Source organism: Leucoraja erinacea, chromosome 30, assembly GCF_028641065.1.
Source record: "Leucoraja erinacea ecotype New England chromosome 30, Leri_hhj_1, whole genome shotgun sequence".
Classification (NCBI taxonomy): Eukaryota; Metazoa; Chordata; class Chondrichthyes; order Rajiformes; family Rajidae; genus Leucoraja; species Leucoraja erinaceus.
In genome coordinates, this window is record NC_073406.1 from 2,561,540 (window position 1) to 2,700,021 (window position 138,482).

The 138,482-nt window shown below is 42.0% G+C and overlaps 2 protein-coding genes across 9 annotated transcripts; one reads left to right on the forward strand and one right to left on the reverse strand.

Annotated features, from left to right (window-relative positions):
* The first annotated feature begins 12,301 nt into the window (after positions 1 to 12,301).
* On the forward strand, positions 12,302 to 27,589 carry LOC129711469 (EF-hand domain-containing protein D2-like). The gene is given in 5 exon segments (XM_055659089.1): positions 12,302 to 12,664; positions 21,105 to 21,114; positions 21,116 to 21,253; positions 22,599 to 22,733; positions 24,111 to 27,589. Coding segments are annotated over 5 exon segments (711 nt in total). The 5' UTR covers positions 12,302 to 12,368; the 3' UTR covers positions 24,243 to 27,589.
* Positions 27,590 to 36,437: 8,848 nt separating this feature from the next.
* On the reverse strand, positions 36,438 to 115,871 carry foxj3 (forkhead box J3). Of its 8 annotated transcripts, none has more exons than XM_055659096.1 (12): positions 115,703 to 115,870; positions 86,005 to 86,463; positions 74,618 to 74,692; positions 70,859 to 70,942; positions 70,046 to 70,147; positions 64,093 to 64,221; positions 62,966 to 63,206; positions 61,550 to 61,852; positions 59,565 to 59,666; positions 58,406 to 58,597; positions 55,229 to 55,333; positions 36,438 to 44,487 (listed from the first exon to the last, which is right to left on the reverse strand). In XM_055659096.1, the coding sequence occupies exons 2-12, from the start codon at positions 86,320 to 86,322 to the stop codon at positions 44,357 to 44,359; spliced, it is 1,782 nt and encodes a 593-aa protein (XP_055515071.1). In that variant the 5' UTR covers positions 86,323 to 86,463; positions 115,703 to 115,870; the 3' UTR covers positions 36,438 to 44,356. The 8 variants fall into 8 exon arrangements, with proteins under 8 accessions (XP_055515071.1, XP_055515070.1, XP_055515075.1 ...); XM_055659095.1 differs by having other exon boundaries at positions 36,438 to 44,490; XM_055659100.1 differs by lacking the exon at positions 58,406 to 58,597 and having other exon boundaries at positions 36,438 to 44,490; positions 115,703 to 115,871.
* Positions 115,872 to 138,482: the final 22,611 nt, after the last annotated feature.

Genomic DNA, 138,482 nt, shown 5'->3' on the forward strand with positions numbered 1-138,482 from the left:
ATCGACCAGCGATCCCCGCACACTAACACTATCCTACTCACAACTAGGGACAATTTATACTTATACCCAGCCAATTAACCTACAAACCTGCACGTCTTTGGAGTGTGGGAGGAAACCGAAGATCTCGGAGAAAACCCACGCAGGTCACGGGGAGAGCATGCAAACTCCGTACAGACAGCACCCTTAGTCGGGATCGAACCCTGGTCTTCGGCGCTGTGAGGCAGCAACTCTAACCACTGCGCCACCGTGATTGAGAAAAGACACAAAGTGCTGGAGTAACTCAGCGGTTCAGGCAGCATCTCTGGAGAACATGGATAGATGACATTTCGGGTCAGACTGATCAGTTCCCATCAGTCTAAAGAAGGGCCTCGACCCGAAACATTGCCTATTCATTTGCTCCAGAGAAGCTGCCTGAACTACTGAGTTACTCCAGCACTTTGTGTCTTTATTTTTGTAAACCAGCACCTGCGGTACCTGGTTACAAAGATTTCATTGGCTAGGAGTGTTGTCTTTTGGAACAGGAAAAACAGGAAAGATTTAATGAATGCAGAATAAAATGTTGAGGATTGCAGATAGACTTGGATGCCAGAATGTTTATGCAGAGTGTCTGTTTATACTGAGATGTTGTTGATGTCAACTGTTTTACTCAGAGATTTGTAATTAGACAAAACTGTCATTTGTAGTCTGTAGCTGTTGTGTTCTATGTGTTAAAGATTCTCACATTTAGGCAGCAGAAACACAACTAAACAGTCCAGGTAGACACAGAATGCCGGAGTAACTCAGCGGGACAGGCAGCATCTCTGGAGCGAAGGAATGGGTGACGTTTCGGGTCGAGACCCTTCTTCAGACTGATGTCAGGGTAGTGGGCGGGACAGAGATAGAATTAATGCGGAGACGGTAAGGCTAGTGGGAGAACTGGGAAGGGTAGGGGATGGAGAGAGAGGGAAAGCAAGGGTTATCTGTAGTTAGAGAAGTCAATGTTCATACCACTGGGGTGTTAACTACCCAAGCGAAATATGAGGTGCTGCTCTTCCAATTTGCGCTGGGCCTCACGCTGACAATGGAGGAGGCCCAGGACAGAAAGGTCAGATTGGGAATGGAAGGGGGTTGAAGTGTTGAGCAACCGGGAGCTCAGTCCAGGTGTCTGATGTAAACTTCATTCAAATAATGCACGATAAAGCTCTCTCTTCACTGCCTCTGTGACCAAAATATAGTTACATCCAAGATCTGGTATATTGTCCGAGTCATAGAGTGATACAGCGTGGAAACTTGCCCAACTTGCCCAACATGCCCCATCTACACTAGTCCCACCTGCCTGCACTTAGCCCATATCCCTCTCGTCCTGTCCTATCCATGTACCTGCCAAACTGTTTCTTAAACTTTGGGATAGTCCCTGCCTTAACTACCTCCTATGGCAACCTGTTCCATACACCCACCACCCTTTGTGTGAAAAGGTACCCGTCAGATTCCTATTAAATCTTTTCCCCTTCACCTTAAACGTATGTCCTCTGGTCCTCGATTCACCAATTACACTGGCCAAGAGACTAAATAAACTGGTAAGCAGATCTCTTGACAAAGCAATTCTCTGACACACCCTTATGTTTTATTTTAGATTAGTTAATGTTATTGTCGCGTATACCGAGGTACAGTGAACTTTGGCGGTGGAGTTGGGTTCGATCCCGACCACGGGCGCTGCCTGTACGGAGTTTGTACGTTCTCCCCGTGACCTGCGTGGGTTTTCTCCGGGTGCTCTGGTTTCCTCCCACACGTACAGGTTTGTGGGTTAATTGGCTTGGTGTATGTGTAAATTGTCCCTAGTGGGTGTAGGATAGTGTTAGTGTGTGGGGGTCGCTGCTGGCCCAGACACGGTGGGCCGAAGGGCCTGTTTTCTAAACTAAAATTCAATATGATGCCATTTTGCAATTAATTTTAACGGGTGTATCAATCTCAACTGCCCTGTGGTTTAATGCTTTGTCAGCACAAGTTCCTGGAATTTACATTGAACGCAGCGGTTTTCAGGAAGTTACACATTTTTCACGACATATTTTTTTAAAGATATGATATCTCAAGAATCTGGAGTAAGCTCTCTCTCGATCGGCCTTATATGGGCAATGAACTGGCTGAGCAAGAATGAGGCAGGTCGAATGAGTTCTTTATCATTAGATCTGACTCATCAAGCTGTAAGGAAAAGCAGCACCAGGATACACACACAATTGCCTACAGCACCAGGAAATTGTGCAGAAAATCCTCACAGAAGGTGCTTTCCAGCGAGCCTAGGTAGAGCTCTTAGGAATAGTGGAGTTAAGGGATATGGGGTGAAGGCAGGAACAGGGTACTAATTGTGGATGATCAGCCATGATCACATTGAATGGCGGTGCTGGCTCGAAGGGCCGAATGGCCTACTCCTGCACCTATTGTCTATTGAGCCTGCTTGATCACTGTTCACCCCTCAAATTCAACACACAAGAGGTGAGTAAAGGAACTGCAGATGCTGGTTTACAAAAGAAGACACAAAGTGCTGGAGTAACTCAGCTGCTCAGACAGCATCTCTGGAGAACATGGATAGGTGATGTCTCCGGTCAGGTCTGGAAGGAGGTTCTCAACCTGAAACGTCGCCAATCCAGTTCTCCACAGATGCTGCCTGACCCGCTGAGTTACTCCAGCACTCTGAAACGTCACCTATCCATGTTCTCCACAGATGCTGCCTGACCCGCTGAGTTATGGTGCAGCAGCATCTATGGAGCTAAGGAAATAGGCAACGTTTCAGGCCGAAATCCTTCTGGAAATAGGCAACGTTTCGGGCCGAAACCCTTACGGGTTTCGGCCCAAAACGTTGCCTATTTCCTTAGCTCCACAGATGCTGCCTGACCCACTGAGTTACTCCAGCACTCTGTGAAACATCACCTATCCATGTTCTCCACAGATGCTGCCTGACCCGCTGAGTTACTCCAGCACTCTGTAAAACGTCACCTATCCATGTTCTCCACACAGATGCTGCCTGACCCGCTAAGTTACTCCAGCACTCTGTGAAACGTTATCCATGCTCTCCACAGATGCTGCCTGACCCGCTGAGTTACTCCAGCACTCTGTGAAACGTCACCTATCCATGTTCTCCACAGATGCTGCCTGACCCACTGAGTTACTCCAGCACTGTGTTTTGCTAAAGATACACATAGAAAATCATGAGAGGAATAGATCGGGTGGACACACGGAGTCTCTTGCGCAGAGAATGAGGGGGGTGGGGAGTCAGTCTACCCCACGACAGAAGGGGGAGGGGGGGTTGTACACTTTGATAGCCACAGGGAAGAAGGATCTCCTGCGGCGTTCTGTGCTGCATCTTGGAGGAACCAGTCTGTTGCTGAAGGTCCTCCTCAGGTTGACCAGTGTGTCACTGAGGAGGTGAGGAGCTGTATTGTCCACAGTTTGAGGAGCATCCTCCTCTCCAATTGAGAACCAGAGGACATATATTTAAGGTGACGGGAGAAAGATTTAATAGGAACCTGAGGGGTAATTTTTTTCTCGCAAAGATGTTAGGTTTGTGGAACGATTTGCTGGAGGAGGTAGTTGAGGCGGGGACCATTGCGATGTTTATGAAATATTTAGACAGGTACATGGATAGGACAGGTTTAGAGGGATATGGGCCAAATGCAGGCAGGTGGGACTGGTGTAGATGGGACATGTTGGCCAGTATGGGCAAGTTGGGCCGAAGGGCCCCATTATTCCATACTGTAACACTATGATTCTATGTACTTCTCAGCAACGAGGAACTGGCCTTTCTTGACGGTCTTCTCCCTGCCTTCCATACATTTTTAGGGAATAATTTAAAGAGCAGAACTCCCTTGTAACCAAGTAAAGCAAGTGTTAACTTCATTATTTAGCAAATTGCAGGACAAATGATTCACTGGCCTGTGGTTAAGAAGATTTGCAGAGCAGTTTATTTTTATCACAAAAACTGCGACTCAGACGGAAAACGCAATTGCACACAGGTCTGGTGTTTGTCAATGTGCAGCGATATAGAGGTGCCGGAAGCCAAACTCCAGCATCTCAAGGAGGCAAATGCAATTAGAATAAGTTTTCTAATTCAGGAGGCATGAAAGAGCTTCCTGTTGGGCAGTGGGTAGAGTCATAGTGTGATACAGTGCAGAAACAGGCCCTTCGGCCCAACTTGCTCATACCGGCCAACAATGTCCATCAGCACACGATTCTCTAAGACAACTGAATCATCCTACCTCAGCCAGAGAGAAGACGAGGAGACACTTTTTCTCACCGAGAGCGGTGAGTCTGTGGAATTCTCTGCCTCAGAGGGCGGTGGAGGCAGGTTCTCTGGATGCTGTCAAGAGAGAGCTAGATAGGACTCTTAAAAATATCGGAGTCAGGGGATATGGGGGGAAGGCAGGAACAGGGTACTGATTGGGAATGATCAGCCATGATCACATTGAATGGCGGTGCTGGCTCAAAGGGCACCTGCACCTATTGTCTATTGTCTATTGAGAGCGGTCCTGAGCTACTATCTACCTCATTGGAGACCCTTGGACTATCCTTGATCACTTTACCTTGCACTAAACGTTTGTTCTCTCATCATGTATCTATACACTGTAAATGGCTCGAATGTAATCACCAGTTTCAGTTTAGTTTATTGTCACGTGTATTGAGGTACAGTGAAAAGCTGTTGTTGCATCAGCGGATAGACAACACATGATTACAATCGATCAATCTACAGTGTACAGATACATGATAAGGGAATAACGTTTAGTGTAAGGTAGTGCAAAGTAATCGTGCATTGCTGTGTACAGTCTTTCCGCTGACTGGTTAGCGCGCAACAAAAGCTTTTCACTGTACACTCGTGACAATAAACTAAACTGACTCAGGTATAAACTACAGAAGCAGGGCCAGGACACTTGGCCTTCAAGCCTGCATTATCCAGTGGCTGAGGAGTGGGGGCAGGGGGCAGGGATTCAAGTCATTGGATCATTGGATTTCTTCTGTGGCAGACGTGATCTTTCGACGTTAGAGATACAGCGCGGTAACAAGCCCTTCCACCCACCGCGCCCGCACCAGCCAGCGATCACCCCGTACACTAGCACATCCCAACACATTTGGGACAATTTACAGAAGCCAATTAAACCTACAAACCCGCACGTCTTTGGAGTGTGGGAGGAAACCGGAGCGCCCGGAGAAAACCCACGCAGGTCACGGGGAGAACGCGCAAACTCCGTACAGACAGCGCCCGTAGTCGGGATTGAACCCGGGTCTCCGGCGCTGTGAGGCAGCAACTCTACTGCAGTTATTGCCTCACAGTGCCGCTCTGATCTGCACAAGAGGAAGTGGTCACGCCTTAGCTAGAGGGAGACCAAGACCAATATTCTGGCAAGGAGATTTGCTCCAGCAGGGTTTAAACTGATCTGTAAATCCATCTGTCTCTCATGTTTCGCTTTAATTTCTGGCATTTGTTTCAACCATCTGCCTGTCAAGGAAGTAGCTATTCCTGAACCTGGTCGTTGCAGTCTTCAGGCTCCTGTACCTTCTACCTGAAGGTAGCGGGGAGATGAGTGTGTGGTCCTTGATGATACTGCCGGCCTTTTTGAGGCAGCGACTGCGATAGATCCCCTCGATGGAAGGGAGGTCAGAGCCGATGATGGACTGGGCAGCGTTTGCTACTTTTTGTCGTCTTTTCCGCCCCAGGGCGTTCAAGTAGCCGAGCTACTACTTGTGGAAAAAAGAACAATAGGGCTGTAACTTACAAAATTCTTAAGGGGTTGGACAGGCTAGATGCAGGAAGATTGCTCCCGATGTTAGGGAAGTCCAGGACAAGGGGTCACAGCTTAAGGATAAGGGGGAAGTCCTTTAAAACCGAGATGAGAAGAACTTTTTTCACACAGAGAGTGGTGAATCTCTGGAACTCTCTGCCACAGAGGGCAGTCGAGGCCACAGTTCATTGGCTATATTTAAGAGGGAGTTAGATGTGGCCCTTGTGGCTAAGGGGATCAGGGGGTATGGAGAGAAGGCAGGTACGGGATACTGAGTTGTATGATCAGCCATGATCATATTGAATGGCGGTGCAGGCTCGAAGGGCTGAATGGCCTCTACTCCTGCACCTAATTTCTATGTTTCTATGTAACAGGGAGGGGAGTTCCAAAGATTGAGTGGGACTGTCACGGTGCTAAGGGCCTGGTTGGGGTGGACTTTGTTGCGTCTGTTCAGGAAAAGATTCACATTCAACGTCTAGATGGATTTGCTGGATGTGTATGTGACAAATAAACTTGACTTGACTTGACTTGACTTGACTTGGAGAAGGGGGGATGGGGGGGGGGGGGGGGGGGGGGAAACAGCGATGAGCTCTTTGGAAAATGAGGCAGGTCACATTATGAAATATTATTGGGGAGTAGTTTGAAGCCAGTGACTAGAATTCTGATACTTTTAACATAATAATGGATAAGGAAAGGACTGGGCCAAAGGTTGAAGTGCTAATTTGGAACGGGGCCAATTCCATGGTAGAGGGCAGGAATTGTTAAAAAGTTGAATGGAGGAGAGTTGTTTGCAGATAAAGCGATATGAGGGGTGTTTGAGAAAGAACTGCAGATGCTGGAAAAATCGAAGGTAGACAAAAAATGTTGGAGAAACTCAGCGGGCGAGGCAGCATCTATGGAGTGAAGGAATAGGTGACGTTTCGGGGCGAGACCCTTCGGGTCTCGCCCCGAAACGTCACCTATTCCTTCGAAGAAGGGTCTCGACCCGAAACGTCACCTATTCCTTCGCTCCATAGATGCTGCTTCCATATAACCATATAACAATTACAGCACAGAAACAGGCCATCTCGACCCTTCTAGTCCGTGCCGAACACATAATCTCCCCTAGTCCCATATACCTGCGCTCAGACCATAACCCTCCATTCCCTTCCCATCCATATAACTATCCAATTTATTTTTAATACATTATTTTTAATACTTCACCCGCTGAGTTTCTCCAACATTTTTTGACTACCTTCTGGTACGAGGGGGGCTTTCAAAAGAGAGACAGTGGGAGTTCAGGAACAGCGTGGAAGAAGGGCAAAGCTTGCAGGAAGAGGGACCCCTGGAATAAGAGATATTGAGGCTCTGGTCAAGAAAAAGGAGGCATGTGTATGGTGTGGGCAGCTAGGATGAAGTGAGTCTCTTGACCAGTACAGAAGGGTTGGAGGACTGTCCTCCTGATTAAATTTTACTGACTGTATGCCTCGTTGTCACCTTCCCCTCAACTAACAATGAACCAATCTTAACCGAAGATCCTACAGCGGAGCAAGATAGATCACTCGACGAAAAAGACCCAGTACGGTCGTGGGCAGATTCGTGGGTCATTTTCGGCCCCATTTCCGTCTCCGCACCAAAGATCCCGTAGCGGAGCAAAGATACTAGTGCGGAGACGGAAGCCGGTTACGGAAACATCCTCGTACAAATAAAAGTTATTTGGGAAAAATCTTCTCCTCATTTTCAGAATTATAATTTATTAACACAAACTGTTCCCCCGCAACGTTGATTCCACTGCGAGTCGGGTCGGGTCCGGTTACGGAAATGGATGAAAAAAAGGCCCACGTTCCGCTCCGTTGCGTACTACACATCAGCCCGTTGCATTTAGCTGGAGTGGTCTATCTTGCTCCGCTATAGAATCTTTTATCTGAACTACTATCTGCCACATTGGTGACCTTGGACTATCTTTGATCAGATTTTACTGGCTTTGCCTGGCACTGAACATTATTCCCTAATCCTGCGTTCAGCTTGATCGTTACCATGTGTTGTCGTTCCACCGACTTATTCGCACGCAGCAAAAAGCTTTTCACTGTACCTCGCTCGGTACACCTGACATTAAACTGAACTGAGCTGAACCTGAAAGTTATCTAAACGAGGTTTTTTTTTAAAGTTATTTTTTACATTGTTAATATTATCAATTGTAGATTGGTTCTGCTTCTAGTATTTTTTTAAAGGTAGGAAGTAAGAGAGAAAGAGGAAAAAACCCCCACAAATGTCAAGATTTAAAAAAAAGAATGGTGGTTTACTAATAATACATCTTTGGAGATAGGTTTGTGGATAATAAGGTATAACTTTTCATCTAATCCTGAGTTCAAGCTTTGGTTAGGTTCCCGCGCTGGACTGATCTACCCCTTCAAATAGTCAATGAATGGAGACCATATTCTAACAAAAAGTTCTTGTTTGCCCATTAAGACAAATCTGATTCTTTCCAGGTGTAGGGTCCCCGACATTTCCATAACCCACATTTTAATTGTGGGGGTTATAGGGCCTTTTTCAAACTTTTAGTATTCATTTATTTTAATTAATTAAATGATGTTAAGAAGGTAGACAAACGAGGTTAACATCACTGCGGGTACCCTGTCTGCAAACCTTTAAGCCAAAGCACATCTCGTCCCAGTTCTTGGAAGAGGCACACTGTGATTGATTCAATGCCCAAAGCACTGAAATGATGCCGTTTCTCCGGTGTTACACAGAGGATCAGCTTGCAGCAAGACTGTGCCTGCAGCCCCGATGTGGAATATAGGCCGTGTCGCCAAACAGCAGGTGGGTATAACTGTTCTAATCCTGTCAACGTCTCTGCACATTATTTTTACAGGGCAATTCATTTTGCAAATCTGAACATAACCAAAAATGTTCACACTTTTTTCACAATTGCAGGTTGGTCGCGAATATTTAATTGGGATATTTTTTAAATTCTGTTTTAGCACAGATTTAGTTTTCAGCTTTAAAGAGTGGGAGTCATCAGGGAATATTTTTTGTTAATATTGAAATAGGAGACCATTCAGTCCTATGAGTCAATGCCAGCTCTCCGAGTAGTTCCATAAATCACATTCCCTCGTCAATTTCAACAACCAGAGGACATAAGACACTACTTAAAGTTATCTCGGTTTTCACTCATGTGCTCTCTCTTATCACAGAAATTTGCAACACAAACAGGCTCCCATTTTCCAGTATCCGGTCCATTTCCTGACAGGTTAAGTCTATTCAAGAGCTCATTAGGGAACTATTTAGTTTGGTTTAGTTTTTGAGATACAGTGCGGAAACAGGCCCTTCAGCCCACCGAGTGGACTTTGCACGTTCTCCCTGTGACCGCGTGGGTTTTCTCCGGGTGCTCCGGTTTCTTCCCACATCCCAAAGATGGTACAGATTGGTAGGTTAATTGGCTTCTGTAAATTGTCCCTAATGTGTGGAGGATAGAACTAGTGTACAGGTGATTGTGTTCAGTGTGGGCTTGGTGGGCTGAAGGGCCTATTTCCACGCTTTGGAACTAAACATAGAAACATAGAAAATAGGTGCAGGAGTAGGCCATTCGGCCCTTCGAGCCTGCACCGCCATTCAATATGATCATGGCTGATCATCCAACTCAGTATCCTGTACCTGCCTTCTCTCCATACCCCCTGATCCCTTTAGCCACAAGGGCCACATCTAACTCCCTCTTAAGTATAGCCAATGAACTGTGGCCTCAAATACCTTCTGAGGCAGAGAATTCCAGAGATTCACCACTCTAAACTATAAACTAAACTTAAAACTATCCCGAATGTACTGAACTCTCTGCTAATGCTCTTTCTGTTTGCCCTGATGACAGAATCCATAATTTTTACCCATATTCTTCATAACCAACTTATCTAACCTCACGACATTCAGCAATCAGGCATTATGCACTGCTAGATGTTCTATATTTCTCAGTATCCTGCCATTGATCATGTATAACCCCGTCTCTTATTTGCCCTCCTTCGTTCCACGTCTGTCTCTGAATAACATTTAATTTACCAGCTACAAGTTTACATAACAACACGGTGGCGCAGCGGTAGAGTTGCTGCCTCACAGCGCCAGGGACCCAGGTTCAATCCTGACTATGGGTGCCGTCTGTAAGGAGTTTGCACGTTCTCCCTGTGACGGCGTGGGTTTCTCCGAGTGCTCTGGTTTCCTTCCAGACTACAAAGACGTGCTGGTTTGCAGGCTAAATGGCTTCTGTAAATTTGTCCCGATGTGTGTTGAATAGAACTAGTGCACAGATCATTCCTGGTTGGCACAGACTTGATGGGCCGAAGGGCCTGTTTCCACGCTGAATCACTAAACTTAAATAACACAGTCTGAAGAAGGGTTTCGGCCCAAAACGTTGTCCATTTCCTTCGCTCCATAGATGCTGCCACACCCGCTTAGTTTCTCCAGCATTTTTGTCAACCTTAAATTACAGGTCCATTGGCACTCTTTTCCTCAAACCTCAACCAGAATGCCAATTTTGAAATCCTCTGCTAATTTCTTAGTCAGGGAGTATCGAATCATAGACCTGTACAGCATGGAAACAGGCCTTTGGGCCAACTTGCCCATGCTGACTAAGTTGCCGAACTTTTAGTCCCGCTTATCTGCCTCTGCCGATATACTTTCAAACATTTCTTATTTTCAGAACTGTCTAAGTCCCTTTTAAATGTTGTCATTGTACTCACCTCTATCACTTCCCTTAGACTTCAGTGATAGCATGGACACGGGCCCATCGGCCCGCCAAGTGCATGCTGACCAGCAAACCCCATAAACTAGTTCTATCCTACACACTAGGGACAATTTACAATTTTACAGAAGCCAATTAACCTACAAACCTGCACGTCCTTGGGATGTGGGAGGAAGACTGAGCACCCAGAGAAATCCCACGAGGTCACGGGGAAAATGTCCGTGCGGACAGCACTCGTAGTCAGGATTGAACCCTGGTCTCTGGCACTCTAAGGCAGCAACTCTACCGCTGCAGATTATCCACATATGCACCTTCCTCTCACTGAAATAGTTCCCACTTAGGTCTATTTTAAATGTTACATCTATGCCCTCTAGTTTTATGTAGGGGGGGGGGGAACTGGTTTAAACCAAAGATAGACACAAAAAGCTGGAGTGACTCAGCGGGACAGGCAGCATCTCTGGAGAGAAGGAATGGGTCGAGACCTTTCTTCAGACTGCACCCATTCCTTCTGTCCGGAGATGCTACCTGTCCCGCTGAGTTACTCCAGTTTTTTTTGTCTAAAAGACTGTTCATTTTATCTAAAATATAGAAGTAGAGGTACACATGATCTTATATACATCGACAGTATAAGATCACTACTCAGCCTTCGATGCTCTGGGGCGAAATCACTGATCTATCCAATATCTCATTATATAGAAACATAGAAACATAGAAATTAGGTGCAGGAGTAGGCCATTCGGCCCTTCGAGCCTGCACCGCCATTCAATATGATCATGGCTGATCATCCAACTCAGTATCCTGTACCTGCCTTCTCTCCATACCCCCTGATCCCCTTAGCCACAAGGGCCACATCTAACTCCCTCTTAAATATAGCCAATGAACTGGCCTCAACTACCCTCTGTGGCAGAGAGTTCCAGAGATTAACGGGTTCCAGAGATATGCCAAACCCTTGTAATGCTTGTAATTCATTTTTACACTTTTTTCATTTTTATGGCATCCTTCCTTGTAGCAAGGCGAGCAGAACATTGTGCAATATGCCTAACCTGTGCATTAATGCCTAACCTGTGCAATATGCCTAACCTATGCATTAATGCCTAACCTGCACCTGCAGCCCAATATGTTAAAGGCTCAGCCATGTATCCTGTGGTTCAACTCAGCAGGCAATACTCATGCTGATTGGCGGAGCGCGAGGTCGCTGCCGATTGGCGAGGGCGTGGAGGGGGGCGGGGCACTGTGTGGAAGAGTGGGAGCTGATTGGCGGGGGCGGGGGTTCGCTGCTGATTGGGTGGAGGGCGCGGTGAGAGACGGCGCTGATTGGTGGAGCGCGGGGCTGCCGCTGATTGGTGGAGGGCGCGGTGTTGCTACTGATTGGTGGAGCGTGGGGTCGCTACTGATTGGTGGGCCGCGGTGTTGCTACTGATTGGCGGGCCGCGGTGTTGCTACTGATTGGGTGGAGGGCGCGGCGAGAGACGGTGCTGATTGGTGGAGCGCGGGGCTGCCGCTGATTGGTGGAGGGCGCGGTGAGAGACGGTGCTGATTGGTGGGGCGCGGGGCTGCCGCTGATTGGTGGAGGGCGCGGTGGGAGACGGTGCTGATTGGTGAAGCGTGGGGTCGCTCCTGATTGGGTGAAGGGCGCGGTGAGAGGCGGTGCCGATTGGTGGGGCGCTGGGCTGCCGCTGATTGGTGGAGGGCGCGGTGAGAGACGGCGCTGATTGGTGGAGCGCGGGGTCGCTACTGATTGGGTGGAGGGCGCGGTGAGAGACGGTGCTGATTGGTGGGGCGCGGGGCTACCGCTGATTGGTGAAGCCCCGGGCCGCTGCTGATTGGGTGGGGGCGGGCGGGCGGGAGCGGCTGCAGTCCGGCGCGGGCGAGCGAGGCGCGCGGTCGGACCGAGAGGGAGCGGAGCCGCCGTCAACATGGCCACCGACGAACTGGCTTCCAAGCTGCAGCGGCGCCTGGACATCGGCGACGGGCCGGCCGGGCACGAAGACGGCGAGGATGAGGCGGGGTCGGCGCCGGAGCCCGAACTGGAGGAGAAGCCCCCCACTGCCGCCGCGGGCACGGAGCTGTCGGCCAAGCTGGCCCGGCGCGGGGAGCTGAACGACGGCTCGGCCGAACCGCAGCAGCGCAGCCTCCGCGTCTTCAACCCCAACACCGAGTTCAAGGAGTTCTCCCGCAAACAGATCCGAGACATGGAGACCATGTTCAAGCGGTGAGTGAGTGAGAGAGTGTGCGGGCGGGCGGGCGGGGGTCTTCCTCATCTTCCCCTCACTCATCCTTCCCCCCACCCCCCACTCTATCCCCCTCACTCTCTTCCCACTCTCCTCCCCCCCCCCACCCTCACTTTCTTACCACCCCCCCCCCCCCACTCTATCCCCACCCCCTACTCTATCCCCCCCCCACCCAACCCCCACTCTCTCTATCCCCCACTCTCTCCCCACCCTCACTCTCTCCCCCTCTCTCTCTCACTCCCTCTCTCTCACTCCCCTTCAATCCCCATCTCTTTCTCCCCGCCTCCCTCCCCCCTCCTCTCCCCCCCCCCCCCACCATCTCCCCCCCTCTTCTTCTCCCCCCCACACCCCCCCCCCCCCTCTCCCCCTCCCTCTCTCCCCCCCCCCCCCCCCCCCCCCCACCACACTCTCTATCCCCCCCCCCCCCCCTCACTCTATCCCCCCCCCCCCCTCACTCTCTCCCCCCCACCCCCCTCACTCTCTCCCCCCCCACCCCTCACTCTCTCCCCCCCCCACCCCTCACTCTATCCCCCCCCCCCCCCCCCCCACTCTATCCCCCCCCCCCACTCTCCCCCCCCCCCCACTCTATCCCTATCCCCCCCCCCCTCTACTCTCTCCCCCCCCCACCCCCACCCCTTTCTCCGCCCCACCCCTACTATCCCCCCCCCCCACCCCCATTCTCCCACCCCCCACTCTCTTCACCCCCCTCCCCTTTCCCACACCCCACTCTCTTCACCCCCCCCCCCCTCCTGGCGCCTCCTCAACCCTCACCCCCCACTCTCCCCCCTCGGTCCGAGTGCCCCTGGATGCCGGCTGACTGGAGCTCCGTGTGTTCGTTCACCTGTCAGCGCCGGGTAACGTTGGCGTTCTGCTGGGGCCGGTACTCTGCAGGATCGCTGAATCTCACCACATGCATTCCTGCCATAAACTACGTTAGGACTGAAAGTCTATTCGAGTTCCACCGCGCGTTAGTAAATTACATTAAGTACCCAAAATCTCCAGATCAGTTCAATGAGTCGATCCATCAGGTTTTGGGATCGTGTGCGATAACAAGCTGCCGTTATTTCGGGTGATTTAGCCGGGATCTGCTACTCAACAGGTCCTCATAGTTTAATTATTTCAAAGAACAATTTTGACAGATGCCTTGTGCTAGAGAAAATACCTCGTGTGTAATAGTTCGGCTCTTTCCTACTGTGGATTTTGACAGTTCTGTTCGTAATAAAATGTAAATAATAGTTGGATATTTAAAAGTAATTTCCAGCCCTGGAAAATAGGAGCATGGTCCCAAAACTATGGACCAGAATTTAGCCAAATTGAAAATTATAAATTGACACAATCAGCGATTTTCTACAACACATGTCTTCACTATGTCAAAGGTAGACACAAAATGCTGGAGTAACTCAATGGGACAGGGAGCATCTCTGGAGAGAAGAAATGGGTGACGTTTCGGGTCGAGCCCTTCTTCAGACTTGAGACTGAAACGTGTTCCTTCTACACTAGACCCACCTGTCTGCATTTGGCCCATATTCCTCGAAACCTTTCCCATCTATGTATTTGTCATAAAGCTTTTGAAACATTGTGATAGTGCCTTAACTACCTGCTTAAACAGCTCATTCCATATATCCACCATCCTTTGTGGTTGCCTGAAGGGTTCCTATCAAATTTCCCCCCATCCTCGCTGTAGACCTATGCTTTAAGAATCAAGAGTGTTTTATTGTCATATGTCCCAGATAGGGCAATCAAATTCTTACTTGCTGCAACACAGCAGAATATGTAAACATAGTACATAAATGCATTGATGAGGGTGTGAATGACCTGATGTCTCTGGATTTAATGTACACAGAAGGATTGTCGGGGCACAGTTCATGGCTTACAATTAAACTCAGAAAGAATCTGCCTTTCAACTGTGGAAAATTATTTGAATTTGATTGTGATGTGTAAATAGTTCTGTGGCTTAGAAGCTCCAAGCTAGCCTGTGGTTGTAAAAAACTAATTATTAAACAGCGTGAGTGAAAGCAATCGTTAGTGTACATGTTGGTGTACATGTGGCAGCCTGCTCACCAACAGCTTATCTGATGAAGCTTCAAATGCTTGCAAAAGACTATATTATATTTGTTATTTATTGAACATTTTCTTTTTTTTCCTGTTATATATAATGTTTACATATTCACATATTCTGTTGTGCTCTAGCAAGTAAGAATTTCATTGTCCCGTCTGTATGACAATAAAACACTCTTGACTCCAAGAAAGACTGGGCAGGTCAGACAGTGTCGGTAGGGAGAGAGATTGTGACTGTCTCAGGTTGATGCCCTCCCAGTAATTGTAAAAATTTGACTATCTCTGAATCATGCAGTGCAGAAACAGGCCTTTCGGCCCAGTCTGAGTGCAGACCATCATGTACAATCTATTGTCAGTGATCTGTGCCTTGGTCTTCAAGTGGCCGTCTGGATACAACCTCCATGTTGTGAGAGGCAGGGCATTACAAACTGCAACCACCCAGGTGAAAATATTGTTCCTTGTGTTCCCTCTAAACCTCTTGTTCCTTTAAGGGAATATATGCTTCCTAGTTATAGATACCTCTGCCATGGAAAAAAGTTTACTGCTGTCTGTGCCCCTCATAATTGTGTACGTGTCCATTGGGTCTTCACTCTGTCTTCTCTGCTACAAGGAAAACAAACCAACCCAACTCGGCTCATCTCAACTGAGGTTCCATTCCCAGCCACACCTCGGTGAACCTCATCAGCAATCTCTCCAAACCATCGTATCCTTGCTACTCGGTGACGTCCAAAACCACGCACAGAATTTTGATGTGACCTCATCAGTTTAAGTCTTGCAGTTACATCCTTCCGCGGTAAACTTCTCTACATGTTTTTCCGTTAGCCCTTGGTTAAGGAGGAGCACCATCACTTTGGATCAGTTTACCTCAGTGGGATTCTGCACAGTCAGAAGTATTTGAATTCCCTAATTCAGTTCTCTAAATAGAGATTTACATCTTAACACCCCGACCATTGGCTCAGTGAATGTGTGCCTCTCTTTAGCTCCACATATGCCACTCTCATCTCGTTCTCTTGGTCTCCTTCCGTTTGATTCTCTCTCGTATTTATTAACTCTACTAATCGTGAGTTCCACATTCTGCAAACACTCATTGCTGAAGTTCCTCCTGAACTTCCTGTTGAAGTTTTTGGTGACCGTTCCTTGTTCTGACCACACCCGTGATTGAAGTCACGTCCACATTCACTCTCACAGACTGGTTCATGGTTCTAAATATCTCTATTTGATCACCTCTGAATCTTCTGTTTTCTACAGTGAATATTATTTTAGGAGAGTTCCACTCACCAAGCACCTAACAATTTCAAAGACCGGGAAAACCTGACAGAGTGAGCAGACTTCTCTTTAAGACTTTATTTTGGAGATACAGCATGGAAATTGTCCATTCAGCCCACCAATTTCCGCCAACCAGTGATAACCCTGTACGGTAGCACTATCCTACACACTAGGGGGAATGTACAATTTTACCAAAGCCAATTAACATACAAACCTGTACATCTTTGGAGCGTAGGAGGAGACCAGAGCTACCGGAGAAACTCGCACAAACGTACAAACTCCGTACAGGCGGCTCCCTGTAGTCAGGATCGAACCAGAGGCTCTGGCACTGTGAGGCAGCAACTCTACTGCTGTGCTGCCGGCTCTCGACCATCCAAGGCTCGGGATAAGACATTACCTGAACCAGAGTTGTTCTGAGCAGCTCAACGTTTGTGCCTGAAGACTGGCACGATTGGGAATGTTTAACATCTCTATCTTAGCTCCTACACGAACACAGTGATTGCCTTCATCTGCACGGTGATTTGCAGCTACTGCAAACAGAACCCCCTCTGCAACATGTGTAATATCACTGCAACAGCAAAACTTTAGACAATTTTAATCTGCCACTGGTTGCTTTTGGCCAAGGTGACTTTGGACTAGGATTGGGCAACACACGCGTGATGCAGAATCTGGAGCCTGGTACTGCGTGTCTCATTAGTGACTGTTCTGTGCAGACTTCAAGCTCAAATCGCTTGTAATTTGTCTATTATTAAGGGTTTGCAGGGAATCAACTTTCCACGGACAGTGCACTGCTTTAAATTCTTGTTGTGTGCCAGTTTCTTTGACAGCAGGGTGTTGCTGTGTCCCCTGGTGATTCTGCAGTTCCCCACTCTCTAACACCATAGAATGAAATATTCTACTGCAGAAGATATCGCACCTTCAGTATACACTGTGCAGCACTGGGTGGAGTATTAATACTGCCCCTCCCCACATCATAAGAGAGGGTTCAAGTTAAGATGCATTCTCGCAAATCATGTTCTTTAGTAGAGAACAGCAAACAGATATTTTAAAAATATCCGTGAATGTTTGATTGAATGATGTTGATGTATCTCGGAGAGATAAAGAACCGCAGATGATGGAATCTCAAGTAAAATACAAAGTGCTGGAGGAACGCAACAGGATGGGCAGCATCCACAGAGGGAGTGGACAGGTGTTGTTTTGGGTCGGGACCCTTCTTTAGACCCTGAAAATGGATCCTGACTCGAAGCATCGCCTGTCCATTCCCTCCATGACTGATGCCTGTCCCGCTGAGTTTATGTGGCACTTTGTGTTGTGCGGGGCCAGTGTTGGGCGGACGGATTTTCGTGACATTTCAAGAGTTGTTTTATCATTGTTACATGAATTCAAGTATCGTTGTTAATTCTGGGCGTTTTGTGGGATTTGAACTCAATTTTACCAGTCTCTGTATCATTTATCAATTCAGTATCTATTAGACTTTAAGACTTGTTAAGAGAGATTATATAATTAGTTGTGGTTTACTGTGGACTACTGCATATGTTGTAAAGAAGATAGAGATGTACATTTGCAGACACATTACAAAAAGATGCAATCTTTTACACTTTCAGAGGGAGTCGGAAGAGCATTCAAAACCACAACTCTCTAAATGATCTCTGATTGAACAAATGAGACTTTTGACAAATGTAAGGATGGGAACAAAGGGAGGAAGTACAGAGATCCTTAGAAAAAGGGAATCTGGTCAAAGAGTAGATTGGTGATTTACATAAAAAGGAACTGAAATGCCTTTGGTAAGCACTTAAATTATACAATGAAAATTGAAGGAAGGGTGTGGGTGGTTGGGGTCCAAAAGCCAATTATCACAAGTAGACATTCGGATGAAGTGTAATAAAGAATGCAGTACAATGCACTGGTGATGAAGCATCTTTTTGAAGAGAACATCTTCTCATTATATATTTGGAAACATTTGCAACTCTTACAGGCTGATACAGTGCTGCAGCGGTAGAGGTGCTGCCTCAACACCAGTGCTCCAGGTTGGATCCTAACCTCAGGTGCTGTCTGTGTGGAGTTTGCACATTCTCCCTGTGACCGCGTAAGTTTCATTGTGCTTCGGTTTCTTCCCACATCCCAAAGATGCCAGTTTGTAGGTAAATTGGCCTCTGTAAACTGTCCCCACGGTGTAGATAGTGGACAAGTAGTGGGATAGAATGGAACTAGTGTGAATGGGTGATTGATGGGAGGGCTGAAGGGCCTGTTAACGCGCTGTAACTTTCAATCAGTCTTCAAAGTAGAAAAGTCAATGGGTCCCAATGGACCACAAGGAAGATAAGGAAATTGTAGCTGTGTTTTTCCAGTCTTCCGTTGTTAGCAGTGTGAGGCTGGGGCAGCGCACATTCAGTAGGTTGGTTTACAAGGAAGGTGTACATCTCCAGCACCACAGCCCTATCACCTGATGTTGATGCTGATGGGAAACTGGGACAACTATCCAGGGCAGGATTCATGGGAATTAGTAAAAATCTGGGTTACAGAAACTAAATCGTGTTTGACAGACTTTAAATCATTGAAATAGTAGAGATGGTGATGAGAGGTGTACAGCTCGTACTATATACTGATATAGCGGGTGAGGCAGCATCCATGGAGTGAAGGAATCTGTGACATTTTGGGTCGAGACCCATGAATGCTGCCTTACCCGCTGAGTTTCTGCAGCATTTTTGTCAACCTTCGCTTTTCCAGCATCTGCAGTTACGGTCTTAAACATGTTGAAAAGATAAATATCTGTTTTCAGATTAAATTCCTGAATGAATCAGTTAGTAACAACCTTAATACTTATTGAAGTCTTCAACACCAATGAGGTAGGAACACCGAGTCACAGATCTACTCATTCACATTTTTATTTGTGTAGATTTAAGTTTGGAAGGTTGAGAGCAAAACAAAGTGTGTAGGCTGCTTTCCTGCACCCGTTGTAACAACTTCATTACAATCAACGTCATAAACCAAACAACTTTCCCCTTTAATCAGTGAATGAGGCACCCAGTGGTGGACTTTGACCAAGCACAGTTCTCCTAAACCTGCCTCGGTAAACAAAAGGGCTGAGTTACTCCAGCTCCTTGTTTATTCGTTTGTAAACCAGCATCTGCAGTTCCTTGTTTCTCCACGTGCCTGCATTTGGCTCCTATCCCTCTAAACCCATGGCAGACAAAAGGCGCGAGCTCGGCTTCAGGCACCGAACTGAGCCCAGATTCACCAGGGCAATGAGCAGTTTTTGCTGGCAAAGTGTGGCCATCTCAAGTCTCGTCCTCTGTCGGCTAACATGGGGTGAAGGCAGGAGAATGGGGTTGCGAGAGAAAGATAGATCAATCATGCTTGAATGGTGGAGTAGACTTGATGGGTCGAATGGCCTGACTCTGCTCCTAGAACTCATGAACATTCTGTACCTTAGTGCAGATTCCTTTAAGCCCCTGCACCATGGTGTGAGATTTAGAATTTCTGGCATGTGAGAATTCTCTGCTCAATAAACCTTGGCGTGTCTAAACAGGACGTAGAAATATTTTGTCAGCCTTCAGCTAGAAGTGAATTAACAATTCCCTTCAGAATTTCTTGAAAACACTACACCACCATTCTTCGGAGTATGGTTCTCCCCTCTCCCATCAGGCAAGAGGTACAGAAGTATGAAAACGCACACCACCTCATTAAGGGACAGTTTGTTCCCAGCTGTTATCAGGTAATTGAACCATCCTATCACCAACAAGAGAGAGGTTTTTTGAAGCTTTGAGTGAACAGCTCATGGTGTGGAAGACTGATCCCTTGCCCACACAAGGTGGAGAGGGGGCAGTTGTGACCCACTCCTATTGGACCTGTGTCGGGGTTCCCAGGAATGGTAGGGCACAGGGCCCACTGGGACTGGCCTGGGAGAGGCAGGGAAGAGTTAATATTCTAGTGGAATGGAGCAACTCAGTGGGCCATGCAGGGTAATTGACAGGTGCCATTTTGGGTCAGGAACCTTCTTCAGTCTGAGTTAATTCTATTTAATTTTGATGTTGGAAAAGTTGGAGGAATTTGACACAAAAAGAAAAGGGGAACCTGGCGTAACTCACGTGTTCAACTGTTCCTCTGCCGTGCAACGTAGATCGATCTGGCAATGTCATAGTTAGTTTGTGGTGGCTGGGGGGAGACATGATGGGTGTATGTACAATTATGAGGCTTAGATAGGGTAGACTCTGACTGATCTTTTCCCCACTGAGGATGAGACGAGAGGGACCTCTTCATAGACAGAGATCCCTCTCACCCCGCCTTCCCGAGACGGGGGTCTGGGTCTTGCAGCTTCTCTTTTTGCTCCCCTGGTTTCTGTAAAATTCTAAACTGCCAGAATGTGCTCTGAATGCCTCTCCCTTTCTCTTCCTCACCAAACACCCTACCCTATGGCGGTTTGAAACACATAGCTGCCTGTTGCGAACACAGTTTGCTCAGAACTGCACCATGTACAATCACAATTCACAATCGCAACTCTTTAAGAGCTGCGTCTTGTGCAATTGTTACTTATTTGGGGAATTAGCTGTGATGTGTAGAGAGTCACGGAGGAATGTGGAATGAAGCGTGTGTCTGACGGAAGAGGTGTGGTCTGACTAGGTGGGGTGTGAGTCCCAGAGGAGCAATGGGGAAAGGTTCAACGTGCGAGAGTATGAGTGTTGCTTTGTTCTTTACACCTCCAGAAATTATTGATTACAAATCATATTGCCTGATACTATATCCAAGGGCTCGGTGTGTGTGCACATTTTTACCAGAAAATTCTCTGCAAAATGTGGTGCCAAATGTTTCAAAACAAAATTAGAGGGCTGTCGGTTTTGTGTGCTCAGGGTTTATGGAGGGAGTCTGTCTGGATTGCCTCTGGGGCTGGCAGTGTTCCATCTTCTTAATCTGTGAAATTTACTTATGCCTGCTGTTGTTGCAAGACCATTCCCACCCTCTCCTCTGTTCACCAATTCCCCCCACATGGTGCTTACTGCTCTTCGCCCTCTGGTCCCATGGCCCCACGACGCCCCTAGCCCCCTACCCTATGACGAACTGCTGACTGTGTGTGACCTGGTTTGTCTCTGACCACCACAGATACGATGCTGGGAAAGGACGGTTTCATCGACCTGATGGAGTTGAAGCTGATGATGGAGAAGCTGGAGGCTCCTCAGACCCACCTGGGGCTGAAGAACATGATCAAGGAGGTCGATGAGGACTTTGACGGGAAGCTCAGCTTCCGAGAGGTACCGTGCTCTGCTGGCTGGGGTCTGGAGGGCTGACAAAGGCAAATTACTGGGTTACACCCAGGAGACTTGTGGTATCCCACAGACTAATCGGTTCAATGGTTCTTTTATTGTCAAGCGTACCAAGGTGCAGTGAAATACAGTTTTTGCATATAGACTAGAGATTATTGCCATATTATCCCCGATTAACTCGTGGCGAACTGGCTTTATTGAACCTGTATGGGACTTGCCCCACCTGGGCTCCTAGGTGAGGTCTGTGTCTGCCGATTCCGCAGATAAGGGAAAACAAATGCACATTCCAGCCCTGTGTCTGAGGAATGAGGCAAGAAGGGGCTGAACTACTAGCACATGAACCTAATGAGGACCGGAGCATGTGGGTGGGGAAATAATGGTGGAAATAGCTTAGTGTCCCATGAAGAGTTCTAGACTGTGCTGCTATCCCCCTCTGCTGGTCGCTCTGATGCTGCATCCCAGTGATTCCAGACTTACTGAGTAATCCCATGAGTGGTTTGTTGGCATGTTTGCTCTGAAGACGTATCCCAACCCAAATCGTTGCCTATCCATGATCTCCACAGATGCTGCCTGACCTGCTGAGTTACTCCAGCACTTTGGGTCCTTTTATTCTGAAACTTAACATGGTTATCATCATTTTTTTGAAAATTGATCAATTTTGAATTAAACACAATAAAAACATAAATTAATTCATCAAGTCAAGTCACTTTTATTTCTATAGCACATTTAAAAAACAACTCTCGTTGGCCAAAGTGCTTTACATTGGTGGAGGTAACACGTTATACAACAGTGGTTCATAGGTTAAGTACATACATAAATACATACATATAGCCCTCCCTCAGAGGACATCAAGAAAGGCTTGATGAGTTTCGACTTAAAGGAGTCGATGGAGGGGGCAGTTATAATGAATTTGTATATAAATATGTATATGTATTACATACATAAAGTTATGTGATTCATGAATTTAAATACATAATGTGTGTGTGTGTGGGTATATATGTATAAATTTAATAACATTGATGTTATGTTACTTTAATATCACCTAATAAGTTTGACATTGAACCACTGAATTGAGGGCACCGACCCATCTGGTATTGGCTCAGGAGATGTTCTCATCATGGTCCTAGCTTACAGATTTTGCTAAAGGAGTGAGTGAAGCTGATAGTGTTGGCCAGTTAGCTGCTGCTTTCCCCTGTCTGCCTCTGAGATCTCCAGAAGTATATGTTAAACCATTGGCCCCTCTCTCCTGGTCTTACCACCACCTTGCTTTGTGTCCATTCCTATCGACCAGGGGACTTCTCCTTCACACCATTTCTCCTCTCTTTCCCTTCAGTTCCTGCTCATTTTCCGTAAGGCAGCCGCAGGAGAGTTGGCTGTGGACAGTGGGTTGCATGTTCTTGCCCAGTTGTCTGAAATCGATGTTTCAACGGAGGGAGTGAAAGGTGCCAAAACCTTCTTCGAAGCCAAGGTAAGTGTCACTTAAACCTTGAGTTACTGTTTTGATTATTGACTGTCATGTGTAAGTGTCGGGGCCTGTATTGAATCACACAATAACTACAGCCAGGTCATTGTTCTCACGCTGTTCTGCTGATGCTTGGCTTTTCATCCCATCAATATCCCCTTCTAATCCTTCCTGTTTCACCGACCTCTTTAAAATATCAATACTTAGTGTCTCAAAGGGTTTACATGGCAACATGTTCCACTTTTTAACCACTCTACAGTTAGCAGGCTTCTCCTGAATTCCCTATAGAGAGATACAGCGTGGAAACAGGCCCTTCGGCCCACCGAGTCCGCGCAGATCAGCGATTACCCCGTACACTAGCACTATCCAACACACAAGGGACAATTTACAATCTTTATCGAAGCCAATTAACCTACAAACCCGCACGCCTTTGGACTTGTGGCAGGAAACTAGAGCAGCAGGAGAAAACACGGCTTCTTTGTTCTGTTCTAGTCTGCATAGATCGCAGCGCCTGAAAGTCTGGAATAACGAAAGGCCATTGTGCTGATCGGATCCATTCTATCCAGGCTGTTTACATCTGTCCAGGCCTCAGTAGCACTTTTCTACCAGTCTAGTGCCTGAGTTAGCCCAGAATCTAACCTTTCTCACAGAACATGTTGCAATTTTTGTGGAGGCTGGAATAAAGAAATCTTCTTTAGATGTAAATTTGTAATCCCAGGCACTGAGGTTCATGAGGAGTTGTGTGTGAAGCAAACAGCCCGTTTCATTGCTATCTGTGTAAATTAAATTTAAGGGTAGAGCTGCTGCCTCACAGTGCCAGAGACCCGGATTTGATCCTGACCTCAGGTGCTGTCTGTTTGGAGTTTGCAAGTTCTCCCTGTCACCGTGTGGGTCTGTTTTCCCTTCTGCATCCAGGTTTGTAGATTAAATGTGTATGAAGGAACTGAGCTTTGTCCCCTTTGATCTCTAGTTTTCACACCTTACCCTCTCCCCTGACTCTCAGTTTAAAGAAGCGTCTCGACTCAAAACGTCACCCATTCCTTCAATGCCGAGATGCTGCTACCTGTCCCGCTGAGTTACTCCAATGTTTTGTGCCTGCCTTCAGGTTTGTAGATTAATTGGCACACTGTAAATTGACACTAGTGTGGTGGGAGTGGATGAGAAAGTGGGATAACATAGAACTTGTGTGAACAGGTCTTCGATGGTCGCTATGCCGAATGGCCTGTTTCCTTGCTGTATCTTTGAACATTTAAATTCTGTAAATGTGCAGTTTATTTCTCTCCAATTATTTTGAGACTTGTCCGATTGTGCAAACAGTGGTCTTTGTTCATTATGAGTTGTCGTCAGAGCTTTGAGCTCGATAACAATGTGTTACGTCTGCAGGTTCAGGCAATCAATGACTCCAACCGATTCGAGCAGGAAATCAAGGAGGAGCAGGACGAAAAGAAGAAGCAGGCGGAGGAAAAGAAACAGAAGAGAGCAGCCTTCAAGGATCTGCAGTCGGCCTTCAAGTAGAGGCAGCCTTCTCTGCCTGAGCCCCTTGCAGGGTGCAGGAGGTCTGATGATCTGGCTTCCAACCTTGGCAAAAGCCCAGGTGACAGACTGCCGTTTGTTTTCAAGAGTAGGTTGGGTAAGGGGAAGGGTGGGAGATGGGGATGGGATGTACCAGAGACACCACTGACCACAATGTCCAGTGTGGATGGACAGAGCTGCCTCTTTCACTTCCCAGCCGATCCTTAGCCTGTCATTCGACCACCAGCCACTTGTGAGGGCTTGGGGATGTGAGCATGGCTGCAATGAGAAGCAATGATCGATGTTCTTCAAGCCAAGCCTAACCAAATGCATTGTCTCCAATGTTATTATTTGCTGATCTTGACCTGTTGCTTTATTCCTGGTACGTGATTGTGAAAGTGAAGTTCTGTTCTCCGTCTAATACGGGAACTGAGGCTGCGGGTGAAGCTCCCGGGGCCTTGGTGACATTTTGAAAGGGACTTTGTCCTTAATGGACTGTGTTAATTTGCCCAACAAAGCCTCTCTTCCTTGTGACAAATCTGAACCAAGACTGGCCCCCAGAGACCACCTGAAGCTGAAGCGTTGGGGGAGGGAGGTTCCTGCTGTCTCTCTCCCTGCCTCGTCAAGGAATTACCTCAGTCTGAATTCACCTCTTCTCAGTTTCCCCCATTAACTGCTCACTGCAGTCATGGATAAGATTTTAAGGATAAGTTTGATGACACCATGTGCAAAATAAATGGGCTGGTAAAACATCAATAATTTGTGGTATCTTAAGTCAGATCAAATCGCTTTAGTGCTTTAAATTATTCATACCAAAATCTGCTTTTACCTCTGGCATCTAATCATCAAAAATCAGTAGCATATTACCTGTTAAATGATCAATGTAACACAGTGGCGTTAGTTGATATGGGATAGATTGAGCATTTCTTTCTTGGGTTCCTGGGAGCTTGTGTAATTTGTCATGATGTGGGTGCTTCATTATGAAGGTGCTAACCTGCACAAGATGCTTTCATTGCCACTTTGGATGGTCCAAGTGTACTAATCAGTATCTGCTTCCTTCATACTCCCTGCTGTGGGAGAGCAGCTACCTAGCAAACTCAGTGTCTGACTGTATTTATACCCTGCAGATACAAGTTCCTGGAGTGGGCATCAGTGAATATTAACTATGCATCTTCCACCTATAGTGTATGAATGTTCTGAGCAGCTGGGCAGGGATTACTAGCATGGACTTGGGAGGCAGTGGAAGAAGTTGCCACTCTGCTCTGTGTTATGTCTAGTGGCTCTGAGGTTTGTGTTCTAATGGGGTGTGCCATACAGAAACACCATTAATCAGCACTGTGTGTAATCTATATCAGGTCTTCCTCCAAGCTGTGGCAACAGGGACACCATCTCAGCTCTTCCAAATCCTCATCCCTGCAGCATGGGAAATAGCGACCTTTGTGGCTTCTCTTCCATCGTGACCTGCCTGTACAAAGTGTCTACCTGTTGTCTTTTGTATGCGATGCCTCTCCTGGAGTGGGAGCAGTGTTGGCTTCCCAACCCCCTTCCTTCAACCTGTGGGCAGGAGCTCTGTCACACATCGGGTGGGGCAGGTAGAACTGTTGTTTGTGGAATCAGAAAGGGACACAAGGCCTGTTGACCCCAGAACCAGTTCCTGTACAGAACAACCCAGTTAGTGTTGAGCCACCAAGGTGTTCCAATCTGTTTGTGTAAAAACCCTGCAAATGTTTTAAGAAAACCCAAGAGAAGTGCCTTTTAAGATTAAAATATATGTTTATTTTGTTGGATCAGAGGTCATGAAGAAAGTCAATTGTCTTAAAAATCAAGGCAAGAAATATTCAAATGATTGAGACTGAGGGAAAAATACTTAAATGTTCAACATCCTTGGCTACCTCCAGTGTGGAGTTTAGAAGTGGATCACTCTGTGAATGGAATATCCTTGAAACAACTCTTTGCCAACCTTGCCATAGACATGAGGAACTGTAGGCGATGGCTTACAAAATAAGACACAAAGTGCTGGAATAACTCAGCAGGTCGAGTCAGGGCCCTTCTTCAGACTGAAGAGTTATTCCAGCACCTTGTCCCTTTCTTTACACGCGTCTATTTGCTCTGGGTGTACCTTGTGCTGTAAAGGGGTAGAGAGGTGGGGTTGAGGCGTCTAGTGAACAGGTTTAGGAAGCTGTCAGACACAGCAGGGAGACAAATGGTGACGTCTTACAGATGCTGGCAAACTGATCGAAAACTTCTGGATCTCTGTAATAGATTTGAGAGCTTCTGCAATAAAGTGATTGGTAATAGCCCTTTGCCAGAACAAGGTTGCCACCAAAAACCTTTTTGAGATGAACGTGCTCCCTGGCCAACTGGTTCTACCTCTTTCTGGTCTCTGGCCAGGGAAGTCTGCTCATTCCCTGGTCCACAACTGGCTTGATGCTGTGTTGCTTACAGTACAACTGACTGAAAGCAGAATCTCAGCCCGTTCTTGCTCCTCAACAATGGTCAATAACCCTTGCTGCCCCTGTGTGAGCTTGTCATTGGTCCCTCCATATGGTGGTTGGTGTAACAACCTCTGGCTGATTAGGACTGTTGGTTCAACAGCATGAACTAATGCTTCTAACTCCCATCTCAATAGGGACTTAAACAATTAGCTTTGGTTTATTTACACCCAGTGGTCTTTTATTTCAACAGTCGACATTTCATTGCATGGGTAAATCTTGGGCTGAATGTTTCTTGTTGTCTGTCTGTTGTGTTTAAAAACTGTTGTGTCAAACACTTGTGCCAGATGTTTGTGCCAGTGATGTCTGTTCTACTTTCAAAAGCACTGAATTAGCTGTGTGATCCCTTCAGGACATTATTCTGCTTTAGTTTCAAGCTGAAGGCACAGGTGAGGGACTGTAGCTTTGCATCGAGAATATTTGTTTGGCTTTGTACAATTTGTTGCCCCTGGAACATGATGGGGAGTGGGATGTGTGTGTGTCTGTGTGTCGTGTCTGACTCTGCTGTATCTGTTCTTCAAGAATCCATAAATGTCATTGTGCCTGTGTTCTACCTTAGAACTGGTTCTCCCAGAGATAAACAGGAATTACGGCTGGAATGAGCAGCATTATACCTGTTCTATGGGAGATGGGGATGCACTTAGTAAAAGGATAGAACTTGCTCACTAAATTATTCAGGCATCAATGAATTTGCATGTTTGGTACATTATGTATAATGAAAAATTACCTATTTTCTATAACTGTAATGTTGCTGTCTAAAAATCGAGGATATAAGTTGTGTGGAAAAAATACTATTTTTGATTTTCTTACAAATGAATTTAATTATCCATATGTTCTAATAAATGCATCTTAAATTTTTATGTATTTTACCATTTTATTTGCCACTGCTTTTGAAATACAGGTTGTGAAATAACAGCAATATGGTGCCATTTATGGCAGAGGGGGGAGTGTGTTGAAAATTAGTGTACATTCACATTGATGTTAGTTATCTGTCACAACCTTCTGGAAGCTGTTCTCCAGTGAGGAGCTGAGGGGAAGGAGGTGGGAGAGAAAAGTAACACGATTGCCACTTTACCTTCCATTGTCAACTCAAGGGGAATACAGGGAGGTTGTTGGGGTAGCTGGGACAGCCTCATCCAAAATGTGCCTTACGTCAGGACCAATCTGTGTCTCCATTAAAAAAAATGTGCATATCCATGCAACTCCCTTTTAGTTCCTTGGTGGAGATGTGAGCTTATAAAAATACACACATCAAAGAAATGAAACGAGTGTACATTTACATTGACTAATTGGTGTCAAATTTGCTACTGCCTGGAGGGAGAACAGTGAGCAGATTCACACAATGCGTGCGTGCGTGCAAAATGGACAACTTTGATGTTGCTAGTTATCTATCACAGCATTCTGGTTCATAGTCAAATACGTTTCCTTAGTACCTGCCACACATGCAGGCACAACCATTAATCTTTCTAAAAGAAACTGCTGGAGTAACTCAGTGGGTACGACTCATTGAATCATCAAATACATGAATTTGTAGTCGGAAAGCTAAATGGACGCTGTTCTCCAGTGAGGACCTGGGGGGAGGAACTAATATGATTTCTACTTTACTTTCCTTTCTCAACTGAAGAGAAATATCGGGAGGTTGACAGGGTAGATGGACAGCTTCATGCAAAAGGTCACATTGCACGGTTATATGTTAGGACCAATCTTTCTCTCCACGCTCATGAATCAAAGATAGTTTTGCATATCCGTGCAACTCCCTTTGAATTCAATGGTGGAGCTGCAAACTAACAAATATTTGCCACGCCTATCCGCCTTGTAATGTTTTACTGAAGCTCAAATACACACATCAAATAAATGAAATAACAACAACTGCAAAGTCAAGGTTTCAGACAAAGTAATTTGGGGTTCAGCAGGGGTTTTAGAAACCAAAACTACCCTTGTACTTCCCACATTTCATCTTGCATCAGTGAGCAGTGATGGGAACAAGTGCATTGTAGATAAGCAGTGGTGAGGTGATCAGGGCATCTGTTTCTCATTACACGCCTTTATTTTAAAGCGAGGGACATAAATAAGGAATTAATGACTTTATATTTTTCTGTTGGATTATAAACTTGCTGATTGTCTACAGTCTCCACAAGCAATTGCATTATAACATTGCTCGATGAAAACACACTGAGCAAAATCGTTCATCTTTATCCACCTTCACCTTAGATCCTGGGACCAAAAATGGTAAATCTTAACAAGGTATTACATGAAAAGTAATTTTCCTACCCAAACTGACCAAGAGCAGATTTCTGTTCCTCTGGAGCCACAAATTAATTCAGTGCAAAAACAGTCCCTTCAGATCTGCACTATCAACAAGCACCCATTTCCATCAATCCTACTGTGATTTTATTCTGCCTTGGCTATGTTCCAAAGCATTTAATTTAAAAAATCAATTACATTGGAATAACAAGTGTATTTTTATACATGCAATACTCCACAGTTAGCAATGAGAATAAAATATGGGCGATGGATATTGACTTGAACGGCAAGACACTTCCCATAACATCTTCAAAGTGCTATGAAATATTTAGGGTCTACCATGCTGACAGAAGAACTGTTTAATATTGCATCTGAAAGATCGAACTTCTGATCAGTATTCCACTGGCATTGCCCGACAACAAGTAAACATGCCAACATCAACACTGCCTACCATTGGCCCCCAATGCACTAGATAATAGGAGCAGAAAGAATTAGGCCATTTGGCCCATCAAATCTACTCCGTCATTCAATTATGAGTAATCTATCTCTCCCTCCTAACCCCATTCTCCTGCCTTCTCCCCATAACCCCTGACACCCGCACTAATCAAGAATCTCTGCTTTAAAAATATCCATTGACTTGACCTCCATAGCCTTCTGTGGCAAATAATTCCACAGATTCGCCACCCTCGGACTAAAGAAATTCCTTATCTCCTTCCTAAAGGAACATACTTTAATTCTGAGGCTATGACCTATAGACTCTCCCACTAGTGGAAACATCCTCTTCACATCCAAGCCTTTCACTATTCGGTATGTTTCAATAAGGTCCCCCCTCATTCTTCTAAACTCTAGCGAGTACAGGCCCAGTGGCATCAAATGCACATCATACATTAACTCACTCATTCCTGACATCAACTTCCCCTGAGCCCTTCTCCAGAGCCAGCACATGGTATATCCCCAAAATTCTGGTATGTTCTCCAAATGCGGCCTGATCAGTGGCTTATAGAGTATTAGCATTACATCCCTGTTTTGTATACAACCCCTCTTGAAATAAATGCTAGCATTGAGTTTGACTTCCTTACTACCAGTTCAACTTGCAGATTAACTTCTTGGGAATCCTGCACCAGTACTCCCAAGTTTCATTCCACCTGCAATTTCTGGATTCTCTCCCCATTTAGAAAATAGTCTAAATAGTTCAGAAAATAATTTAGTATTGATGCCCCGTGCAGAAATTTGCGGGGAAAGGTCCTTTATAGAAGAAATACAAGATGATTGAATTGCGGAGTAGAATTGATGGCTGAAAGGCCTAATTCTGCTCCTATCACATGATAGAAACATAGAAATTAGGTGCAGGAATAGGCCATTCGGCCCTTCGAGCCTGCACCGCCATTCAATATGATCATGGCTGATCATCCAACTCAGTATCCCGCACCTGCCTTCTCTCCATACCCCCTGATCCCCTTAGCCACAAGGGCCACATCTAACTCCCTCTTAAATATAGCCAATGAACTGGCCTCAACTACCCTCTGTGGCAGAGAGTTCCAGAGATTCACCACTCTCTGTGTGAAAAAAGTTATTCTCATCTCGGTTTTAAAGGATTTCCCCCTTATCCTTAAGCTGTGACCCCTTGTCCTGGACTTCCCCAACATGGGGAGCAATCTTCCTGCATCTAGCCTGTCCAACCCCTTAAGAATTTTGTAAGTTTCTATAAGATCCCCTCTCAATCTCCTAAATTCTAGAGAGTACAAGCCGAGTCTATCCAGTCTTATGGGTCAATCTCCTGACTGCTGTGTTGCTTCTTCTCTTTGCCACAGTTAGTCTGCCCCCACTCTGAATACTTGTTATTTACCTTGCCCAACATTACCACCTGCTCACCTCTGTCCACAAGATACATATGCATCCTCTACATCTCTCCATGTTACCTTGTTTATCTCCCATCACGGCAGAAGATCCATAGTTTTGCATTCCCTTGTTCCCGAGTTATTTAATACAACATAACAGAGTGGAAATAATGGCCCAACTACATGGTGTGATCTGCACTGCCTACATCGAGCTGTGAAGATCGACACTCATTAGAATTACCTGCAGATGCTCATTGTAATAGTGCCAGCCCTGTTCAGATGTACGAGGGCAGGTGACCCCTTGATTGCAATATCACCTGCACCACAAGGTGGCAAAGAATAGCCACACTAAATATGAGGAACAGCATCTCATATTTCGCTTGGGGAGCAGTGGTATTATTGATTTCTCTCACTTCGGGTCCCTCTCTCTCCATCCCTCCCCCACCCAAGTTGCACCAGCTTCTCAACAAACCAACAAACAGCCTGACTCATTTATCATCGTTACTTGTTTGCATATCTTTCATTCATTGTTCTTTATCTGTCTACATCATCGTCTCTATCTCTCCTTTCCCTCATCCCTAACCAGTCTGAAGAAGGGTCTCGACCCGAAACGCCATCCATTTCTTCCCTCCAGAGACGCTGCCTGTCCCGCTGAGTTACTCCAGCATTTTGTGCCTGTCTTCAGTTTAAACCGGCATCTGCAGTTCCTTCCTACACTCGCAAAATATCTCACCGCCAAAGGCAGATCTTCATTCCGGTTTTTATCCCCGAGTTTCCACGGATTTTTTTAAAGTCAATTTGCTTGGAAAATTAGGCGTTACATTTCCATGTGAAAATAATGGGAAATGTTCGATAGAATGAAAATAAAATGAATTAGCTTTCTACAACTGCAGTTCGAAAACTGATGGGCGGTGGAGTTGCTGCCTCACAAAGTCAGAGACCCGGGTTCGATCCTGACTTACGGGCGCTGTCTGTACGGAGTTTGCAAGTTCTCCCCTTGTCCTGCGAGGAACACGAGGAACTCTTCGGATTCCTCCCTCCAAAGACGTGCAGGTTTGTATTAAAACCATTAAATTGTCCCTCGTGTGCGGGGAGCGCTGGTCGACGGAGACTAGATGGGCCGAAGGGCCTGTTTCCGCGCTGTATCTCTAAACTAAACTAAACATAAATAAAACTAAACAGAAACCGACAGTGAGCAACTTGGCAAATAATGGGGGAAAGAAAACTCCAGATACTTACGTTGCACATGGATGGAGGATATTTGAGAAGTTGGTGCGATTTCTTGAAAATCTAAACGTGAAAGTAACTGCATTTGACCAACGTCAATGCACACAAAACGGGTTTGACACCGAACAGGGAATTGTTGAGAAAGTCCTGTCTTACTTGGGGTATCCTGACTTCGAGCACAGACTGAGATGTCTGCTTGAGATCTTGTGAAGGAAGGAGGGTGATTGATGAAGCAGCTGCAGGTGGCTGGACTTGGACCGTGAAGAACTCCAGCTCTTGAATCCTGGAGCCGGCGCAATTGACCTCTGACTTTAATTTCATGTTTCATTTATTTTGCGTTTCTTTAATGACAGTTGGCAGATCAGTTACCCTCGTGGGATAAATAAAGTTCTATCGCATCGTAACTGTTTTGCTTAGCGCGAGGCATGAATCCAACTAAATGTTTTCAGTTGGAAGACCATTGACTTGATTGAGCTCATTGATGCCATGTTCAGCTGCCTTGGCTTCAAGGGCAGACACTCTCATCTTATCTCTGGAATCCAAGGCTGTGATGAGGTCTTCATAAAGTTGTGGCAGCAGAATTAGGCCATTCGGCCCATCAAGTCTACTCCACCATTCAATCATGGCTGATCTATCTCTCCCTCTCAACCCCATTCTCCTGCCTTCTCACCACAACCCTTGACACCCATACTAATCAAGAACCTGTCATTCTCCACCACAAAAATGTCCACTGACTTGGCCTCCACAGCCTTCTGTGGCAATGAAATCCACAGATTCACCGTGCTCTGAATATAGAAATTCCTCCTCATCCCCTTTCTAAAGGTATGTCCTTTACTCTGAGGCTGTGCCCTCTGGTCCTAGACTCTCACTTGGGCTCGAGTCAAATGTTCCTGGCAAAACCCACTAGTGAATGAGTTGTCGGAGCAGAACAAGACAGCCATCCATCGCTGATCGCTTTCATCACTTCACTGATAATTGAAGATATTGAGTAGTTTATTGTTGTCACTAGTATGGGGGTTTAGTGAAAAGTTATTCGTTGCGTGCTATCCAGTCAGAAGCAACTATACATGATTACATCCAAGCCGCCCAGTGTACAGATAAAGGAATAAAAACATAATTTGTCAGATTGGATTTGTCCTGCTGTTTGTGAATAGATCCAACCTGGGCAATCTCCCATAATTGCTGTGCATATGTCAGTGTTATAATGGTGCAGGAGCAGCTTGGCTCCATGCCCAGCCAGTTCTGCAGTGTGCGGTTCCCTGTTTCTACCACAATTAGAATGTTGCCTGGTACCACACCTCTTGCTTTATCCAATGTTATCATCAATTTAACCATTTGGAATGAATCAAATTGACGAGGGCAGGCTTCTGTGATGGCGGAGACCTCCATCTTCTTGCGAATGAAACATAAACCAAAGGAATAGTTAGATCTCAAGCCGGGAGTTGAGCAGCCAGGTTGTTGTCTCTGTTGGCGCCAATGTCTGCCAGGCCCTGAGCTCCATTTGGTGGGTGGTAGAGCGGACACCCAGAGATGACATGGTTGGCTGTCTGTTGTTCTGCTCCGCATTCACAGGCTGGGCTCTGGCGGAGGGAGCCCCCATCTCCACACGCTGGCATTGAAACGCCCAACTCCAGGACCAAGTCTGTTGAGCTTCACCCATGCTCCTCTGGGGAGCTCAGACCCTGGACAGCTTTTATCTGAAGAGATGTAGCTGTGTAATGGAGATGAGGTTGCCTTCCACTTGTGACCACTTGTGCTTTTGTCTCCGTTGGCTGGATGGATGCTAGGAGTTCCAGAAATGGACCAATGCTGCACTTTCAGCTGAGAATAATTGTAAATGTTTCAGCCTCATCAATCCAATACTCTTGGAGACATCTCCTCCATTAGATATTGGACTGGTCATCATTCATGGCCAGATGTGGGAGGATTGACGTGGTGCATCCTCGCATGCGTTGGTTTGCTGAGCTCGGATGTTGTTTGGCCCACACGATATAAGGAGATCGAAGTGTTAGAACAGATTGGTCAGACGCGGTCATTTTGCTCACTTCTTCAATCCATGAACACTGCGGCATTTGACTGGTACCAGTTGTCAGGTTTGGCGATCCTGACCTTTACGTACATGGAAGATAATTTAGTTAAACTAATCTCTTCTGCCTGGACATGATCATTATCCCTCTATAACCACGCGCCCATCTAAGAGCCTCAAACACTAGAAACATAGAAATTAGGTGCAGGAGGCCATTCGGCCCTTCGAGCCTGCACCGCCATTCAATATGATCATGGCTGATCATCCAACTCAGTATCCCGTACCTGCCTTCTCTCCATACCCCCTGATCCCCCTTAGCCAGAAGGGCCACATCTAACTCCCTCTTAAATATAGCCAATGAACTGGCCTCAACTACCCTCTGTGGCAGAGTTCCAGAGATTCACCGCTCTCTGTGTGAAAAACTACTTTCGTGTCCGCCTGCACCAGCCCCAGTAGAACATTCCAGTCACTCACCATTCTGTTATTTGTCCATCTGCTGTAGTTTAGTTTATTTAACAGTTTGTCCACCTGATTTTGTCACACATCCACTACCTGGCCCACAGATGTACAACTAAAGCAGATGAACAGAAATATATGTCATGTTGCACAATCCAAAATCAAATTTGCACATCTCTCAGAGATGACAAGGCTCGGAGCTGAATGGAACCGCAAACACAGGAGAGACGGTAACTTCTACACACTTCTGCAACTGACAATCAAAAATGAATTTTATTTTCCTTTCCATACACAAATGATAATATCTTACTCTGAGCTGACGTAACGTTTGGACTCAAGGGTCCAAGTTGACCCTTCCTATGAGGAAAAAAATATGCCAGAGCTATTGTGCCTATTAACCAACAACTCTGTGTGGCGAAGAACTTCTAGGAATATAGATTGGGATTTGGGTCATGCTTCCCGCAGATAATCTGTTAACATCCTCTGCAAATGTCTTATGGAAGGCTATTTGGATGAGACACTAGACAGCTGTGAAATGCAAGAGACCACAATTCCATATTGTCCCTTGGAGTTTTTCCATGTAAAATGTCCAGAAATCAGAGTAGGCACTTATTCCGATCCATATCCCCTTTTCAATCCTTGACTTTGTCTTTACGACTTCATTTTGTCCGCAGCCCGAGCTTTGATCATCCGCCACTCTGTTCAATGTAACTTCAGTCGTGAGAACCCACATGCAAATGCACATAACAGGAACATGCATTAGTGGGCTGTCTGGAGTTTGTGTGGCCAATGTGCACAAACCTTGGTGTTAGTGACTCCTGCACACATGCACACACAGCCTTTGCAGCAGTACGTCATTCATACACACACATGGCAACTTATTCTAGCTGGATAGTTATGAAGCCCTACAAACATTCATTGGGACTAGTCTATTACAGACAACACGGCACTCTGTCCCACTGAACACCATAGCAAAATGTAAGTTATATTTTCATACAAGGAATCCCTGCAGACCCCAACTTCATCCATCTCACTAATGCTTCCGGAGATAGGCACGAAATGCTGCAGTAACTCAGCAGGTCAGGCAGCATCCCTGAAGAAAAGGGGAGTTAGGAGAGAAGGAAACTAGAGTGATGAAAAGGTACATACTCACTATGGTCCGACTCACCAATGCTTCCTTTGGCTGGCTAAAGATCTTTTCTTCGATGTCATCATTGTTGTTTTTCATGTACTTTCTTATACTTGCCCTTTCTATTGGAAATCACCAGCTATGTACTCTTGTGTGTACTTTGTTCAACTTTGTCCTCTGCATTCTCCTGCCATGAATAGACCAGTGGTTCACAGCCTTGTAGCTTTCCTACCCTCTTAATAACACTTCATCCCTCTACACTTCTTCAAAACCTTCCAGAAAATATTTCCCTTGCATTAAGTTTTCTGTACAACATTGACCCTACAAGTAGGGTCCCTAGATATTCTTTTATTGTGAAAGCCACATTTAAATACAAACTAGACCCAAGGAACTGCAGATGTTGGTTTGCAAAATACACATATTGCTGGAGTTACTCAGCAGATCAGGCAGCATCTCTGGAGAAAATGGATAGGCGATGTTTTGGGCTGTACCCCTTCCTCTCACCCTCCTTCTGATGGATCCCAACCCAAAACGTCACAACCATATTCTCCAGAAATGCTGCCTGACCTGCTGAGTTATTCCCTCTAGTCATTTTCTTAACTACAAGTTGGTCTGTACAGTTGTCAATCTGGAATTCTTGTTTAAAAAAAAAAAATCAAGGCTACACACAAAGTATTAAATACACACACACACACAGTTAGCTCTGCGCACACACACACACACAGTCTCTGCTATTGCAAGTTTGATTACAACGTCTCATTAAAAGAGAAGCCCTTAACACACAACTGAAGCTACAGCATTTATTATAAGTGCCATCCATGCATATCACGACTGGCAGCAACAACTAATGACATTTGGTAGTATTTTACAGCATTAAACTGATACAAAGGATAGTTGTGCATTTTTCTTTCAGCTAGGATTAATAAAACGTGCAGTAACAAAAAATACAAACACTGAAACACTGACTGTGGAACAGCAGTACAGAGAGGAGCTAGTGCTGCACAAATTGATAGTGATGTTATCATTATATACATCATAGATATGTACACATCACCCTTGGAATGCACAATATCAAAATACTCTGTATTCCTTTCATAGAATAAAACCCTGGTCTCTATCTTGTCCCCCATCCCACCCCAAAAAAATAAAAGGACAATTTCAAAGACAAATATATTTACAATTAAGCACATCAACACCACAACACTTTTTTTTTCCATTTTGTTTTAATGTGCCACAAAAGCCAACATTGCTTTTGTTACGTTGGAGGTCGATATTCCTCCTGCTTGTATTGTAGCCATATTCCAAAACTGCCAACGTGTCCTCTTTGCTGCAAACACAGAGGGAGCTTTCGTGTAAGACAATGGCAGTGCATTCAAGGGGAGATAAGCCAACTCCAAAGAGGTTCAGACTCCTGTTCCAAGAAAACCTCATGAAGAAAATGGTTTCTGTCCAAGTCTTTAATGTGCAATTATTAGGAAATTCAAATTGTAATTGATTTTTTGGAGGGGGGGAAATCATTTGGTTACTGCAAGAAATCTGGCCATGCTGCCCGAGACAGCTACAAAGTTTAAAAATACATTTACAACAGTCAAAAATGAAAAATAAAATCCTCAGAGGGATCACAGCCCTCTGTCGTCACAACAGCAATCACTGCTGGGTTCCACACACTGTGAACAAAGTTCATTCCAAACTCTGAATGATGCGTCTCAACTGTAGAGGTGCCAGAGGACAATTTTTTTTTACCGATTTAAATATACAACAGGTCATTTAAAAAAAATGCATTCATCAGGATTTTTGGAACAGAGAAATCCAACCTTACTAACTAACACCTTCAGAACGTTTCAACTCAAGTGCAAACTAGGGGAGAAGAATAAGGTTTGCCCTATCTGAAAAGTAGGATCCCTGCTTTTATCCATAGTACTGTAAATGAATAATCTATTTTTGATTTCACACAGGAAACATTCCTTTACCAGCAGCCATCACCTTCCTTGCACAATAGTGCTCCCACCCACTTACTACACATCAAAGCTGTGCCCCTTGACTGCAGAAATCCACTAATGTAGTGATTCTGCCAGCTGTTAATGCAAACTGCAACAAACACTTTCCTTTAAAATTGACTTCATTCTTCTGTGAAAGTGAACACGTGGAGTCTCTCGCTATTCCTACTTTCAAGACTTTGCTTTTTAATGGCTTTCGTACAGATCGGCTCTCCCGAGTCACAGATCTTGAGCAACACTCAGTCTCAGAAAAGTTACTGCATTTAAGTTAATCATTTTATTATCTCCTTTTGTTTTCCCGAAGGTCCCGTTGGCCACGCCACCTGCGTCCCAACATCAAACCCAAAATGATTTACATTTTCCCCTCTCACTCCCTTCTGACCTCACTACCTGTTGCCCGAGGAATGGCTGCACTAATGCCACCACGACAAGCGAGTCTGAGCGTCAGGACCCAGAATCTTGGTTCTAGATTATCACGCCCACATTCCTGCCTTTGACACCATTGCTCTCCTCTGAACCAAAGTGGAGCATTTTCCACACATTCTTTTATTAAGGGAAGGCAATCTTTGTCGAGAGTCAATTAAACTTCTTTAAAAGGGTATAGGCTAACTTACATATTATATATTTGTTTCAATTTCAGTGATTAATGTTTTATTAAAAATAGAATGCACCTTTTAAAGGTAGTCAGTAATATTTATAATCCTACATACTGTATTACATCGCAGGCCTGTCGAATAGTGCAGCATTAATGTTTCTCTGACGAGCTGCTGCTGCCTCCTGCTACTTAGAAGATTCCGTAAATATATTTTTTGTCTGAAATTATTTGCAATTTTCTCTTTAAAAACATCAAGAATGCAACACTACATGCATGAAATAAAATTCTTAACAGTGCAGACATCAAAATAAATTGATTATTTTCCAAGGAGATCTATACTGTATGTGGAGAGGGGTTACTTAGCCCTTAACTTCGCAACTCAAGCACACTGATCGAGGGCTGATCAATTCTTTCTTGCACAGACTTTTAAACTACTAGATCTTGAATACTTCTACAACTTTCAAATGTTTTTTTTAAAAATAGTGGATGTACTAAACAATCCAGCAGTATTCAGGTTAAACTGGCATCTTTCTCATAAAAGCTAAATTTCAAAAAATATATATATATTTAAAAAAACATTCACAACATTGGTCATTTTAATGTAATTTCCTTTAAAAAAGATAAACTAACTGGGGTTTTAAAGTATGCCAACATTTGTAAACAATGGGATCCAGCCAATGATGTGACTCGTTCAGTTAGAAATCAGGCACCACCCAAGGTCTCTTGAGTATTTGCTCTTGCCTCCCGTAAATCGGGCAAAGCATATCCACTAGTGGGTTAAGGTACCCAGTGGCTTTACTCTGCTGGTCCTGAGTGAGATGTGGAGGTAAATGGAGACTGGGGAAGAACATACAAAAGCCATTGAACACATCAATTCCTCTCTGATGGGCTGTTGCAGGCTGATTCACTAATTTCATCTAAAATCCAAACAGGATTAGTTGAGATAACAACTTGCCCAGACGGCATAAAAAGGCATTTTTTTTAAAACAGTTCCATTTTGCTGAATTCAAGGAACTGAGGTGCCCGGCGTAGTTGTATATATTTTCCATGTTAAATGTGTACTTTAGTGGAGTTATGAAGTCTATATTAACTCCACTGTTCCAGGATTTTACTTAAGAGAGTTGCAATTTCTTTCATGAAAGCGACTTTTTCCAGAAACTACAAAACTGGTGAATTACTAATGGTACCAGCGGGGCAAGAGAAGAGACGAGTTGAGCAAGAGTGTAGAAGGCAGTGCAGAGATGAAGCTGCATGGTGAAATGGGAATAAGCTACATATTGTTTCAAGTCGTACACAAGAGAAGAGAACATTTTAGAGAGTTGAGATTTAAAATTTGTAAAATGCAATAACAGTAACAGTAAGGAGGAACCAATTGTTTAAAATCTGCTGGGAAATAAATCATTAATTAATTTTAGTTCCAGACACATTCCCTCAAAATAGCACAGAGACATTTTTTTTTTTAAACTCCAAATGGGCTTTAACCTGTCCTGGAAATTTCGCTGACCTTGGCTTCAGCCATGAGAGAAATAGTTGTTAAAAAGTATCTTGCACAGACATCGTAGGCTGAAGGCCTGATCCTGTGTTGTACTGTTCTGTGTTCCAACACTACCCCATCAAATATAAATCAGCAGTGTCAGCCAAGACCCGCAATCGACCTACCACAAACCAGAACCTTAATTCACACGTGCAGGCAAGATGAATGTGGACTACATTATTTTCTAAAATGCCTTCAAAAATCACAGACATAAGCATTAGCAATGTTTTTCAAAAACGATATACTCTGAATGAACAACTAACTTTAAGCACATACATTGTAAACTTGGGCCTTATTTAATGGGTTGAAATGTCTTAAAAAGCTGAACACAAAATAAAATAAGTTAAAATTCTGGCTCGTGCCTGCCACATCATGCAAACATTATCAACCAAAATCAAATGCAAAATCGTATAAAGAGTCAATTTTCTGATTTACATTACATATAAAAGTCAGATATCTTGTGTAAGGATTATGATCTGGATAATTAAAAGTGCCTCAGTTATTCAATAACATACTAACACGTCCTCTCCAAGGGCTGAGTTTGATGTCCTATTTTCCTGCAACATGGTCTGCAACGTACGTCTTGTCTCCAGGTGGTATCATTGCTTTTATCATGCATTGTATTTTGGGCTGATTGATAGCACTATTATTTTAAAAAAACGTCTTATCAAAATTTTGGCTTGTCAAACATAACAGCAATTAATAAAGTCCGGAACGTTACACAAATGCTCCAATCTGGTTTATTTACAAATCAGGACATAGCTCAGAATCTTTGGCAAAAAGATTTAGTTTGACAGCTGTTATAAAAACTCTAAGCCCTCGAAGATACGAATCAAGCTCTAGTCCCACTCAATTTATCTGTCGAAGTACACCGATAACGCTTCTGCTAAACTCTGTGCTGTAATAATATTATCTTTAAGAGAAAATTAAGAAAGTAGCTAAAACTTGACAATACAGGCACCAAAACCAAGCAGAGAAAGGGTTGGATGCAGGATTCATGTAATACATGTAATATATTTTATATCATATAAATTTAGCTTATTTAGTCGCAAAAATGGGAGATTTGTTTAATGGACCTTTGCAAAGCAAACATTCATATCAATCTTTTCCCCTCCTCCCAAAACCTTCATTAACTTTAAATATAAAAAGTGCACCAGCTGATTTCTCCACTTCAGTACATCTTGCCACATCACAGCAAGCTTTATACAATTTAGTTATCCCGACAATTTTTGTTTTAATCATTTACTGGAAACTCAGTAACTTTACCCTGAAGCTAAAGTGCTAAATGCTATCTGGGTCTGAAATACACATTTTAATGCCTATTTTGTTGCAGTTGTGCTTAATAAATTGCCAGTTTTAATACTGCATATTTCTACCACTACCATGCTTCCAAACCACGCCACCTCCAGTGTCTGTGAGGGCAGCAGTTGGGGTGGGGAGGGGAGAAAGAAGGGGGTCAGAATTGGGGGGAAAAAAGGATTTATGCTTCTGATCACTATCCTGTAGTGTATCCATTATTTGTTTAAAGTATGGTGCTTTAGGTCTAGTGTTAGCGTTGTTGAGGGACGAACTATTATTGTGCGATTATCAATATCTTGACTGCAGAGTCCAATTAGAAATGCTTAGAGTTTCTTGTGGCAGTGAAACTGTGCTTTCATAAATAACTATGAGCTGAAGTGGTCAGACACACAACACAAGAGAAACAAGCAAGCACAGTTGGTTGAGAGCTTAAGGAAATGTTCCTTATTTTCTTCACATTTTATTTCACATCTCCAGTTAATACTCAAACTGCTTGGGTTTACCTCATTAAGTACCAATTAAAAAAAAAAAAAAAAACAGAAAATGTGAAGGCCCATGTGAAACTAAAAGAGTGCTTAAGTGGGATCTGCCATTGAACAAGAAATTAGTGAGGGATGGCAAATGGAACATTAACCTACGTTTCCATTCAGAGGCTGACAGAAATGCTGCATATTTCTAGCATTTTAATTTCCCCTTTTTCTTCAGCTTATTCAGTAGTCATGTGAGAAAAGGTAAATCATTTTAGCAAAAAACAAAAACAAAAAAAACCTGCTGAATCCTGATTATATAGTACTGACACCAATCTTGACCTGACCAACCTACAAGTCTAAAACATTGTTAACCCCAACTCCTACCACTCTGTGACTGGGAGAGGATTAAAAGAGTGGAGATTAAAAATCAGCAGGCAAGCAATGGTGAAGTTGAAATTCAAGCAAGAGCCAGAAGACTTGTTAACGGAATTGTCTTGCACTACCAACAACTTTTTCATGTAAACCAATAGCAAGACAGAAAATCCAAATTATTTTAAATTAAGGATTGCAGATATTTCAACTAAGCACAAATCAGAAGTACTAACTTACTGTGGGGAAAATTCATCTTAAAAACCGGCTGTCATCAATCCCAATCTTCCATCTTACATTATGGCTGCAAAAATGTCCTCATTCAAAATTCAGAATTATTTTAAACGCAAAATGCTTTAAACCAGTTTTTTTTTGCAATATGACTTCCAAGAAATCACAACACTTCTAAAGAGGAAAAAAAAAGAATATGGAAGGTAGAATTAATGAACCAAGTTAATTCCCTGCTCTGTGGTAGACATTAAGATTCACGTTGTTCCTCATATAGTTCAATGTTCTAGTCAGTGAAGGCACCTTATAGGTATTCACAAACTATACAGTCTCCGTCTTGCATCTAATACATCCACAAAGATTTATTAAATCAAGCTTTAGCTGTAGGTAAACTTCTGCCATTAGAAAGTCATAATTTCCCAGCAGTGTCTGGTGACATGTTTGGGGCAACAGTGAGCCCTGTCTATTTTGACATTGTTTATTCCTGGATCAACAAGCTGACAAAATATAACATGATAAAAACACACTTCATCACTGTCTTAATAATGAGAACAGTATCCCTCAACTGCAAATGAGACTATGGGAAAGAAAGAGAAGCTGGAGGGCAAAAGAAAACCATGCACTAGCAAAAACAAGTGTACTTGGGAGCTCCCATTCACTAAATTACAACAAAGTTCCTACTGCCCCAATGTTGATACTCGCATGGATTTGACTTGAATCTCAATTTTAAAAGTAAACCAAGAAAGATTGTGCATCCACATATCAGTATTGCAGTCTGAACGCACTACTTGGTGTGATGATTCTTCTTTATAAAAGGGAGGTGGAAATAATCAAGTAGGCACAGTTCCAGAAAGTGCATATATAAAAAGCTCCAATTCATTGAAAACAAAGTGTAACACAAGTATTAAAAGCAGAATGGGATTCCAATATTGAAATTGTCATCTATCCACCACTAAACATGCAAAACTGACAAATGCAATATTGGTTAACATACTTCCCCTGCATCACCTCTCCAAGGGATACGGTGGGCTGTAGCCCTTTCCCCCTTGGCCAGCAGGGGAAGGAGGGAGGCAGCAACCAGTTTCGCTCCTACTGTGACCATGTAACGTTTTGGTAAAGGAAAAGGGATGGTTAGCAGTTCACAAGTTCTCGCCATGCATGCACCCTATAGTCTATGCTTCACTCTTGCACATGTTTGTATGACTGTGACTTGAAGATTACGAACTCACCGGAGGAGGCTAAACATTCATCTCAGGATACTCTGCTGGATAAAGTCACCATCAAAGAGAGAGCCATCACACTACTACATTTAATCACTGGGATACTGATTTAAACCACATCGACACTCGGTACGTGGCACCTGCAAACCCGAATTTAGTGCTACCCTTTTGAGATGTGGTGACGAGCGGCTGGGTGGGATCTGTGGGGAGAATCCCAATAGTTCAGACTTGGAAGCTGGTGTTGTGTGCACAAAAGCTGGGGACTCAAAGATAATGCATGCCAAAGCAATGCAATCTTTGAAGCGTTAGAACACTTTCCCCAGTCACCCTAGTATTGTCTTCAATACTAATCCTGGTTTACAGCAACTGGATTTTCAACAAAAATCGAGAGGTTTCTCTGCAGCACCGTATTTAGACAAAATTCTCTGAAAAGAAACTCATTTTGTAAAATATTCCCCTCCCAGCTACTGACAATAACCCTGACTTCCCCTCGAAGAGACCATCTAGAAGCCAGCTTTCTGATCCCCTATCCATGTGTGTTTCCTCCTATTGGAGTGTTTCCCCCCCCCAATAAAAACCCCACAAAGGAGAGAAACTGCACTGAATGTACCATCCTTACACAACCTTAGATCACATCCGAGCCACATCATTCAGATGAACAATGCTCAGACATTAACCTTTAACACATCCCTTTGATTTAAAAAAAAAAAAACTGTTCAGAGTTAGAAAAAGCTTCATTGCTTGATGTCGCTGCTCCACTCAGGAGGGCCAGCAGCTATCTCCACGTTTCGATAGTGACTGCAAGCAGAGGGCATGTTTCCCACCCACCCCCCACCCCCTCTCAAAAAAAAGTTCAGCTCTCTTGCAGAGTGGTGGTGGGGGCGTGTCCAGACAGCAGTCCAGCGATTGTGGCCAGCAATGGCCGACACAAATAAGCAAGAAGCTAAAAGAACATCCGAGTCACATTGACAGGCTTGTCCTTATGAAGACAAATTAGACAATGGAATCCCAGTCGAAGTCATCCTGGATATCGTCTGCAGGGTTGTGGTGTTGGGACATCGATCTGTGCATTGGAAAGCTGGAAGGCGACATCATATGTTGCTGGTTCATTGCTGGATGGTGGCCTGCTGGGCAAAAACACAGGAATGGTTGAGCTTTGTAGAAACTAGGAACTGCAGATGCTGGTTTACACAAAGGGACACACAGTGCTGGAGCAACGCAGAATGACAGGCAGTATCTCTAGAGAAGATGGATAGGTGACGATTCGGGTCAAGAATTTTAGACTTGAGTATAGTCAGGAACAGGCTCTTCGATCCACCGAGTCCGTGTACACTAGCACTTTCCTACTCACCAAGGTCAATTAACAATTTTGCTCAATCCAATTAACCTACAAACCTGTACGTCTTTGGAGAGTGGGAGGAAACCGGAGCACCAGAAGAAAACCCACACGGGTCATAGGGAAAACGTACAAACTACTTACAGAAAGCACCCATAGTCAGGATCGAACCCGGGACTCTGGCGCTGTGAGGCAGCAACTCTACTGCTGCGCCACTGTGCTGCCCCTGTTTAGTTTAGTTTATTGTATCCATAGTATTATTAGTTTACAACGAAAAGAAAGGTGAGATATCACCTATCCATGTTCTTCAGAGATGCTGCCTGACCCACTGAGTTGCTCCAGCACTGTGTGTCTGGCCAAATTTTGTGTTTGTGTAACCAAACTATTTATATTTAATTTTACTGAGGAAACAGTAAAGTTAAATTTTTTTACACAGTTGGAGCGATGACAAGCTGCAGGGTTAAGAAACGCTTCAAGCAGATTGCTCACAGCAAACACTAATTTAATCAATTAACCATCATAAGTCGTGAAGCCATTTTTCCGTGAGATATTTTACACAAACCAACTTGGATATCTAGCCAAAAATGATGAACAGCTGTTGGTATTCAGTACGTCAAGCAGCAACTATAGACACTTTAGGTGTAGACCCTGCATCTGGATCTCTTAGACCTCTTAAATTGGTTATCTCCCATCTATACTCTCAGTCCTGATGTAGGGCCTCAACCGGAAACGTCAACCATACTGTTGACTCCACGTTTGCTGCTCAACCCACCGTGCTTCTCCAGCAGTTTGCCATTTGCTCCAGATTCTCGTGTCTCTGGTTGAAAATGAATAACAAGACTCAGTTCCTGAGAATCGTGGGTATATCAGCCATGGCACCTGGCATGGCATCCAAGTCAGCTTTAACTACATTGTGTTGTATTTGACCTTGCAGCTCCAGTTTAAGGGAAGGATGTGTCAGGCAAGTTCTTACATGCTTGTTCATAGCAGACTATTATTAGCAGTTCACGGTAGTCGAGGTTGCTACACTGTGATTATACGCAGCCCATTAAAAGAAAGTCAGAGCAGGAGACTTACTCCAAGATTTGTTTCCTTTTTTATATAGAAAAACAGAATCCTTTTTCCAAATGCAAAAATTAAACAAGGCCCCCACTGAATATAAATGAAGTAGGAAAGAGTTTAAACAAGGAAGGCAGAAGGTTATAATGGGCTACAAAATGACCTTGTCGAGTAGGATTAATGAGAATCCCAAGCCACTTTACACGTACCTGCCCTCCCCAGGTAATGAGCGCCTGACGTGCACAGAATGTACAAATGAATCATTATTTGGGGGACTGGTGGGATGGATTTGCTGGCTGCTGTGGGGCTGCAAGCATCTCCTGTCGTGTGGGAACTCAGTTAGCGGCAATATTTGAATGGTTGAGTTAAACACCCTGGTGTAACGACATGTTGCCGATGGTTGTCCTATATGTTGACTCAAATACGCTGCCACAGGCTGCAATTCAGACTCGTGGACTGTTCTAGTTACAAATGTATCTCAGGGCTAGAACTCCGTTGTTATCTGGCCAAGACCTGCATGTGAGGAGCAAGAGGGCAGGCAGGAATAGGGATAGGTCCACTCAAGGGAAAAGGAGGGATTGTCTGCGTGGAGCCATGGCAGTGGGCGAGGCTCTTAATGGGTGCATCACATCAGCTTTCATAAGGATATGGATGACAAGACAAATAAAATGAGCTTAGGCATAAACGATAGAAGGTAGTAATGGAAGGGTGTTTTTTCTGGCTGGAAGTCTCTGACTAGTAGTGTTTGCAAAGATCAGAATTTGGACCTGTTGTTTATAATAAATAAGTTGGATCAAAACATAAGTATGTGTAGGAATGAACTGCAGATGCTGGTTTACTCCGAAGATAGAGACAAAATGCTGGGAGTAACTCAGTGGGACAGGCCGCATCGCTCGTGAGAGGGAATAGGTGACGTTACAGGTCAAGGAAGACCTGTCTGAAGAAGGGTCACAACCCAAAACGTCACCCATTCCTTATCTCCAGAGATGTTGCCTGTCCCGCAGTATTACTGCAGTATTTTGTGTCTATCTTCGGTCAAAACATAAGTAGTCCATTTTGTAAATTTACAGAGCACACAAAAATTGGAAGATTGGTGGATCATAGGGAAGGTTATCAAAGGATACAACAGGCCAGATAAGTTGGAAATATCGGCAGATAAATGGCAGGTGTGAGGTTATGCATTTTGGCTCAAGTCAAGAGCGTTTATTGTCATATGCATCGGCAACAGTAAAATTAAATTCTTCCTTGCTGCAGCTTTCCAGGCCCATTAATGCAAAACACACACAAATACATACAATAATCAATAATACAGTAAATTAATAATAATCAGTAATACTAGGTAATGAGCAGGTAATATAAGTGCAAAAACAGGAGTCAAATACAGGAGGAAAGTACACAGTAAATGGCAGGATCCTCTCATGCATTGATGTGGAGAGATGTTCCCGGAGAGTGGAATGCAAGTACACAGGCTGGTAAAGAAGGCATATGGCATGCTTGCCTTCATCGGACAACACATTGGGTATGAAAGGTGGCAGGCAGCTATAGAAAACGCTTGGTCGGCCACTGGGTATTTTGTGCACTTCTGCTTTTCACACTATAGGCAGGATGTGGGGTCTTTGGAAAGGGTGGAGAAGATATTCACCAAGATGTTGCCTGGATTGGAGTGTATTAGTTATATGGAGAGTTAGTACAAGCATGGAGTATTTTCTCTGAAGCGTCAGTGGCTAAGGGTTGTCAGAAGTATGTAAAATGACAGACATAGATAGGGTAGATAGTCAGAATCTTTGTCCTCAGACTGGAAATGGCAAATACTAAAGTAAATAGGTTTAAAGTGAGGGGGGAAAGTTTAAAGGAAATGTGCTAGGCAGGTCAGTGGTATGTGCCTGGAACTGCTAGTGGAGGTGGCAGACAGATACAATAGCTGTGGGTAAGAGACATTTAGATTGGCACATGAACAGGCGGGGAATTGGAGGGATACGGACCATGTGCAGATAGTTGAGATGAGTTATACTGACATCATGGTCAGTGCAGGCATGGTGGAGCAGACCTGCTCCTGTGCTGGGCTTTTCTTTGGTCTATATTCTAATTGCAGATACAGGAAGTCAGAAAAAAAACCAAAATGCTGGAAAAAAAAAATCAGCAGACCAGGTAGCATTTGTAGACGTAAAAACAGTTAATGCTTCAGGTTAATGACCTTGCATAGATCTGAAAGTTAAATTCTGTTTCACTTTCTAGAGAGGCTGTATGGCCTGCAAAGTAGTTCCAGCATTTTGTTTTTATTTCTCTCTCTTATTAATTTCTTCTCCCCCCCCCCCCCCCGAGATGCATTCTGTAAGAGAAGGCTGTCCAAATCAATGCTGACATGATCAATGTATTGACAAGCTATCTTACTACAATGACTTACTACGAGGAGATTCTAGCATCATTGCAGCAGTTGACCAAGTTGGAACAGCAGCTCTCGTTTTTTTTTAATCTTCTATGTCCAGGGTCCCATTTATCCCACCTTAGAATATTCATCTCAATTTATAGGAAGGATGCTGTCAAGTTGGAAAGGGTGCAGGGAAGATTTACAAGGATATTACCAGGACTCGAGGGTGTGAGCTCTAGGGAGAGGTTGAGCAGGCTAGGACTCTTCTTCCTTGGAGTGCAGGAGGATGAGGGGTGATCTTATACAGGTGCATACAATTATGAGAGGAATAGATCTGGTAGATGCACAAAGTCTATTGCTCAGAGTAGGGGAATCGAGATGCAGAGAATATAGATTTAAGGTGAAGGGGAAAACATTTAACAGGAACCTAAGGGGCAACTTTTTCACACAAAGGGTGGTGGGTGTATGGAACAAGCTGCCAGAGGAGGTAGTTGAAACAGGGATTATCACAATGTTTAACAAGCAGTTACACAGGTACATGGAAAAGACAGGTTTAGAGGGATTTGGACCAAAAGCAGGCCAGTGGGACTAGTGCAGATGAGACTTGTTAGTCGGTGTTGGCAAGTTGGGCCGAAGGACCCGTTTCCACACTTTATGACTCTACAGAATGGTAACTTAATATGGAATCCTTCTCCTCCAGGAATCTCGGCCTTGATCGCTATTCAGTAACTCGTGCACTGGCTTACGTTCAAACTAACTATCAAATGACACACCGGGCTCCAGCACAACTCATTGGAACTAGCAACACAGTGGGATTCTGACTTTGTATTCTAGGCCAGAAACTATATGGAAATAGTACTGCATCTGTTTTTGAGATTGCATACAGAATGACTATGCGACTTGGAAAATTCATTGTCACTGGATATGCTCTACCTGATAACCTGAGGAGCAACTGGTGTAGTGATCATAAAGTGTGATTATGGAAGTAAATTGAGGCACTGGAAAATATCATTGTACCTAAAGAATCAATTCTATTTGTCCCCTCATGTCTGCCGATCTCTTGAATTAAATGCAAATTGTCTTTTGAATCCTTTTCTTCTATCCACTGTTATATATTTCTGTAAAATGTTGTCCACAGCCACTAAAGTATGAAAATCATGCACAACTTCTCTTAATCTTAACTCAATAAAATTTAAAATGTATACCCCTTGCTCTTTCAATACTTCACCAAAGTGTATAAAGGGAAAAATTGGACAATTCTTTACTCAGAATTTTATAGTGAAGAACGTCATGTGCATGATAGCTCTGTGTTATCTGCTTTGTTCCCATGCCAAGATCTCACCCCATCACCCCCAAAATGCATCCATTTATAAAGCGACTAGATTCTGCTTTCACAATTAACTTGAGAGCTCTGGCAATCAAAGCAGCTACATTCCTAATTTTCACGCACCTTTCAAACTTCTGAAAAATACCCTGCTAAAAGCTAAAGTTTCATTACTACAGATATCTTAAATAATCACCCTGAACTTGCATGGAACGTATTCTCCACTGCAAGTCAAAGGAACATATCACATTACACAAGAGGCTCCCGTAAGGCTAGAAAGAGAAAATGTTAAAGCATGCAATGGAATTTTTTTTAAGTTTTCATCCCGCATCGCAGCTGCAAAGATCAAATCATAATAATCCTGCAGAAATCTAGGGTATTTATTGTATTTGTTCACCGAATGCGGGAATCCCTAGATACGACAGAATACTTTTTGTCCCCCAACTGTACTTGAGAAACTGGCGGTGAGTCACTCCTTTGAATTTGTAATAAATCCCCTCAGTAGTCAGGTAAGGAGGTTCAGATTTGGGCCCAGCAGCAATGTAGGAACAGCAATACATTTTAAAGTCAGGTTGGCGACGAACTTAGGAACTTTAGATGGGGGAACGGGAGCTCTTGGATTGAGTCGAGCTTTAAGTGCTGGAGCTACACATATCCAGGCAGATAGAAATGATTCCATCACATTCTTTTCTTTTGCCTTGATGAAAGATCATGAAAGGATTTGGGCAATCAAAAGAGTCAGATCATCAATTCACAATGTGACCCTTTAGTCCGTATGAGTTAGATGGAGTTACACGATTTCTTAAGTAAGCTGCCAACTGGAAGAAACATCAAACAGATGTTAAACAGTTCGAGGTAAGTATACTCCTTATTCTGCTAACTGAAAAGCACTGGCAGAAGCAGGGAAAAATAAGACCTTGATCTTAAAGTTTCACAGCGTGGGTGAGCAGAATGGCAGATTTTTTACTTCAAAGGCAACAAATTTAGAATGTCATTAAAAGTTAGTGTGGATCATTTTCATTGATGTCATATCCTGCACTGTTACCCCCTTCCAAGGTCAATGGACTCCAGATCAGCACCACAGCGGGCTTCAGGAAGCAAAGTGTTACACATATCCTGATATACTTTGGCGCTGAAGTGAAGATGGTTGAAAGCTTCAAGTTCCTAGGAGTAAATATTACCTGCAACTTGTCCCGTGGGCTAGCCATGTCAAAGCAATGGCCAAGAGAGCACACCAATGCCTCCATGTCCTTAGAAGGCATAGGAAGTCCTGTATGTCCCCAACAACTCTCACCAACATCTACAGATGCGCTGTAGAAAGTATTTTACCGTCCACTACAGCGGTGTATCGCTGGATGTACCCCAAGATCCCTCTGTACAAGCTTTCTGTAGCAGTAAGTTCTCTAAGATGGTGTCACAAACCTTCCCCTTTGTTCCTTATCCAACCCCACTACCCCAATGATCTTGTATTCCAAGGAACCTTTGATTCAGTGGTACTGGCCTTCTCCTTTACCACAAACATTTTGCTCCAGGATTCTTTAGAAACAAGTAACTAGCTTTACTCCACTTTTATTAAATCAGCCTAGCAAAATTGGCAATGCTCCAATTTAAAATCTGTGCACCTATTTTATCTTTGTCCTTTCAAATAACTATGCTAAATCAAACTGAATTATTATCAGTAACACTGAAATGCTCTCCCATCTGTCCAACCTCATTCCATACGTCTCAAAGCAGAATTTTACCACTTCATCTTCTGGGCTTTATAGATAAAGGCAAAGAAAGAATGTCTTGATTGAAATTCTTTGCCTGATGCGCTTTTTATAATTACTGTATCGTAATTACTACTTGTGCAATTAAATTCCACACCTCGCTCCTCCGTCTCAATTATTAGCATTGTATGCCCATTGCACACTTCGACACGTATGCAAAAACAGACAGAGTGCTGGGGTAACACAGCGGGTCAGGCAGCATCTCTGGAAGATGTGCACAGGTGAGATATGGGTCGGGACTCTTCTTCAGACTTTATACATTTGCCTGCAATATTGCCGACCAATTTCCCTTGATCATTTGGAGATCTAAAATACAATCCAAACAGTGCGACTGCCCATTTGCTGTTTTTTTTTAAAAATTTTGATTCATAAAGTCTCATTTGATGATCTTTCTAACATACTATCCCTTCTCTGGGCTGTGATAGTTTCTTGAACACATGTTGCCTTTCCCTTAGATAGAATGCTTTTCCCTTCCTTTGCATTTGAAAACTCCCTAACCAAAGTAGCTTGTTATTTCCACCCTTCTTTAAATCAAGTTTCCATCGCACTTGCAATGTTATATTTTCACATTTCAATCAGTGCACTCAACTATTCTGCTTGCACCAAACTCCTCACTTTTACAGATACTGCAAAGTGTAGCCAGACTCTCCCTTGTTGATTTTACATGCTTTATTTGCTCTGCCTTCCAAACTCACTCATCTAATTCCTTACTTATATTTTCAGATCCATTCTTCTACCTTCTGAACCATGTCAAATGCATAAAATCTGCCTGAACAGCACTCGCAGGACGTGTCGTGTTGAGGTGCAACCACTTTGATCTACCTGGTTTTCACATTCCCCAGAATTTGCCACAAAGTCCTAAAAAATCAAAAACCTTTCCTCTTGCTCATTCACCCTGGCCACACTGTCATCGGCACTACCCTCCACTACCCTCCAAAAGACCAAATTACAACTCTTCTTTTAGGAAAGAACTGCAGATGCTGGTTTAAATTGAAAATAGACACAAAATGCTGGAATAACTCAGCGGGACAGGCAGTATCTCTGGAGAGAAGAAATGGATGACGTCACCAATTCTTTCTCTGCAAAGATGCTGCCTGTCCCGCTGAGTTACTTCAACATTTTGTGTCTAAATTATGTGTCTAAATTACAACTCTTGTTCTGCTTCTTAATCTCTTTCCCAACTCCTTAAATTCTGCTTGCAAGATTTCATTAAATGTTTTACTTTTGGCACCGACCAAATTTCCTCTCCCAAATTTTCTGCAGTCTCTCAGTGATGTCCTTGAAACTGGCAGGGGGAAGACAATGTCTGCAACCACAAAACAATTCCAGAACCTCTAAGAACTATGCTGTCTTGAACTATCTCCTGGTGTTCGTCTGCACAACTTGTCTGCTTATAATGCCCATCTTCCAGTGATCTATTTTCCTTCAACCTGCATTCACTTGAATTGCGAGTTAATCACCCCCCGAACACACAACCCACTCCACCTGAAGAAGAGTTATGACTCGAAACGTTGCCTGTCCATTCCCTCCAGATACTGCCTGGCCTTGTGAGTTTCCTAAAAAATACTGTTCTGAAGAAACTAACCCCATGTAGTTGAAGCAGCTTGAGTTCCACGGATGGCTTTTTGATCTTGCTCATTTGATTTGCTAAGGTTTAAACCAGGAAATATAACGGGAATGCATTTATTCATAACAAAACTGATTTACACTCTTTGCTCCTGAAATATCGATCCCAGACAGGATGGTACATCCTAAGCATCGCAAACAGCAGAACTGTTGCTCTACATTTCTTCAGGCTGCAAAACATGCAAATTGCACGAGGTAAAGCATTTTACTCCAACTATCCAATCATAGAAGGAATATCTTCTTTGTTTATTAACACATTGGCAGCAAATGCATTAAGTTCTTGGATGAAAATCCACAATTAAAAAAGATTATTATGGTAAAATGGATTTGCATGTATAAAGCCAAGCGCCAAGCCGATTCTTAGTTCAGTTGAGAACGTTTTGCTCAAATGAGACAAAGGAAAGGTTGGGAAAGAAACTGGATAAATATGTAAATAAATTGATCAATTAAATCTCCAGGAAAATATTATTGTTGAGGGTGATATCAAATGTGAATTCATTTGGTGAAAAGATTAATTAAATCAATTTGAAGGGATATTTTAAAACTTCTTTTAGGAAGACACAGATTATTAAGGATAATCGGCATGAATTTGTCAAGGGACTAACCTGAACACAATTTTTTTGAGGAGGTAAAAAGGCCTATTTGATGTGATCTAGCAGGTCAAGCAGCAGCTGTGGAAAGAGAAGCAGAGTTAACATTTCAGACCGACCCTCTGAAAGGTTAACGGTGTCTCTTCCCACAGATGCTGCCTAATCTGCTGAGTGCTTCCAGCATTTTCTCTTTTTGTTCCAGATTTCCACTTGCAGTTTTTATTTTAATTTTCATTTGACATGGTCTACAATGCATTTTGCAAAGTGTGGACAAGTTCCACACAACAGGCTGGTCAGTAAAAATTTATGGAATTACTAAGAGGGTGCAAATTGGATTAAACGTTACATCAGAGGTTGAAAAGAAAGGGGTAATTAATGGTCGAGAGGTTTTGCATCCGCAGGGCTGTTTTAATCCGGGTAGTCCAGAGCTCAGTTCTGGGTCCATTATATTTATAAGTAGATATTAATGATTTGGATGTAAATGGGAGCATTGTAAAGAATTTGCAAATGATAGAAAAACAAAATCTTTTCACAAGTAGTTCACGAGAACGAGAAAGCTTTAGACTGCAGGATGATAGATGGTCTGGTCAGGAGGGATGAAAAGTGACAAAGATAATTTCTTCCAGACAATGTAAAGTACCTGTACTTAGTTTTGGACGGTTCACATGACAAGGAAACTCAAATAGATGAGAAGATATTGACAGATGTGTAGCGATGGGAGTGTATTTTATGGATCCTTAAAAAAGACTGATCGAAAGTTGTTTTAAGAACATATGGGACATTTTCCTTTCTTAGCAGATTACAGGGACAAGGAAGTTATGCTAAATTTGTTTCGTTAGGCCACAGCTCATGTAAGGTGTGCACTTCTAGTCATTCACCATTTTACAGGAAAGATGTGAGTGTGCAGAAGAGGATGTTGCCAGGACTGGAATATTTTAAATTGGAGATAAAAGATTGGATAAGTTAAAGGATGTTTTACATGGAACCGAAGAGGCTGAGGGGAGATTCTATGATTTAAATGAGATGTGTACAATAAAAGGCGCCTAGATGAAATAACACAGGGAGGACATTTCCCTTAATGAGTGATCAAAACTCAACATAATTTGTTCATGGAAACAAAAATATTTTCACCCAGCCTCAGGTTCTGAAAAGTTACAGGAGGATTCAATCCTTAATATTTAATAAGTCCTTGGATGTGCACTTGAGAACTGCAACCTGCTTGGATTACAGATCCGAAGCTGCTAAGCAGCATTAGCTTTCTTTCGACCTAAAGCAACATATCTCATCCTGCGTTGTATATTTTCTGAGATTCTATGATCCATCTGTAAACTGAGGAGATGAGAGATGTCAAAGTGGGGAAGCTTGAGATCTTTTATTAACGATTCATGTGATTTTACTGTGGAGGGGGGAAATGGTACATTTGTCTTCTAGGTGGTTCTTCATGATGGTATAGAAAACAATAAATTGGGAAGTACAGTGGGATGTGAATAACAATGTTCCATCCTTGAAGCAGAGGCTACAAAAGAGTCGCATCAACATGGCATTAACAAATTAATCAATGAGCAAAATGAACTTATATTGTCAGAAGTGCCTCCCATGTTTAAGGGTGTAAAATCAAATTGACTGCAAATCCATTCCCGTTTCTAACCATTTGTCTTCAATAGACACATGCAGGTAAAATGCACCCAGGATCCCAGACATGCATACAACATGCAGGTCAAAGGGTAAGAAGGGAGGAAAAGAATAGGGTAGGTAGTTGGCCCAGGCATAAGCGGTTAATACGGGGCAATTACCTGTCATGGCTGGTCCTGGGGTACTGAGAGGTGGGAGATGGGGGTACCCAGGGGGCCCCATCATTGAAGCAGGAAGGTTTTGTCTGGAGTCAATGTACAAGCTTCCTGTGTGAGAAAGTGGTGCAGCAGTGAGAAATCACCACTTCAGTGCAAATAAACACACCAACAGTCTGAAACAACCAGAGCCAGCATCATGGTCAGATCCAAATGAATATATACAAGACCTGATCCTTAAAAGAAGAGCAGTTTAAGGAAATAAAGAACTGAAGACTTGCGTGTTATTTCTAATCACCTATAACAATTACATTTCTTTCTGGAAGACAAGCTGGAGAGCAACTAAAGGTTTTCTTTCTGGTCGCTTTGTTTGGGAAGACTAATTAATGCGACTCTAAAATAGTAATTCATTCGTTTTTTCCGATGCAACACAAAATGTGATGATTAAAAATATTACTTTACCGTTCCGCTGACGAACCAGATTAATCCCAATACTTTTTGCTTATTTCTATCACATACGAGTTGGTTTTAAATTTGGAATAAGATTCAAACCAAAAATACACAAGAAATGTGCTGCACTTTCATCTTCGTGCCTGCGCGTCATTGCGATCTTACCAGCAGGTCAGAGTCTCCTCCGAGATTTAAGAGGTCCTTGTGAAATAAGTTTAGTCTGATTCAATTCCGCTCCAAATGTCAAAATTATACTCAAACACTTTGATGTGTGCCTCTCAAATTGCAAAGGTTACACACATGACCCGTGGGAGAATGCAACAGAGATGATGAATTCAAGCTCCTCAGGATATAGCTCTACTCTGCTCTTGGTTTGTTGGTATACCCAAGAGTAAAACCGAAACAAGACAAGCATTCCATATCCCAACACCAAACTTATTTCTCAATTTAAAGCAAATGGTTTCTTTAGAAAAGATCAAAGAAATAAATGTCCTTCAACATTTCTACTTAAACTACTGTATTTCTATATATTTAAAAAAAATACTCGAGTCACTTCCACTAGGCTCATGGCAATCTTGTTTCACGGAACCCAATGTCAACCACAGAGCGAGTGCTCTTTTGGATTCTGAAATAACGTACATGTTTTGTTTCAGGAATGTAGACAAGGGGCTGAGTGAGGGCAAGTGTGCAGTGGTGCTGCAGGTAGGTGTACCTGCTTCACAACTCCAGCAACTTGGGATCAATTCTAATCCACAGTGTCGTCAGTGCAGTTACATTTTGCTGTTCAGATTCAGATTCAGATTCAATTTTAATTGTCATTGTCAGTGTACAGTACAGAGACAACAAAATGCATTTAGCATCTCCCTTGAAGAGCGACATAGCAAACGATTTGAATAAATAATAATAAGTGTCCGGGGGGGGGGTGGTGATTGGCAGTCACCGAGGTACGTTGTTGAGTTCTCCATCACCATACGAGTTCTACCGATATCCCAATAATTTGCTGACTGTTGGGGTAACTTATAGCAACCAAATAGGCATAGCACAGAGATGGTGACAGGAGAATCTGCGGGGATGTTAATGGCCATATATGAGAGAATAGGTTGCAGGGAAGTTGTGGGACAATTACCTATAGGGAGGGATAACAATTCAGGACACAGATCCATACTCACATCTTGTGGATGACTGAATCACAAGTCAAGCCAAATATCACTTGCGTGCAGACAAAGCAATTAGCCCAATAGTAATGCACCAGCGTGCTCATTCATTGCTCATGTGTGTGAGGAGCAGTCAGCAATTCAACTGCACCACATCCACACCCAATCCCACCCTCTCTCTCTCACTCCCTACATGCTCAATAACTCAGTGATATTGTGGTCAGTAGACAAGTGGAGTTTCTTTCAGAATTCTTAAATTAATTTTATTTCTAGACCTGTAGTATATTGAAGCCAATTATAGCATTCTCTCTTCGGCTAAGACCATACAGGGAATTGAAGGGGGTGTACATGACACGGGTACTTAAATTAAAAGAATGTTGGTCAATGGAAACAGAGCAGAGAAGCTGTTAACAAGTGAGGCATCAAAATGTACCAATTTAAAATACTGAGATTTAACTCCTTTTTTTGTAGATTATCTTTTTGGCCTCTTAGTGGACAGATTATCCATGCCGTGTTGTACTACATCATTAATTTTGAAAGTTTAGAACAACATAGGAAATAATAGCCATGAAACCCGTCGGCAAATAGTTCATTGGGAAAGGAGAAAGCAGTTGCCTACAAAGCAAAGCCCATAAACGAAAGCCGTCAGAAGTAAACTGAAAGCAGAAAAGCTGTCAGAAGTAATTAGAAAGCAATGGGCAGTGGAATGAAAAAGCCACGAAACAGCTGCAAACACAAAGTGTGAGCTACTGAAGGGCAGATGAGCGGTGAAAGGAACACACAAAACGGCCAAAAATAGGAAGCAAAACTGTGGGACGTTAAGCTTGGAGGAACCTGCAAGAATTAAAAGAATGTTGGTCAATGGAAACAGAGCAGAGAAGCTGTTAACAATTAAAATAAAAGCAGTTAATTTCAAAAGCAGTTACAATCAGTAGGTGCTAAACTTGGATAGCAGAAAGCTGTAAACATAAATGGTAGGTTAGAAGTTAGAGAGTAAGGAAGAGCGTCAGCAAGTTCAGCTGAATTGCAAGCATGTTGTTAACAAGTAATGTAATGTGTGGCACTTTCCAGATTTCTATTTTGTTGCTTCACTAAAACTGTTGACCTCAAATCATTAGAAACCAGATTGAAAATCTGGTTGTGTTTTTTTTTTGCAAGTTGAGTTCATTTTCACCACACTCTCTTTTCATTCATATCGAGAACCAAACAGAAGCACCGTGTTAAAGTTAACCTAGGGCATATTGATAGTCCTGCTAACTTGGTTTCAAGGATGAAGTAAAGTTTGCATGAGTGATATTCAGAGGCTGATAAAACCAAACTCGTATCCTTTGCACAACAATGATGGCTGCTTTCCCTGTCCTTCCAAAATAATCAAAACGTATAAAAGGTGAACAGAAATTTAAAGCAAAGGTGGCCTGCTTTGCAATTTTTCTGCTGTGGGCGAACTCTGTACAACAATTTACTGAATTGCCATGGCCTAACAAACAAAAGGTTAACCATCTTTTAAAGCTTCACCGTGTGAATACCTTATCGCTAAATTAAAAAGTTGTAACTAGCTCTACTTGTTTGGAGTCTATACCTGTACTGATGTGCTGGTTTGGTTTCTGCGTATGCATTGTGTTGTGACAAACAGAGGGCTGCATGTTCCCTTGTGACTGGATCAGACCAGTTTGTGTGAAGAACTGGTTTAGGGAAGAACACAAGTCCGCAAACTGAACGGGATCGAGTGACCAGTTATTGAGGTCCGCCTGTTTCATACTCTCCATCAGACCTGCGGATAAAAGGCACGACAGAGCATTAAGGAGAAAACCAGGGAAACACGAGGCTAAAGAACCAATGGGTCCACAGCCTGAGAGGCAAAGCAGGTATCCAAAGAAAATTATAGCAACATAAACAAAAGGTTTAACAAAACAAAATTAAAATTAAAATGCTCATCCCTAATTCAGTTACACACATTGAGGAAGAAGGCTATCAGCCAAATTTGTGTGCACAGGAACAGGTTGGTTTTTGAATGTGTGGTCATTTTGACAAACAGATTAACCCAATAATTTCAGAGCCTGAGAGACCAGAACTAGTGTGTAGGAAAGAACTGCAGATGCTGGTTTAAATTGAAGGTAGACACAAAATGCTAGAGTAACTCAGCGGGGCAGGAGGCATCTCTGGAGAAGGACGTTTCGGGTTGAGACCCTTCTTCAGACTGAATTACTTACCTTGGAACTGAGGGAGAAACTGCTAGCAATACGGAAACTCTCCTTCATTGTGTCCACATTCATGCACTAATCAGAAGGAAAGGCTACAACAGTCATAAATCCATCAGACTGAAGAAAGGTCTCGACCCAAAACGTCACCCATTCCTTCTCTCCAGAGATGCTGCCTGTCCCACTGAGTTACTCCAGCATACCCCAGAGACCAGAACTAAATGTGTACTTGCAAGATTACATTCACAAGTGAGACTTTACCATAAAATATTTCTTCCCTACAACTTATTGCAATACTCAAATTGTATAACATTATAGCCAAAACAACTATGCCTTAACCACCCACAGCTAAAAGAATGTGCCCTAATGTACAATGCGCCCAACTATAACATTGTGTAGGCCTAAGGAGTTCTACAGAACCTCTGGGTTTTGTTATATTTTTTAATTGGCAGGTCTTCATTTTGAACTATCTGCTTACAGGAAGCAGCTGCACCTTGGACAGCTCCATTTGGCCCATGGTCCACATTACCAATGACTTACCTTGGAACTGGGAGAGATCCACGTCAGACCAATTGAAACTGCTAGCAATACGGAAACTCTCCTTCAGAGTATCCAGATTCATGCACCAATCAGAAGGGATGCCTACAACAGTCATAAACCCATCAGAGCATTAGAACAACAAGGGTTCAAGCTAAATATGATTAGTAACATTGCTCTGAAAAATCAAAGCCATTCTCTCTGTCAACATTTTATCAACTTAATTAGTTCACTGTTCGTGTAGATTTGAGCACAAACATAATTTGATTGTTTTACAAGGATTGTAAATGTCAGGAATTCACATCTTAGAGTGCTGTAAATATTCAACAGCTGCATTTATTCAAGGCTACAGATTTTTAACAAGGGAATCAGGAATGTGACACTTGGAATGGAAAACGATCTTAAGGCAGAGCACCAGTAATGATTTTAACGAATACAATATGTTTATTGACCTACTTCTGTTCTCATTTCAAATATTATCAAACACAATGACTTGTTTGCTTAATGCTTCCAACAAAACATCTGTACAATAGAATTTAAATCCTTGATATTTTAGGGGGGGCTTTAACCAACATCTTCAGCGTGGTGTATCTGGTTGCAGCAAGATGTAAAACAATATTCACTAAATTGTCCCCACCACTATCAGTGATTGGCAGTGAGCAGAATTAAATCAATAGGCCCAGGATCACAGAACCTGAAATTAAGTGTCTTGAAAAAAATAACTCTCTAAATTATATTATAATTTGTTTACAATTATATTACAAGTTGTTTGAACAGCCAATTTATCATCAGTTCCAGTTACAGAAGCACAACTGTTACGAATGCCAATTGTCTTCCTACTATTCACAATCCAGTCAATGGTACATCATTAAATGTAATGGTTTGATTAACAATGGGACCAAATCCCTGTTTGTGCACAAATCCAATAAAATATTGACTGACCTTGTGGTCAAAGGTGTGAGCAAGTACGATGACAAATTTTAGAAATAATCTTTCATGCCCTTTCAGGATGTCCCAAAACAGTTTACAATCAAAGTAGTAATTAGGAAGTCTCATCGCTGTTGTTGGAAACACAGCAGCTAATTAGCATGCAGAAAACTTTCTTCAACGCCAATAATCAGGTAAGCTTTATGTAAGCAACGCTGGAAAAATATTAATTAATCAGAACAACAGGGATTCTAACACAAGTTTTCATAGTGAGGCATTATAATATTTTGTTAACATCCATTTGAGGGGGCAGATAGAGCCCGAGACTAAATTTTCTGAAATATGGCATGACAAACTGTACAGAACTGGAGCACCAGCCTATTTTCCCCAAAGTCTCTAGAAAGTGGGTCTAAACAGTTTTATGACGGCAGGACAGCTGCCAAATCAGATACATTCTAGCTAGATTTTGGTTGTGGGTTGGTGGGTAAAGGAAGGGACAAAAGATTAAGGGAAAATGGAGAGGAACAACTTTACTTCGGATCTCACAGAGGTTGCATGTGATTGTTTGGCATAAGGATATTCAGGCATAATTCATTCTTCTCTAGATAGTCTTCCTGAGAAACTGCATTTTAATGCATTTTCTTCCCCCTAGGAGGAGGCAAAGGGCTGGGAAGAATCCAAATGTGGTCCCATTCTTTACTCTTCCAAAAGACAATGGTTTTGTTTAGTTTAGAGATACAGGGCGGAAACAGGCCTATAGGACCATCTTGTCTGCACCAACCAGCTATCCCTGCACACTTACACTATCCCACACACTCACACACTAGGGACAATTTACAATTATATCAAGCCAATCTACAAACCTGTATGCCTCTGGAATGTGGGAGGAAACCAGGTCACAGGGAGAACGTACAAATGCCGTACAAACACCTGTCGTCAGGTTCAAACCTGGTTCCCTTGCGCTGTTTACTAGGCAGCAAATCTACCACTGCGCCTCCGTGCTGCCATATAATTAAGATTATCCTGAAATTGCAGTGCAAAGTTAAGGAAAATGGACTCACCGATATTACAGGCCATGTGTTGTTGCTGTTGGTGGTGGTGGTGGTGCTGCTGATGGTGTTGCTGATTCGGCTGATGCTGTGGATGTTGATGGTGTTGGTGATGTGCGTGCTGCGGGTGGATCTGATGTTGCGGCAGTTGCACCTGTGGCCCTCCCCCACCGCCTCCAAGGCTACTTGCATGGCTGTTGGACAGGCTGTTCTGTCCACTGTGCGGATGGGTGCTGACAGTACTGTTGGGAGAATGCTGGTAGGAACAAGATGTGTGGGTTGGCTGTGAAGCCTCAGAAGGCAGGTTGATCATCCCTAAAAGAGGTTTGATATTATATTAGTGAAATAATAATCTTTATGTCTTAACAATAAAATAATCTTCCCTGTTTGATAATATTCATAGGCAAGAAAAATTAATCACAAATCTGAAAAATTCTACCACTGTCCATCACACATATGACATTTCAAGATGAAAAATGTTTGCTGAATTCTAGGTTTGTATTTTAAATGTGCCTCCGTCAGATGGAAGGCAATGCGTTCACAGGACTAAGGTTCTGGGAGTCAATGAGTCAGATTTGGGAAACATATACAATGATGTACGTGAAGAAAGGACAATTTGCATGAATGTGGTATTCTTGCAACCAACTGATTTCAATAGGAAAAAAACAGATAGTTGTATGATTAAGCTAAAGTGATGGTACATTTTGTTTAAAGTAAAACTTTGACCTCAAATGGAAATATAGTGTCAACGAATAGCAATGTGGCAGAATAGTAATTTACATGAAGTCCAAGCTCTTTACAGGAAACTTCATACCAGTTAGAATGAATTGTAAACAGCTGCAATTTGCCACACAACAAACTCCTGATAACAATCACATCACCATGGCTGGTTCCTCTTCCCCAGAAGGAAAAACAGTACTAAAGGACCAGTTTTCGCCTTATTCGCTGTATACTTAATTTAATAGTATCCTGTCTTGTATATGTCACATTAACAGCTGACTGTTTCTCCATGCCATTCTTCTTCTCACTTTGTGGGAGAGTAAAAGGAAGAAGTAAATCAGGTTTTCACAGCTGAAGGAAGACTCAAAAATATACACGGGTAGTTTTTCAAGATTAGGTAAAATTGAGACAAGATAAATCAGATTCCACAGATAATACTGCCCTGAAAAGAATGTGGCTCTAAACCATGATATAGATTTGAACAAACACAAAATGTGCCCTTCCAAAGCCTAACCACATTGCATATCATTCACCTCTCTTTTCCAAATAATAGCAAATGTATAACAGATAACATTTTAATACCTGTTTAAAAAGATTTTCAACTGTTAATGGTACCACAACTTAACAGACAAAACCTTCAAAGTAACAAGAATATTTTAAGGTTTAATAGAGAAGATGTGAAGCATGTGAGACAGAATCCATACTCACCCTGCTGGCTGAGAGACTGCTCAAAGACCGATTTGTAAAGGCTACGGAAGGAGGCACTCAGATCTTCAAAGTTGTATTCTGAGAAGGGTGGTTTAGAATCCCTCTCGGGCATGCTGTATTGTTGCTGCTGCTGCTGCTGCTGCTGTTGTTGCTGCTGCTGCTGCTGCTGCTGCTGTTGTTGCTGCTGCTGCTGCTGTTGTGACGTTAGATTCTGTGACACTGAATCTGCTCGATTTGTCACCTGTACAAATGCATAAAAGCAGCTTTTGAATGCCGAAACCACAAAGTAATATACCAATCAAAAACTCTCATTATGCACAACTACAAATAGGAGTGAAATGGTTGGACTATATATAAAAAAAAAGATCTTGCAATCACATGACTTTAAACAGCAGGAATACTCCAGGAGTATTTAACCATGCTGCAAATCATGTCAAATAAAACCACGCAACTGGTTATGTCAGTATTAGCGTTAGTGTTTGTGAAGCTTTTTTTTTTTAAAATGAACTTGATACGGCTCTCATCAATGATGTTAATCTATTGTTCTCATCCAGGTCAGTAGCCTGGTCTGCATTACTTCAGAATTTCTAGCATGATGAGTTCATTTACACCACATTAAAAAAAAATAAGTTTTTAAATAAACGTCTAATTTATTTAGTTCCTTTCATAAATGAAAATAGTACTTTCATTTGAAGTTGGATTTCACATTTGAAATGGAATTTCAAGGGGCTGAAAAAACTTTAAATTCTATTTGACATTTTTAGGACGAAAAAATGACATTCTGTCCAACTAACCTGTGTTGGTATTAATGTCCCATCCAATCATACCATACTTCGCCTTATTGTATCATCACACTATTTCTTTCCTTCATTTTACTGAGCCAACTTTTCCTAAAATACATCAAATCTATTTGCTTCAAGCACTGCATGTGGTAGCAAGTTTCATACATACAGTAGTGTTCGAGGTGTCAGATTGCAATTATTTATTTCATAATTGGAATAAAAAAAAGTTATATTATTCCAATTTACTTTTGACAGGTTTAGAGTACTCTAGTTCATAACTATAATGCAAAATAAATGGTAACAGGTATTTTAAACATAAGTTTATTCAAGGAAAAAAAATCTTGCCTGCGCATAATTGTGGACAGAGCCGACATTATTCAGGTTGACGGACGCTAAACTTGTGTCAGACAGGCTGTTGTTAAGGCTGCTGCGAGGGCTATCACTTCCTTCTTGATCCGTATTATATAGTGTTACCTACATAAACCAAACAGCTCATCATTTTGAGATGCCAACCAGAGCTTCTGCTGCTTTGTCAGCTGTAGCAAAATCGCACAGTTACAATTAAAACCTGCTGGCCCACCTCTACAAATCTCAAACTGCAGCAAGATTTGTTAGTTGTATTTCTGCCCTCCACTTGGAGAATAGCATGAGAAAATACAACACTAGAAAGCCGCCATAACACTCATATAATCAGCAGTTTCACATGAAAGCAGCTTTTCTTTATCCAGGGTTTTGGAAAAACTACAAAATAAATGACCACAATGCATCTTTGCAGATACTGTGCCCTCCAGAATGTTTGGGACAAAGACCCATCATTTATTTACTTGCCTCTGTATGCCACAATTTGAGATTTGTAATAGAAAAAAAATCACGTGGTTAAAGTGCACATAGTCAGATTTTAATAAAGGCCATTTTTAAACATTTTGGTTTCACCATGTAGAAATTACAGCAGTGTTTATACATAGTTCCCCCACTTCAGGACACTATATGAAAAGGACATGCAAACAGTAAATGAATAAGCATCAACTTGTATGTTCGAGCAAATTTTGAGCATCAAATTGCACAAACCAACATGTTCTGTTGGAAGTGGCTTGGAATGAAATTATGTCTCATGGGTCAAATATCTCTCCTGTAGTAGCCAATCTACAAAATTACAAACAAACAAACCTTCTCCATATCCAAGAAAATGACTAATATATGTAGCAGAAAGGTGTTGGTCCAATTTAGCTAGCAACTAATTGCAGTACAAATACAAGAGATATTTCAGTGAAGAAACGGTACAGCCATTGATGAATAAACATTTTTGAAAACTGTCAATAGACGTTTCTTCAGCAATTATACTAATACATAATTTTCTTTTTCAGATAAACAGATATAAGAGTAAACTTATTCTGTCGCTATGTCTTGGGCAGACATGTGCCCTTCTTATCTGGTGTTCCCACCCAGTTTTGTATGCATTACACTATCTTTTTATGCTAAATCATGAACCAGTTGCCAAAGCTCAAGGCCCTGCGTTAATTTTTATTGCACCCCCACCAATAAGAGGAGATCTAAAAATTCCTGTTCATGTAAATTCATAAACCATTTATCTATCCGTGCAGTTGTTCCCAATCAAACAGCCCGGGCGTCTTATTAAATGTATTTTTAAAATGGCCACATAATGCAAATTTATAGCCAGCTAAACTGAAAATGATTGGAAGTGCGGCAAGAGTCAGGAAACTAACTTTGGTGATAGTAAGTTTGACACCGTCCAGGACAATGAGATCCTCGCACTACCTTTCATTTTTTCCACAAATAGCCCAAATCCCCATTCACAATTTTTCCGTTAGCTCAAATCCCCATTCACAATTTTTCTGGAAAAATTACCCTGCTTTTATTTGTAGACAAAAATGCTGGAGAAACTCAGCGGGTGAGGCAACACCTATGGAGCGTTTCGGGTAGAGACCCTTCTTTAGAGAAGTTGCTAATTAAATAAGTGCTACCTTGCCAGATCCATAAAAGTGATTCCAGCAATTCCCCAAAAATGTTGTCAGGCCAATACATTTTTGCTTCATCGTTTCCTTTCCCTTTTCCTTCTTTAATTACAGTATTGTACATGCTCAGGCTCCAAGAGAATCTAAGGACTAATTAAAGATCTGCAGTCCCCTTAATTTCCCCAGTACTTGTAAATTCTATACTGAAGACAAAGTCTTTAGGCATGAACTCTATTACTTATCATTTCTTTTGCTTTTAATTTTACTATCTTCCCTTTTGCATCGGTGAAGCTCTTAAATTTCTCTGACATAAAAATGTGTAATTTCTCAGTATGTGACAAATAAAGTACCGTACATTTGTTTTTTTAAATGTGTTCGTTTATCAAGTTATCTTCTTGCCCATTCCTTAAACTCGTACATTCTAGATTTACTACTCATTGGCAAAACTAAGTTTCCTTGATTAACCTAAAATAACCTCTCAATTGAGATATGGTCGACAAAAATGCTGGAGAAACTCAGCGGGTGAGGCAGCATCTATGGAGTGAAGAAATAGGCGACGTTTCGGGTTGAGACCCTTCGGAAATCATCACTTTCCCCTATTAGATTTGTTTATCATTTCCCAATGGAAAGCACATTTGAGAATTATGAAACATTACTTTAAATGCGCCATTGTTTATTTAATGGGACAATTTACATTGCCAATTTACCTCAGTCAATTTGTTCACTACACTTATCTTAATGGCTATATTTTTCATGACTTATTTGTGACACAACTGCATCCTTCAGAAACTGAATATAATGTTCTACCTTAATGCAAACACTTTTCTCTACAAGATCTCCAAAGATTACTAATAAACCAAGCTTAAATATACATGGCAGGAAATAATCCAAATAATAAGAGACTCTTATGCAAATCTGGAAGTGGCGTGTTTAAACCCACAAGATTAAAAAAATATTAAGTGTCAAGATTCAAAACATAAACAGCTTTGGTGGTGTCATCAAAACAAACCACCAGTTGCTTGCTAAGAAATCTATACATGTGAATGAATATCAATAACATCTAGTTACTGCACTAGAGTAATACCCAAGAGCAAGGTCACAACATTGCACATTTCTGTCTAAGTGTTAATTCTCTTGATAAATGTGCACATCAAGAATAAACCTGTGTCTCTAATCAGCAATTGTCACCCACTCAACCTATTCAAAGTGTTCTCTCTCTCTCTTTCTGTCTCACACACACATTTATTCCAAGAGCCGAGGTGCCATTCTAGGAATATACCAGTAATCTCACGGTCTATAAATTATTTGATTGGGGGGTTTCCTAGATTAGGAATGACTTCAATTAATTGAATGCATTAGCACGTTCCCTGTGAAAGGAGTGGCAGGATTGTTTTAACAACTAAGTAGGGGTTATTCACATTCAATGTCTTTGCAATCTTCTCTCAGTCTTTCACACAATTACAAGCCTTGCGTTTGGTACTAATACTAGACAAATTCTTCTTCTTTCCAACAAGCTAATTTGCAAAAGACACAGTAGTGCCAAACCACACATTTTTAGTTAAGAAGCTGATTTTCACAGGGTTATTAACTTTGGACTCAGTTTTCCCCTACTCACTGCATAAGTAAAACCAACAAATCCACCAACTTTTTAACTCCAACTCCATACTTGTTGATACCCTTTAGACAGGTTTCCTTTCTATTTTGAAGCGGGCTGCAGAAATTCACTGCCTGAGCTCACACATTAGATTAGAATGGCGATTTGGATAAGGTACTCAAGGGTTACAATCACCAAAATTAGATTATCAATGGGCATTTTGTTTATGTTTCCTTAAATTTAAAATTACAATTTGATATGCTGAGTCACTGCGATGTAAATTTAATTGGAATTTTTGGCATCACAACATAATGTTTCGAATAGTAAGAGCAGTTTTGCCAGTCAAATTAAGTCAGAGTTAATCTGTATAACAACATAGAATGTGGTCCACAATGTGCAATTTGAGGATTCATTAATAAAGTCAGTGTGTGAATATTTTGGGACAATACTCCAGTTATGTTTGTTTTAACCTGCTCCTGAAAGTATCAATAGCTACTCGTGTACAGTTCATCCATTCAGGAAGCCAATCTCCAAACATATTTAGGTAAGATGAGTGCACACATATTAAACATTGAAATGCACCATTACCGATCCCATCTTCACATAATGCTGGAGTAACTCTGCGGGACAGGCAACATTTCTGGAGAGAAGGAATGGGCGAAGTTTCGGGTCGAGACCCTTCTTCAGACTGATGTTAGGGGAATGGGCGGGGCAGAGATAGAATGTAGTCAGAGACATTAAGACTGGTGGGAGAATTGGGAAGGGGGAGGGGATGGAGAGAGAGGGAAAGTAAAGCTATTTGAAGTTAGAGAAGTCAATGTTCATACTGCTGGGGTGTAAGCTGCCCAAGCAAAATATGAGGTCCTGTTCCTCCAATTTGCACTGAGCCCCTCTCTGACAATGGAGGAGGCCCAGGACAGAAAGGTCAGATTGGGAATGGGAGGGGGAGTTAAATTGCTGAGCAACCGGGAGATCAGGTGGGTTGAGGCGGCCTGAGAAGAGGTGTTCAGCGAAACGATCGCCGAGCCTGCGCTTGGTCTCGCCGATGTACAGAACATGACAGCTGAAACAGCGGATACAGTAGATGAGATTGGAAGAGGTGCAAGAGAACCTCTACCTCACCTTGATTATGCTAGCCCCTAGAGCTCTATCTAGCTCTCTCTTAAATCCATCCAGTGAATTGGCCTCCACTGCCCTCTGTGGCAGAGAATTCCACAAATTCACAACTCTGGGTGAAAAAGTTTTTTCTCATCGCAGTTTTAAATGGCCTCCCTTTTATTCTTAGACTGTGGCACCTGGTTCTGGACTCCCCCAAATCAGTCCACCAGATCCATACGATCATAATTGTACATACAGCCAATCAAGCTTTCCCTCAGGCTTCTAGCCTAAAGAAAGTAAAGCCAGCCAAATACTGGCCACATCTTCAAATCTTGAGGTTGCCTCTGTACCTCCACATCACTCTGTACACTCTCTTTAATTTTTCATTTTTGTACTTTATTTTCCAAATCTCAATGCTTGACACCAGTCCAGCAGCCATCTGATTTAGTTTACCTGTCATCTGCCTTCGATTACTCTGTTCCTGCCTCCTCCTTGCTTTCCATCTGGCTAAAATCCTTGTTTTATAGCCACGCTCTTGCATGCCTTTCTGCGCCTTTTGAGGGTCTGTGATTTTTATGTTGCTGTAATTTCACATTTTAACATTTGCCATGCTCAAGATAACTCTAGCATTCCAGTAAACATGTTTAAATAATCACTTCTTCAGTAGAGCAGAGAGGATGATTTCTATCCACTTAATTTCTGTGGGTTCCAAGGTAGCTAATAAGACCAATATGGGATCCAATCATTCTGCCACAAATGGGATATGTGCTTGATTTTGTGGGTGGGTATTTTGTGAGACGAGGCTCTTCACTTTCCTTGTTTTTTGTGTGCTTCTGACACACGTACTCAATAACGTCAAATTATATCCAGCTTGATTCTCCCTTTTGCATTCTAAGAACTTTTACTAACCAATCTGCTTTGCCGTTGGTCAGAAATCTCAATTTTTAAATTACTGGTTAGATCTGCCATATCATTTTACAGAAAAATGAGTATAGATAAATTAACTTTCACACAAATTTAATCAGTTTGCTACATGTGTAGCAAAGCCGGGGGCTTTGACTTTGACTCTGGCATCGGGGGGGGGGGGAGGGTGCAGTGGAGAGATAAGTTTTTTTGGCCTTCCATCACAGCGATGTGATGGATGTTTATGTAAATTATGTTGTGTCTTGGGGTCTATTTGTTTGTAATGTATGGCTGCAGAAACGTCATTTCCTTTGGACCTCAAGGGGTCCAAATGACAAATAAATTGAATTGAATTGAATTGAATGTGTGTTAAATTTGCAGTTTTTTCCCCAATTAGGATGGCAAATTAAGTAACAATATTTTGCCTAATGGATCTACATGTCATCTCCATTACAAACAGATAGGACTAGGCTATTTTGCCCTTCTGCTATGGCTGATCCTTACCACAAAAACTTTTCCTGCTCTCCGCCATACCCTTTGATAGTTTCCGGACACATAAGATATCTCCTTCCAAATATATTCAGTGACGTGGTCTCCACAATGGTTCAATGGTAAAGAGTTGCATGTTTATCACCCATTTCACAAGTTCAGTAGAAATTTCTATTGTCACTAAAATATTTAACTAAAAGCATCTAACAATAAGAAGGCAGCAAAATCAAACAAACAGTACTTTGTTAGTCACAGTGTTGATTGCCAGGGTTGGAGAGGCACTTCCAGAGATGATGCAATCCATTCCTAAAGGCTCCGAGTCCAGACTGTAGGGTGTTGATGCCTGTAATGAAGGCAGCAAAGGAATGGGTTGTAGAGGTTAGCTGGTCAGGTACACAGAATTACATTTGCCGCCCATCATGTTAAACTACAAAGATGATAGGCACAAAATGTTGCAGTCCCTCTGCAGTAACTGTGCGCCCTCAAATCCGTCGGTTGTGACCCCGAGCACAGGAGACGTGAACACGAGATCAGGCCGCCTCACTCGTAAACCTACTCGCATCCATTCCTCCGGTTCTGGGGGGGGGGGGGGGGGGGGGAGGGGGGGGGGGTCATGTGGCGCCATCTTGTGGTCAAGAAATTTGTCTCCCGAATCTTCGATGGTCGGGCTCGAACTCTCACGTTGACCGGGCTTGATCTGGCTGACCAATCACCTGGTCAAGGGGGCGGGCTGTTAGGCGGTTGAAATTGGAAGGATTGGCAGTTGCAGTTGGAGTGGAACTCGGGTGCGTTGACGAGCGATGGCACAGTAGTAGTAGCAGTAAAATATTAACTTGATGGGGCTGTATCGGTTAATTATCAAACAGAGTGTTCACACAATGCATGGACCTCTATAAGATAAATATTAATTATTACTGAATCTTTTAAAGTTTAGCTAAAATCTCTCAAATACAGTCTATTTCAGCACTTTGGAGAAGAGGGCTGAGATTAGTTAATTCTGAAGACAATATATTAAAACAGAACCTCACAAGTTAAATCTAGTATCTCGACCTACCCTTTCCCCCGATCGTGGCCTCTTCTTTGGCCGTGTAGGCAGTGTGTCCTCCTTTGGATTAGTGTCTATAGCCCAGTATGAACCCTAAAAAAGAACAAGCACAAGATCGAAATAAATTAAATTCTCATGAATACATGTCTTCTGTGCTATGCACATGCATCTTTAACCATTGGTCTAGATTCTTGCATAAAACAATGAATATTTCCAATTAACAGATCATCTTGCTTGGAAAATTAATCTCTAACTACTCTTATGCATTGAGTCCGAGCGACTATAGCCTGCTTTTGCCATAACTGGGTGAGAGGGCCTCTGGCAAACCGACAATTGCTGTCAACTATCCAGACCAATTTTCTAAATTATAGGTATGAGAGATCTCTGTCTGTTATCCAGAAAAACAAATCTCTGACTGTTATTCAAATTTAGACCTTAAATTATTTCTGTACAGAACCACTTAATGAGTCTTAATAGTTCCAAAATGCGAGTCTTATTTATCTTTCACTTGTGACTTAACTATTAGGTTACATGATGACACTTTTGTGAATAGCAAGCCAATTGAGGATACACATGTTCGACTCCACTATTTACTATCTTCAGCACGCATGGTCTATCTAAAATAACTGAATGCACCAAAGAACCAAACATGAGACAACGTGGAGGCTGTGGAGGGAATTAGCAGGTATAGATAGTTTTAGTCATGTCTCATCGAGTCAAAGTTTTGCCTTAATTTTGGAACGATAATTTCCATCGTATTTGAGTTTTATATACAACTGAACATTAAGTATTAAATCCTTTTACTAAAAAACACCACTTAATCAATGGGGACAGCAATCTCTTGGTGCTGGCACCCACGGAAATGATTAGCAGTGACAATTGGCCTCAATATCCCAACACCGAGACAGACCGATGGCTAGATGCACATTTAATTAATCTCGTCTGATTTGAGTGATTACTCAAGTTGTGAGCAAGCACATTGCCAAATGCTGCATAGAGCAGGACCCTATTCAATTACAAACCTTTCAAATAGAAGAACATTTGTTTTATGAAAAATATTTACAGCCATGAATATCTAGCCAGTAACATTTTATTTGATAATTAACCCGATTTCATCTCTGATGTAATATTGCTGCACAATGGATAGAAAAAGATTGTAAAAGCACCCGAGAGATAAATGGCATGAAAGTAAAGGTAGAAAACATTGGAAACACTCAACTGGATAGGCAACATCACTCAAGAGAAATAATTATCCTTAAACATTAACTCATTCCTCTTTCCACAGATGCGGCCTGGCCTGCTGAATGCTTCCAGCATTTTCACTTTCCACAGATGCGGCCTGTTTCCGGCTCTATGTTTATTTCACAACTATATACAACTATTAAAATGTTGAAATAAATGATCAGATTGTTTTCAGTGCTACTGGTAGAGAGATCCTATTGACTAGGGCACCAGTAAAATGTTCATACAGTTACCCGAGAATGAAAAAAAGACAAAAAGTGCTGGAATAACTCAGCAGGTCAGGCAGCATATCTGGAGAATATGCATAGATGACATTTCGGATTGGAACTCTTTTTCAGTCTATTCATTCTGAAGAAGGGTCTCGATCCGAAATGTCACCCATCCATGTTATCCACTGAGTAACTCCAGCACCCTGCTGTCCTTTTTGTAAACCAACATCTGCAGTTCTTACTTTCTCCATCTACCTGAGAATGAAGACAAGAACTCTTGGTCGAAATTCACAACCGAAAGACAGCATTCTCCAAAGTGTAGAGTTCTCTCAATACTGCACTAAAGTGTCAGCCTAAACTTTGCGAACATGAATCAAAGTTTAATCAAAGGTCTTCTGTGTTACAACTAAGTCAGACAAGAGAACTGCATATTGCCTCGTTGTTGTGAGATTCAACATGTAATAAACTAATCGTTTGCAGAGTACCTGCAGATTCCACATTATACAATCATTTTGCACTATTTCTGTTAACACAAAGCACAAAACTACTTTATTGAGTTCAACATGCTTCCAATGAACTAAATATTAGTAGCCAATTACCCCGACACCTGGATTTAAGATCAATCCAGACAATGTCAGAAGGAAAAACTGTTTCATGTGGGTATATGAGCACAGCAACAAAAGATGCTCAAAATTCAGCAACAAATAGCATTCAAATTTTATTAATGAAATCAGCAAATGAGAATGCTTGCTTAAAGTTAGGGGCTGAGTGACATATTTCGAAAGGTTACTTGTTTCCAAGAGTCTGCAGTCAAACTGTGTACTTCAAATAGAAATTCTATTTCCTGGAACTAACATCTCTTACCTTGAAGAAAACGCGACATGGGCCTGTCCCACTTAGGCAATTTTTTTAGGCGAATGCCAGTGACTAGGACAATGGAATTCACCCATGTCAGCACCAGCCACAACCTATGACAGCCCAAGTCGATAACATGTTACATTTTTCAGCTGTCCCCTGTAGTCGCCTAAAAAATCGCCCAAGTGGGACAGGCCCAAGCTCATAATTCTGGAATTTATTTGCCTACTCGTGTTCTGTTTTAGCATGAATTTGAAAATGAATACAAAATGCTATTTGGTTTATAATTCCTTTTTAAGCCAAATATGCAAAGCGGTTCACATCCAAATCTCTACCCCTCCAACATCATTGGATCCTATCACTTGATAGGAGCTGATGCAAGTTCCTCCACATCCTCTCTCACCCATTCTTTGCAATGCCCCTCCCCCTGTATCCTTTCTCTACAAGTCCCAACTGATTTAAACTTCTCAGAATTGACTCTCCATATCTGACCTGTTATCCTTCTCCAATTTCATTCAGTCCCCACATGGCAGCTGTTCTTTCATCTGCACAAACCATTAGTTTAAAATTTCATCCCAAATTCTCTGCCATCTTTCGCTTTTCCCTGAAGCTGCTATCTGATCCAAGTACCTATTCGGCAAAACCATTGCTTATTCTATCACCTTATGTATTTTTGGATACAATTTTGTTAGAAAAAGGTGCCACAAGATAGCAAGGCATGTTAAAAATTAACTAACTGCTACATGTTGTGGGGAATTTCGAGTTCACATATCTATTTCTGTGCTATTTGGGAGATGAAAACAAAAAAAAATGTAACTTGCTAATTAAGATAATTCTTAAAACAGTTTGCATAACTGCACAATGACAAAAATAAAAACATATTTTTACATACTGAGCATCTCCAAAACCACGAAGGTAGACAAAAATGCTGGAGAAACTCAGCAGGTGAGGCAGCATCTATGGAGAGAAGGAATAGGCGACGTTTCAGGTCAACCCGAACGTCTCCTATTCCTTCTCTCCATAGATGCCGCCTCACCCGCTGAGTTTCTCCAGCATTTTTGTCTACCTTCGATTTTTCCAGCATCTGCAGTTCTTTCTTAAACATCTCCAAAAACCACTGTCCTTTTTGGGACAACCTTGAATTTAACTAGAAAATAACCAAGTTATTCAATACTATCAAACCTGACGTATCTTCAGCTGAAGAAAATATGCTGATAAACGTGCTTGTTAAGGGAGTGCAAAAGAATCACAAGTATCCAGCAATCCACACACCTGATGTAGAGTCATACCACTCAAATAAGGAACATCCCAGATCTGTTCTGCTCACATTATCACAAATAACATAGTGAGGAAACCGAAAATAGTCTGAAGGAGGAATATTTGCATCACAATTTTTTTTAATTTAAAACTACTGGATTGTGAGGACAATGTCACCGGTTAGAGGAAAAAGCCACAAGCTTACCTTGCCTGGGTCATCCTTGGACCGAGGCACTTTCAGGAAACATTTATTTAGCGATAAATTGTGTCTAATGGAATTCTGCAAGAGAGTATTAAAAAAAGATTATTAAAAGGATTAAAGTCAATTGAGATCATCAAAAACACAAATAATGCAACAATACATTCAATATTTTGACCAGCAAAACACAAACGAAAGAGACAGAATTTATTGGCAGTATCATATTGATTTGCTGTCTCCCCACTCGATATATTAAAATATCTCATAATTTGCTAATCCACAGAACCACAAGACAATCATTCATATTCCATCCAACCCCAAAGGTTTGTAATAAATCTCAGTTTAACTTTTAAAACATGCACAGTGCAAGGGTGTGCCACGGGGAGAGAATGGAAGAGGAGAATGCGGATGGAAATCAGGAAAGTTAAAATAATAGGAAGTCAATAGCTCAAGGAATTGGTATTTTTACAGCCAGTCATAATTACAGAAAGTATCGATGCATTCCTCATGCAATGGACAACAGTGAACATTTAGAAGATTGGATCCATATTAGTGTCATTGACAAAGAGTGAGGCTCTCCAGGTGGGCGATGGGAAGCCAAGAAAAATAATTAATAAGCATACATCAAAGTCTTATTAATCTGCCATGTGCTACTGACTATAGAAATACAAGGACAGCAAGCCTGGAGAAAATGAGTGTGGTGATAGATTTAAATTCAGGGATGTACTCGCAGTTTAAGGTGGAGTGAGACCTGTGCACAATTTCTTTTGAATCTTTCCTAATCTTCTCCAATTTTCCCTCACCTACCCCCTTTGCAACTGCACACACGCTTTCGGATTATTTCAATTTCAAATTCAAATGTATACCATTAAGATCAGCCATGATCACAGTGAATGGCGGTGCTGGCTCGAAGGGCCGAATGGCCTGCTCCTACACTTATTACTTGTCAAATTTCTGAACTATCAATTCTGAACCTTTGTTCTCTCCACCTTCTAAAATCACTAAATTAGTCTTTCATTTCCAGCAATACTTCTGTCCCTTCTGGCTATGCTTTGCCATTATCTAAACTTTCCCCAGATGCATAGCATCTCTGGCAATAATTAAATTAGTACTGGTCTGGTTGCAGGCTAGATCAACCAAGGCAGATAACATCAAAGATATTACTGAAATAAGACATAAAAAGTGGAACATTTCTGGTCACAGGATTTTTGGCAAAGTTTGAAGGGCGGGTTAAAAAAAATGTGCCACAATATCGTTCAAATAACTGCATCCCTAAGATGGATTCTAAGCTGTGACCAGATGGGATGAATTGATCGAAAAAGGAACAATAACATCGCTAGGAGACAGAAGACCAAATACAAATGAAAACTTACAAATTGTGCAAACAGGACAGAATAGATTGTCACAAATGTACACCACAGTGAAATTCTTTTGCACAAACCAGACACCATAATTTGGCACCATTTATAAAGAAAAAGTCCAAAGTTCAGTCCACATGCTGGAAGTACTGGAGCGCCCCCCATTCCAGGTAAGACCCAGCCTACTGCTGGTCCGCGCCCCGACATCTCTCGCCTCACCCGACCGTCTCTGTGTCCCGAGTGCAACCTCCTGCAGCTGATCTTGAAGGCGCTGGAGGCATTACGCCGGTCCCTCTCTTATTGTCCCATTTAATTACCCCAGGGTATTTAAACTATCCTAACATTAATCAGAACAGATTTAGTGCAAAAGTAATATAGATAACAGAATTTTTTTTGAAATGGATTTAGTCAGAACTCTTAGTCAATAGGTTCAAAATTAATTGTGACATAGATCACAAATTCAGCTTGAGCACAGACATGGAAAAAAAAAGCTCAGTAGAAAAATGTCTTAGTTGGGCAAATAATCTTATTACTAAATTGAAGTGTGCTTTAGCAAAAATGGACTGGAAAAGAGGCACTTTAAGGCAAATTAATTTGCAGTGGAAAGCATTCATAGAAAAAAAGGAGCAAGCATGAGCAAGAGAGTCAGAGTGAGAAGCGAGCGAGAGATCAGAATAAATTCTAAATTAAGGGTCTATAGTCACTAAAGGTAACTGTGTGGAGCGTGTAGATAAATAGTGCTTAATGAATGCTTTGCATCTGTCTTCAAAGAAGAGGCCAATACAGACTTTGTAGACAGAATGAAATTTAACACGCAATAGACCTAGTTAGAGGAAATAGCATCTTTCAAAGCATCGATATAATCAGTTGCAGGTAAAACTGAAGCAGAAGGGAAAACAAAGGATGGATACAAATTCAGTATTTGAATTTAACGATTTCGGGAAACCATTTGTTTCCTCTTCACAGATATGGGTTATATTTTTCTGCATCAATCTGTTTCTCTTTGTATCTTTTATCTCTATAAGGACACAAGTGATAGGAGCAGAATTAAGGGGTTGTCACACATTGGCGACCTAATTGGCGAGTTTAGAAGAGCTTAGGAGAGTTTGAAAAAAATGTCATGTTGAAGACCTCCTTCGACTATGTTGAAGACTAGCTTCTACTAGCTACGACTAACTTCGGGAAAATTGGACACCGAATAGTGGAGAGTGAATACGACCTCCTTCGATTTCCTTCGGCCTCCCTCTGACTATGATGAAGACTATCTATGACTACCTTTGACTACCCTCGATTACCTACGACTAACATGCCGACCTACTACGACAAAACCTACGAGTAAAAAAAGTTTTGATTTTTTCCATGGCGACCTTTTTTTTACTCTGGTGCATATTTCAACATGTTGAAAAATACACCGCAACCTAGCTGAGGCCTTGAGTACACGGGGACTACTCTCGAGCATGATGGAGAGTTACAAAGACCTCCTACGAGCTCGTGCCGACCATACTGCGAGTATGAGTCGAGGGCAAACTCGCCATAGCTCGTGGATTAGGTCGCCCAAGTGGGACAGCCCCTTTAGGCTGTTCAGCCCATCAAGTCTACTCTGCCATTCAATTATAGCTGATCTATCTCTCCCTCCTAACCCCATTCTCCTACCTTCTCCCCATAGCCCCTGACACCTGTACTAATCAAGAATCTCTTTATTTCTGCCTTAAAAATATCCATTGACGGCAGCCTAGTGTGGCAAAGTATTCCACAGATCCACCACTCTCTGACTAAATAAATTCCTCCTCATCTCCTTCTAAAAGGAACAATTTAATTCTGAGGCTATGACCTCTGGTCCCAGACTCTCCCACTAGTGGAAACATCCTCCCCACATCCATTCTATCCAAGTTTTTCACTATTCAGTAAGTTTCAATGAGGCTCTCCCCCCCCATCCTTCTAAACTCCAGCGAGTACAGGCCCAATGCCGTCAAACGCTCGTCATATGTTAACCCACTCATTCCTGGGATCATTCTTGTAAACCTCCTCTAGAACCTCTCCAGAGCCAGCACACACTTCCTCAGATATGTTGCCCAAAATTGCTCACAATATTCTAAATGCGGCCTGACCAGCGCCTTAGAGCCTCATCATTACACCCCTGTTTTTATATTCTAGCCCTCTTGAAATAAATGCTAGCATTGCGTTTGCCCGGTGTAACTAATTGTTAGCTTGAAAACTGTGACATCATAGATATTGTTTTATCAACTCTCCATCATGGCAATGTAGAACCATTCCAGTTCCGATGACTGGAAACAATAACTCCGTTGCTCTTCGTACGGAATGTGTAGGAAGGAACTGCAGATGCTGGTTTAAACTGAAGATAGACACAAAATGCTGGAGTAACCCTCTCTCTCTCCATCCCTCCCCTTCCCAGTTCTTTGACCAGTAAGACTGTCTCCGACTTCATTTTATCTCTGTTTGCTTTGTTGTTTCCTTCTCCCAGCTAATAATGATCTATTCTACATTTTCCTTGATCTCCATCCCATTTATCTTGTTTTCACACCTTACATTTCCTTATCTATCTATCACCCTCTCCCCTGACATCAGTCTGAAGATGGGTCTCGACCCGCAATGTCACCCATTCTTTCTCTCCAGAGATGCTGCCTGTCCCGCTGAGTTACTCCAGCATTTTGTGACTATCTTCTGCTTTCCATATAGATGCTGCTCGACTGAGTATTTCTATTATTTTTCTGGTTGTTTTCAGTTTTCCAGAATCTGCTGATTGTTTTGCTCCAACTGGAGAGGCTTTCATAGTTTAGAGGCACAGCATGGGAACAGGCCCTGGCCCATCGAGTCCGCGCTGACCATCGAACACCCATTCAAGCTAGTTCTATGGTATCTCACTTTCACATCCACTCCCTACACCCCAAGGGCAATTTTACAATTAACCTACAACCCTGCACATCTTTGGGATGTGGGAGAACACTGTGCACTCGGAGGACACCCTGTGGTCCACGGAGAACGTGCAAACTCCACTGCGCCACTCTACCACCCGAAACTAGAATTAGGCTGGAGCCTTTATTGGCAGGCCTGAATATGTAACCAATAGCTTTCTCCTGTGCTTTAAATTTCTTAATGATCAAATATGTCTTCCATTAATCAGCAAAGTCCACAAATAGCAATCTAATGTTTACAGATAGGTAACTATTGGAAAGTTGCAACCATACACAAAGCCTTAGAGTAGATGTAACAGCCCATTAGTAAATCACACTCCTCTATATAAATGCTGACTGCGGGCAGCTCATTTTCAAAAAGATAGCTTTTCCTATGTTTGTAACAAGAGCATCTTGAACACCAATTTTCACTTTCTCTTTTTTGATCAAACTTCACCAATATTACCAACGGTTGTTCTGGTCAAACCACACTTATGCCATGGCCAAGAAAGAACATCGATGCCTTTATTTCCTCTGAAGACCAAGGAAGGTCGTCAAGTCTCCAACAACTCTTACCAATTTCTACAGATGCTCAGCAAAAAGCTTCCTATTGGGATGCATCACAGTTTGGTCTGGTAACAGCACTGCCTAAGAAGCAGGAAATGGCAAAGTTATGGATATAGCCTTAAAAGCAAGTACAGGTACACCACTGATTTTGAGGCACCCTTGGTTCCAGAGCTTTGCTGGATTTTCCATTTTGCCAGAACAACAGAAGTCACGTTATGTTTTCTCTCTCTCTCTCCCCCCCCCCTTCTTCTTTTCCCTTCATTCAGCCGCCTCTCCGGCTTCAGAAACCTGCCGCAAATCTAACGGAGGAGAAAGTGGGCTACGCAGGTTACATCCTTTTTCTATATCTCTACCTTTACCAAACAACTTGCAAGATACAGCAATTTTAATTTTCTAATTTCAAAATACCAATGAAGGTCCAAGGTTGTGCAGGATAGCCAGAGGCTGACTGAAGGTAGGTGTGTTACTAACGTAGAGCAATTTAGATGACCAACTAATGTGGTGTCAACGTCTGAGTGAATATGGCGATTGTACCGCTGGATTAAATATTGCAACAATACTTGAAGAATATTGAAAAATGCATCAGTCAATATTCAGGAAATTCTTTCAATGGCGTAAACAGTTTTATACTGCGAACCAAAAATGGCTCGATTCGAGACAGAATTTGGATGAAAGAGTGTCAAGGTTCAACCTTTTCTCATAATTGTAATGAAACTGAAGACTGCAATTCAACCCACTGGATCCATATCCGTTCCCAGGGAGTAATCCCACAAGTCCCATTCACCCTTTATCTCTCACTATCTCTGATGTTTATTCCCGTTCAAACATTCCTATCAACTCGCTTTTAACCTACACTATGGAGAAATTTACAGCAGCCCATTAACCTACCAGCATTTTTAAGGATGTGGGGGGAAACCAGAACTGCTGGAGGAAACCCATGCAGTTAGTGAACATGCAAACTCTGTTCAGACAGCACCCAAAAACATTATTAAATCTGGGTTGATGGAATTGTGAGCCTGTAGGCTGCCTCACAATGTCTTCCTTTCATTCAAATGCCTAATTCCTGCTTGAATGATACCTGGTGTTTTCCTTTACAAGATCAAAGTGATGTGATCACCATAGTGATGTATGGAACAGACAGACATACAAGCATAAGCATTATGAAGGCAATTACAGAGGTTATGGTAATAAAGTTGTTACGCAAGTTATACTGACGCACGAAGCAAACAGATCTGCTAAATTTCAGTGCAAAGGTCAGTCTCTTTCAGTTGAGTCATAAGAGAACTATTTGGTACGTGGAATGGAATATGACCTAAGACAGGTAATCCTATTACTGGTATAGAAAGGACAGGGATTCAGTTGATATGCCCTAGGGCCAAATAGAAGCTTTGCACTATTGCACCATATTTATAGAAGAAATCAAGATATGTTGTAAGGTATTCCCTCAATTACCTGGTGAGTTTATGCACAGATTGATAATGCCACAGATCAACAACATTCTAGGGTTCTGCTGACTATAACCAGGGCAAGAATTCAATTTTCAGTGCTACTAAATTAGGCTGGACTAAAGTCACATGGAAATGGTCAGAATTATGATATGTCACAAGCAGTCTCACAGCTTTTGGGTGGGCATGTACAAGGAATGGCCATCTGGCTTGGTTAGCTCCAGTTAATTGGCAACCACACAAATCGCATGACTGCAGCAGTCAATATCATTAGAGGCACGTAAATAAACCAAGGAGAGATTACGTTATTAAAGGGGATTCATCTTGCTGAAATGATAAATCATCAGGATTTTGTGTGTCCTTTGCACAGTTCGATTCACGATTGCAACAATTGGCATCAAACAATTTTTTCATGGTTACTTTTGGCCATCATGAGCTACATCCCATGTTATAGATATATTTGCCATACAATTCACACGTGTGATTTAAAATAAAACTTATCAGGAAAACACAATGAGGGCAACAACAGGATCTTTGAACAACAAGAACTACTACTTTGAAAACAACCCACATATCAGAAGCACTTAGGGCAGCACAGTGGTACGCTGCTGCCTCGCAGCACCAGAGATCCTGGCTAGATCGTGATCACAGGTACTGTCTGTGTGGAGTTTGCACATTCACTGTGTGACCTCATGGGTCTCCTCCGGGTGTTCCAATTTCCTCCTACATTCGAAAGACACGTGAGTTTTGTAGGAAATAGCCTGTAAATTGGTCCTAGTGCATAGGGAATAATTGCAAAAGTGGAATAATATAGAACTAGTCGAATAAGCTGATTGATGGTCTGCGTGGGCTTGGTGCGCCGAAGGGTCAGTCTCCGTACCAAATCTTTCAATCACTCACTCAATACAAATAATACTACAAGAGTTAAAATCAAACCACTGGAAGAACCCAGCGAGTCTAGCAGCATTTGCGGAGGTAGAAATGACTGATGTTTCAGATCAACGTTCCAACCTGCCTGTCCATCTGCTCCCTGCACTACTATGGTAATCATGTCACTTTGATCATGTAAAGGACCAGATGGCATTCAAATGAGTTGAATGGAGGAATGAGACAAATGAGTTAAATGACAGAATGATGGTATAACAGTTAATGCTGCTGGCTCAAATTTCCTTGAACCCAGATTCAGTCCTGAGCTTCGGTACTGTCAATGCAGAGTTTGCAAATTCACTAACTGCATGGGTTTCCTCTCACATCCTAAAGAAATACAGACCTCTTATATACTCGCTACCTTCCCTCTACATTCAGTCCTGATGCAGGAACTCAAACCAAAATATTACCATCCCTTTGTCTTCACAGATGCTGCTTGACCCACTAAGTACTTCATGCAGTATACATATGGCATTAGATTCTACCAGCTCCAGTCTTGGGTCTGCAAAAGTTCTAGATAAACATAGCATAGACTCTCCCTCAACCATTTCAATTTTCCTCACATATTAAAATGATCGGTTATCCCAATAAAATGATTTACATTTATTTACGTACTCAGCAGATCACGTAGCATTTCACGATCGATAAATTACCGCAGAACCGGTAGTCATTATAATTATGGTAATAAACTCAATAATCAAATGCACAGAGCAAATGAGATGAATGATCAACTGTATGGCTTTGGTTGTCCTGATTGAGGGAGCAATATTGGCCACCAAAACTCCTCGTTGCTCTTCAGACACAAGCCTGACCATCTTACATTGAGTTGAACAGGCAAATGGTGACCATTTTAATTCATACTCCAATAATAGTTGACGTGATATTTAAAAATGTACGCTCAAGTTCCAAAATAGCAATTGACCACAATCATGCTTCAAAGAATTGCCAACCGAGGAAACCTAATATCCTTTGTGATATGAACAATATTAGTGACACCCATCATACCATAAAGTAATTGTTGCTTTGTGTTCCTATGGGGCTGTCAGGCTTTATTTTTTTTCTCTAAGCATTTCACTTTCCGCTTCTCTTATAGGTAGCTGCTCACATGCAATTCCAAAAGATACCTTCCTGCAACTCAGAGACCAAACTGTAATTGGGCCTGGAAAGCCAGCAAACTCTGCCTGATCTTTTTCACTAATCTTCATATCATCACACACCAAAATATACTTTGGCATTCTTCGAACAAAATACATTTTCCATGTACCAGTGCAATCATTACTTTTATTAAAACTATATTATTAAATTGTTACTGAACTACACTTGGCCAATTTTCAACTCTGATCCCTGTTTTTATACCACAATGTTACAACTACAACATTTTATGAATTAAAAATTAAAAATACTAATGATCCCACGCGAAATGGTATTGGAAATTTAGGATCGTTCAAGCATCTTAGTTTTGTTCTGCTATTCAGCTCCATGTGCCCTCCATTCGTCCACACCAGTATGCCCATGGTAACTCCAATTTACAATGAACTTGCATCAACTGTCATTTGTGGAACAGAATTCCAAATTTACATCATTCTGTGTGCAGAAGTATTTATAAACACAAGGAACTGCAGTTATTGGTTTACAAAAAAAAAACCAATGTGCTGGAGTGGACAACCAGTGGGCAGTGCTGAACTACTATCTACCTCTTTGATGACCCCTGGGCTATCCTTGATCGGACTTTGCTGACTTAACATTATTCATTTATCATGTATCTATACACTGTAAATGGATTGAATGTAATCATGTATTGTCTTTCTGCTGACTGGTTAACACACAACAAAGTTTTTCACTGTACCTGGGTATACGTGACAATAAATTAAACTTAGTAACTTGGCAGGTCATGCAGCATCTTTGGAGAACAAGGATAGGTAATGTTTCACCCGACGCAAAGCATCACCTATCCATGTTCTTCAGAGATGCTGCTTGATCCACGGAGTTACCCCAGCGATTTGTGTCTTTGTTGCAGAAATATTTAGTACCTTCTCACCTGAAAGATCAGACCCTAATTTTTAGGTTAAGATCTCAAGCAATCGACACCCAAGATGTTGAATACATACTACTTTTAAAATGATATAAATTTGATGAATTTGCTTCATTCCAAATTTCCCAAACATCTTCAAATCTCCCTAAATAAATATAAAAGATCATGGAAGAACCCCGTGGGGAATGCATACCTGTTGTCAGTACCAAACTAAAGTTAATACTGTTGCAATTAACCTAGGCAAGAGCATAAATGAATTAATGGTTTACGTCACAAGGCAGAGTCTTTGGATATGCCCAAATGCCTTTTTCTCCCTGTATCTGGTGACTAGATGATGGAAGGGGTGCAAGCGGACATTGGAGGACACCTTATGAGGGAGCGCACTACTTTTTACCTAAGGACTTGGGGTGAAGTGTGTTGTGCCAAGTAATCCAGTGTAACAAGTTCACAGACTCCTCTGCATGTAATCTCTGCAGTCAGGGGTTGCCTGTCTTCTATAATTACATGGCTTTGAGGAATTGCATGCTTCTTTCAGTAGTTGAAGTGATTGTTCAAGTTTTGCTTACACCTCAGTCTCACTTTTATTAACTCTGAGCACCCAACGCAGTGCGCCCCTGGGACTAACCAAGATGGCCACTTACAGTAGACCTCCCAATTCCTCCATCCTGAATTTCTCTCCAAGGGCATGTTTGCGTCTGGCATCCTGACATCCATTCAAAGCCTGCAATTGGTGCACATCCCAGAGGCTAGAATTCACATTGCTTAATTTTTTTGTTTGGGGAAGTTATTTTGGAGAAAAACCCAGAAATTGGCACAGTTTATATGATATTAATTGGATTCACTAAGAAACTAAATCAGTTACGTATCATGGCATCTCACAAGTGAATACATTTAAACATTCTACTTGCTTCTTGCAAATTATCAAAGATCAAATGGAGCACAACTGAAGAACCTAATTTGGATACTCGTTAAACAGAGGACGAAAGCCAATAACTAATTGGTCATTAACATTGACTATTTTGTTACAAGAGCCCTGCTGGATGCAGATCTCTTGCCAATGGTTGGCATTTGTCAATAACCAGGAATAATGCCAAGTTAAGCTATTTGAAGGGCGTTTATCTCTCCTCCTACAGCACATCCAATCCAAGAAATTATCAAAATCATTTTTTTTCTGCATGGGCTGGCCTTCTATAGATGAAATTGGCGAAAAACACACACACAAATCCTTGTTGTCTGAAAAAGATGAACACAGACTTCATAGTAGAGTCCATATGAATTCAAACTGATGTTAATTCAATGATATCTGGTACTAAGGTTTAATGAAAAACATTGCCACAGATGTAAAATTGTTTGTGTAAACCTGCAACGTCAACTTAATATTGTCAAAGGGTCTAGACCTGATAAGTCACATATCAGTGTTTCCCAGAGATGCTGCCTGACACGCTGCCTTACTCACTACAACAATTTGTGCCCTTCTGCGTAAACCAGTATCAGTTTAGTTTATTGTCACGTGTACCGAGGTACAGTGAAAAGCTTTTTTGTTGCCTGCTATCCATTTGACGGAAAGACTACATGTGATTATAATCAAGCTGTCTACAACGTACAGATACAGCATAAAGGGAATAACGTTTAGTGCAAGATGAAGTCCGATTAAAAAGAATCCAATTATAGATAGTCTAAGGTTCTCCAATGAGATAGATGATAGGTCTGCAGTTCTTTTTTTCTTAATGTAATTCTCACAATTTAACACCTTTTTTGGTAGGGGACGGGATTTTCATACCAAAAGTTGGTAATTTACAGGACTATTGTTACACTAAAATTCTCCAGTATTTTGTACATTTCACAGGTTAGCGCAGGGAACAAGGTAGCAAGTGACAGGCTAGCCGAGTGATAAGGGAGAGCAAAAATGCCAAAAGCCTTCCCATAACTTGCAATAATTCGTTTTCCAACCATACACCATGCCAAGCTCTATGAACATTCCTTTTTTCCCTCCAGCTCAGTACAACATTTAGAATTATAACAGATGATGCCTCCACCCATCATAACAGCCACTGTGGCATCCCATCTCAGCCGAGCTGAAGGTCCAAGTCAGAGGTGTTTGTTTTCCCCTTAGAGAGCACCCAGGAAATGGAACAATCTTTCAGAAACTTACCTTCCAACCACTGCCAGCTTCTCTGTAATAGGGAAAGTTGTCACAGATCCACTGATAGATCTCACTGAGTGTCATCTTCTTTTTTGGGGAGCTGTTGATAGCAAAGGTAATGAGACTGGCATAACTGTATGGCGGTTTGCCGTCTTTGTTTTGTGCATCCTGGTCCAGGGTAGTGTTTGGGTCCAGAAGGGAACTTTTCTTTGTAACGCCACCACCCGCCACATTCTGAGCAGCATCAGCTTTCTGAATGGCTGCCCTCATTGTCAGCTGTGGCAGCCAATCCATGGACGTCAGGCTGCTCTCCAGCTCTGACGTCATTGTGTTGTATCACTTCTCCACCAGCTCCCAAAATGAGTTTGAAACCCACACAATAGATCTTCCACGTCCAACACAGAAGCCACACTGCAGATAATCCCCAGACTCTTTCTTAATCCTCTGCAGGCTGGAAGTTGTCTTATTCTAGAAGAATAAAAGAGAAGGTTATAATTCAGTTCAAGAAATGTATTGGAAAGCAATTAATTTCAATAAAATCAACTTTGGCTTTGCATTAAAATTAATTGTAACTGGGAACCACGTCATTAGTCTTTCTCACCATATACAAAAATCTTGGCTGGAGAGACAAACAATTTTATCTGTTGTCAAACATAATCCGCATGTGATCTGATCTTAATCTTAAATTTACTAAGTTATTCACTGGTAATCAATTCTGTGACAGTAAATTGACTTCAGAAAGGGGAAGTTGGGAGACCAAACACTAGCAAAAAAAAACAAAAAACCCACCAGTTTCTATCGGTGGGTTGATGGTAGAGAATGTTAGCGGCTTCAAATTCCTGAGCATTAATATCTCAGATGGCCTGTCTTGGGCCCCAGTACAAAGATGCAATCTCGAATAAGGCTCGTCAGCATTTCTACTTTCGTAGAAGTTTAAAAGAGATTTGGTATGTCATTGAATACTTTGACAAATGTTGACAAAGGGAGTTAGATGTAGCCCTTGTGGCTAAAGGGATCAGGGGGTATGGAGAGAAGGCAGGTACAGGATACCGAGTTGGATGATCAGCCATGATCATATTGAATGGTAACACTTCTGCACAGGTTACAAAATGTGTTTATGTCATTTAAGGTGGAATATGCACAGAAATGACTGTGCCTTAATTAGCACAATGCTTAGAGAATAATGATCACTTTTCTGCAATTTGGTTCTGGAATTCAGCTGCAAATATGTATTTGAAGGCCTTTTTGCAAGTGTGGCAATATGTGGGGACAACTGAATAGAGAATCTTAGAATTATGGTTTCCAGAGTAACTATTCAGGTAGAAGTGTGCAATTCTTTGCCCTCTTCATCAAACACTATCAACTCTCACCAACCAACAATTAAACCTCAAGTTGCCTGGTCTTGCTTTACACAATTACAATAATTCATCCAGTTTCCCCCTTATATAAAAAAAAAATCAACCCCTGTTCTGCTCATGACCACACTGATTTTTTCCAGACCAAGGAGTGCATGAATTTTACACATGGATATATTCATTAGGTCAAGGATGAACAGGAAAAGCAGAGAGGAAGCACAAAAGAATGGAGATAGGCAACTATCCCAATTGTTTGTGCCTCCCTCCCTGTTCAAAACAACAAAGATGTAATACAAAAGACATGGTAATTGGGAGACAAGTAACAATGCAGTTTGGACATACCTGTAATATTATAATGTTGTATAAACAAAAAAAGCAATGTAAAAGTTATTCAAGCAATGTGTTTCTGAAAGGTGACCAAGGCAAGGTAAGGGGTACCTACTTTAGAAACATAGAACATAGAAAACAGGTGCAGGAGGAAACCATTCGGCCCTTCAAGCCAGCACCGCCATTCATTGTGATCATGGCTGATCGTCCCCTATCAATAACCTGTGCCTGCCTTCTCCCCATATCCCTCGACTCCACTAGCCCCTAGAGCGCTATCTAACTCTTTCTTGAATCCATCCAGTGACTTGGCCTCCAATGCCCTCTGTGGCAGGGAATACCCTGTGAGGGATTAAATAGTTCAGCATATGGGACAAAGTATTGGCTCCAGAAACTAGGATGGAAACATGTGAATGTTCTACCTGGGGAATTAGGTGAGAAGATAGAGTGGTCACACAATGGTACACAGACATTGAGAAATTTAAGTGTCAGAGAGAGCCAAGTCACAAACTAATTTTCAAATTAAGATAATAATTCTGAATACAATCATCTAAGAAACCAACATAAATCTGTAAGAACGTGGAAGACAAAAGTAACTAGATTTAAGAATGGATAGAATACGCAGACATAGTTTTAGACAAGTTTTATGCTTACTGTACAGGAGGGCAGGAAGGAGTAGAAGAAATGAACTCTCAAGGTGATAAAGGTATTCACGTGGAAGTAAATAGACGAGGAATAAAATTAATTATATTTTCTACCCACGGGCACAACATTGTGTTTCATTGACGCATAACTGAGCTCAAAGATTACACTAACCATGCAACATTTGAAATAAGTTAGTTTCATCTTCCCACCCAATTAATTACAACCAGTGGAGTAAGGATTGGCCACAATTGCTATTTTCCTTCAAATTAATGTCTTTACACGCCCAATAAGCCAACAGTTTCTGAGGACGGAAAGCTAGGTTTAACCAGACAAAACACATCACCATCCCACCATTGTTGACACTCTCTTTTATGTCTTCACGTGCATAGTGTCACCGAAATGGAACAGTGCAAATCAAAATACCAATATGCTCATCATACTGCACCTTGTACACACCCAAATCTGAAGTGAATCCTTTAAAAAAATGTGCACATGGTTCCAAAGATTTGTAATTCCACACCCAAAAACGTCATCCATCAATGTAGTTTTCCAACAACCACTTACTTTTAAAGCTTCACTTTTAAATGAGTCTTCAAGTAGAGGCAAGGTGCTGTAGTGGGGAATTGATTGGGTTACTCCACTGATCAAACTTCATAACTGTATTGAAGTGAGAGTTTATTTTTGCATGTAATTGATCTCAGGCATCAACTATTCACTACAATTCTATCGGGGGGGGGGGGGGGGGGGGGGGGGGGGGGGGGGGGATTAAATAAAATTCCTATAATCAGCAATCCATTTTTTCCCCCAGAAAACCTCATGGTTTGACCTCTGGCTCACTCATTAATCTGGTGTGATGGCCAGGGTGCAGAATGCGAATGGCTACAAATAGATATCCAGAGTGCAGCCAGGACACAGCTGGACAATGGGTCAGCATCTGGAACACCAGGAGTTAGGAATATGAGGGGAGGGAGGGGGGGATTGTTGCCAGAGCTGAGGCTGGAGTGCTTGGATGTTTCCCACCCCATTTTAGTCACCATTGTCTTTGAACTAGACAATGAACTAATTTTTTTATTTATTTTTTTTAAACAGTGGAAATATATGTATGTTGAGCCTCAATTGGAATGACATCCAATAACCAGGAACATCTACTAGTCCAGCTCCAAAGTCCCATGTACGGCAGATCAATGTTTTACTATAACCTTACTTTTATTGGCAGAAATTGCTGTAGTTTGTGTTACCTCCATTCCTTGAATAGCTTGCATTTTTTTGAGCAAACCATCTTTGCAGTATAAGAGAGACCGTTTGCTTAGAGCCATTTGTCCTGTCTTACTTCCAGATCAATGGTTGGTGCAGCATTGTTAGTCAACACCAAAATGATCTCAATCAATCCAGAACCGGGGGTCACAGTGTAAGAATAAGTGGTAGGCCATTTAGGGCTGTGATGGGAAAAAAACCTTTTCACCCAGAGAGTTGTGAATCTGTGGAATTCTCTGCTACAGAAGACAGATACCCCACCGGGCGATGGTAAGTCAGTCCCACGGTTCAAGCTCCACGGCCCGGGGTTGGCCGAAGCTGCCGCCCTCCAGTCCAGCGGACGCAGCTGCTGCCACGGGAGCTCCGGAAAACAGGCACCAGCCTAAGTCCCGCGAGCTCCCGACGATGTCGTCCACTGGCCCACAGCCGAGCCCCGGATTCAGGTCGCTGCCGCCAGAACGCCGCCTCAGCCACCGGAGCACCGTCTCCGCCCCGCACCGGGCCGCCCCCACGGGAGCGTCTCAGCCCCGCACCTGGCCGCCCACACGGGAGCGCCTTCTAGCCGGGAGCCAGTCGTCCTCACCGGAGTGCCTTCTAGCCGGAAGTCGGTCCGCCCTCGCGGGAGCGCCTTCTAGCCAGGTCGCCCTCACGGGTGTGTCTCAGCCCCGCGCCGTCCGCACTCACCAGAGCGCCGAGTCGTGCCGTTGCCTGAACACCGCTGCAGCTCGGAGACGGCCAGCCTCGCGTTGGTAAGTCCTGGCTGGCTCAACCTCCGGAGCCTCAAGGTCGGTCGCAGGTTGGAGGCCGCCAGCTCCGCCATTAGGCCTCAGCTCAGACGGGGAAGAGAAAGGGGATACGACAAAAAAGTCGCATTCCCCTGAAGGGAGAGACAGAAAGCCCTGTTTTATATTTGGCATCTCATATATTTGCCAATTTCCAGATCAAGTCAATTTGCAGTTTAGAACCATATGGTCTACGAATCCAATTCAGATAATTGGCCAATTGTTTCAAGGATTATAGAACAGGGAGATGTTTTTCAATTAATTCATGCTGTAGTTGAATCTGATCATAGAAACAGATGGCCAACATTCAAGAGATGAGACTACCATTTTATCGCCAACGTAAAAGGAACAATTTCAATACAGGTTGCTGATCAACAGTTGACAAACTAAATTACCTGTACAATTTTATTTAGATAAAAATATGGCCATAAAAGTTCAATTGTGAAGGTACAACATTTAACCAATATACGCAACAGAAACAGAAGAGTGCTTCAGTAATTTAAGGACAGGATTGGGCACTCATCCCATAAAGCTATCCTCGCCATTCAACATGATCTGACTGATTGCACAAGCCTCATCTCTTCTATGCTAGTTTTCCATAGCCTTCTATCTATCCCCTGATCTCTCAAATATATATCTACTTCCTCTTTAAATACCGCCAATGATCTAGCCGCTACAATCCTCTGGGTTAGGGAATCCCACCCACTGCAAGAATTAGTTGCCACACATTAGTTTTAAATGACCACCTTTAATCTTGTAATTATGTCCTGTCATTCAAAAATCACCCACTTGTGGAATTACCTACCGTGTTATGTCCCCCAAGGATCATTTGTGTTTCCTCATTCTTCTAAACACCAACAAATATAGATCTAATTTCTTTCATTGCTTGTGGCAGAACAACCCACTCATATCAGGCATTATCTGAGTGATTTATTTTGCACTGCCAACACATCCTATCTTAAGTAAGTGGAACAAATCCACTGTTTTCACAAGTGTTGCTAATTTCCAACACTATTGTAACAAAGGTCATTATGCCACTTGCCTTCCGATTATCCCAAGTTGGAAACCTGTGATTGTCAGTCCTACTTACAGCTAATAATATCAGCATGACAATATATTTTCCTTTTAGATCTTGGTATAGACACTAGATTTACTATAGATACATATGTTAGTCACCAAGAAGTTTCTCATGCCACAGAAGCAATTGTACCCTGGACCAGCTTGATGTAGTGGAGATATTACAGAATCATTTGAACAAGCAAAAACAAAAAACAGAATTCAATTGCACAGATGTGCAGTGAACGGAGGGACATGGATCATGTGCAAGCAGAGGAGGCAGGTTTAACTTGGCATCCTGTTTGGCACTTATGTTTTGGGCTGAAGGGCCTGTGCTGTACTGTTCCATATAATTAAGTAGTTTTGAAACTACATTAATCTCTTTATCTTCTTGGTTTTGGCATGAATAATTTCAGACATCATAGGCAGCATGTGATTCCAGTATCCAAGAGAAAATCTGACTGAGTGAACCATATTTCTACACAAAAAAAGCCATATGGTTAGCATTCCATCATCAAGATTCCAAATAATTATTGAATATTAAAGATATTTGGATTCTAAAGATTTACTACTTCAAGTCTTTCCAGGCATAACAATGGATTTTGGGAGTTAATCTTACAAATACAGTATTAAATAAAAGCTGCTGCATACTATTTTAATGAATGCAAGTGATATTCAGCCACATACTTAACCCGTTGCAGTCTCTTTTGTGAAAGTACTCCCAAGTTGCTGATAAAGATGTCGTTCTAGGATTTCGACCAAGCACAAATGACGGAACATTAGGAAGGTTTGGAAGTTTATGCGACTTGGAGGGGAACATGGCACGACCAATCACCTAAATCCCTTGTCTTTCTTAGTAGTAGAGGTTGTGGGTTTAGGAAATGTTGTCAGATTATTCTGGGCAACAAACGGAACACTACCACAACCGTGCTCCATTAGCAGGAGAATGGATATTTAGGGTGATGGACGGGACATAAATCAAGTACATCTGCCCTGATTAGTGTTGAGCTTCTTGATTGTGATTGAATTCATCCAGGCAAGTGGACAGGATTCCATCACACTGCTAACTTGTGTCTTTGACAGTAAATGGAAAATAAAACAAATTGCTGTTGCTGGAAATATGAACTAAAAACAGAAAACATTGCAAAATCTCAGGCAGCATCTATGTTAGGTCTGGGACCCTCAATCAGAATGGAGTAAGATAGAAGCTTCACTACGTAGCGGGCAATTAGAGGTGGGCAATAAATGAAACAAGAAGGAATTTCTCTGTAGGCCAGACTAAGCAATGAAATGAAATACAGTGCCCGCCATAATGTTTGGGACAAACCCATCTTTTATTTATTTGCCTCTGTACTCCACAATTTGAGATTTCTAATAGAAGAAAAAAAAAAAAAAAAATCACATGTGATTAAAGTGCACATTGTCAGATTTTAATAAAGGTGCCCCCATTTCAGGGCACCAAAATGTTTGGGACACAGCAATGTCATGTAAATGAAAGTAGTCATGTTTAGTATTTTGTTGCATATCCTTTGCATGCAATGACTGCTTGAAGTCTGCTATTCATGGACATCACCAGTTGCTGGGTGCCTTCTCTGGTGATGCTCTGCCAGGCCTGTATTGCAGCCATCTTTAGCTTATGCTTGTTTTGGGGGCTAGTCCCCTTCAGTTTTCTCTTCAGCATACAAAAGGCATGCTCAGTTGGGTTCAGACTGGGTGATTGACTTGGCCACTCAAGAATTGACAATTTTGTAGCTTTGAAAAACTCCTTTGTTGCTTTGGGATCATTGTTTTGCATAACATCCTCTATTTTTGTTGTTATTACGGGTAATTTATTGCTGTTTCGAAATTACAGATTATTAACCGAGTTGACAGTCTAAAGTATCAGTGGTGTGATTTGAACTCCGTACCTGGACTGTTAATCCAGGGAGTTGTATTACTAGTGTGAAAACCACTGTACCACCACTGAAACATTGCCCATTTCTCATTTCACTGCTGCTTCCTGTTTACCACTTTATCATTTGGTTCACCCTGGCTCAAAGCAGACATTTGCTCACAGCACAAAACTGCTACAAATCAGAAAAAATTACAAACCAGAGTAGTGGGAAACATTGAAATAAAAGAAAAAAAAGGATTAATCCCCTTTGTAAAATTCTGCCATAAAAAGACATCTTCAAGCATCTGTAGATTATGTTTTTCTGCTCTGCCTTGTATACCATTTTTGTGTATCCCGAAGAATTTCAAAACCTTTGAAGTGCAGCGGGGCAAGTTTAGCAAAAACCACAGCCAATATGCAAAAGTAGAGTTCCACAAATAGAAATTGAGTTGAATGCTTATCTGATTTTCTTTTTGATGGTATTTTCCAGCTTACATTTTTATTGAATAAATATCTTGCATTCGGTTAAGCAGATGCCATATAATCATAAACACACACTGGAGGAACAGCACTTCATATTCTGCCTAGGTAGTCTGCAACCCAATAGTGTGAAATTTGAATTGTCCAATTTCGGTAATTTCTCTTCATCCCTTCTGTCCCCATTTCTCTCTCCTCCTGGTCCTCCTTTCTCCCAAATCCCTGGTACTGTTTATCCTATTCCTCCCACCTCCTTAATTCTTCATCCCACTAGTAAATTTGGAATGTTGTGTGAAACTAACAAGATTACGTAGTGGCACAAGAGATTGCAGATGTTGGAAATTGTAGCAAAGGGAGAGATGCAGGAGGTATTGAAGAGGTTAGACAACGTCTGAAGATGGAAATGGACACTCAACATTTTAGGTCAAGGCATGTAGGAAGGAACTGCAGATGCTGGTTTAAACTGAAAATAGACACAAAATATTGGAGTAACTCAGCGGGACAGACAGCATCTCTGGAGAGAAGGAATGGGTGACGATTGGGTCTAAAGAAAGGTCTCGACCCGAAACGTCACTCATTCCTTCTTTCAGGTCAAGACCCTATAATAGAACTGAGATCCCACAGGATCCCCTTCCTTCTTCCCTGCTGACCTCTCCCCTCCCTGTTGTTCCCAGTTCCACTCTTCACATTCCTTTCCTATCAAGGTCCAGAAACTGCAGTTTTTCTTTCTCTACTTGTGGTCACTTGGAAGGACTATTTAGAACCTTGAACTTCTAGAAGGGAGGTGATAAAGGGGCATGCGTTACATCCCGTTGCACGAGAACGTGGGCATTGGGAAAGACAGAGGAGTGGACCAGGCCAGTGCTGGGAGAATGGCCTCATTGGAATGCTACAAGAGGAGGGGACGGTAAGCTGTGTATAGCAGTGGTATCATGTTGGAGATGCCACGATTCTTTAGGAGCTTGAAACTTTTGGATTTAGCAAGGTTAGAAATAAAAGAGGGAGGCCTGAAGAAAATTCCTTAGATATTGGGACACATCATCCAAACGGTGCCAACAATTATTCACAAGACTGTCAGTGTTTATATTCTTATGGGAAAACAGGCTAATGGCCATCACTGATACATGTCAGTGCATGTGGACTGCTAAACTATGCTTGGCATAATATAGTGACTAATTTGTGAAGCAACACAAAAACTATAGCCACAAATGTTTTCAAATATTTAAAATCAGGTTATTATTTGTTTTGCATTTCAACTAGGCTTTATGGAAATGATTACATGGAGGTTATCATGTGGTGGTTATCTCACTCTCCTTCACATGAAATTCAAATCAATGTATCACAAGAGAAAACCTGCAAAATAATTTTTCTAATCATGCTCTCGAAAGCACAAAACAAAATCTTAGTACACCTCAAGTAGTCTGCGGATTATGCTTTGTAACAATATAGTGAGATTAATATTAAATTGGTTCTATGAGAAATGTCACAATTTGTGAAAGGCTTGGATAGAGTGCATGTGGAGAGCATGCTTCCACTAGTGGGAGAGTCTAGGACTAGAGGTCATAGCCTCAGAATTAAAGGATGTTCCTTTAGGAAGGAGATGAGGAATTTCTTTAGCCAGAGGGCGGTGAATCTATGGAATTCTTTGCCACAGAAGGCTGTGGAGGCCAAACCAATGGATATTTTTAATGCAGAGATATATTCTTGATTGGTACGGGTATCAGGGGTTATTGGGAGAAGGCAAGAGAATGGGGTTAGGGGAGAAAGATTGATCAGCCATAATTGAATGGCGGAGCAGATTTGATGGGCCCAATAGTCTAATTCTGCCCCTATCACTTATGACCTAATCGATAATAGTTACACATGCCTGCATAAACACAATAGTTCTAGCAAATTCCAGAATATTTTGCTTCTCTCCTTTTCTAAAAGAACAAAATATAACACAAAATTTAATCATGCCAATAGATAGCATATCTAATGGGCTAAGGACTGGAATTACATGAGATCATACCTGATTTAGCAGTTCCCATTATAAGGGAGCTCATTGGTAGTAATCATCTACATCTCCGTTAATTGCAGGGATATGGAATAAAAGTGCAGGTTCACAGACATTTAATACAGATCAAAAATGTATCTCTCATGGTTCACGCCACGTACATACATTTTGTGCAGTTCATGCTAAAGAACTGACAAAATATTTGAAACTTTCCTTAGTTAGTGTAATAAGGTATGTAGATCACACATTATTACCAAGAGAGCTAATGAAATTAATTTTAAAACTATTTTTATGGATTTATTTTGGGGTGATTTTTTTCTTCTTATGTTCATTATGTTAGAGGCCAGTCACGAAACATTCAACTAGTTAATGCCCTGATTGCTCCCAAAGAATGCGATCAATGTCCAAACACAACTTTCCTCATCCACCATGCTGAACTATGCCATAGTACCGCTGAGGCCAATTTGAATCAGGAAACAACTAAAGTTAGGTAGACACAAAATGCTGGAGTAACTCAGCGTGACATGCAGCATCTCTGGAGAGAAGGAATGGGTGACGTTTCGGGTTGAGACCCTTCTTCAATCTGAATGGGTCTCGACCCGAAACGTCACCCATTCCTTCTCTCCAGAGATGCTACCTGTCCAGCTGAGTTACTATAGCTTTTTGTATCCATCTTCGGTTTAAACCAGCATCTGCAGTTCCTTCTAACACAACAACTAAAGTTAGTTTTGATTCAGCTGTGTTCACTCCATTACAGTGCAACTTCCCGACGTCCTTGAACGCTACAAAATACATTCATACAGTGTGTTTCATAACCAAAAAAATTGCGGTAACGCACTGCAGTTTTGGTGTTAAACCCACAGCTGCTGATATTGTCCAGCTTTTCATGTAAAGGAGATTAGAATCATGCTTTGACTGTGGCTAGCCACAATGTTGAAGCTTAAGTATTGATGAAACCTAAATTTTCTATATTGCAGCAGTGATTAGATTTTAAAATATACTTCACTGCCTGTGATAATGTATTGAACATTCAGAAGTCATGAAAGGTATTAAATAAATTCAGGCCCATGATCTGATTAAGGGTCTCGACCCAAAACATCACCCATTCCTTCTCTCCATAGATGCTGCCTGTCCCGCTGAGTTACTCCAGCATTTTGTGTCTACCTGATTAAGTCAGCTGCACTTGACAATTATACTGGCCTCAGGTGTAAATCACTATCCTGTGCAGTTTCATAAAAATGCACCTGGATAAATAAATCTAGAGAAGAGATGCTGTAACATCAGCTGAACATACCATTGTTTTGCCAACCATCAATGGAGAGCTCATGGAAGGCAAATAATCCTCCATATAGTCTCCAACAGACAATTTCTAACAAACCACGAACTTTACAGCAAAGGACAGACTGCACCCGAAATCGGAATCGAACCCGGGTCTCTGGCGCTGCAAGCACTGTAAAGCAGCAACTCGACCGCTGCCTCACCGTGCCGACTCATGCTGCTATAAGTCATTCTACCTGCACCTCACCACCCTGGGCATATAAAAAAAAACTTGAATCGACATCAAGAAGAATTCAGATGAAATTTAAAAATAAAATATGCAGCTTGACAATAATACAAATGTAAAACTAATTTTGGTGACAATGCAGTACTAGAGCACAAGGCATATCTGATACTTCAGGAAACTGCAAAACAGAGAAATAGGAGTGATAGTCATAAATGTAGCATCAGAATTATACATGTCAGCCACAAAAAAATCATCCATATTACATAAGACCAAGGAGAATATGATTGGAGATTCGAGGACCAAAGTGGATATAATTAAATAGATCTTAAAAGGAGGCAATATCATTATCCTTTAGGCTTACTGGACATTAATAAGTCACAGAAACAAGAAACTGGACACTACTCCTGCAAAGGATCAGCAGTTTTACACATCAGTAGATAAATTATACATAATGATTAAGGATGCCTTAATTGATCTTAAATCATGAGCTAGGAAGAGAGTGGAACCAATAAAAAAAAAACATGGCATCCAAAATTATATGGGTATAACTTTCATACAATCATCGCTATGCTTTATTCCAGTGACATTGTAAGCAGTGGTGTTGTAAAATGTAGACGAGAAACTACAGATGCTAGTTTACCAAACAAGACATACAGTGCGAGTAACTCAGCTTCTCTTCTCACTTTTACAACCAGCCTGAAGAAGTATCCCAACCCAAATGGCGCCAAACCATTGTCCAGAGATGCTGCCTAATCCGCTGAGTTACTCTATCACTACATCTTTTGTATCAGTAGTGTGCCCATAGATCAAATTGAAAAGGCTAAAAGGATTTTTTTTTTGCAGGCCATGTCTGGAGGCATTAACTGCAAATCACTTGTGTCAAAGACAAACTAATTTGAATTAGGGAAGCTACATCTCGGAGGCCGATATAACTTGTCAACTGCAATTTCTGGGAATCATTACCATAAATGTAAAAGTGCCAACACGACCAAATTGTACACTGATATCACATGTTTACTTAACAATTCATATATTTGTCACTAAATTCAAATGTGCAAAAAAAGGTACTTGCTGATTCCACACCTGGATGAAGCAGGTTTAATTTGAAGATTTAGCACCTTTCCTCCCCAGCAAAGGACCAGAGTAAATATGTTAGCCCATTTTAAACACCTCTTGTGATCACCCTTTAAAATCTAACTTTAAGGGATTAAGCTTAGATTATGTTTACAACCTTGTTAGAATTTAATGTTTTACATTGCAGCACCAAACTCACTTTCTTCTTCCATTTCTGTTCAAAATGAATAAAGTCTCGGGTGCAGTGTCCAAAAGTAAATACAAAGCTCTAGAGAAATACTTATGACCTGTATTAGCTAAAGCACACTTCATCCTTTTAAATGGACACAAAATCCTGGAGTAATTTAGTGGGTCTGGAGAAAAGGAAAAGGTGACATTTTGGATAGCATCCCCTTGGCAATTAAAGCCAAAATAACAATTGAAACAGCATTATGAGATATGACTAAAGAGTCAAATGGAAAGCAAATAAAAAAACAAGCCAGCATTAAATGTGAGATTCTTAAAAATTCTCTATAAAATAGTGTCAATCAGCTCTCTCATTCATATTCCCCTTTCCTCCAAAATAAATTGCTCTGGTGCTCTGGAATAATGAGCAGCATTGTTAACCACAACGTTCTGCAGATATGACGAGTGTATATTCTTTCTTAAGATTACAAGAGTGCAACAGCTTTAAATGATATTAACCATACGTTTATTGAAATTACGATCACATTTTATTTCCACCAAATAATTTATCATATACCTGCAGCAGCCACTCTCTAATAGCTCAATGCCCAGGTATTGAGCTATTTTGTGTATAACCTTATAGTGGAAGCCAGCAATGACATTGGACGAAGGACAAACCAGGAAGTATGACCAATTCCTCACATAATATTCAAATTCTCCGCACAAATATAATACAATCCGGAATGATGAGGCTGCCAGGGCTTTTATTACCACAGACAAGTAGGGACAAGAAACTTTGCGGCTGTTCTTATCCATGTGGCGGCTACTTCTGTTCTTAATAACATCCTTTAGCAACACAAGCAACTTAACACCAGTTTTATGGTTTGCAACCCTAACAAGCAAAGCACGTCTGATGTATTTTAAAGACAACTGTTATCTTTAGCAACATGGTGACATATAAAACAATGCATATAAGCCTGCTCCATAATCTCATGGACACTCTCTACAAACGGCTAGAATTGTATTAAATTATTGCTTTAACTAAAAATTATTTTCAGGATGTGCTTGGGCGAGAGAGTGCACTGATCGAGATGGGAGCCAATAACTGCGCTAAGAGAACAGGTGACATAGATGAAGTGTAAATGCTGGCATGAATGGTTGGGCCAAATGACCCACAGCGGCCTCCATAATGTTTGGGACAAAGACCCAACATTTATTTATTTGCCTCTGTACTCCACAATTTGAGATTTGTAGTAGAAAAAAGATCTCAAGTGGTTAAAATGCACATTGTCAGATTTTATTAAAGGGTATTTTTTATACATTTTGGTTTCACCATGTAGAAATTACAGCTGCGTTTATACATATTATAGGATGGCCTGCAATTATAGGATGGCCGGGTTACAGTTTGCCAAGAAGTACTTAAATGAGCAACCACAGTTGTGGAAAAAGGTCTTGTGGACAGATGAGACGAAGATTAACATATCAGAGTGATGGCAAGAGCAAGCAAGGTATGGAGGAGAGAAGGAACGGCCCAAGATCCAAAGCATACCACCTCATCTGTGAAACAAGGCGATGGGGGTGTATGGCCTGGGCATGTAAGGCTGCTGTAGGTACTGGCTCCCTTATCTTCATTGATGATACAACTGCTGATGGTAGTAGCATAATAAATTCTGGAGTGTATAGCCACATCCTATCTGCTCAAGTTTAAACAAATGCCTCTAAACCCATTGGCCGGTAGTTCATTCTACAGCAGGCAAATAAACAATATGCTCTGTACATGGAGACACAAGGAACTGCATAAGCAGGAGTAACTCAACAGGTCAGACAGCATCTTTGGAGGACATGGATAGGTGATGCTTTGGTCTGGACTCTTCTACAGACTGATTGCAGTGGGGGGGGGGGGGGCACACAAAGGCTGGAAATGAAGTGAGAGCAAGACAAAGCCCGGAGTAGGAGAGTAGTAGGAATCAGAGGGGAAGCAGTGGGGAGGGACTCACAGAAGTCACATCCATATTTGGACCCTTCTTCAGTCTGGAGAGTCAACATTTTGTTTTACAATTAATCCAAATACCCATTCTCACTCAGATGGAGATGAAAACCTTTCAACAAGACTATTCCTTAGACAATCAATAACGCCTATACAAAAAAAACAATTATCAGGTTTTTTTTTCCTTCTCACACTGTCCTCTGTACAAATTAGTTGGTGTACTAACTCCCTACTTTGGAGAATTAACTGCAAATCGCTTGCCTGGAAATGCTGCAAAACATGAAGAGTCTGAAGCGCTTCCAAGAAACAATTTGTAATAATATAGCAATAACAACTTTGAAAAGACTTTCCCAAATAGTGTCTGAAAAACCCCCCATCAGTTTGTATTGATTTGAACATAGAATATGAAAATCAATGGCTAGGATCTACTATATCACGAGTTTAAGCAGCTGCATACCTATCAGGGAGCCCAAGAACCAAAAGTTAATATAAACATATACCAGACTTTCGTAACAATCCTTAAAGTCTACATGTATTCATAACTAAGTTACCACCATATAACTGCTCATTATCGAGTCAGCTGCCAGACACATTATGCAGTTGTCCTCAACATATTTAGCATTGCACAATTTAAATTAAAACAAGTTGGCCAGTATGTCCAAGAAGGAACTGCAGATGCTGGTTTAAACCGATGACACACAAAAAGCTGGAGTAACTGCAGGACAGGCAGCATCTCTGGAGACACGGTATGGATGACTTTTCGGGGCAAGAATCTTCTTTAGAACAGTTGGCCATTATTCTGCATTACTACTAATATCAAATATAATATGTATATTTAATATACTAGACCATGCGCAGACCCATGGGGTCCCGTTCCCCCAACGCAATATTCCACCAAACAGTGCATGCGCGGCTAACGGACCCGCACAGCGCAGGCGCGACTGCCACGTTCAAACTTGTGCCGTTGACGGCAGAAATTAAGTTAAAGTTAATAAAGTGAGGTGTTTGTAAAATAGAACAAAACTTACCAGTGGGGCCACATTGAGGCCAGGCAAGTACACGTGAAATAAAATGGCTTTCTGAAAATAGGCAAAGGCCCCAACTGCGCGGGCGCAGCCAATGGGTTTCTGTTGTGACGCCAGAGATCCCCGTTGTGACGCGCACGACAACCCTCCCCCAACTGTGCAGGCGGGCCGGCAAGTGGGAATAAACAGTAACGTTGTATTCTATACATGTATAAAAATGAGCTAACAAAAGTTCAAGCCATTTATTCGTTTTGCATACCTGATTAACATCTCACTGGCAGGTCTCAGATTTTATGAATCTGTATTAATTGTCCCAAATCAGAGAAGTGGTAGAAGACATCAGTCTGAAGAAGAGTCCCGACCCAAAACATCACCTATTCACGTTCTCTACAGTGCTGCCCTGACCTGCTCAGTTACTCCAGCATTGGGTTTTTATATAAACCAGCATCTGCAGTTCCTAGTGCTTACAAATGGTTTCATGGGCCTAGAGAATGGAGTTCTCAAAATAAAGAGTTAAAAAAAGATCCTCTGGAACAGATGTGCTCGAAGCCTAATCGGCAAAACTCAAGGCTCATCTGAGACACCTGCAAACAGTCAAAGATTTGTCATGGCTCATGAATCGGCTCGTTCGGGAGTTAGGGGTAAAAGAATCTCAATAATAGTTACCATGAATATCAAAAGCAGTAGTAATCAAAATAATCTGATATTGGGGCACAGACAAGAATCCATAAGGAGGTTCAACATGAATAAGATATTTTAGTACATTGCATTATCTTCAAAGATACACCACAACTGCTTGAGAATGATTAGGTCAGGAAAGATTCCACTAATCACCTTGCTGTAAATTAAAGGTTCATGTACATCGTCCTTTAATTTAGGCAGATGTTTTTTTTATGATTACCAACATATTAATTCTAAATTGACATAGACATTAAGCATCGATACCAGTTCTCTTCAAACAAGCAAGGAATCTAAGTGTTAGACATGAAATGAAGTCCGGTGAATAAACAAAGGAGGCAAATCATAAGCATTCATCCAAACTCTCCTCACAGAAACACCATGGCTATGCAATTAGACATAGGGCCTGATATTTAAATGCTTAATTTTCCACTATACTAATAGCTTCCTTTAACTCTGCTTAAGCACTCAGCAGGCTCAAATTTTGAATGAGTGTACGTGTCAAATCGTTTCACTTTCCAAAATAATTAAACCAAAAGGCCAACATTCTCAAAGCAAATTATAAACTTTCTGTGCAGTGTCATTACAATATGAAACAACTGTCATGTACTGCTAACCCTGTACAATAACCTTTAGTAATGGAACAATACTTGAATAAGGTAGAGGAGGTAAAATTACATTAAGAAAGACAATAAATAACCATTGCAACAATAACAAAGATAACATTACACACATATCCTACTTTCCAGTTGCAGCAAAACTTTTAGAAACAAATAGGCACTCAAGTATATATTCAGGAAGTTAATCATAATAACCTCTAAGCATATTTTGTGGAGAAAAGGGATAAAATATAATCTCAATTTGAGGTTGAATATACCACAACTTCATTTTTTAAGAAATAATCCTTACTCTATTTAAGAATAGGCAGGAAGTAAAACTAAAATAAACAAAACATTGTTTAACATGTGAGGGCGCATTTTCACTGCTACGAAATGCAACTAAAATTGCTTTAAAACTATTATAGTTATCAGAAACAATCTGCAGGTATATAAGGAATATTTGAATGTGTTAACTGTAGCAGAGTTCTAACGAGGATCAGTTGGCAAATGAAATTAAAGTCATTCCATGGGCAAATAGTACACAAAGATACATGCTCCTAGGGAAGTGGCGTGACCATCTTAAACAGATACCCTTCGTGGATATTCAACTTTAAAATTGAACCTGTCCCTGTTCAAGGCTATTTGAAACTGAATCACAGTTCTGGCCATTTACAAACTGTGGCTTCAGGTAATTAATCCTTAATCTCCCTTTTTATAATGATCTGTTAGGTGTATCATTCCAAGTCCCTCCCTTAGTGACCAGCAATTCTGTCTCTCAGACCCTCCCCTGTCAGGGTGTGCGCTGGGAGGAGTCAAAACAAATTCTTGAACTGTTATTCATAGCTGCTTCTGATTAGACTAAATACTGTGCAAAATTGTCCATGGAGAAAAGAAACCAGGAATATTTGTTTTAAATCCAAGCTCAAATAACAGGCATGCTTAAGACTGTTAAATACTAAGTGGATCCATATCATTGGATTTTACTCTGTTGAGCAAGTAAACATGCAGGTACCTGAAAGTAAACATGCAGGTACGGCAGGCAGTGAAGAAGCTAATGGCATGCTGGCCGTCATAACAAGAGGATTTGAGTACAGGAGTAAAGAGGTCCTTCTGCAGTTGTATAGGGCCCTGTGAGACCACATCTGGAGTATTGTGTGCAGTTTTGGTCTCTTATTTGAGGAAGGACATCCTTGCTATGGAGGCAGTGCAGCATAGTTCAGGAGGTTAATCCCTGGGATGGCGGGACTGTCATATGAGGTAAGATTGGAAAGACTGGGTTTGTATTCACTGAAATTTAGAAGGATGAGGGAGGATCTTATAGAAACATATAAAATGATAAAAGGACTGGACAAGCTAGATTCAGGAAAAAATGTTCCCAATGTTGAGGGAGTCCAGAACCAGGGGCCAGTCATGAATAAAGGGGTAGGCCATTTAAAACTGAGGTGAGAAAAACCTTTTTCACCCAGAGAGTTGTGAAGTTGTGGAATTCTCTGCCACAGAAGGCAGCGGAGGCCAATTCATTGGATGAATTTAAAAGAGAGTTAGTTTGAGCTCTAGGGGTTAGCGGAATCAAGGAATATGGGGAGAAGGCAGGCACAGGTTACTGATTGTGGATGATCAGCCATGATCACAATGAATGGCGGTGCAGGCTCGAGGGACCAAATGGCCTCCTCCTGCACCTAGTTTCTATGGGGTTTTTTTACGTTAAGATTGAAAATTCACAAATATGTACAGAGTTCTCACTAGATCCAAAAGATAGTGCAACTATGGGATATAATCACCTTGGTGTGGAATAGACGTTTAAGAGGAGATTTAATTAGATTTTAGGGAAAATTCTGAGTTGAAAGGCTGAAACTATGCTGTTGCCTGGTTGGAAGAGCTAAAGCGACTGGGTATAAAATAAATGTTCGAACAGGTTTGCATCCTCTTGCATCTCCATTAGCTTGGGATGCAACCTTCAATTGCATTTTTGTTTGCATTGTTTCCTGGACTAACTCGTATTTTGGATCCATTAACGCTTGGGCAGAATTCATATTAGTAATGCAAAATAACTTCAGAGCATTGAAAACCAATATCTTGCAGCTGGGAAACAGATAACCCGGTTGAAATATATTGACACAATCTCTCTAAGGTTCTCTATGATTCTTGCTACATCTTGGTTGGATCTAAAACTGTCAATACCTGCTCAGCTAAGGGCCTGTTCCACTTGGCCGTCATTCGCACGCCATTTACGCAACCGGATAGCATGTGGGTAGCGCGTGACGGGCGCAGGGAGTGGCGTGGAGGAGTGTGGACTTCGTCCTGCACTAAATCTTGGCGTGCCACCGGCCTGTCACGTAACTGACGGCCAAAGTGGGACAGGCCCAAGACCCTGGCGCGCACAACATCCCAACTCCAACAGCAGCAGAAGCAGACAAACGGCCGCCGAGCTCGGCCTGGGGCTCACGGACATTGCGGATCCGGATCTGCCTCCACTTCAACTCTCAGAGCGGGGCAAGATGATTGGAGATAGACACAAAATGCTGGAATAACCCAGCGGGATCGGCAGCATCTCTGGAGAGAAGCAATGGGCGACATTTCGGGTCAAGACCCTTTTTCAGACTGAAGAAGAGTCTCGACCTGAAACATCATCCATTCCTTCTCTCCAGAGATGCTGCCAGTTCCGCTGAGTTACTCCTGCATTTTGTGTCTATCTTCAAATGATGTCACGCGTCAGTCACTACCGGCCTGTCGCGTAAATGATGGCCAAGTGGGACAGGCCCTTTAGCACCCAACTTTTCCAACTGATATCAGTGGAACCATTAACATTGACTATTGGTGACACAAATCATACGTGCAAATAGCATCAAATTACTCAATCATACCACAGCACTGAAAAAAAAAATCTATATTAATTTTAGGACATAATTTTAGTGGATATTACAATATATAGCTACACTAAAATACTACTAAGATTGGTCCCAAATCTTAAATGCATATGTAAAACTTCAGTAAAATGATACAGGGTAAAATGTCTGTTCTCCAAACTACTAAACTGCCAAATGTAGACATGATCCTTTATTTTGAAAGTATTATAGACATAATAACTTACATTCACAAGTCAACTGTTCACAATTCTTAGATTATTGGCTGACATACCAAAATCCATCATCATACTTAAACTGCTGAGAAATCTACACGTTGGTCCTCTTGATCTCATGTGGAAGGGACTCCCTCCCTTATTAAGACTTATGTTTGTACTAAGGCAATAACATAATGCAAACAGGGCTACATGGACCATGAACTGGGAGAATACCAGTCCTCAACAATGAGGCCAATGCTAGATCCAGGACCATGGGTGATCCAGCTAATAAAATGGCCAAAAGAAAATCTAAATCAAAAGGATGCTATCTGGACCACCAGGGGTGTTGGCTAAGTACACAATTAAATACTTATTTTTAAATGTAGTGAAGGCTCGCATCCAGCACCCACGAAGCAATGAGCTCCGGTATCCATTGGTCTCCAGGTGAAAATATTTTTCCTAATGCTCCCTGATTTTTACACTCATTTACGGAAAACAGATTATTTCTGTTAATTCTATCCAAGTCTCTGAAAATTATATACACCTCAATTAAATCTTCCTTCAGTAGATACAAGGAACTGCAGGTGCTGGAATCTTTAGCAAAAAACACAAAGTGCTGGTGTAACTAAAGGCCCAGCCGCATCGCTGGAGAATATAGATCGATAACATTTCAGGTCAGGACCCTTCTTCAGGTCTGATGGGTTCCCACATGAAAGGTCACCTATCCATGTTCTCTAGAAATGCTTGTGACCTGCTGAATTTCTGCAGCACTGTGTTTTGTGCTAAATGTTCCCTCAGCCTGTATTCCAAAGAAAACTACCCCATCCTAGCCAATCTTTCACTCAGTTCAACTTTTCCAGTCCAATGTTCTCTTAAATCTCCTCTGCAATCAGATTTTTCCTGTAATGCAATAACTGAAATTGCCCACAATACTGAAGCAAGTGCTGTGTTCCATTCTAACAATCATACAAAACGAAAAGAAACGGTGCTATTAATTCGCGGAACGGAAAATGTTGGAAATACTCAGGAAGTCAGATAACTATTCTTACATTCCATGCCTCAGCTAAGATAGTGTTCTATTTACCTTTCTGACCATTTTATAAAAATGCCCTGCAATCTGGACATATAATCCAAGGTTTAAAATAAAATAAAAGGCTGGTGAAACTCTGCGGATCAGTCTGCTTCTGTGGAAGGAAATGGACACACGTTTTGTGTCGGTATCCTTCTGGGTCGCAAACCAAAAATGGCTTCTATCCATTTCCCTTCAAGAAAACTGCCTGACACACTTAGTTATTCCAGCAGGTACACAAAAATGCTGGAGAAACTCAGCGGGTGCAGCAGCATCTATGGAACGAAGGAAATAGGTAACGTTTCGAGCCGAAACCCTTCTTCAGACTTCTCCAACACTTTGTTTTTCACTCAAGATTCTAGCATCTGCAGTCTCGTGTCTCCATATAATCCAAGGTCCCTTTGTGCCTCCCACTACTTTGAAATGATTTTATACCAAATTACTAAATCACTTCCCAGCTTGTAAATCTTATCATTTTCTACCTTAATATCCCCCCATTATTTCTGTTATCCTCTTTGTTACATCTTATTAAAAATATTCTTTCACATCTTTGCATGAAATTTTATTTTCCATTCCTCCGCCCAATCGACAAAATCTTTGATCTAAATGCATCAAATCCATGGTTTACACGATCTAGAATGTTGTTGGATCATATGCAACAAAAATGCCTCCTACACTCAAGTCAGTTACGTTTTAGTTTATTGTCATGTGTACAGTGAAAGACTTTTGTTGCGCGCTATCCAGTCAGTAGAAAGACAATACATGATTACAATCAAGCCATTTACAGTGTACAGATACATGATATGGGAATAACGTTCAGTGCCAGGTAAAGCCAGCAAAGTACAATCAAGGATAGTCCAAGGGTCACCAAAGAGGTAGATAGTAGTTCAGCACTGCTCCCTGGTTATGGCGGGATAATTTAGTTGCCCGATTCAGAATCATCCTGGTAGGATGTTCAAATCATGAATGTATATCGTGTAAGAAGGAACTGCAGATGCTGGTTTAAACCGAAGATAGACTCAAAAAGGTGGAGTAACAGCGGAACAGGCAGCATCACTGGAGAGAAGGAATGAGTGACGTTTCGGGTCGAGACCCTTCTTTAACAGCAAGAAATTATGTACTGAGCCTTGTGGAATTTAGACAGTAACAGAAACCCACTCACAAAACAAACAGGCAAAGATTACCCTCTGCATCTTGCCATCAAGCTAATTTGGGAACCAATTTACTGCTCCCCACTGGATAGCATGCATCTTTCCTTTAGTGACTACCCTGTCATTTGGGACCTTGTCAAATACCTTGCCATAATTAATTTAGATGACACTCAATGTATTGCCCACATTGATCTGCCTTGTCACATCCTCATAAAACTCAAATCAATCAGATATTCCCTTAACTATTTCAGGCAAAGTAACCTGGATTAATTTTGGCTAAACAAAGGTTTATACAGACTCTTAAAATCAAGCAAAACTTGCTCATCAATGACGTTAAATGGGTTGATCTGCAAGTTTGTGTGGGAAGGAACTGCAGATGCTGGTTTAAACCACAGGTACACACAAAGACGACACATGGCACCACTTTAGACACCCAGTGCTGGGGTAACCCAGTGGGTCAGGCAGCATCTCTGGAGAAAAGGAATAGGTAATGTTTTGGGTTGAGACCCGACTTCAGTCTGAAGTTTATTGCTTCCTGCCTTTTCAAACCACATTTGCAGGCCACTAATCCTCTGGCACCATTCCTTTAAACAGGGATGTCCGAGAAATGATGGTCAGAGTCTGTGCAATTTCCTTCCTTGCGCTCTGCATGTCTGGAATAGATTTCATTCAGGCTTGACAGTTTATCCACTTTTAAAAGTGGATCCCTTAATCCCCTCAATAATTTTTCTTTTCACTTGCTCGTAATTGCAAGATTTTTCTGTAAGGACAGCTGCAACATATTCATGAAGAACTGTATTCACATTCTCTCTACACGTCTCACTTTCTATCATTAACCTATTTCACTTCATTTATAATATCCATTGATTTTTCTTGCAGTATTTATTTGTACTCTTTGCACTCCTAATATTCCTTTTAATTTTACTCCTATGCTTTCTGCATTCTTCTTGGATTGTGAAGTATTATTTTCTTGGCATCTTATATAAGCCTTTCATTTTTGCCTTATCCTACTCTCTGTGGACCTAGTCAGTCATCCAGGGGGCTCATGATTAGGCAGCCCTGCCAAAATGTATTCTGAACCTCTTGGATCTTTTTCTTCAATGCCTCCCATTGCTCCGAAATGAATTTGCCACCATGCAGCTGGCTCCATTCCAGTTTCGTTAAAATCACTTCTCAGCCTAATAAAAAAAAATTTGGTTTCAAAAATTTTAATATTTTATCTGTCTTTTTTCTTAGCTATGCTAATGCTAACTGAATGATCTCTATCAACATCTTGTCATAGAAACATAGAAAATACGTGCAGGAGTAGGCCATTTGGCCTTTCGAGCCAGCACCGTCATTCAATGGCGGATCATACAAAATCAGTACCTCGTTCTAGCTTTTCCCCCATATCCCTTAATTCCCTTAGCCCCAAGAGTTAAATCTATCTCTTGAAAACATCCAGTGAATTGGCCTCAACTGCCTTCTGTGGCAGAGAATTCCACAGATTCACAACTCTTTGGGTGAAAAAGTATTTGCTCATCTCAGTCCTAAATGGCCTACCCCTTATTCTTAAACGGTGACCCCTGGTTCTAGACTTCCCCAACATCGGGAACATTTTTCCTGCATCTACCCTGTCCAATCCTCTAAGAATGTTATATGTTTCTATAAGATTCCCTCTCATCCTAAATTCCAGCAAATACAAGTCCCAGTCGACCCATTCTTTCATCATGCCATTCCTGCCATCCCAGAAATTAACCTCGTGAACCTATGCAGCACTCCTTCAATAGCAAGAACGTCCTTCCTCAAATTAGGAGACCAAAACTGCAACAAAACTCCAGGTGTGGTCTCACCAGGGCCCTGTACAACTGCAGAAGGACCTCCTTGCTCCAAAACTCAAATCCTCTCGCAATGAAGGTCAACATGCCATTGGCTTTATTCACTGTCTGCTGTACCTACATGCTTACTTTCAGTGACTGATTTACATCACACCCAGGTCTTGTTGCACCTCCCCTTCTCCTAATCGGCCACAATTCAGATAATAATCTGCCTTCCTGTTCTTGCCACCAAAGTGGATAACCTCACATTTATCCACATTATACTGCATCCTTCATGCTTCTGCCCACTCACTCAACCTATCCAAGTCACCCTGTAGCCTCATACCATCCTCTTCGCAGCTCACACTGCCACCCAGTATTGTGTCATCTGCAAACTGAGAGATGAATCCCACTGTACTCTCCCAGTGAGATTGCCCTTTGATCCTTATTTAAACAATATTATACTTCTACACGTTGATCAGTGACTTCAGCTCACCTACCTTGTGCATCGTTTCTTACATTTTGATATGTACTATCGTACAAAGCTGACTCTTGTGAAGATTTTCAAAACTGACACTAATATTCTACCTTCCATTGGTAGACCCGTTTTATCTCTTTTTGAATTTTTGCTCATCGTTCCATTCCCCTGCCAAACTAATTTGCAGTCTGCCTGCGAGGATATTGGTCTTGGTCTTGATGAAGTACAACCTCACTGTCCTATAATCAATGGCCTGTGTACAAGTCTGGCAGAGATCAACTGACTTTTAAAATATTAATCGTTTGGGCATGTTCCCATCTACGCCTTCATGATAATTTGCTATTACTGCCTTAAGATTCTAAATTAGACAAGTGAAAGGTAGTCTTTTGCCCCCAGCTCATGGATGGCATAATGCATGCTTAAATAAGAAAACATATTATAATCCAACTAAAAGTAAAGAAAACTCCCCTTAACCTTTTGACTTGGCTTGTACAAGCAAATCCCATCAATTTGGATGCTGGCTAAATGCCCACATTTTAACTGCTAGTAGTTAGCAAATTGTGATGATAACAAATCTCTTCATTTTCAAAATGAAGCTATTCTCAGTATGTTACAAAAAAAGGTTTAAATGTTATTTTAAATACCTAAAGTCTCTGCCTCAGAGGGTGATGGAGGCAGGTTCTCTGGATACTTTCAAGAGAGAGCTAGATAGGCCTCTTAAAAATAGTGGAGTCATTGGATATGGGGAGAAGGGAGGAACGGGGTACTGATTGGGGATGATCAGCTATGATCACATTGAATGGCGGTGCTGGCTCGAAGGGCCAAATGGCCTGCTCCTGCACCTATTGTCTATTGTCACACTGAGGAATAACCAGAAGTTTTGGTGGAAGAGGGTTGGGCTCCTTGAAGCAACATCCTTGAGAACAAATTAACAAAGACACCATTTCATGCACATCATTAACAAAATGAGCATCTGGAACCTGTAATTTAATTAAAACTATTTGCCGAGCTCTTTCATAATATAGCTGAGATAGTAAGGTAATAAACACACAAACCAGAAGATCTAAGATTCGATTTACTCACATTGAGGTAACTAATCTTATTTTGAGCAAACATATTTTGGCAGACCAGACTGCAAAATGAGGGGGGAAAAAATCAGCTTCCTGCTCTCTAGATTACATTTCAGCCACACTTGCTACACAAAACATCAGTGAGTATTCTTTGGACAAATCCTGGTCTGGTTCTTCCCCAGCCTCCAAACACTCCCTTCAGTCCTATGAAGGAGTGGCTGTGTGAAAAGGTCACAAGAAATCCTGTAGAATAGTTCCCCAAGAAGATTGTCAAATCCATTCGACAGAATGCCTTGCCATCAACAAGCAAAGATACTTCTGTTAGATGGCAGCGAATGTAACCCTCCTCATCAGATCTACCCTACAAGGTCACACTCACTTCCCATGTACACTGCCCTTTAGGTAGCTGTAATGTGGATGACATGATCGTCCACCTTTTTGTGGTCTGCATGTTTGCCAAGGTGGTCTGAAGAATAATTCCAGCCACCTTTGTCAAGGTTCATCACGAGCAGCTGCATAATAAAGGATGCCCTGATCGACAGGCTGTTTCCTGGACGCACATCAGTGCAAACATCGACTGTTGCTGCAAGCGAAAGATGCACTTTAACCTGCAAAGTTTTTACTTTAAAACTTGTTGATCTTTCAATGTCATGAGGAGTCCGCAGGTGAAGGTTGCTGACTGGAACATTCCAGGTTGCAGAACACTAAGCTCGACGCATGAAGCTCGAAACCGCAAACTCAAAGGCTTTGTGGGGAAGTTTTGTAAATTGAGGTGCTGCTGCCACTAGATACTGATGCTGGGTCCTGTGTAACAGCCTCTCAAACATTTGATAATAGGCGACACAAGTGCCTTTGGTGCATTGTAAATAGAACTTACTGATTAGATGCCATAATCTGGGGTTGGACAGGCTAGATGCAGGAAGATTGTTTCCGATGTTGGGGAAGTCCAGGACAAGGGGTCACAGCTTAAGGATAAGGGGGAAATCCTTTAAAACCGAGATGGAGAACTTTTTTCACACAGAGAGTGGTGAATCTCTGGAACTCTCTGCCACAGAGGGTAGTTGAGGCCAGTTCATTGGCTATATTTAAGAGGGAGTTAGATGTGGCCCTTGTGGCCAAGGGGATCAGAGGGTATGGCGAAAAGGCAGGTACGGGATACTGAGTTGGATGATCAGCCATGATCATATTGAATGGCGGTGCAGGCTCGAAGGGCCGAATGGCCTACTCCTGCACCTAATTTCTATGTTTCTATGTTTCTATAATCAATACATTAATTATATTGTAATTCCTGCATGTATTTTCATGAATTAAAAAAATATATATATAAAATGAAGCTTCCTCAAAATCTTCTTCTCAGTACAACCACTATACAGGCTCTGTGGGGATGGTCTCGGATCCTGTCACCACTGGAAATTGAGGGGCTGGGCTGCATTAAACAACCTTTCAAACATTCCATGGGTGTGTTGAGAAAAGAGGAATAGCTTTGAGCTGATAGCATAATAAATGCCGAGAAAGGTTTTTCTTGAGAGCATTTACTGTATATTATCAATAAAGTATAGTTCTGACATTAAAAATCTCTGCTCTCAGTCCTAGAATCCTAGGACACCAAAATTATTTAAAAAATACAATTTTCAATAATGATTGGGCATCTATGTACAACTGACAGTTAAATAATTGCTTTTAACAAAATAAAATATATAAGGGCGCTTCAACAGAAGGTAAAGTTGATACCAAATTACTGGGTTAGTTGTCTGAAGAAGGGTCCCGATCCGAAACTTCACCCACCCTTTTTCTCCAGAGATGCTGCCTGACCCACTGAGTCATTCCAGCACTTTGCGTCTACTGACAGGGTTTGGTGAGCAGAAAATTGGGCAACAAGGAAAGTTTTATAGGACACCATAAAGGAGGAGAAAACAATAGCTGCAAGTTTAGGTTGGAAACTCAAGGGCTCGGTGCCGAAGTACCCAAAGGATTAAACACCAATGATGGTCCATTGGGAAAAAAAAAAACCAGGGTTAAGGTGGAAATAACAGAGACATGGATAACTGAATTGATGGTGGTTTTCAAAACAAGATTACAATTTTTAAAATTATTATATTGTTGGAAACAAATGTCAATCAGTGGGCGTAGAAAGCAATAACAATGCATGGACAAATACCAATCAGTAATTCTCCAGCTTTTATAAATTGAAAAATTATTTCAAAGAAAAATTCCACAAATGTTTTAAAATATAAAAACCCAGCAGGCAACTATCTCCGTTGCTCCGTTAATCAGATCCTGCTTCATTTTCCATTTCCACACCTAATGAAGTAACCTCAAACACTTCATGATTTTAGACGGTATATTGTCCACATTATTGTAATTGCTGAAATTACACTGATCAACAACTCAAAATTTTCAACATAATGTCTCAAGACTCATCATAAATGAGAGCAACACTGGTTGAAAAAACTTTTCTGTTCACTTGGAAACTCAAATTAAGATCAAGGAAGGAGGTAAATAAAAAACACTATTTCACTTTTCATACTTAGATTTAATTTGGATTTCTTAAACGCAGCCTGCAGAGGATGCGGTATTGTGATGTTGATGGAATACTTTCACTGACAATCTTAAACCGCCTCTGACCATAGGGCAAACAGCAGAGGCACCAAAGTAGGTAGTGTACAGATAACCAAACAGTCTTTCCAGGGGTTAGGAAAATAAAACAGCTAGGATCTTGGTTCTAAAGCCACCGTGCAGGTACAATAGTTAAGACAAGATCTTTTATATTTTCCAGAAAAGACCATCTGTGTTTTACGTATCAGGGATTATCAGGTTAATTATTTTACCAATGAAAAATCTGAATGATTGTATATACAAATATAATTATCTTTCTCTGTTCCTCAGTCCTTTAAGTTTTTGATTATCAACCATATTGTGTACAAAACAATCCAGGGAATTTTACAGAATATTTAAGTCACCCTAAAGTTGTACCTCAAAATCTCCCCTGGAATTTTACTAACTCTAATGTAAAAGTTTGCCAGCAACTGGTTCTCAGGTCTGGCTCAATGACACTGAGACAGCTGCCAATGAGCCTGTAAACTGAACAGGCTGAGCCAAGCTGTTTACTGTCTTAACAAAAATCAACAGTTCTGTGCATAGGAAAATAATATCGGAGAGTAACCCATCCCCGATCAAAATGAAAAATCACACCCTGGGATTATGTTATAATTTGCAAATTAAGAATTATTCAACCCAGTGAAAGGATTCAATTCTCCCAAAGCCACGATACATCACAATTAAGAACAGGAGCGAAAATGTTTGCAATTAAATCTCTGCAGAATTCACACTTACTTGTTGATGTAAAATCGCAACCCGATTTATCTAATACTATATCATACTACCAAAACAACAGTAGTAAGGGAAAAGATTGTCCATAGAGCACTCTCTCTCATCTGAAGTAGCAAAGAGATACCATTAATTCAGTTGACAGTGGGCAAATCATGTTTGACATGTACTGCAGAAAGATGATGCTCAAAAGACAATTCCATTTAATACAAATAATATCACACTATGCAACACTGTAGATCATCTCAATCTGATCTTTCACACCACCACAAATGACAAGCCTTGTACTTCACCTCACAACACAACACAACACCTCAGTTTTCAGGTATCCTAAATGACACAGAGCAAAATATAGGATTGTATTACTTGGTGTTTTTACTTGGTGTTTTTACCTGTGCAGCGTGGATATTTTAGTAACGATCTCCAAGTGTATACATTGACTTATTCACAATCAAAATAATCTGTTTTAAAAGCATACAATCATGCATATGCAAAAACTGGATGGGTTTTTTTAATCCACCATTTCAAGTCTTAAAATCATGCAGAGTAAACAAAATGTCTCGAATATCTTCCCCTACTCCTGTGTAGTACATTGAGATGAGCAGTAATTCAAATAATTGTGACTGCCTATGCCTTGTTGCCACTCATTGCCCAGTCTATCCCAGGCCTGCGATACCCGCTTCACCACCAGGCCCGGGATGCTGCCTCCATTCCAGGCCACAGCGAGGAGTCTGCTCCCCTTACGTGGGCCTCAGTGTCTATTTTCGGCTTCGGTATCGACAATTGTTTGGGGCCGAGGGTTGAGATGAGGTTGGGCGGGCTGTGCTCACCACCCATTCCCTTCTCCCTCCACCCTCCCCTCACTCACTCCCCCCCTCACACACACCCACCACTCACACCCCTCACAGGCTCGAGTGGGCGCCGTGCCGCGCCACACGCTAGCCCCCCTCACACTCCTCACCCTGTGCCACTCGCTGGCCTTGTGAGAGGCCCCCCGCCGCTGCCAGAGCTGGGGGTGTTGGCCGGTCGCTGGCAGTCGCTGGCAGTCGCCGTCAGTCTCTCTCCCGCTCCCGCCCGCACGGCCGCCCCCCCAGTCCCGCTCCCGTCTCCGTCTCCCTCAGCTCCAGGCTCGGCCTACACCCGGAACTACTTGCAGCGCCGGGCCTCGCCGCCCAGTGTAACGCTCCGCCCGACCGCAACACCGCGCGGACACCTCCGAACCCCGCAAAGAAGCCCTGCTGTCATAGAAACATAGAAATTAGGTGCAGGAGTAGAGACCATTCGGCCCTTCGAGCCTGCACCGCCATTTAATATGATCATGGCTGATCATCCAACTCAGTATCCCGTACCTTCCTTCTCTCCATACCCCCTGATCCCCTTAGCCACAAGGGCCACATCTAACTCCCTCTTAAATATAGCCAATGAACTGTGGCCTCAACTACCCTCTGTGGCAGAGAGTTCCAGAGATTCACCACTCTCTGCGTGAAAAAAGTTCTTCTCATCTCGGTTTTGAAGGATTTCCCCTTTACCCTTAAGCTGTGACCCCTTGTCCTGGACTTCCCTAACATCGGGAACAATCTTCCTGCATCTAGCCTGTCCAACCCCTTAAGAATTTTGTAAGTTTCTATAAGATCCCCTCTCAATCTTCTAAATTCTAGAGTATAAACCAAGTCTATCCAGTCTTTCTTCATAAGACAGTCCTGACATCCCAGGAATCAGTCTGGTGTACCGTCTCTGCACTCCCTCTATGGCAATAATGTCCTTCCTCACATTCGGAGACCAAAACTGTACGCAATACTCCAGGTGTGGTCTCACCAAGACCCTGTACAACTGCAGTAGAACCTCTCTGCTCCTATACTCAAATCCTTTTGCAATGAAAGCTAACATACCATTCGCTTTCTTTACTGCCTGCTGCACCTGCATGCCTACCTTCAATGACTGGTGTACCATGACACCCAGGTCTCGCTGCATTTCCCCCTTTCCCAATCGGCCACCCATTCACTCCCATTCGCCCAGCCAGTGCATGGTTCACGTCCCGCTCACTGCAAAAACTGCTTAGGGAGGTCAGGCATGTGTTGCACTGGCAGTTTAGTCTACTGCATTTCGTTGTCTCTGTACTGTACACTGGCAATGACAATTAAAGTAGAATCTGAATCTGAATCTATGAATAAATGAAGATTTGTCTTCCCAGTTTGTGATTTTTCCATTGGTCTTTCCTTATTTAGATACATAGATACATAGAAAATAGATGCAGGAGTAGTCCATTCGGCCCTTCGAGCCTGCACCGCCATTCAATATCAGATTCAGATTCAACTTTAATTGTCATTGTCAGTGTACAGTGCAGAGACAACGAAATGCAGTTAGCATCTCCCTGGAAGAGCGACATAGAATATGATTTCAATAAATAAATCTATTTACAGATTGCAATACACAACTCTATATGTCTCCCTAATCATGGCTGATCATCCAACTCAGTATCCTGTACCTGCATTCTCTCCATACCCCTCAGGGAGGTCAGACATTTGTTGCACTGGCAGTTTAGTCTATGAATAAATGAAGATTTGTCTTTCCCAGTTTGTGATTTTTCCACTGATCTTTCCTTATTTTGTTTTACCATGGCTGTCTTCCTCGCAAGACGACACATGGCACCACTTTAGACACCCAGTGCTGGGGTAACCCAGTGGGTCAGGCAGCATCTCTGGAGAAAAGCAATTAGGGTCTCGAGTTTCGGATCGAGACTCGAGACCCTTGTGACCCGCTGACTTATTCCAGCATTTTGTGTCTATCATCGGTGTAAACCAGCTTCTGCAGTTGAAGGGAAGGTTAGGGTTAGGGTTGGACCCGAAACATCACCCATTCCTTCTCCCCAGAGATGCTGCCTGTCCCGCTGAGTTACTCCAGCATTTTGTGTCTATCTACGGTTTAAACCAGCATCTGCAGTTCCTTCCTACACAACCCTCAGATTATTATTGTTTTAACAGTGGCTAATGTTATTTTAAAATAACGTTGTAGTCCCCATGCACAAAATTACTTACATAACATTATATTTTAATCGTATAAACATTTCATTTTGCATTGATCATCGTACTCACCGTGACTCTGGTTCAGTGGTGCTCCGTTGCCGTAAAATGCATGAGGCTTTGTGTGAAAAATACGGAGTAAACACATCTAAGATATACAAATACCCTGCAATTTAAAATATATTAAATGGTAGATCTTTAGTATCTTGACGTCCACACCCTTACAATGTTGGGAATGACAGGGATGGGGAACAGTTTAACAGGTGTACAAAAGAAATATTTGTGCAATTGAAAGGATTCAGAAAGAAGTTACTAAAGACGTGCTCAAGGGGAAGATTACCGTTTATTTTCTAAAATAAATATTCCGATAAACAAAGATGTTCATACCTGCTGCAGGTTGACGAAGTCCTTTAGTTAGAATCCTTTCTATTGGTTCCCTCATTATTAAGAATCTTTTCCATTGCTGGAAGCGAGATGAAGGTTACAAGCATCCATTCCTAAGCACGTTAGATGAATACCCACTCTTGCTGTCAATCCGAGAATTTTGCGTCTCTCTGCAGTTCCAGAATGTATGATTCCGTATAGATGTAGCCTCATGTTGCCACAATGTTGTATCGTAATACACAGGATGCTTGCAAAGAATCATACATGTGTTTTCAGACATAAGATAATTACTACCCAACTGGCCCCTTTAAATCAGCATACACCGTGATATCAAAAGAAAGATTCCTGTACAGAATCAACAAATATTGCCACTGCATACCAATCAGTATAGAATACAAATTTAACATTTATGTGCAGATTTACATGAATGATATTACCCATTAAAAAATTGTCGTTTTTTAACCCAGTATAGGTTCAAAACTAGCATTAAATTTGATTTTATTGAGAAAATAAGATTGCAGCTAGCAATTCTTCCATGTTATTAGTAAGAAGTGTTATTCGTTGGAAGGAACTGCATATTCTGGAAGCCCCAAGAAGGGTCTCAACCTGAAACGTCACCCATTCCTTCTCTCCAGAGATGCTGCCTGTAGTGCTGAGTTACTCCAGCATTTTGTGTCCATCTACTAAAAATGTTATTACTTTATTTTCCATTTTGCCATAGTTGATGGTTTTGTCTCCTATTTGTTAATTGGACTGTTTTATTTTGTTTTCTTCTCATGTACTCATACGTAACTATATAAAAATAATAGTTAATCTAATTAGATGCAGATTTTCTGCATGAAAATTTAAGTTTATAAGGTCATAAGTAATAGGAGCCGAATTAGGCCATTCGGCCCATCAAGTCTGCTTCACCCTTCAATCATGGCTGATCTATCTCTCCCTCCTAACCCCATTCTCCTACCTTTTCCCCATAACCCTGACACCCATACTAATCAAGTATCTATCTGTGTGATTTGTGAATTCTGGTCAGCTGGAAGACACATGGGCTAGGCAAAAATTTAACATCTATATTATATCATCTCTATTCTTTTATCCCTGTGAACTGCATGAATATGTACCAAAGAGATTCATGGACCACAAAGCTTACATCCAAGGTGTCATTGATTTACAAATCTTAGACCCCTGGTACCTGGGAATCATGGAGTTTGATCAATAATTTGTCTCTATCTGTCACAGTTCTAAAAACAAACTTTTCCAAACCTCCACTCATGAACAATGACAAAATATCAATTATTTGATCCTACAGGGCTAGCTTGAGCTGTAGTTTTAAGGCCATATATTAAAGGGATTTTGATTTACTAACCCATAAGAAGGAATTGAAACTGAAGTGTGAACTGTCAGTCCTCGGAGCAGCTGGCATTCATTCACTATTGATATCCCAACAGGCCAATCACACAACTCAATGGATAATGAATAATCAAACAATTTGAGTACTTATTATCAAATTGATCATGGGAATAGCGGGCATCAAAGAACCTTAACTGTATGAATTGATATCCAGTAAATCTATGCTTCCTGTCATTTCAGCATTGGTTCTGTCAAACAGGCATGCATTTCAATCTATATCTATCTATTCTATATATTACTAAAAGTCTGATCTTGACCGCTTTTGGCTCACTGTGCTGTGATTTCCGAGAGAACGCCGCCACCTATGGCCGTCATTTTTGGCCACCTCACTCAGAGCCCCCCTCCGCCTTCCTGGACCAGAGGATTCTTCCCATCGATGAATAATCAGAGAGATATTAATGTTTTTTAAAAATGTGCCATTCTCTCTGCTGCCCCTGCTGGTGGGAGGGGGAGGGACTATAAAACCCGGAAGTGGTGTGCCTCACTCAGTCTCTGCAAGATGGAGGAAGCCAGATGGTCACGTGTCTCTGAGCTCTGAATAACACTGAACACATGTCTACTAAACTGTGAGTGCCCTTAATGTGGTTTGAAAATGAGAATATGGTTGGTTTGCAGTAAACAGGCACTGCGTGCAAATGGTTGTTTGGGGGGGGTTGGGGGGGCTTGGGTTGAAGTAAAACGGCACTGCATGCAAATGGTTGTTTGGGGGGTTTTTGGGTTGAAGTGAAAGGGCACTGCATGCAAATGGTTGTTTGGGTTGAAATGAAAAGGCACTGCATGCAAATGGTTGTTTGGGGGTTTGCTTTGAAGTAAAAAGGCACTGCATGCAAATGGTTGTTTGGGGGGTTTGGGTTGAAGTGAAAAGGCACTGCATGCAAATGGTTGTTTGTCTAAACTTGACAACTTCCTGTTTGCACTATATTGATTTTAGATAAAATGCTACCGCTTACGGCTGTGATTTTTGGCCATCTTACTCAGTCCCCCTCTGCTCATCAGGTGCAGAGGATTCTTCCCATCAATGAAAACCAAAAGTGGTAGTAGTGTTTAAGAAATGTTGGGAATCTCTCCTGTCAATCATGCCATGAAGGCCACACCTTTTCCGGTGGGAGGGATTATAAAACCCAGAAGTGTGGGTGTGGCTCAGTCTCTGCATGATGGGGAAGGGAGAGGTCACGACTCTGTCTGAGCTGTGAATCAACTGAACACACTAAATGTCTACCGAACAGTGAGTGTGGTGTTTTGTGTGGTTTTATGGTGGTTTTTATGGTGGTTTCACCCTGCTTGAAATAGTATGAAACTGCATTTGAATGTGGTGGCCTTGCACGAAATGGTATGAAACTGTATTTGAATGTGGTGTCGTTGCACCCTGCATGAAATGGTATGAAACTGCATTTGAATTTGGTGGCCTTGCACCCTGCTTGAAGTGGTTGGAAACTGCACTTGAATTCGGTGGCCTTGCACCCTGCTTGAAGTGGTAGGAAACTGAACCTAAATTTGGTGGCCTTGCACCTTGCTTGAAGTGGTATGAAACGGCACTTGAATTTGGTGGCCTTGCACCCTGCTTGAAATTGAATTTCAAGGAATAGCTGTGAGTCAACTGCCAGCCCACCAGCCGTGAGTGAGCTGCCAACACATCAGGCTTGAGGGACTGAGCTGCCACCCCAAGAATCCATTTGGTCCACAATGTCCAAACGAGCCCTCTGGAGACCAGTAGTCCCTGCAGCCAAAACACCCATACCAGCGCTCCAGAAAGCCCCACCCCCTCCACTGGCCACCAATATTGGAATTGGTGGAGAGGTGGTATATTGCGTTGGGGGACCAGCCCTCCCGTGTGAACATGGGACCCAACGAGTCCTACTTAGTCTAGTGTTAAATAGATGGTTGGAATTTGGCAGCAATCTGATTATTATTGGCTAATGAAATCTCCAAAAGACAGATGGAATTTGTTTTTAATACATTTAAGGGAACAATATTTTTGTGGTGAAGATTTTAGGTTATTGATTGAGAAACATTTTGTCACTGCACATCAGTTATTAATTCTCCAATCTTTTGATGTAGCCACAAGGATTTGAAAGTAACCTTTAGGAGCTGATGACATGGGAGTTAGAACTATGATCCACAACTAGGGGTTGTACGATATTGAAGGCTCTGGACACAGATTACTAATCACATTGTAAATTCCCCAGATGATTTTTACAACACTAAGTTAAATCCTGCTATAGAATTTGGTGATGTAACCATTCCTGTGAATCAATTCATTCTTTGTTTTATTATCAACAAAAAAAGCTTGAGTAATCTGACAATTTCCAATTCATCTCCTACCCTGGGATAAAAACTGAATGGAGAGTATGAAAATGTATAAAATATGCTGGAATAATAAAGCAAGTGTGTGGTTGACGCCTGTAGCAATACTACGGGTTAACATTTTGATGTGGACTGCATTCCAGAGTATATTCATTCCTGTGAATAAAGGACTATTGAAATATTACATTTTCTTTCAAATGTTATCAAGCAATCAGGACATTTTCACAATTTGGACCATTTTTGCTGTAGAGGGAAAATTTGGGAAAAGGCTAAATGATGTTAGTTGAATGTTTGCATCAATATAGTTGTCCTCCAGTATCTTTGAGAAAGATACCGAGCACATTTTTTTCAATAAACTTCCTGCAATTTAACTTACAGCAAGGAAAAAAAATATATTGATTGAAAAAATATTGTATCCCGCTGACCAGTTGTGGTCAATTGATCAAAACTGTTGTCTGATAATTTCAGGCACACTCATTGACAAATATTACCATGGAAGTATTTAACCTATGTGATAATTTAATGCATTGGATACAGTATTTCATTGGAAACAGTGAATACTAGTGTTTTTTTAAATATTTGAACCATCTATGACAATTATTTTGGCTCCAGCAACAAATTAATAATCATGTTGGTTCAGTGCTCAGTAGCTGAAATGTAAAATAATGGCAATAAAGGTAACCTATGTTGGTTTAAGAATTCATCTTGTTTCTGTTTTTAAAGTCAAGGTTTATTGGTTCTCTGTAACAATGTGACTGTTGCCATGGTAATCAATGCTCACTGGTTTTTCAGCATTTAACATACAGAATCACTTGAGCATCTGAGTATTAGAGTACATTTATCATGGTAATATTATTGGTATGAGAGTTCAACGTATAATTCAAATAAATGTTCAAGGGTCTTAAAGGTAGGAGGAGCCTTTCTGTCACTGAGCTAGACCTGCTGTTCGTGACCATTTTCTTGCTTTTCCTCCACATAGAGTTATAGTGTCATAGAGTCATACACTTCAGGCCCTTTAGCCCAGCTTGCCCATACTGACCAAGGTGTCCCATCTGCCCCCATTTGGCCCTTATCCCTCTAAACCTTTCCTATCCAAACATCATGATTGGATAACGCCTCAGGCATCCATACCTACATGGGAATTCGTCAAATTTATGCAGTTATTCTTGTAACTTAAGCCTTCAGTCTGAAGAAGGGTCCCAACCTGGAACATCACCTTCAGAGATCCTCCAGAGATGTTGCCTGACACACTGTGTTACTCCAACACTTTGTTCTAGTTATACATTTTTGCTATGAACATATGAGGGTTGTGATTATACGGCAAAGATAATCCATAGCCACTTTAGTTGCTATCTAATTACTAGATGGGTGACAGTTATAAATTGTTTTAAATTATTAGTTGGATACAAAATGCTGGAGTAACTCAGCAGGACAGGCAGCATCTCTGGAGAGAAGGAATGGGTGACGTTTGGTTGTTCTGTAACATTTGTTCTCGTATTTTATGACTATAGGTTTGTCTCAAATGAGAGAAGTGTCCCATATGTGGAACAAAAGGGAAGTTCAAAAAGGGAAGTTAGAGAATTGGAAAATTTGGACAGGAGCTTGTATATATCGTGAAATTGCTATTTTAACCTTATACATTGTATTCTTATTTTTACAAATTTCTATTTTAGTTTCATATGTCGATGTTCTTTAAGGAAACTTTCCATCAAGAATGGTGATGAACAACCAGGCAACTAACTGGAGGAGCAAGGTTCATGGATACGAAATGCTTGAGTATCTCAGCTGGAGGGTCAGGCAGCATCTCTGAAGAAAATGGACAGGTGACATTTTGGGTTGGGATACTTATTCAGACAGAAGGGTTAAACATCACCTATCCATGTTCTCCAGAGATGCTGCCTGACCCACCTGAGTTATTCCAGCATTTTGTGTCTACCTTTGGTATAACCAGCATCTGCAGTTCCTCTTTTTTACATTACATTTCATGAATATCCTCACCTCTATCATGCCATAAGTATAATACACAATACTTCCAGTTCCATATTGGAATTGCTGAGATGGAGATGCCCAATAGTTCAGTTAATACCAGTTATTAGGAATAAGCCTCTTAAGGAACCACTCATTAATGCTTTTTTAAAGAGTTTACTCAACCCAGAAAATGCATTGGCGCAAGGAAAATCCTGTTCCGAGCCTCTGTACAAGAACTAGTCATCCAGTAATCAATCTATTCTGTTACAACTACCGTTTGAGAGCACTGGGCCTGTACTCGCTGGAGCTTAGAAGGATGAGGGGGTACCTCATTGAAACATCGAATAGTGAAAGGCTTGGATAGAGTGGATGTGGAGGGGATGTTTCCACTAGTGAGAGAATATTGGACTAGAGGTCATAGTTTAAGAATTAAAGGACTTACTTTAAGAAGGAGATGAGGAGAAATGTCTTTACTCAGGGGGTGGTGAATCTGTGGAATTCTTTGTCACAGAGGACTGTGGAGGCCGAGTCAATGGACATTTTTAAGGCAGAGATAGATAGATTCTTGATTGGTGCGGGTGTCGGGTTATGAGGAGAGGGCAAGAGAATGGGGTTAGGAGGGAGAGATAGATCAGTCATGATTGAATGGCGGAGTAGACGATGGGCTGAATGGTCTAAATCTGCTCCTATCACTTATATAAACCAAAACATAGAATGTAGGTGCAGGAGTAGGCCATTCGGCCCTTTGAGCCAGCACCGCCATTCAATATGATCATGCCTGATCATCCAGAATCAGTACCCTGTTTCTGCTTTTTCCCCACATCCCTTGATTCCGTTAGCCCCAAGAGATATTTCTAACTCTCTCTTGAATACATCCAGTTAATGTCATGGTACACCAGTCATTGAAGGTAGGCATGCAGGTGCAGCAGGTAGTAAAGAAAGCGAATGGTATGTTGGCTTTCATAGCAAGAGGATTTGAGTATAGGAGCAGGGAAATATACTCACCTGGAGTATTGCGTGCTGTTTTGGTCTCCAAATCTGAGGAAGGACATTATTGCCATAGAGGGAGTGCAGAGAAGGTTCACCAGACTGATTCCTGGGATGTCAGGACTGTCTTATGAAGAAAGACTGGATAGACTTGGTTTATACTCTAGAATTTAGGAGATTGAGAGGGGATCTTATAGAAACTTACAAAATTCTTAAGGGGTTGGACAGGCTAGATGCAGGAAGATTGTTCCCGATGTTGGGGAAGTCCAGGACAAGGGGTCACAGCTTAAGGATAAGGGGGAAATCCTTTAAAACCGAGATGAGAAGAACTTTTTTCACACTGAGAGTGGTGAATCTCTGGAACTCTCTGCCACAGAGGGTAGTTGAGGCCAGTTCATTGGCTATATTTAAGAGGGAGTTAGATGTGGCCCTTGTGGCCAAGGGGATCAGAGGGTATGGAGGGAAGGCAGGTACGGGATACTGAGTTGGATGATCAGCCATGATCATATTGAATGGTGGTGCAGGCTCGAAGGGCCGAATGGCCTACTCCTGCACCTAATTTCTATGTTTCTATGTAATGTATGACCTTATGACAACTAGATCACTGATTCTCAACAATGCAGGGTATTATATTATCCAAAGCCTGACTAGTTGTTGTCTTATCCCGCATTAGCAAAGTGATGGATGGAGCCATCAGTGGTGCCAACATGCAGTAGTGACTCACCATTAGCCTGTTCACAAACTCTCGGTCTGAATCATTGCCACATGTCATCACAGTGTTAATTTGGAGATGAATGCCAAAGCTGAATGACAAAGAAGTAGTGAGAGTAGCTGTCTGACATATCAAAGTCACATGCAGTCAAATCTGGCAATGCCTTCCACAAGACGAACCTGCGGTAGGAAAATCCACTGGATTAATCTTTAAAATATACTCACATTTATAGAACATAGTTCACAAATTCAGGACAGCTGAAATGCAAGATATGTTCCAGTTAGTTTGCACATGTCAAGGTCCCAAAAGCAACATTTTTAAAATAACCAAAATTAGTTTTTTTTTAATATGGACTGCAGGATAAATATTGACCGAGAATGTAAGGAAAATTCCTTGTCCACTTCAAAATAATGCCATGTACTTGAGAAGAAAACCAGGCATGAGTAAAATGCCTTATCTGAACCCAAATTGCTATATGGTCATAAGGTCATAAGTAATAGGGGCAGAATTAGGCCATTCGGCCCATCAAGTCTGCTATGCCATTCACTCATAGCTGATCTACTGTATTTCTCCTTCCAAACCCCATTCTCCGGCCTTCTCCCTATAACCCCTGGCACCCGTATTAATCAAGAATCTATCTATCTCTGCCCTAAAAATATCCATTGACTTGGCCTCCGCAGCCTTTTGTGGCAAAGAATTCCACAGATTCACCACCCTCTGGCTGAAGAAATTCATTCTCATCTCCTTCCTTAAGGAACGTCCTTTAATTCTGAGGCTATGTCCTCTAGTCCTAGAGTCTCCCATTAGTTGAAACATGCTCTCCACAGCCACTCTTTCCAAGCCTTTCACCATTTGCTACGTTTCAATGAGGTCCCCCATCATTCTTCTAAACTCCAGTGAGTACAGGTCCAGTGCCGTCAAACGCCCATCATAAATTAACCCATATATGCCTTTGTTGAACATTAGGTTAGTCTTCTATGCATTGGGATTTGAATCTACAAACTGCAAGGTGGAAATGATACAGTTGACCTAAAGCTTTCCTGCTTACAATTTGAATTGTAATTACCCATTGAAAAAACATTGTGAAATCCATTAATGCAGGCTTGGAAGAATCAGTTCATATTCACTTTTATTTTGTTCATTCAAGGGATCTGAGCATCTCAGGATGAGGTATTTAATTGCCCATTCTTGTTCTTTATAAGGTAGTGGTGAGCTATCTTCTTGAAGTGCTGCAGTCCTTGAGATGTACATATACCCAAAGTGTAGTCAGAGGGGGGACTTCCATGATTTTAACCCAGTGTCGGTGAAGGAACAGCGATTATATTACTCAGATACAATGGTATGTAGCTTGGTGGGGTGGGAACAAAATGTAACTTTGCACAAAGGCAGAGCTTAAATGGGGAAGTATTATTTTAAGGCCATTGCAATGTTCTTAGTAGATTTTAATCTATATATTGATTGGATAAACCAAACTGTCAAATGTACTGTAGAAGAAGAATTTGTGAAGTTTGCCAGGAATTGCTCCTGAGGTTATAGAAACTACCTGGAAATAGGCTATTTTAGACTTGGTCATGAGAAATTAGGATGCATTTATGTGGTTAAAGATCCCCACAGTAGTGACTATATGTTCATAAGTGATAGGAGCAGAACTTACTCGGCCCATCAACTCTACTCAGCCATTCAATCATGGCTTATCTCTCTTCCTCCTAACCCCATTCTCCTGCCTTCTCCCCACAACCTCTGACTATAATTGGAAGAGAACAACCAGGTATTCATGCTATTGAGGTTCACCAGGTTAATTCCCGGGATGGCGGGACTGTCATATGTTGATAGAACGGAGTGGCTGGGCTTATATACTCTGGAAGTTAGAAGGATGAGAGGATATCTTATTGAAACATTTAAGAATATTAAGGGATTGGACATGCTAGAGGTAGGAAACATGTTCCCGATGTTGGGGGAGTCCAGAGCCAGGGGTCACAGCTTAAGAATAAAGGGCCTGTCCCACGAGCATGTGACTCCATGCGGCAAGCGTGACCTAACGTGGTCGCTTGAGCCGTAGGGCCTCGCGGGGCCGGTCCCACTTCGATCGGCGGAGCCGTATGGAGTTGTGCGGAGCTGGTCCCGACATCACGCGGGGCTCTGAAAAACTGACCGTCTTCAAAAATTCCACGGGGCAACGGCCTGTCGGCCCGCAGCCGCCTCAACGCCATAAGCACCGCCTCGGCGGGCGGGCGTGCGCAGCGTCTCGACGCCGTACGCAGCATCTTGACCGTACGTCATGCGCGAACTTCCTGCGGACTTCGCTCGAACTTCACGTCACTCACTTGACCTCCGCGTGGCCCCACTTCCGGTTTGGTCACCCTCGCCTCATGCAGGCGCATGATGGTGGGACCAGCCCTGTACGGGGATCACTCGACCTCCGCGCGGCCCCCGCTTCCGGTTTGGTCGCGCTTGCCGCATGCAGGTCGCATGCTTGTGGGACAGGCCCTTGGGTTGGCCATTTAGAACGGAGATGAGGAAAAACTTTTTTACCCAGAGAGTTGTGAATCTGTGGAATTCTCTGCCTCAGGAGGCCAATTCTCTGGATGCTTTCAAAAGAGAGTTAGATAGAGCTCTTAAAGATAGTGGAGTCAGGGGATATGGGGAGAAGCCAGGAACGGGGTACTGAATGTGGATGATCAGCCATGATCACAGTGAATGGCGGTGCTGGCTCGAAGGGCTGAATGGCCTACTCCTGCACCTATTGTCTATTGATAACGTATTTGATTTCCTAATTCACACTGGAGCTAGTTTCCAGTTTTCATACATGATACAAGCTCAAAATACTTGTTTCATTTTTCTCCCATTTCCATAATCCCCAATATAATTTCTCATGTTTCAGTCAGCAAGAGATTGATATTAATGGCAAACTTGTTCCTTTTACATATCTAAAGAAGCTCTTACCATCGGACTTTGTTTATCACATCAGATTACTTTCATTTATTACCTACCCCATTCTTATTACTTTTTGCTTTCCTATTCCTCACAGTCTATTTATATCCAGATGGCATTACTAAATCGTGGTTTTAAAACTGAATGGGACAAAAAAAAACCCAGCATGAATCTCTCCAAATATTAAAATGTAATCATGTGGAAAACACGTCAGTGTTAGTGCGTATCATACTAAAATCATGTTTCTAGTTTTAGTCACTAAGTTACAAATGATTATTCAAGTCTTGGAAGCAGATCCATGTATCAGAAGATTAAATTATACATCAACAATTGAGAACGCTTCAGCACTTAATAAGATAATGAATGGCTATAAAATGGCAGCACCTGAGCACTCACAGGTAATGACTGAAGGAGGCAGAGATCACAGAGTAGAAAATTTAACACGGATGCCAGGAAGCTCTTCCTCACACAAAGCACAATTAATACATGGAAAGCACTTTGGGATTGTTTTTATTGTTTTAAATTCAGTTTGCATTATAATAATAATAATATCTTTATTGTCATTGCACAGAGGTACAACGAGATTTGGAATGCAACTTCCATCTTGAATCTAATTAGCTAAAAATCTAGACACCCAGAGAAATAAGATTAAAAAAACAGTTAAAGCAGTATAAAGTGCAAATAGGTCTGTGCTGGGTCGATGTGCGACGTGACCATCCGAGGGAGACAGTTCATGGGATGGGGGGACACTCAGCAGGACCGGTTATATAGCTCTGGGGATGAAGCTGTTCCTAAGTCTGGAGGTGCGGGCGTGGAAGGCCTTGTAACGTCTGCCGAATGGTAGAAGTTCGAACAGACTATTGCGAGGGTGTGAGGAGTCTTTATAAATGCTGATGGCCTTCCCGAGGCACCGTGTATTGTAGATGCCCTCCAAGGCTGGTAGCTGTGTCCCAATTATCTTCTGCACTCTGTGGACGACCCGCTGAAGAGCTCTCTTCTCTGCCTCCGTGCAGCTGAGATACCACACAGAGATGCCATATGTTAGGATGCTCTCTGTGGTGCAGCGGTAGCAAGTTGTCAGCAGCTGTTGGGGCAGGCCAGTCTTTTTCAGTGTTCTCAGGAAGAACAGTCGTTGCTGTGCCTTCTTGACCAGTGCAGCGGTGTTGCTGGACCATGTGAGGTCCTCCGAAAAGTGTGTGCCCAGAAACTTGAAGCTGGACACTCTCTCCACACTGGCCCCGTTGATAAAGATTGGATTAAAGTTTAATGCTTTTCATAATCTCCAAATTTATTTGGAGCACCTAGTTGCATCTCTTGACACTATGTCAATAATCCAACCAGGGAGGAGGCCATACTAAGATAGACTCTCTCAGTCTGAAGATACGTCACCTATTCCTTTTCTCCAGAGATGCTGCTTGACCCTCTAAGTTACTCCTGCATTCTGTGTCTCTCTAAGAGGCCATACTAAACTGAGTATTCAGAAAGGAGGCTGGTCAGGTGATCAGAATTACAGTTTTGGGAATATGTACAGAGGAATCTTGAGGAGGAAAGCTATAGGTCCTTGATAGTAGTAAAACCAGAGTGTTAAAGAAGGCATCTGTGACTTCTATGCTTGACTTCATCAGTTGGGGAAGTTCAGTATTAGAGTCAGGCAGAGTGTTGCAGCTGTATAAAACTTTGGTTTGGCAAATTTTGGAGTACTGTGGGCAGTACTACAGGACGAATGTAGAGACTTTGCAGAGGATGCAGAAGAGGTTGCTTGAATTGGAGAGTATTGACTACGAAAAGAGATTGGACACATTTGGATTGTTTTCTCAAGAGTGTCAGAGGCTGAGGGTCAACCTGATAGAAGTATATAAAATTATAAGGGGCATAGATAGTCAGAGTCCCAGTGTTTAAGAGGGAACTGCAGATGCTGGAGAATCGAGGGTTACACAGAAAAGCTGGAGAAACTCAGCGGGTGCAGCAGCATCTATGGAGCGAAGGAAATAGGCAACGTTTCGGGCCGAAACCCTTCTGTCAGACCGGTTTCGGCCCGAAACGTTGCCTATTTCCTTCGCTCCATAGATGCTGCTGCACCCGCTGAGTTTCTCCAGCTTTTCTGTGTAGTCAGAGTCCCATTCTTGGAATGAAAATGTCAAATACTAGAAGACACAGATTTAAGGTGAGAGGGGGGACGTTTAATGCTGTACAGGCTGAATGTTTTTTTACACAGAGAAATGTGTGTACTACACGTGATGCGCAGCCAGGGGAAATGGTGGAAGCAGACACAAATGCAATGTTTTAGAGCCATTTAGACAGACACGTGAATAGGCAAGGAATGGAGGGATATTCACCGTAAGCAGGCAGAAGTGGTTGTGATCGGCACAGACCTAATGGCTGAAGCACCTGTTCCTGTGTTAAATGTATGTTTCTATATATGTTCTCAAGATATCACATTATGTTTTAAGAGGATACTGTTGGGATACTTGGGGACCCATTTGTAACAGCAATGAGATAAATAATCTATTTGGAGTTGGTTGAGGGTGTGGCATCAGGGACGATGCCGGGAATTGGCAGTGACCACACAGACACTCACATTAGAGTAGGGTGAACTCGTATGATATATTTTATTTACAGTGGTAAGAAAGCCCAGGACCACAAAGGGGCGCTGTCCCTCGCCATCGGGGTGCATATGTGGTGATGCTGGCGATCTTGGGCTTGTCCAAGCAGTTCACTCCTGGTCTCGTAGGAGGAGGCGTGGCGATCTCAGGCATCTCCCTACAATTTACTTACCTCGAGAAGAGGCGTTGGCAGTCTCTGGCTTGCCCCGGCCACTCAGTCGTAGCTTCAGTGGAAGCACTGGCTGTCTATGCCTTCTTCCTGGCAGCCCAGTCTTGGCCATACGGTGGAGCTAATGGTCTTGGGTTTGGCCCAATGGCTCAGTCTTTCCAAACCTGCAACAGGGGAACAGCCAGCAGGGAGGTGCCCCACTTCCCCTCCATTCCTCTTTTTTATTTCTTCATCTACCTTCTCACCTCTGGCGAAAATGCATGGGTTTTATAGGCAGTAGACTGACGAGTGGTTCAGGTGGCCAAACAATATCAGTTCATTGAACCTAGCTATTGCCAATGGTAATTGGTGTCTCCTGGCCAATCAGCCAGAGATAGGAATCAGGGCAACATCGAAGGCAGGGCATGCTTTCACATGGATAAACATTGGCTTACGGACTGATTTTTCATTAGAATTGTATAATTGCGTCTTTCACGTACACTTGAAAGGCTTAAAGGAGCTTTAGAATATTACCTTCACCGAAATATTTCACCCCAAACTATGCAGTACCTCCTTGGTGTTCCATCAGAGTATATTCAGATCATATGAATATATTATGAAGTTTAGAACATATCTTCCGAAGTATGATGTGGTAAAAGTGGTATGAAAGAATACAAAAAAATTAAAAGGCAGCTGGCTCTAGTAAGAGATTGCAGGGAATTTTATGCTATATTACGCTTTTGATCCTTTTCCATATCTGTCATATGATTGCCAGTTCAACCAATTCAAAATATCTTTCTTGTAAATTCTTTCTTGCAACTTAGTTCCACCAGATGGCAGCATAAATCAAGCACCCATGACGATGTATTGGAGGATCAGAGCCAATGTAATTAATCGGCAGTCAACTGATGCTTCCAGTGTCACAGATATCATCAAAGATGCCAAGGAAGAACAGATGGCCACTTCTTCAAATTTATTTCCTGAAGGATTCTGCTAGAAGTGGGAAAAGGGTGTATTGCATTTTTTGTTTGGAACAGAATTCCAGTGGACAGGCAAGTTTTAAGATTATTATTATTACACATGGCGCACACAGCCTAAAGTTGTAGGTCAACATGTTCTATTTGATCTAATTGTTTGTACACGTCGGGTTGATTGCATTAGTCAAAACAGGGTAGACCACGTAAAGGTTGTAATCCCCCACTCCAGATTATTATTAATCAAACGTTTTTCAAATATTCGCTTGAGAATTACTTTCCTGCTTAAAATTAGCTCCACTGGTCTACCCAGAATGAGGTTAGCTAAAAAAAAAGACCACTGTTCACATATAGACACAAAATGCTGGAGTAACTCAGTTGGACAGGTAGCACATCTGGAGAAGGAAAGGGTGACGTTTCAGGGTCGAGACCTTTTCTTCAGATTCCACATGTAATCATTCTTACACCATGAATCTTATGCCCAGACTAACCAGACTGAATGTCCAAAGTTGATTTGATCAAAGGATCTAATATTTGAGTTATTATCTGACTCTAGTGTAGACACAAAATGCTGGAATAACTGAGCGGGACAGGCATTTCTCTGGAGAGAAGGAATGGGTAATATCTCGGGTCAAGACATTTCTTTATATATAATTTACATTACTCCAGTAAGATAATTGCTATATGATTGCATTGGAGATTTTATTGCATTCCTGAGGAGAAAAAACTTTTTGTCCATCTTGCAAGATCTGGGGGTTCAAAAAGCAAAAACATTGTTTAGTATTTATATTTCTGATCATTTTCTTGTCAGATGCATACCAAACATCCTGATAAGCTGTCCGATGGGTTATCCTTGATTATCTCCTATTTAAATTCATTCCAAATGGTTACAATGCTTTGAATGCAAGATCTGTTCAATAATTTCTTTTCATCTGCATGTTTTCCGTCCCTTCTTTTCATTCTTGGCCTGAGTGAACTTTTTTAAAACACTCAACATATTGATATGTTTTAAAATTCTAAATACCTTTCACAAATCCTTTTTCATTCTTCTGTTTAATATAAACAAACTCAGCCTTGTAACTTAATGTTCAGTTGGAACTAATCTGTTAATATTATCATGCCATGGAGTCCTTGTGTCCTTGTTTGATGTTTGTATGCTTTAGTTAATAACTGACTGGTAAATTCTGTTCTTGGGAATGCAACCATGCAACCAACATTTTATATTGTATCTATCCTGTAAGAATTTCACTTGTTTTAATTGGGATCACCACTCATTCTTCTAAGAGACAGCGTCTCTTCTTCCTGAGGAGACTGAAGAAGGTCCATCTGTCTCCTCAGATCCTGGTGAACTTCTACCGCTGCACCATCGAGAGCATCCTTACCAACTGCATCACAGTATGGTATGGCAACTGCTCTGTCTCCGACCGGAAGGCATTGCAGAGGGTGGTGAAAATTGCCCAACGCATCACCGGTTCCTCGCTCCCCTCCATTGAGTCTGTCCAAAGCAAGCATTGTCTGCGGAGGGTGCTCAGCATCGCCAAGGACTGCTCTCACCCAAACCATGGACTGTTTACCCTCCTACCATCCGGGAGGCGCTACAGGTCTCTCCGTTGCCGAACCAGCAGGTCGAGGAACAGCTTCTTTCCGGCGGCTGTCACTCTACTCAACAACGTACCTCGGTGACTGCCAATCACCACCACCCCCCCCCCCCCGGACACTTATTATTATTTATTCAAATCGTTTGTTATGTCGCTCTTTCAGGGAGATGTTAAATGCAATTCGTTGTCTCTGTACTGTACAGTGACAATGACAATTAAAATTGAATCTGAATCTGAATCTAAATTTAAGAGCACATACAGTAGTCGCAGTCTTCTTAACCTCTCCTCACATGACAAGCCCACCTTCCCAGGGATCAATCTGATGAACATTTATTCCACTCCCTCCATTGCAACTAATGTGGTCCTGACCTCCCATCTACCTCATTGGAGACCTTTGAACAATACTTAATCAGACTTTATCTTGCACTAAATGTTGTACCCTTTATCTGTACACTATGGATGGCTTGATTGTAATCATGCAGTCTTTTCTTAACTATTCTACCAATAAATGCAGAGAACTGATAGAGTCCACCTGAACACACTGAGTGAGTCATAATGTTGAGATCGCATGTCCCACAATTCTTCAATGGAGGAAAGCTAGTAATTTAAACAAACAAGAGTACTTTACTTATAAAAGCACAAACATTGAGCAAAAGGTCATCTATTAAGTGGCTTTATCAAGAGTCAAACAAGTTCTCAAAACCACAAAGGGAAACTAGCCTTCTGACAGCCTTTAATCTCAAACAATTTGCATCCCAGAGTAATTGAACTCGTGCTGCAATTTTTGAATACTTATGCTACAGTATTCATTGTTTATTTTTAGCTTACTAATCAAATCTGCAACTATCCACGTCTTGGTTTTCAATTACTGATGTGGCCAATGTATTGGACAACATTAGTTTTGCTCATATTTGGGAAAATATGTAAGTCTTGATTAGTGACCTCAGAACCCACTGGTCAGTACAACCCCAGTTGTGTGTATGAGTTGACACACATTGTATATGGATTAACACACAGGCACAATGACTAAACAAAGCTGTGATAAATGTGATAGACAGGGATCAAGCTTGGGCCCCAGATTTCAAACTATTTTTCTATTGCTTGGCTGAGGAAAAATCTCATATTTTCAGATTTGCTGATGAAGCAAAATTAGTTGGGATAGTAGAAACTGGAGGGTTCAACAGATATACAACAGATTATCAACAGATAAGTGAAATGGTAGATAAAAAGTGATAATAGGGTAGGTAAGAAATGAAAATAATCCAAACCGTAACATGGCCACCCTATTTTTGCGGCTAACCAGTGGTTTGCATCTTGCAGTATCACCTCTGTATTTCTGTTCATGAAGTCTTCTGCGGACAGTGGTCATGACAAATCCACACCTGACTCCTGAGAGTGTTTCTGATCTGTCGGACAGGTGTTTGGGGATTTTTCTTTATTATAGAGAGAATTATTCTGTCATCAGCTGTCTTCCTTGGCTTGCCAGTCTCTTTGCGATCACCAGTGCTCTCTTTCTTCTTAAAGATGTTCCAAGCAGTTGATTTTGGTAAGCCTAAGGTTTGGCTGATGTCTCTAACAGTTGTATTATTGTTCTCCAAAGGTGATGGAAAGACTGGAGGAAAGACTAGGTGCTGAGAGCTCTCTTATACCTGCATTAAGGAGGCAATTAAACACACCTGAGCAATTACAAACGCCTGTGAAGCCATATGTCCCAAACATTATGGTGCCCTGAAATGGGCGGACTATGTATAAAGACAGCTGTAATTTCTACATGATTAAACCAAAAGGTATTAAAATGGCCTTTAATACAATCTGACAATGTGCATTTTAACCACATGTGATTTCCACAGTAAATGACAAGGCCTTGGATACTACCTTAGAACAGAAACCGAGGGGTACAAGTAATATAATTCTGCGAAAGGGTAAAACAGGTAGGTAGACCATGCTGAAGTAGATATATGGCATGTTGGACTTCATCGGATGTCATGTTACAGCTTGAGAGACATTGATGAGATTGCATCTGGAATATAGTGTGCAGATCTGCTATCTGTTTTTGTTTTGCCACAAGAACAGCATTTTATTAGAGCCTTTTCCTGATTATTAGCTGTTTAATTGTCTGCTGCCTTCTGTGACTGGATATGGCAACAAGAGCTTTGATCTGTTCTGTCAGGTGGATTGCTGGACTCTGAAATAGCAGTTAATGCTGTATAGCAAGCATGATGTCCTGTGTTGCAGCTTCACCATGCTTGGCGCCTCACTGTTATGCATGCCTGCATTTCTTATGGAACACAGGTTAATCTTTGGCTCGTTAATAGTGGCAGAGCAACAGTTTGCCTGCCACAGGGTTACGGATTATGTTTGAGTATGTGTTGCTGATGATCTACAATCTCTCACGGCTGCCCATCTTTGAATTACCAGTACACAAAGTACTGGAGAAACTCAGCGGATCGGGCAACATCTGTGGAAGTAATGGACACGTCATGTATTGGATGAGGAACCACTCTTCAGAACAGAAACAACGCCTGTCTAGAAGCTCCACAGATGCTATCTAACCTGCTAGGTTCTTTCAGCATTTTGTGGTTTGCTCTCAAATTTCCATATCTGCAGTTCCTTGTGCCTCCATTTGAATGGTCAGATCTGTGTTTAAGGATTAAACCACACAACATTATTGAAGAGTCCTTGTGTAAAGTTGAGCTATTCTCACAGGGACAATGTTCATTCCTATCAATGCTTTAGTAGCCAGATGTATCTGCCATAGATAGTTTAAAAGAATATGTTAAGCTGATATGTTAAGCAATTTCTCTTTGCTAAGATTATCACAACTCAAAACACACCTGTTTAGATTAGCATACCCAACATAACTTCCACCATGTTCACCCTGATTTTAATGACTTAAAATGTTTTATGTTATTTTTTTTTTTTTGTTTTTTTTTGTTTTTTGTTTTTAATCAACTTGATTTTAATATTGATAAATGTATTGTGATTTTATGTCCTGTAAGGTGTCCTTGCGTGTCCAGAAAGGCGCCAGCAAATAAAATGCATTATTATTATTTATTATTATTGACGACTTTCACCAAGGGTACATTCTGTGGCCTTCCTACTCTCAGTGCTTCTTTTACGTATTGTTCAACGGAGGAGCACAGACAATAGACAATAGGTGCAGGAGTAGGCCATTCGGCACTTCAAGCCAGCACCGCCATTCAATGTGATCCTGGCTGATCATGCACAATCAGTATCCCGTTCCTGCCTTCTCCCCATATCCCCTGACTCCGCTATCTGTAAGAGCTCTATCTAATTCTCTCTTAAAAGCATCCAGAGAATTGGCCTCCACCGCCTTCTGAGGCAGGAAATTCCACAGACTCACAACTCTGTGTGTGAAAAGATTTTTCCTCATCTCCGTTCTAAATGGCTTACCCCTTATTCTTAAACTGTGCCCCCTGGTTCTGGACTCCCCCAACATCGGGAACATGTTTCTTGCCTCTAGCTTGCCCAAACCCTTAATAATCATATTTGTTTCAATAATATTCCCTCTCATCCTTCTAAATTCCAGTGAATCCATTCTATCAACTAGTCGATCCATTCTATCAACATATGACAGTCCCACCATCCTAGAAATTAACCTGGTGAAACCATGCTGAACTCTCTCAATCGCAAGAATGTCCTTTCTCAAATTTTGAGACCAAAACTGCACACAATACTCCAGGTGTGGTCTCACTATGGCCCTGTACAACTGCAGAAGGACGCCTTTGCTCCTATACTCAACTCCTCTTGTTATGAATGCCAACGTCATTCGCTTTCTTCACTGCCTGCTGTACCTGCATGCTTACTTTCAGTGACTGATGAACAAGGACCCCCAGATCCCGTTGTACTTCCCCTTTTCCCAACTTGACAACATTTGGATAATAATCTTCCAGCATTTTCTGTTTTTATTTTAATGTTCTTCAGGCACCCTGCTTTCTGGAACTGTTTTACACAACACCTCCTCTCCGGCATCTGCAATGATTTGTTCAAGAGTCAGAGGTGTTTAATTATCATATGTACCGACAATGGAAGAACAGCATTTTTACTTGCAGCATAACAGGCCTGTAAACAAAATACATATAGATTATAAAAACAAATTCAATAAAATAATAACCTCCCAAAAAACAAATCCTTAGTGAACAAAGGCATAGTTGGGGTGAGTGTTATGTAACGTTCAAGAGCTTGATGGTTGCTGGAAAGAAGCTATTCTTGAATTTGGCGGTCACTGTTTTCGGACCTCAATACTTTCTTCCCAATCGTAAGTGAAATGAGAGACAATTGGCAGGTCAAGCAACTCTTGTGGAGAAACAGTATGATAGACACAAAATGCTGGAGTAACTCATCATCTCTGGAGAAAAGGAATGGGTGACGTTTTGGGTCAAGACCCTTCTTCAGACTGAGTCAGGGGAGAGGTAAATTAGAGGTATAAAAAAAGGTTCAGAACAAATCAGAGCCAGCACCGATGAGGAAGGAAAGGTGGAGCCCACAATGGTCCATTGCTGGCTGTGGAAGAGGAGATAACGAAGGGATATCTGGCTGCAAACAGTGGAACTAATATGACGACTAAGGTCGGGTTAACGTTAACACTTCAGGTCGATTGACCTTCACAGAACTCTACATTTTAAAATGTTACCTTTTATTGTCATCCGTGCTAACATCTCCTTTGGCTGCGTCCCAGCAACGT

Excerpts from the sequence above, each read along its gene's own strand:
- foxj3 (XM_055659094.1), bottom strand. The coding sequence starts at position 86,322 with ATGACGTCAGAGCTGGAGAGCAGCCTGACGTCCATGGATTGGCTGCCA. Across the intron at positions 64,222-70,045 it reads TCAACACTGTGACTAACAAA|GTAACACTATATAATACGGA; the intron begins GTACTGTTTGTT and ends TGGTTTATGTAG. Across the intron at positions 59,667-61,549 it reads ACACATGGCCTGTAATATCG|GCATCCCTTCTGATTGGTGC; the intron begins GTGAGTCCATTT and ends TGACTGTTGTAG.